This window comes from Vicugna pacos, chromosome 36 (genome assembly GCF_048564905.1).
Source record: "Vicugna pacos chromosome 36, VicPac4, whole genome shotgun sequence".
NCBI lineage: Eukaryota > Metazoa > Chordata > Mammalia > Artiodactyla > Camelidae > Vicugna > Vicugna pacos.
In genome coordinates, this window is record NC_133022.1 from 4,033,566 (window position 1) to 4,173,666 (window position 140,101).

A 140,101-nucleotide genomic window follows, 5' to 3' on the forward strand; every position below is an offset into this window, starting at 1 on the left:
GTGATATCATATGGTATTTTTCTTTTGCTTTCTGACTACTTCACTTAGAATGATAATCTCCAGGTCCGTCCATTCCCTGTTGCTGCAAATGGCATCATTTTATCATTTTTTATGACTGAGTAGTATTCCATTGTATAAATATACCACCTCTTCTTTATCCAGTGATCTGTTGATAGACATTTAAGCTGTTTCCATGTCTTGGCTGTTGTAAATAGTGCTGCTATGAACATTGGGGTGCAGGTGTCTTTTTGAAGTAGGGTTCCTTCTGGATATATGCCCAGGAGCAGGATTCCTGGGTCATACAGTAAGTCTATTCCTAGTCTTTTGAGGAATCTCCATACTGTTTTCCACAGTGGCTGCACCAACCTGCATTCCCACCAGCAGTGTAGGAGGGTTCCCTTTTCTCCACAGCCTCTCCAACATTTGTCATTTGTGGACTTTTGAATGATGGCCATTCTGGCTGGTGTGAGGTGATACCTTGTTGTAGTTTTGGTTTGCATTTCTCTGATAATTAGTGATAATGAGCATTTTTTTTTCATGTGCCTGTTGGCCATTTGTATGTCTTCACTGGAGAGCTGCTTGTTTAGGTCTTCTGCCCATTTTTGGATTGAGTTGTTTGTTTTTCTTATTTAGTTGTGTGAGCTGTTTATATATTCTGGCAATTAAGCCTTTGTCAGTTTCATCTTTTGCAAAAATTTTCTCCCATTCTGTAGGTTGTCTTTTTGTTTTGCTTATGGTTTCCATTGCTGTGCAAAAACTTCCAAGTTTAATTAGGCCCCATTTGTTTATTTTTGCTTTTATTTTTATTGTACTTCTAGCAAATTCTTAGTTATCCCTTTCCTTCTCATCTTGGAGGCTGCCCCCAGGGACTCTGTGTCCAGCTAGGTTGATGGGAGCCCTGAGAGCCGAGCTGATGTGAAAACCAGTGGCTGCAACCTGCTGTGATGTTTATAATGAGGAAATGCTTAGGAGGGACATGACCAGGAGGTGGACAAGTTGTTTTATTTTTAGTGACGTATCCCTGTGAAGAATGTTGATTTCCCCAAAGCAGAAAGAGTCCTTCCTTAGAATTGTCCAAATATAAAGAAAATTCATTTACATGCTGTGAAATTTTTACTGTGTCAGGAAAAAGCACCTCCACATCCCAAAAAAGAAAGACTGAGAACACCTCATGGATTTAAGTGGGTTTGTTCAGATAGGCTTGCAGCAGATTCTTATGGACCTGGAAAAATCACGTGTCAGGAACAATCTTTGCACTGAGGCAGAATCACACCATGTGAACAGTCCACCCAAAGAAAAGCGTGTTCTGTGTCTTCTGAGCCTGCTAAAGAGGGCGTTTCTAGGTCATCTTTAGTGGGATTTTTTCCCTTAGAGGGAATGAGGCTGAGTTCTCATAGGTTAGTTAGCCCTCTTTCCCTACCACATCTTTGAGCATTTGGATAAACTAACTTGTCCTTCTCCACTGTTGCTCACAGAACCTGAGTCCATCGGCCCTGGTGGGTAGACTCTAGGTAGGAGGCACCTACTGATATCAGCGCTCAGACAGTGCCCTGTGTAACAAGCATGCCCACGACGGAGGGGGTTCTACCAGTTAGCGACTAGATGGTGTTTGTGTTTTTGTGCCTTTGATCTTCATGTCTCTCCTTTGTGCTGAGACCCACTGCTCTCTCAGGCAGCGTCTACTCAAAGACAGTGCATGTTTCCCACCAGCACACATTTTACTGACCTCAACTGTGAGAGCTGTCAAAAACGATATTATCGATTTCAGAGGCTGCTTTCTAGAGAGGTTTTGTTTGCACAAGACTGAAGCTTAGTGTCTAGATTAGTACAAATTACATCGCACATTTATTCCCTCCTATAGTACTTACAAATCTAGTTTTTACAAAACTATGTGTTTGCCTTTTGTTTTCGTGACTGTACATTCCAGAAATACAAATTAATTTTTGTGGTGGCTGTTAATGGATGTAGGTGCAGTTCTGTGAAATATGCATGTAAATTATTTGTACTTATTATTTTGAGTTCTCTTTTTATGTAACTTCATTCTTTGAGTGATCTTGTATAATATAATTAAAACTCTATTATACAAATTCTTATCTATTTCAGAAGTCTGACGTGCTCTGGTTCAGAACCAAAGGGAATATTGAAGAAAACCTCCATGGTTTTTAGATAGTTGGGCTAAAATAAATCATTAATTTTTGCTGGAATAGTAATTATGACATTTTTATAAGTGCTCGTCTGCTTTCTCACTCATGTCCAGTCTGTAAATGTAGAAATACATCTCTGTACAGCTCTCTGTATTTTAACACATACCTTCATTGCTCTTTCCCCATAATGTTGGGTGTATTTTTGGAGACGTTTCATAGGGGTTTGTCCAGGTACTTCGTGAACATACAATAGAAAATGAAGGCGTCCCATGCCCTGTAGGTTTGTTTTTGCTTATTTTCAATTTCAAGTTGGCTTCTACATACATAAGTTCTGTTAACTATTTTAAAAATATTTACTGTGTGTCTGTCAGCAAAGTCAAAGCTCTAACATTTTGTGTATCAGATATTTGACATATGTGAGCAGCAGTGAAACTATCACCAAACAAAGACAGTAGACATACCCACACTCCCAAGAGCATCCTCCTGCTCCTTTTGAACTCGTGTCCCTTCTCGCCTCTCTGTGGAGCTATTTGAGGGGTGTGGTTGAGGGTTTCTAAAGATGATTCTCTGTGACAGATACACTGTGAATGTCTTTGAGGTTCCTCATTATCTCCAATATCTTTTCAGATCCTCCACTCTCTCGTTCTCCTTTCCCATACTGGGTCTGATGTTTATGAACTTCTGTGGAAGCTTATTCTTCTTGCTGCCTTCTGGGGAGTATGTAGTTTTCTCTTGTTCGTCTGGAGGACCGTCCTTGCGGTGAGTATTACTAAAGTACCTTATAGTGTCCTTTTAATCACACCTAACAGGAATTTTTATAGTCACTGGACATTTTATTTGCCTGCCTGGGCCAGAATCCAGAAGTCTTTTTTTGTTTCCTTTTAGATTACTAACTTGAACAGAAATTAGTTTTGAAATGGGAAATTTGTTGCAAAATCTTTATAGTAAGAACTCATTGAGCAAGATAACAGTATATTCTCAATGAGCAAATGACAATTTATAAACTCTTCTATTCAATAATAAAATAGGAGGGTTAAGTGTTTGGTGAGCCCATCTCTCTCCCCACCTGCCCCACCTGTGTGTTGGGTGACAGGGGACAGGGACTCTCAGTGTTCCCTGAGCAAGTGTGAAGTGAAGGGAACATCTGTGGCTTTCTGTTTGCCCTCCATGGGTGCATTCTTCTACAGCCACGGTATTGCCCCTGGAGCTTCGATACTGTGATGATGCTCCAGTGTCTTGGCAAAGTTAGGGCTGGCCTCAGTCTCTGATCTTCACTTACAGTTTTGAATGAAGAAATATGTGTTAAGGGTCAAGAAAATGTGTCTTTATGTGGTATTACAGTGGAGTCCTGCCTGGGTTTTATTGAGCTATGTTTCCTCAAATGATGACTCATGTCTGAGTCAAGAAGCACGTTCACTTCTTGAAAATGGTCACTGTCTGTCCTGCTGCTGCGTGTGCTTTTGTTACAGCCATTGCTCACTTTCATTCTCACCTGATGTCTCATTTGATGTCTGTTTGTTTTTAGTGGTCTTGACATATCTTACGACCTAATATGTTACAATTGCTTGTCAATTCAACAGTAAACTCTATAAGATATCAGAAAACCTTTCATTGAGTGAAAGGGGTGCATCTTAGTATAAAGATTTTGCCTTTATTTTTCTTTTAGTTTTTCTCCTCTGTCTCTCTCTCTTTTGAAGGTTACACAACAATCCAGGTTCTGCACTTAAGTGTGGATGTTTGGTTTGCCAAAAAGAATCAGATAAATGGTGCATTAGAAGAACGTATTATGATAATAATATAATTCAGTGTTATGAAACATGAATATGCATTATGAAAATTGAATAGAGTGGTGTTTACTTAATAAAATGTAAACAGATCTTTTGTGTAAAATAAGTTATTTACTAGTGTGCTATCAGAAATGGTGAGTGAAAGATCATGCCTGAAGTAGGAAATTCGATTTTTCCTGAGTTTTAACCATATAAATCATTACGCTGAACCAAAGTGGTAATCGTAATTTCAATGGATTACTGTTTTGATAGTTTATTAGAAACTGTATGTTTACTAATTATATGTTTTGACTTCAAATTTAATGTTTCTTCCTCTCTAGGTAAAGCCTCCGATGTTTCAAGGTAAAATATTAGGGTTTAGTTTCCTTTGTAATGTTTTCTCAATACCAGGATTCAGTGTGGGTTTTAGTTCAACTAAAAGCAAACACAATGACTTCTGATGTCAGACTCCTTAACTCTTGAAAATTCTACTCCTGTGATGGTGTCTGAATGACATTGTAGAGGAAGTTGGCATCTATTGAGATAAGAGACCAGAAGGGTCACAGGAGTAGGGAAACTAGGATGAGTTTAATTTTGCATAGCAACCTTGAGGAAGCAGGTGATGAGAAGAGTCTAATGTTCGGAGTGAGTCCCTGACATGACCTGGCTCCTGGTGAAAAGGAAAGACACTGAAACATGACTTGAGCCTGTCAGGACTCTCCAGGCTCAGGGAGGGATGCAGAAGTGGCCAGGCGTGTGTGTCACAGCAGAGGGGAAGCATGGGTGAAGGGAGCCACTCCTGGCAATGAGGACTTAATGGAATGTGTGATCCAGCCTGAGGATGATGCTTTCTGTGCAGGCTTCACAGGCTCTGCTGACTGAGTGGGGCTGTGCATGGTGGACAGGGTGGCTGCCTGATGCTCAGTAGGCCCTCGAGGGCTGGTGTTGGTGACAGTGGATGCACAAGTGCTGGTGCTGAGAAGAGGAATCTTAGCATCAGAGCGTCCCCGCTGAGCAGATAGAAGACGCGTGTGCACTGTGCAGTCAGATGAGGGAATTAGATGCCCAAGAGAGGAGGCTGGTTCTGACGGCCGCGTTCTAGAGCGTCACATGTGGAGTCACCTGTGACTGGCTGCTTTATGTGTGCTTTTTTCCTGAAGCAGTGATGGGAGCATTCTCATCCTGGTGATGGAAAACTTGTCATTTAGGGACTGTGTGTTACCCAGGTCCTCCAGTGACTAGGTGGGGAAGCCCACATGGTATCAAAGTGTTTAATTCCAGTGACCTTGTCCTCCAGGGCCCCCAGCGTGGTTTTCATGAAATACGATCTGACAGGCAGCAGGACAACACTGGGGGCCTGTGCGGGCCCAGTCAGGCGACATGTTGAACTTGCCTTCTGTGGTGCTGCAGATAGGGCCTGGCTGTGCAGTGAACCTGCGTGGGATGAGGATTCTTTTTTTTTTTTTCTTTTAAGCAGGGTCATGTTTACTTAGGAGGAGAGAATGTTAAGAGGACAGGATGCTTGGTTTTTCTTTTTCATCTCTGGTGATGTCAGAAGTATTTGAATGATTGAATTTTCTAAGAATGGTGCTTAACTTATAGCCAGGAGAGAATTTAGGAGAAGACTTTTTATTGTGTTTGTGCATCTTTGAAAAAAATTGAACTAGGAATCTCAGCAATCTCACATTTAGAATGCCACTAAGATTTGCTTCCTTTAGGCACAGTAGTAAAGTTACAAAGTTAATTACACTCATAGTGCCAGCCAGAGAGATGTCTCTGCTGCTAATAAATTGGGATAATCCTTTTTTACTGGGTTTTCCTGCCAAAATGCTTTACCTCCTTTTAGTTACTTTAAAGCAGATGACTGAGCAGATCAAGAATTTTCAGAAAGAAAACAAAGAACTTGAAGAAAATGTATCCTCTTGGGAGCAGAAGGTATCATTGTCCTTTTGATTTTGTGTGTGTGTGTGTGTGTGACTTCACCTTCAGTTCCTTCCCCCTTCTGGCAGTTCAGTTCTTGGCTCTCTTTTCTTTCATCCTTAACTGTCCTGTTCCGTATGTTCTATAAGAGGTCTAGATTCAAAGCAAATCAAGTGTCCTAGATAAAAACAAAACAAAACAAAACAAATTTCTTCTGTAGAGCACAGGGAACTCTACTTGTTATCTTGAAATATATAATGAAAAAGAATGTGAAGACAAGCATAGGTATATATATATATATATATGTGACTGAAAGACATTATGCTGTACACCAGAAAATTGACACATTGTAACTGACTATATTTCAGAAAAAAAAATAAACTAAGCAAATGTCGTAGATGTAAAGCACCACTTGCTGTATTAGTGGAAGGGGTCACACACAAGATAGGTTCGGCTAGCAGAGTAATTAGTATTTGTAATTCTGTTTCCTTCATTACACATTTGCATAGACCAACAATGCAAAGAAATGCTTAGAGGCCATTAGGCAAAAGAAGATGCTTTCTGAGGAAGCACTAAAGTTTAAGGTACAAGCCTCTTCTTCTTCTAGATTACATTCTGAAAACAGAATTGAAAGTAATAAGTAATTGTTACTAATTCAATGTTTCATTGAAGGAGAACTTGAAAATCATTAAGAGGAAGAGTGAGTATTTGAACGACATCATTCAGATTGCTCGAGCTAAGCTGCAGGCAGCGAGGGACCAGAACGCCAAGAGCCCACACTTGGTAAGAGCTTGGCTGCCACATCCTCCTGACCACAGCTGGGCGAGATGCGTGCTCCCACTCCTCCTGTTTTTTGGCCACAGCAGAGTGTGAGAGCCCAGGAGCAGAACATCCCTGTGAACAATGACCCAGAATTTCATGGACTAAAGCCTCTGTGACTTTTCCTATTTCAGAGACTTGGAAATATGTCTTATTTTCACAACCTAGAGAGTTTTCTCACCACTCACACTGCCCTCCAAGATACATGGAAAATGCCAGGAAATACCTGAGAGGTGAAGGAAGTTACTAGCTGAGTTGTACAGCCCCTTGCCCTGTTGATGTTAAACAGAGAATTTTCCACATGAATTTGGGTAAACTTTGTTTATATTTCACTAGGGATGCTCATTTGTGAGCTCTTTGACATGAGCAGTTTCCCACCCTTGCTTCCCCTTGTCGTCCAGTCATGCCCTCCATTGTCCAGTGAGGAGGAAGTCTGTGGAGACGAGGAAATATCTGTGCCTGGAGGTCTCTTCTTTCCACATTTCTTCATGGGCTTGACATCTGTCCTGGGCCCAGCCTGGATCAGCTGCCATCACAGGAAACTTAGGGGCGGCTGTGGGTACTGGCTGAGAAGGGACAGGATTCCAAAAGGGTTGAAGAGAAGCAAGTGCCCATCAGAACAAACCAAGACTTGCTGGAAGAGCTTGGCAGGCTGGCAGTGGAAGAGGACCCGCTGAGGAAGGAAATGCAAGACGCAGGGTGTCAGAACGAGCTGCTAGGACGCCCGGTACTAGAACTCGAAGGAGAGGCCCTGTCTGCTGTAAACTCTCAAACGGAGCACTGTCTTCAGCCCCAAACTGAAACTCAGGGAAAGTCCCAGATGCTCTCAAGCATGTGTAAGGGAACGTATGACACTTGCTTTCTTTATAAAACTTGAATGTTCAGAATCATTTCGCTGCCTTAATATCTTCTGGAGAGAATGCTCACCAAAGTCTTTGGACGTGCACCAGGGCTAATATATTTATTTTCTATGGTTTGTTTTGCAGTTAAAAAAATACTTTGTTTTTGGGAAAAAAAGTTACACTTTTTAAGCATGTCACCCTGAGTTTTCATTGAAATCATAGTACATGCTTTAATTCTGTCCTGTGTGAAGATACTGGAAAAAAGAACGTCTCCAGAGACCTTGAAAGGTGCTGTTTCAATGAACACTTCAGGAATCTGAGGTAAATGCCTCCAGATGCAGCAGGATTTCCACTGTACACATGAGCTTTCACAAGGAACAACAATCTCATGCCTTAGAAGATTAAATGTTGATGTCTATTCAAGTTACTTTTCTTGGGATTTAGTCATCAATGTGAGAGTTTTAGGTTGAAATTGCTCTTAATAAATCTCATGTCTGTGAAGCCACAGTGAAATCAGAAGAAATGCATGTGCAGGAGGATGTTCAGCTCAGCAGCAAGAAGAGAGTAAGAGATGTTACTCAACCCCAGAGGTACTTAACTCAAGAGAACTGAGCATCACTGTGTCAGTGTCTAATTATGCTGTGACACACATAAAGCAGATGGCCCATCTTAGCTGATTCCAAGTGCACGATCCTCTCACGTTAAGTACGTTCACGTTGCTGTGGAGCAGTACTTCTTGAACGTCTTTTCTCACATGTCTTGCAGCCACGTGTTTTGAAGACCAGATCTGAGGATACGATGCAGAGAGCCGAGACAACTGAGGACTGCAGCCTGGAAGGTATGTTGCTTGTTGGGAAGAAAACCTCATATGCAGGCTTCCTGGGAGATGTTATGGCTTCAGTTCTAGACCCCTAGAATCAAGTTAATATCATAGTAAAGAGAATCAAATGTACACTATACTGTAGTCTATTAAGTGAGCAACACCACTGTGTCTAAACCCCCCAATGTTCGTAACTTAATGAAAATATACTTTATTACTAAAAGCTACTAGCCATCATCTGAGCCTCCAGTGAGGTGTTATCTTTTTGTTGGTGGATGGTCTTTTTTTTAAACTTTTTTTTTTACTGAGTTACAGTCATTTTGGTGGATGGTCTGGAATTGATAATGACTGCTGACTGATCATTGTGGTGGTTGCTGAAGATTGGTGTGGCTTTTTGCAATTTCTTAAAGTAAGACCACAATGAAGTTTGTCACAGGATTAACTCTCCCTTTCAGGAGCAAGTCCTCTGTAGCAGGAAGTGCTATTTGATACATTTTACACACAGGAGGACTTCTTTACAAATTGGAGTCAATCCTCTCAAACCCTGTGGTAGTTTCTCAGCTAAGTTTGTGCACTCTTATAAGTCCTTTGTTATTTCAACCTTCTTCACGGCATCTTCACCAGTAGAGTCCATCTCAAAACAACTTCTTTGCTCGTGCATAAGAAACAGCTCCTCATTCATGCACATTTATCATGAGACTGCAGCCATTCAGTCACGTCTTCAGGCTCCACTTCTAACTCTAGTTCTCCTGCTGTTTTCAGCACATCTGCAGTTCCTTCCTGCACTGAAGTCTTGAGCCCCTCAAAGTCACACATCAAGATTGGAATCAATTCCGTCCAAACCCTGGTTGTTGATATTTTGACTTCTTCTCATGAATCATGAATGTTCTTAATGGCACCTAAAATGCTGAATCCTTTCCAGAAAGTTTTCCATTTATTTACCCAGACCCATCAGTCGTATCACTGTCTGTGGCAGCTAAAGCCTTCCAAAATGTATTTTAAGTAAGACTTGAAAGTCATAATTACTCCTGATCCATGGGCTCCAGAATGGATGTCATATTAAGCATGGAAACAGCACTCATCTCATATGTCTCCATCAGAGCTCGTGGGTGACCCGGTGCATTGTCCATGAGCAGTAATATTTTGAAAGAATTTTTTTTTCTGAGTATTAGTTCTCAACAGTGGGCTAAAATATTCATGTTGTAAACAGATGTGCTGTCATCCAGGCTTTATTCCATTTATAGAGCACAGATAGATTTCCCATGATTCTCATGGGACAGAGGATTTTCAGAATGTTAAATGAGCATTGGCTTCAACTTTACAACCATCAGCTGCATTAGCCCCTAACAAGAAAATCAGCCTGTCCATTGAAGCTTTGATGCCAGGCACTGACTTCTCCTCTCCAGCTATGAAAGTGCTGGATGGCTTCTCCTTGCAGTTCTCTGCATTGAAAATCTGTTGTTTAGTGTATCCACCTTCATTATTAGCTGTCTTAGCTTCATCTCCTAGAGAACGTGCAGCAGCGTCTGGTTTAGCTCTTCCTGCTTTACCTTGCACAGGTATGCAGTGGAGATGGAATCTTGCCTTAAACTTCATGGACCAATCCCTGCTGGCTTCAGAGTTTCCTTTTGTAGCCTCTTCATCTCTCAGGCTTGCAGAATTGCTGAGAATTAGGGACTTCCACTGGCTTAGGCTTTGCCTTAAAAGAATGTCATGCCTATTTTAATGAAAATGATAAAGAATGAAGTATTTCAAGAATTACCAAAGTGTGACACAGAGATAAGAAATGAGCAAATGCTGTCAGAAAAAATAGTCACCAATAAACTTGCTGGACTCAGGGTTGCTACAGGTCTTCAATTTGTTTTAAAAAATGCATTATTGGGAAGGACAATAAAATGAGACACACCTATAGTAGACATAAGTTTACACTGGGAAGGTAAAAAATGAGTTCCTGCATTCAGGATTCTCTCCTTTCTCCACTGCCCAGCACAGCCAAGCTGTTGAGTGCACATACATAGACAAACTGTCTCATGTTCACAGAACTTGAAAAGAAAATGCAAGACCACCATGCCACATCAGGATCTGTGACAGGAGAGGAAGCCAATTTCCAGAGGCTGGAGCGGAGAATACGTTTCCCTAAAGATATTTCTGGACAGGCAGACGGGCACATTGAAGAGTAAGATGTTCCCACGTTAATTATGACAAATGTGTGAATGAATGTGTGAAATCACGTAGATATTATATTTCAGAATACTTAACCACCATATTTCCTTTACCACATTCAGCCAGCACAGATTTGTGTTTACTTTTCTGCCTTGATTTCTGTAACCTGCTGCTTCTGTTCATTCTGACTGGTTACCAGAGTTCTTGTTGTATTTAGTTTGAGATCTTAGTGAGTTCTTGGGCCAGATTTAGTCACTTCATTATCTAGATCCCCTAGATCCATTTTTATTGTCCTTAGGTTTCAACTGCATCATACTGTCATGACCTGCCATGTGTCTATCATTTTTACTGAACTCTAGATATGGGGTAGAAAATAGAGAAAATTTGAGGCCTGGTGTGAGGTTAATTTGCTGCAGAGAAGGTGGGCGTGACAGCTGGCAGGTGATCAGGGTACCAGCAGTGCTACATCCTGTTAACCCAGTTAGCAGCTGAGATCAGTCAGTGCAGCCAGCCCTCCTGAGGCCAGTGTGTCTGCTGTCCAGCTTTATTCCTGGCATGTAGCTCTCATGGATCCCAGCTAAGGCCTGCATGTGTCACTAGGGATTGCCTGCGCTGACAGGCTGCGAGCTCCAGCCATCTGACTGTGATGCCCATGTTGGGGGGGGCACCAGCTGCCGGGCTGCTCTGCATCTCAGTGGCTTCCCCTGCAGTTAACAGGTGACCCTCGGGGAAGGTGGACCCAGTCCTGAGCTTCCTTTTCCCATCTTGGCCTCATGTTCCTTCCTGGCTTGTTAGCAATTTGGTACATTTGAGCATGGATTTCATAATTTGTACAGAGTTCCTGTCATTCTCAGGGAGAAGTCATGGACATCACACCCACTAGCCCACATTCAAAACCAAACATTTTCTCATATTCCCTGAAAAACCAGGTTTGCCCCAAGCTTTGACTGAAATCAGGGCTCTCTGTGGGAGAAATCAAACAAGTCATGAACGCTTGCTTCACCCTAATGTGTTTGGTAGTGAAGACTTGGTCAGACCCTGAGTCCCACATTGAAACGTGAACTCACGCTGTCCCCCTCACAGGAGCCTGAGCCAAGGAGGGGCACAGAGTGCACCTCATGTGGGCTTTTCCTGTGTGTTTACTTTATGCACAGATTAGAATAGGTGTGGGGACGCTGAAGGTAAGGCCAGATACCAAACACTTGCCAGAGGCCTGAGTGAAGCTTTTTCATGTGTATTAGTGGGGGCCTTTAATTCTTTCCTCTGTATCTGTCAGTCTGAGCACTTATGGGGAAGGGCAAAAGGAACATTGAATTGTTCCCCTCCAATTTCTGGGAGGGAAACTGACAGAATTTTGCAGAGTTTCTTTCCCCTCTCAGGAAGGTGGACATGAAAGGATGTGAGCTGGTGGAGAAGCAGCAGCTATTGGCAGCAGAGGAGAAGGCAAAACTGGCTGAAGACGAGACACGACAGTACAAGTGAGTTCAGCTCCTGTGCACCTGCGGTGCTGACACCACTGTTGGGTTTTTAAAAACTTTTCTAAAATGTTCAGGCACAATATCACACACAGACCAAAACACATGTTTAGAAGAGATTTGTATAGATACTTCACACAGAAGAAAAAATGTTAAGTTTTACACATGTTACATTAAAGGTTTAACTTTAAAAAGTATTAAGTTACTAAGAATTTCCTGGTCTCAATGCTGGCCAGACTGAGTGAGTGGAAAGACAGTTCACAGAGATGTTTCTGAAGGTGCTATAAATTGTTCTCAACCTGAGGTAAGCAGTTTGGTGTAGCATCAGTTGGACCAATAAATATGACCATGTCACTGGAGAGACCCACTTGTAAGCCTGAGAAATAGGATAAGGATGTAAGGAAAAGAAGATTCAAGGTTTATGATGAAAGATGCTCAACACAGGATAAGTGAGGGAAGTGTTGAGAACGGGAAAGGAAATTGTGTCAGCGCAGAACCTGGCAGACGTAAAATAATAGTGACAGAAGGAGTGACTGCAGTGATAGCTTTGAACCTGATGTGCTTCTACAGCCGTGTGCAGTGTGTCTTGTGTGGTGATACTGTGTGTGAGTGTGCAGTGCAGATAACGTGAGATACTGTGTGTGAGTGTGCAGTGTGTCTTGTGTGGTGAGATGATGTGTGGAGTGTGCATTGCAGATAATGTGATGAGATACTGTGTGTGAGTGTGTGAGTGTGCAGTGTGTCTTGTACGGTTAGATAATGTATGTGAGTGTGCAGTGCAGATAACATGGACTGGAGCAAGTTATTTAACAGCATGCCCAGCATTGTGTTTTCTCTGATGAAACAATTTGTAACTCGTAGGAGAAGGCTTGAAGAATGTCACAGGCAGATGCAGGGAGCAGACATCGCCTTGAGACTCCAGGTAACCTGCCTTCCTCCTGACACATGGAGTCCTCAGCACCTGAAGCAGATGGTTACTGTGGGCCTGAGAACCCCTTGCCATGGGGTGTTTCTTGATGTGTTGACTTTTTCAGATCACTCGTGACAAGAAGAAGTCCCAAGACAACTGGGTAAGAATTTGTTTCCTTCCTTCCCTTTGTGCACAGTCTGCCACGGCTGAACATCGATGTGTTTTCCCCCACAGATCAGGGCTCGGGAGCTGGAGAGGGAAAACACTGAGCTTAGAAGGGAGGCCGCCCACCTGAAACAGAGGTACAGAATTTTCACACATTTTTAAGGGTGTTCTGAGATTTTTAAGGATTGGCTGTTTTGTGTCTAGAAGAGGAATTGATGATGTAATTCTCATTGAAGCCATTCTTTCTGTGTCTTTAAGATTGGATGCAATCTGCATACAGAGGCAGGCAGAGAAGTACATGAGGCAGGAGCCCACCCCAGGAGGACCGTACAGGCTGCATCCTTCCCTGAGACGTAAGGAGCACACTGTGAACTGCAGCAGCTTCATTTCTGCTGCAAAAGCCTCCAAGTGGGCTTCTTGTCCCCGCGGGTGATTGCTGGGTTTCCTGGACACCACACCACACACTCACCACAGGGGGCAGGTTCTCAGCTGGGTGACAAGATGTTTTCTTCACGTGCTGCCAGCCAGCAGGGCTCTGTCTCCTGTGAACAGTGGAGCTCATGCCCCTCCAGGGACTGTGGGCCACCCTCCAGGCCCTTGGTTGGCTGGCATGGCTGCTTTCTGTGCGCTAGAAGACATGAGTGTCAGCACTCTCTTCCAGCCTGGACACAATGTTGAAGGCTGCTTTCTCCTTGTAGTTGAGAAAAATAACATGCACAGAGTTTTGGAATGAAGGCAGTATGTCCTGATGAGAAAAAATTTTTCTTCATTTGCCTTGGTGGATAAATATTCTATTCAAGATCTGCTTTAAGACAGCAGGCATTTCTTTACTAATTATGCAGGTCCCTTCGTTCTTATAAGAAATGTTGCACGGTGACCTAGAGTAGCCCGCTAGGATGTGACATGACTACATAGTCTCCCTCTTCTAGAGTCACACGTGCAACTCTAAAGTCTTCCAACAGGTTCTCCGTGTAATTCACCGTTCTTCTGCTGATTATTACAATATTAGTCTTTCTAAGGCTACTTGTTTCATAAATGTTTACATAACACGCAGTCACTTGTACAAGACATGTCCTATCGGACGAGGATTGTAACAGCTTACCAGCGGGCTGAGGAGGGAGAGGTGCAGCTCATGGTCAGGGGTTGTTATGCTGTTCCTATGAAAGACACTTCTCACTTTAATAGGTAATATGCAGAGACTGGTTTCCCCTGAACTGCATTGTGAGCCACCTGTGTTAGTGTTGATTTCCAGGGATCTGAGCCCTGAGCTCCCATCCAGGGTGATTAGCTATGAAAAAACCTGAACCAGGGCTCTGTGGTGTCCTCATCACGGGTCAGGGGTCCAGCCTCTCCTCGTCCTCGGGGTCACCTGAGACATGAGGGGGACCTGCGGCCTCTGTGCGGAGCCCAGGGCGCGGGCAGTAGTGACAGCTCCTGGGGGAGGGCATGGACGGCTCGTGCTTCCCCCCACGGTCTCTGTCAGAGAGGACCCGCCCTCAGCGCTTCTCTCCCTTTACAGCCTCAGGGCCTGGTGGTGCCCCTGTGAGGAACGGCAGCGACTTCCCTGCTCAGGAGGCCGAGGAGACACAAGTAAGTGATTTGTTTCCAGTTGTGTTGCAGTGATCACTTTGTGTTGGGATTTGATCTCTGGAGATATCTGCTGTCTTTCCAATCGCCCTCTCCTGCCTTGCATCTGGATTGTGTGTTCCGTGATGGGTCTGCTGTGTCATTTGCTTTTCAAAAGCAAACTCTTTGCTGGATCTTCCCCAAGGCCTCAACACACAGCTGGTCATCTTTGGTGGAAACTTTCATGTTTTTATAAAAGTAGGAAAAACACTCTAAATAGTTACATGAATTCTCTACTGGAGAGCCAAAGCAGTCTCCCTGAGAAAGAAAAACACAGTGGGGGCACGACTACTCTGGATTTCAAGCTGTATCATAAAACTATAGTTATCAGAACTGGCATGAAAACAGACTCAACACCAATGTAACACGCTCAAGAGCCCAGAAATACACCCACGCAAATACAGTCAATTGACATTTGACAAGGGAGCCAACAGTACTAAATGGAGAAAAGGCAGTGTCTGAAATAAATGGTGCTGGGAAAATAGGATGCTCCCATGTAAAAGGCTTAAATCCCTGTCAAATGCTCCTCAAGGGGGTTGACTTGAAATGAATTAAAGACTTAAAGGTAACACCTAAAACCACCATCCTCTCTCATTCTCTCTGCTCATAATATGCAAACAAGGGGCTTTTGTGCTGGTGAAGGGCTGAGTGGAGAGTGGCACTGGGGGTAGAAGCATGCTTGTCTCTGTGATGCCCCAGGACAAGCCCCTTTCCTCCCTACATTTCCAGACGCTGGCAGTGGCTTACTGCTGGGCCTAAAACTTTCATAAGCTCGCACGGCGACACAGGAGAGTAGAGATTTCTGGCACTGATGCTGTTCTTTAGAACCCTGGTGCATTTGAAGGTGTTGGGGACTATCCCTGTTCCAGTTGGTGTTTCTCTCTTTTCCAATAATACTGATATATTTAAAAACTGCATCTCTTGTTCTGCAGGACTATGGGCCTAGAAGAGGCCCCAGAACTATCCCAGCACCATGGGAAGATTTCTACCCCTGGAGATGTCCACCAGAACCATTCATTAGATACAGGCCACTGGCACCTAGACGACCCACGTGCCTTCTAGGAACTTACCCAAAACCTAAATCTCCAGTCATTGGTAAGATGAAAGCGTATGTCTGTTTTCTTGTTGAGTCTCTGCAGAAGAATGGAAGATGCCAAGCCAAGAATGTCCAATGCCTGGGAAAATCAGATTGAGTAAATTGTAATATTCTTTTAGGTAATTAGGATACACATTTATTTCATAGCCCATGTCATTTCCCAATCATGACCTAGAAAGGAGGAGTATCGTGCAGAGAAAAGAAGGTCTGACAGAAGGCAAAAACATCACTAATACATATCTTCAACATACACCATGATATGGGCTCTCTGAGGGATGAAGCACCGCTAATGAATTCTGCAACTAATTTAAGCCGAGAACTTGCACAGCTGATGATAAGTCTCAAAACACAAAAGTAGAGAAATATGGTCACTTCCTGAAGAGTCAGGAGACCTGCATTCCTATATTTGTGATGTGGGGATGAGTGGGATACCAGGAAAGAAGGCTCAAAAGTTTAGGGTCGCATCAGAAAAGTCTTCGCAGGCAAGCCTAATCTCCCATCCCTTCTGTGGTTTTCAGCCCACGTAGGACCTGGCCCGGCCCCGGCATTGGCCGGCAGCTCCCGCCCGCCTGCGGCGGCCCCAGAGGCCCAGGTAAGTGGGGTGGCCGTGCTCCGTTGGACGTCGTCCTGGGAAAGGTGAGCTTCCTGTTTTCCCGGAAGCCATTCCCGCCCTCATCTCCAGACTGTGTGTCCTGTGACGGGTCTGGCATGTCGTTCGCTTTCCAATTCAGTCTCCCCAGGGGCCAGTGGGCTGCTTGTCCCTGGAGCCCGTCACCTTGGCTGGTGCCTGCAGAAGCCATGAGGGAGTGCTCAGAAGCCGAGGACCGCAGACTTTGGCTGTGGGTTTGTCGAGATAGCGTGCGGAGGGTGAGCCCTCGCTCCACACTGGCTTCTCCTGGCTCTGCTGACTCCTTCCTGCCGACCTGCACCTGGGGTTGCTCCTGGGTCACTGAGGCAGAGTCCTGTGTCGTCACTCGTTTGACTTGTTTCCTTGCTGAGGCCAGGTGATTCTCCTGTTTAGCATGGCCATTGAAATGCTCCTAAGTGAGAAAGGGGCAAAGCCCTCCCTCCAGCTTTGTCCTGTGTGCTTTGTGCAGCTTTGAGTCTACCTGTTTGGTGTGGGGTAAATGTCAGAACCCGTGACCCTCTGTTCTCGGGACGGAGATGTGCCTGGCCCGCTGCGTCCAGTTGTACTCTGGGTAGATGTTGCTTTTGTCGTAAGAAATAGAGGCTTGAAGGGAAAGAGCCCGCAGTGAAGAGGCCTACTTCCCTGCAGGGGAATTGCGACGCGCAGCAGCGTCCTCCCGTCGTGCTCCCCACCCCTGCGCCGGGTCGGGCCTGCCCCGGAAGCTGCCAGAGCTGCTCCTGGGCGTCAGCATGACACGTCGCGGGATTTTGCGCACGGGCCTGTAGGGTCCTTTGGGTGTCAGTTGTGGGATCCAGACATCCCACTTGAGTTTGCCGAAGGACACAAGTAGTGCGCGCTTCGTAGCGCACTGAAAACCCAGACGTCCCTGAGGATAGCGGTGATTGTAGCGGAGCCTGACTACCTCCTGTGGGCAGCGTTGTCCCCTCAGGAGCACTTGGGCAGCTCCCCCGCAGGACTCCGGGGTGCCCAGCTCCCCAGTGCACGTTGCGCCCAGGGGAAGCCCCTGCAGGTCGGAGGAGATTACTTGGTTTGGGGGGAAGGAGAGGGCCAGGCAGGGTCCTGGAGGCAGAGCGGTGACCCAGGTGCGGCTCTGATTGCACGTGTGGAGGACGAGCTTTTCACGTCCGTCCCTTCTGCGTGTTCCTGGTCCGCGCCGGGCCAGCTCCCGTGGAGCTGGGGTGGTGGCGAGGAGGGCTGTCCTGCCCAAAGGGGCTGCCTGTTGTGAAGGCGCTGCTTTTGTCAGAGTGCTGGCAGCTCTGTGTGCAACCTCGCAGGCAGGACCCTTGGCTTCGTCCACTTGGAGACACCGGCGGCGTCGTGTGGCGCCATTGTTGCCCCCCGTGTCCTGCTGCACGGCCCGGGCTGCCGGCTGCAGGCCCCAGAGGGCTGGGTGGAGCGTGGGGCACTGTGCTGCTGGGTGGGCACCCGGCGGGGTGTGGGGAGGGTGCCCGGTGCCGACAGCTGATGCGTTGGGTTTCGGCTTTTGTCGGTGGTCGCTCCGTTTCTGCCGCCTGACACGGCTCTCCCTTCTGCCCTGCAGGTTACCTTGCAGCGTCCCGGCGTTTGCAGGGACCGGCCCGCGTTGCCACCAGCACCTGGGCCCCCCTTGGGCCCTGTGCAGCCTCGCTCACCAGTACCGGATGCTCCACTTGGTAAGATGAAAGCGTCCATTCCTCTGTTTGTTCCTTGCGTCACTGCAGGAGAAGGGCAGATCGCTCTCCAGGTCCCTCCCAGGGCATGGGCCACCCTGACTGGGCTGTCGGCCGTGCTCCCCTGGTCCCTTAGCGGACGTAATTGATGGACCGCGTCTTCCCCTCCCCCATCCTGCCCTGGGGAGGAGGTGTCTCTTGTAGAGTGCTACGGAGTAAGAGGCCTGTGACAGAAGGCAGGCGCGTCAGTTCTGCACACGGGGCTTCAACAGGGAGCACGTTCCGGGCTCCCCGAAGGAGAAGCCCACCCCTGCCATTGTCTGCAGCGTGTGGAGCCCTGACCTTCCACGGCCGTTGATCGGCTATGGAAGAGACACCTGAACCCGTGGCCTGTGGTGTCTCCCTCAGGGTCACGAGACCTGTCTCCCACTCGGTCTGATGCGGGGACGAGTGGGATACGGGGAAGGAAGGCTCACCAGGTTTTGTGTGGCTTCAGCAAAGTCTTCGCAGGCGAGCCTAATCCTCCATCCCTTCTGTGGTTTTCAGCCCACGTAGGACCTGGCCCGGCCCCGGCATTGGCCGGCAGCTCCCGCCCGCCTGCGGCGGCCCCGGAGGCCCAGGTAAGTGGGGTGGCCGTGCTCCGTTGGACGTCGTCCTGGGAAAGGTGAGCTTCCTGTTTTCCCGGAAGCCATTCCCGCCCTCATCTCCAGACTGTGTGTCCTGTGACGGGTCTGGCATGTCGTTCGCTTTCCAATTCAGTCTCCCCAGGGGCCAGTGGGCTGCTTGTCCCTGGAGCCCGTCACCTTGGCTGGTGCCTGCAGAAGCCATGAGGGAGAGCTCAGAAGCCGAGGACCGCAGACTTTGGCTGTGGGTTTGTCGAGATAGCGTGCGGAGGGTGAGCCCTCGCTCCACACTGGCTTCTCCTGGCTCTGCTGACTCCTTCCTGCCGACCTGCACCTGGGGTTGCTCCTGGGTCACTGAGGCAGAGTCCTGTGTCGTCACTCGTTTGACTTGTTTCCTTGCTGAGGCCAGGTGATTCTCCTGTTTAGCATGCCCATTGAAATGCTCGTAACTGAGAAAGGGGCAAAGCCCTCCCTCCAGCTTTGTCCTGTGTGCTTTGTGCAGCTTTGAGTCTACCTGTTTGGTGTGGGGTAAATGTCAGAACCCGTGACCCTCTGTTCTCGGGACGGAGATGTGCCTGGCCCGCTGCGTCCAGTTGTACTCTGGGTAGATGTTGCATTTGTAGTAAGAAATAGAGGCTTGAAGGGAAAGAGCCCTCAGTGAAGAGGCCTACTTCCCTGCAGGGGAATTGCGACGCGCAGCAGCGTCCTCCCGTCGTGCTCCCCACCCCTGCGCCGGGTCGGGCCTGCCCCGGAAGCTGCCAGAGCTGCTCCTGGGCGTCAGCATGACACGTCGCGGGATTTTGCGCACGGGCCTGTAGGGTCCTTTGGGTGTCAGTTGTGGGATCCAGACATCCCACTTGAGTTTGCCGAAGGACACAAGTAGTGCGCGCTTCGTAGCGCACTGAAAACCCAGACGTCCCTGAGGATAGCGGTGATTGTAGCGGAGCCTGACTACCTCCTGTGGGCAGCGTTGTCCCCTCAGGAGCACTTGGGCAGCTCCCCCGCAGGACTCCGGGGTGCCCAGCTCCCCAGTGCACGTTGCGCCCAGGGGAAGCCCCTGCAGGTCGGAGGAGATTACTTGGTTTGGGGGGAAGGAGAGGGCCAGGCAGGGTCCTGGAGGCAGAGCGGTGACCCAGGTGCGGCTCTGATTGCACGTGTGGAGGACGAGCTTTTCACGTCCGTCCCTTCTGCGTGTTCCTGGTCCGCGCCGGGCCAGCTCCCGTGGAGCTGGGGTGGTGGCGAGGAGGGCTGTCCTGCCCAAAGTGGCTGCCTGTTGGGAAGGCGCTGCTTTTGTCAGAGTGCTGGCAGCTCTGTGTGCATCCTCGCAGGCAGGACCCTTGGCTTCGTCCACTTGGAGACACCGGCGGCGTCGTGTGGCGCCATTGTTGTACCCCCGTGTCCTGCTGCGTGGACCGGGCGGCCGGCTGCAGGCCCCAGAGGGCTGGGTGGAGCGTGGGTCACTGTGCTGCTGGGTGGGCACCCGGCGGGCTGTGGGGAGGGTGCCCGATGCCGACAGCTGATGCGTTGGGTTTCGGCTTTTGTCTGTGGTCGCTCCGTTTCTGCCGCCTGAAACGGCTCTCCCTTCTGCCCTGCAGGTTACCTTGCAGCGTCCCGGCGTTTGCAGGGACCGGCCCGTGTTGCCACCAGCACCTGGGCCCCCCTTGGGCCCTGTGCAGCCTCGCTCACCAGTACCGGATGCTCCACTTGGTAAGATGAAAGCGTCCATTCCTCTGTTTTATTCCTTGCGTCACTGCAGGAGAAGGGCAGATCGCTCTCAAGGTCCCTCCCAGGGCATGGGCCACCCTGACTTGGCTGTCGGCCGTGCTTCCCTGGTCCCTTAGCGGACGCAACTGATGGACCGAGTCTTCCCCTTCCCCATCCTGCCCTGGGGAGGAGGTGTCTCTTGTAGAGTGCTACGGAGTAAGAGGCCTGTGACAGAAGGCAGGCGCGTCAGTTCTGCAAACGGGCCTTCAACAGGGAGCACGTTCCGGGCTCCCCGAAGGAGAAGCCCACCCCTGCCATTGTCTGCAGCGTGTGGAGCCCTGACTTTCCTCGGCCGTTGATCGGCTATGGAAGAGACACCTGAACCCGTGGCCTCTGGTGTCTCCCTCAGGGTCACGAGACCTGTCTCCCACTCGGTCTGATGCGGGGACGAGTGGGATACGGGGAAGGAAGGCTCACCAGATTTTGTGTGGCTTCAGCAAAGTCTTCGCAGGCGAGCCTAATCCTCCATCCCTTCTGTGGTTTTCAGCCCACGTAGGACCTGGCCCGGCCCCGGCATTGGCCGGCAGCTCCCGCCCGCCTGCGGCGGCCCCGGAGGCCCAGGTAAGTGGGGTGGCCGTACTCCGTTGGACGTCGTCCTGGGAAAGGTGAGCTTCCTATTTTCCCGGAAGCCATTCCCGCCCTCATCTCCAGACTGTGTGTCCTGTGACGGGTCTGGCATGTCGTTCGCTTTCAAATTCAGTCTCCCCAGGGGCCAGTGGGCTGCTTGTCTCTGGAGCCCGTCACCTTGGCTGGTGCCTGCAGAAGCCATGAGGGAGTGCTCAGAAGCCGAGGACCGCAGACTTTGGCTGTGGGTTTGTCGAGATAGCGTGCGGAGGGTGAGCCCTCGCTCCACACTGGCTTCTCCTGGCTCTGCTGACTCCTTCCTGCCGACCTGCACCTGGGGTTGCTCCTGGGTCACTGAGGCAGAGTCGTGTGTCGTCACTCGTTTGACTTGTTTCCTTGCTGAGGCCAGGTGATTCTCCTGTTTAGCATGCCCATTGAAATGCTCGTAACTGAGAAAGGGGCAAAGCCCTCCCTCCAGCTTTGTCCTGTGTGCTTTGTGCAGCTTTGAGTCTACCTGTTTGGTGTGGGGTAAATGTCAGAACCCGTGACCGTCTGTTCTCGGGACGGAGATGTGCCTGGCCCGCTGCGTCCAGTTGTACTCTGGGTAGATGTTGCTTTTGTAGTAAGAAATAGAGGCTTGAAGGGAAAGAGCCCGCTTTGAAGAGGCCTACTTCCCTGCAGGGGAATTGCGACGCGCAGCAGCGTCCTCCCGTCGTGCTCCCCACCCCTGCGCCGGGTCGGGCCTGCCCCGGAAGCTGCCAGAGCTGCTCCTGGGCGTCAGCATGACACGTCGTGGGATTTTGCGCACGGGCCTGTAGGGTCCTTTGGGTGTCAGTTGTGGGATCCAGACATCCCACTTGAGTTTGCCGAAGGACACAAGTAGTGCGCGCTTCGTAGCGCACTGAAAACCCAGACGTCCCTGAGGATAGCGGTGATTGTAGCGGAGCCTGACTACCTCCTGTGGGCAGCGTTGTCCCCTCAGGAGTACTTGGGCAGCTCCCCCGCAGGACTCCGGGGTGCCCAGCTCCCCAGTGCACGTTGTGCCCAGGGGAAGCCCCTGCAGGTCGGAGGAGATTACTTGGTTTGGGGGGAAGGAGAGGGCCAGGCAGGGTCCTGGAGGCAGAGCGGTGACCCAGGTGCGGCTCTGATTGCACGTGTGGAGGACGAGCTTTTCACGTCCGTCCCTTCTGCGTGTTCCTGGTCCGCGCCGGGCCAGCTCCCGTGGAGCTGGGGTGGTGGCGAGGAGGGCTGTCCTGCCCAAAGGGGCTGCCTGTTGGGAAGGCGCTGCTTTTGTCAGAGTGCTGGCAGCTCTGTGTGCATCCTCGCAGGCCGGACCCTTGGCTTCGTCCACTTGGAGACACCGGCGGCGTCGTGTGGCGCCATTGTTGTACCCCCGTGTCCTGCTGCGTGGCCCGGGCTGCCGGCTGCAGGCCCCAGAGTGCTGGGTGGAGCGTGGGTCACTGTGCTGCTGGGTGGGCACCCGGCGGGGTGTGGGGAGGGGGCCCGATGCCGACAGCTGATGCGTTGGGTTTCGGCTTTTGTCGGTGGTCGCTCCGTTTCTGCCGCCTGACACGGCTCTCCCTTCTGCCCTGCAGGTTACCTTGCAGCGTCCCGGCGTTTGCAGGGACCGGCCCGTGTTGCCACCAGCACCTGGGCCCCCCTTGGGCCCTGTGCAGCCTCGCTCACCAGTACCGGATGCTCCACTTGGTAAGATGAAAGCGTCCATTCCTCTGTTTGTTCCTTGCGTCACTGCAGGAGAAGGGCAGATCGCTCTCCAGGTCCCTCCCAGGGCATGGGCCACCCTGACTGGGCTGTCGGCCGTGCTCCCCTGGTCCCTTAGCGGACGCAATTGATGGACCGCGTCTTCCCCTCCCCCATCCTGCCCTGGGGAGGAGGTGTCTCTTGTAGAGTGCTACGGAGTAAGAGGCCTGTGACAGAAGGCAGGCGCGTCAGTTCTGCACACGGGGCTTCAACAGGGAACACGTTCCGGGCTCCCCGAAGGAGAAGCCCACCCCTGCCATTGTCTGCAGCGTGTGGAGCCCTGACCTTCCACGGCCGTTGATCGGCTATGGAAGAGACACCTGAACCCGTGGCCTGTGGTGTCTCCCTCAGGGTCACGAGACCTGTCTCCCACTCGGTCTGATGCGGGGACGAGTGGGATACGGGGAAGGAAGGCTCACCAGGTTTTGTGTGGCTTCAGCAAAGTCTTCGCAGGCGAGCCTGATCCTCCATCCCTTCTGTGGTTTTCAGCCCACGTAGGACCTGGCCCGGCCCCGGCATTGGCCGGCAGCTCCCGCCCGCCTGCGGCGGCCCCGGAGGCCCAGGTAAGTGGGGTGGCCGTGCTCCGTTGGACGTCGTCCTGGGAAAGGTGAGCTTCCTGTTTTCCCGGAAGCCATTCCCCCCCTCATCTCCAGACTGTGTGTCCTGTGACGGGTCTGGCATGTCGTTCGCTTTCAAATTCAGTCTCCCCAGGGGCCAGTGGGCTGCTTGTCCCTGGAGCCCGTCACCTTGGCTGGTGCCTGCAGAAGCCATGAGGGAGTGCTCAGAAGCCGAGGACCGCAGACTTTGGCTGTGGGTTTGTCGAGATAGCGTGCGGAGGGTGAGCCCTCGCTCCACACTGGCTTCTCCTGGCTCTGCTGACTCCTTCCTGCCGACCTGCACCTGGGGTTGCTCCTGGGTCACTGAGGCAGAGTCCTGTGTCGTCTCTCATTTGACTTGTTTCCTTGCTGAGGCCAGATGATTCTCCTGTTTAGCATGCCCATTGAAATGCTCGTAACTGAGAAAGGGGCAAAGCCCTCCCTCCAGCTTTGTCCTGTGTGCTTTGTGCAGCTTTGAGTCTACCTGTTTGGTGTGGGGTAAATGTCAGAACCCGTGACCCTCTGTTCTCGGGACGGAGATGTGCCTGGCCCGCTGCGTCCAGTTGTACTCTGGGTAGATGTTGCTTTTGTAGTAAGAAATAGAGGCTTGAAGGGAAAGAGCCCGCAGTGAAGAGGCCTACTTCCCTGCAGGGGAATTGCGACGCGCAGCAGCGTCCTCCCGTCGTGCTCCCCACCCCTGCGCCGGGTCGGGCCTGCCCCGGAAGCTGCCAGAGCTGCTCCTGGGCGTCAGCATGACACGTCGCGGGATTTTGCGCACGGGCCTGTAGGGTCCTTTGGGTGTCAGTTGTGGGATCCAGACATCCCACTTGAGTTTGCCGAAGGACACAAGTAGTGCGCGCTTCGTAGCGCACTGAAAACCCAGACGTCCCTGAGGATAGCGGTGATTGTAGCGGAGCCTGACTACCTCCTGTGGGCAGCGTTGTCCCCTCAGGAGCACTTGGGCAGCTCCCCCGCAGGACTCCGGGGTGCCCAGCTCCCCAGTGCACGTTGCGCCCAGGGGAAGCCCCTGCAGGTCGGAGGAGATTACTTGGTTTGGGGGGAAGGAGAGGGCCAGGCAGGGTCCTGGAGGCAGAGCGGTGACCCAGGTGCGGCTCTGATTGCACGTGTGGAGGACGAGCTTTTCACGTCCGTCCCTTCTGCGTGTTCCTGGTCCGCGCCGGGCCAGCTCCCGTGGAGCTGGGGTGGTGGCGAGGAGGGCTGTCCTGCCCAAAGGGGCTGCCTGTTGGGAAGGCGCTGCTTTTGTCAGAGTGCTGGCAGCTCTGTGTGCATCCTCGCAGGCAGGACCCTTGGCTTCGTCCACTTGGAGACACCGGCGGCGTCGTGTGGCGCCATTGTTGCCCCTCGTGTCCTGCTGCGCGGCACGGACTGCCGGCTGCAGGCCCCAGAGGGCTGGGTGGAGCGTGGGGCACTGTGCTGCTGGGTGGGCACCCGGCGGGGTGTGGGTAGGGGGCCCGATGCCGACAGCTGATGCGTTGGGTTTCGGCTTTTGTCGGTGGTCGCTCCGTTTCTGCCGCCTGACACGGCTCTCCCTTCTGCCCTGCAGGTTACCTTGCAGCGTCCCGGCGTTTGCAGGGACCGGCCCGTGTTGCCACCAGCACCTGGGCCCCCCTTGGGCCCTGTGCAGCCTCGCTCACCAGTACCGGATGCTCCACTTGGTAAGATGAAAGCGTCCATTCCTCTGTTTGTTCCTTGCGTCACTGCAGGAGAAGGGCAGATCGCTCTCCAGGTCCCTCCCAGGGCATGGGCCACCCTGACTGGGCTGTCGGCCGTGCTCCCCTGGTCCCTTAGCGGACGCAATTGATGGACCGCGTCTTCCCCTCCCGCATCCTGCCCTGGGGAGGAGGTGTCCCTTGTAGAGTGCTACGGAGTAAGAGGCCTGTGACAGAAGGCAGGCGCGTCAGTTCTGCACACGGGGCTTCAACAGGGAGCAAGTTCCGGTCTCCCCGAAGGAGAAGCCCACCCCTGCCATTGTCTGCAGCGTGTGGAGCCCTGACCTTCCACGGCCGTTGATCGGCTATGGAAGAGACACCTGAACCCGTGGCCTGTGGTGTCTCCCTCAGGGTCACGAGACCTGTCTCCCACTCGGTCTGATGCGGGGACGAGTGGGATACGGGGAAGGAAGGCTCACCAGGTTTTGTGTGGCTTCAGCAAAGTCTTCGCAGGCGAGCCTGATCCTCCATCCCTTCTGTGGTTTTCAGCCCACGTAGGACCTGGCCCGGCCCCGGCATTGGCCGGCAGCTCCCGCCCGCCTGCGGCGGCCCCGGAGGCCCAGGTAAGTGGGGTGGCCGTGCTCCGTTGGACGTCGTCCTGGGAAAGGTGAGCTTCCTGTTTTCCCGGAAGCCATTCCCGCCCTCATCTCCAGACTGTGTGTCCTGTGACGGGTCTGGCATGTCGTTCGCTTTCCAATTCAGTCTCCCCAGGGGCCAGTGGGCTGCTTGTCCCTGGAGCCCGTCACCTTGGCTGGTGCCTGCAGAAGCCATGAGGGAGTGCTCAGAAGCCGAGGACCGCAGACTTTGGCTGTGGGTTTGTCGAGATAGCGTGCGGAGGGTGAGCCCTCGCTCCACACTGGCTTCTCCTGGCTCTGCTGACTCCTTCCTGCCGACCTGCACCTGGGGTTGCTCCTGGGTCACTGAGGCAGAGTCCTGTGTCGTCTCTCATTTGACTTGTTTCCTTGCTGAGGCCAGATGATTCTCCTGTTTAGCATGCCCATTGAAATGCTCGTAACTGAGAAAGGGGCAAAGCCCTCCCTCCAGCTTTGTCCTGTGTGCTTTGTGCAGCTTTGAGTCTACCTGTTTGGTGTGGGGTAAATGTCAGAACCCGTGACCGTCTGTTCTCGGGACGGAGATGTGCCTGGCCCACTGCGTCCAGTTGTACTCTGGGTAGATGTTGCTTTTGTCGTAAGAAATAGAGGCTTGAAGGGAAAGAGCCCGCAGTGAAGAGGCCTACTTCCCTGCAGGGGAATTGCGACGCGCAGCAGCGTCCTCCCGTCGTGCTCCCCACCCCTGCGCCGGGTCGGGCCTGCCCCGGAAGCTGCCAGAGCTGCTCCTGGGCGTCAGCATGACACGTCGCGGGATTTTGCGCACGGGCCTGTAGGGTCCTTTGGGTGTCAGTTGTGGGATCCAGACATCCCACTTGAGTTTGCCGAAGGACACAAGTAGTGCGCGCTTCGTAGCGCACTGAAAACCCAGACGTCCCTGAGGATAGCGGTGATTGTAGCGGAGCCTGACTACCTCCTGTGGGCAGCGTTGTCCCCTCAGGAGCACTTGGGCAGCTCCCCCGCAGGACTCCGGGGTGCCCAGCTCCCCAGTGCACGTTGCGCCCAGGGGAAGCCCCTGCAGGTCGGAGGAGATTACTTGGTTTGGGGGGAAGGAGAGGGCCAGGCAGGGTCCTGGAGGCAGAGCGGTGACCCAGGTGCGGCTCTGATTGCACGTGTGGAGGACGAGCTTTTCACGTCCGTCCCTTCTGCGTGTTCCTGGTCCGTGCCGGGCCAGCTCCCGTGGAGCTGGGGTGGTGGCGAGGAGGGCTGTCCTGCCCAAAGGGGCTGCCTGTTGGGAAGGCGCTGCTTTTGTCAGAGTGCTGGCAGCTCTGTGTGCATCCTCGCAGGCAGGACCCTTGGCTTCGTCCACTTGGAGACACCGGCGGCGTCGTGTGGCGCCATTGTTGCCCCTCGTGTCCTGCTGCGCGGCCCGGGCTGCCGGCTGCAGGCCCCAGAGGGCTGGGTGGAGCGTGGGGCACTGTGCTGCTGGGTGGGCACCCGGCGGGGTGTGGGTAGGGGGCCCGATGCCGACAGCTGATGCGTTGGGTTTCGGCTTTTGTCGGTGGTCGCTCCGTTTCTGCCGCCTGACACGGCTCTCCCTTCTGCCCTGCAGGTTACCTTGCAGCGTCCCGGCGTTTGCAGGGACCGGCCCGTGTTGCCACCAGCACCTGGGCCCCCCTTGGGCCCTGTGCAGCCTCGCTCACCAGTACCGGATGCTCCACTTGGTAAGATGAAAGCGTCCATTCCTCTGTTTGTTCCTTGCGTCACTGCAGGAGAAGGGCAGATCGCTCTCCAGGTCCCTCCCAGGGCATGGGCCACCCTGACTGGGCTGTCGGCCGTGCTCCCCTGGTCCCTTAGCGGACGCAATTGATGGACCGCGTCTTCCCCTCCCGCATCCTGCCCTGGGGAGGAGGTGTCCCTTGTAGAGTGCTACGGAGTAAGAGGCCTGTGACAGAAGGCAGGCGCGTCAGTTCTGCACACGGGGCTTCAACAGGGAGCAAGTTCCGGTCTCCCCGAAGGAGAAGCCCACCCCTGCCATTGTCTGCAGCGTGTGGAGCCCTGACCTTCCACGGCCGTTGATCGGCTATGGAAGAGACACCTGAACCCGTGGCCTGTGGTGTCTCCCTCAGGGTCACGAGACCTGTCTCCCACTCGGTCTGATGCGGGGACGAGTGGGATACGGGGAAGGAAGGCTCACCAGGTTTTGTGTGGCTTCAGCAAAGTCTTCGCAGGCGAGCCTGATCCTCCATCCCTTCTGTGGTTTTCAGCCCACGTAGGACCTGGCCCGGCCCCGGCATTGGCCGGCAGCTCCCGCCCGCCTGCGGCGGCCCCGGAGGCCCAGGTAAGTGGGGTGGCCGTGCTCCGTTGGACGTCGTCCTGGGAAAGGTGAGCTTCCTGTTTTCCCGGAAGCCATTCCCGCCCTCATCTCCAGACTGTGTGTCCTGTGACGGGTCTGGCATGTCGTTCGCTTTCCAATTCAGTCTCCCCAGGGGCCAGTGGGCTGCTTGTCCCTGGAGCCCGTCACCTTGGCTGGTGCCTGCAGAAGCCATGAGGGAGTGCTCAGAAGCCGAGGACCGCAGACTTTGGCTGTGGGTTTGTCGAGATAGCGTGCGGAGGGTGAGCCCTCGCTCCACACTGGCTTCTCCTGGCTCTGCTGACTCCTTCCTGCCGACCTGCACCTGGGGTTGCTCCTGGGTCACTGAGGCAGAGTCCTGTGTCGTCACTCGTTTGACTTGTTTCCTTGCTGAGGCCAGATGATTCTCCTGTTTAGCATGCCCATTGCAATGCTCGTAACTGAGAAAGGGGCAAAGCCCTCCCTCCAGCTTTGTCCTGTGTGCTTTGTGCAGCTTTGAGTCTACCTGTTTGGTGTGGGGTAAATGTCAGAACCCGTGACCGTCTGTTCTCGGGACGGAGATGTGCCTGGCCCGCTGCGTCCAGTTGTACTCTGGGTAGATGTTGCTTTTGTAGTAAGAAATAGAGGCTTGAAGGGAAAGAGCCCACAGTGAAGAGGCCTACTTCCCTGCAGGGGAATTGCGACGCGCAGCAGCGTCCTCCCGTCGTGCTCCCCACCCCTGCGCCGGGTCGGGCCTGCCCCGGAAGCTGCCAGAGCTGCTCCTGGGCGTCAGCATGACACGTCGCGGGATTTTGCGCACGGGCCTGTAGGGTCCTTTGGGTGTCAGTTGTGGGATCCAGACATCCCACTTGAGTTTGCCGAAGGACACCAGTAGTGCGCGCTTCGTAGCGCACTGAAAACCCAGACGTCCCTGAGGATAGCGGTGATTGTAGCGGAGCCTGACTACCTCCTGTGGGCAGCGTTGTCCCCTCAGGAGCACTTGGGCAGCTCCCCCGCAGGACTCCGGGGTGCCCAGCTCCCCAGTGCACGTTGTGCCCAGGGGAAGCCCCTGCAGGTCGGAGGAGATTACTTGGTTTGGGGGGAAGGAGAGGGCCAGGCAGGGTCCTGGAGGCAGAGCGGTGAACCACGTGCGGCTGTGATTGCACGTGTGGAGGACGAGCTTTTCACGTCCGTCTCTTCTGCGTGTTCCTGGTCCGGGCCGGGCCAGCTCCCGTGGAGCTGGGGTGGTGGCGAGGAGGGCTGTCCTGCCCAAAGGGGCTGCCTGTTGGGAAGGCGCTGCTTTTGTCAGAGTGCTGGCAGCTCTGTGTGCATCCTCGCAGGCCGGACCCTTGGCTTCGTCCACTTGGAGACACCGGCGGCATCGTGTGGCGCCATTGTTGTACCCCCGTGTCCTGCTGCGTGGCCCGGGCGGCCGGCTGCAGGCCCCAGAGGGCTGGGTGTAGCGTGGGTCACTGTGCTGCTGGGTGGGCACCCGGCGGGCTGTGGGGAGGGTGCCCGATGCCGACAGCTGATGCGTTGGGTTTCGGCTTTTGTCGGTGGTCGCTCCGTTTCTGCCGCCTGACACGGCTCTCCCTTCTGCCCTGCAGGTTACCTTGCAGCGTCCCGGCGTTTGCAGGGACCGGCCCGTGTTGCCACCAGCACCTGGGCCCCCCTTGGGCCCTGTGCAGCCTCGCTCACCAGTACCGGATGCTCCACTTGGTAAGATGAAAGCGTCCATTCCTCTGTTTTATTCCTTGCGTCACTGCAGGAGAAGGGCAGATCGCTCTCCAGGTCCCTCCCAGGGCATGGGCCACCCTGACTGGGCTGTCGGCCGTGCTTCCCTGGTCCCTTAGCGGACGCAATTGATGGACCGCGTCTTCCCCTTCCCCATCCTGCCCTGGGGAGGAGGTGTCTCTTGTAGAGTGCTACGGAGTAAGAGGCCTGTGACAGAAGGCAGGCGCGTCAGTTCTGCACACGGGGCTTCAACAGGGAGCACGTTCCGGGCTCCCCGAAGGAGAAGCCCACCCCTGCCATTGTCTGCAGCGTGTGGAGCCCTGACTTTCCTCGGCCGTTGATCGGCTATGGAAGAGACACCTGAACCCGTGGCCTGTGGTGTCTCCCTCAGGGTCACGAGACCTGTCTCCCACTCGGTCTGATGCGGGGACGAGTGGGATACGGGGAAGGAAGGCTCACCAGGTTTTGTGTGGCTTCAGCAAAGTCTTCGCAGGCGAGCCTAATCCTCCATCCCTTCTGTGGTTTTCAGCCCACGTAGGACCTGGCCCGGCCCCGGCATTGGCCGGCAGCTCCCGCCCGCCTGCGGCGGCCCCGGAGGCCCAGGTAAGTGGGGTGGCCGTGCTCCGTTGGACGTCGTCCTGGGAAAGGTGAGCTTCCTGTTTTCCCGGAAGCCATTCCCGCCCTCATCTCCAGACTGTGTGTCCTGTGACGGGTCTAGCATGTCGTTCGCTTTCAAATTCAGTCTCCCCAGGGGCCAGTGGGCTGCTTGTCCCTGGAGACAGTCACCTTGGCTGGTGCCTGCAGAAGCCATGAGGGAGTGCTCAGAAGCCGAGGACCGCAGACTTTGGCTGTGGGTTTGTCGAGATAGCGTGCGGAGGGTGAGCCCTCGCTCCACACTGGCTTCTCCTGGCTCTGCTGACTCCTTCCTGCCGACCTGCACCTGGGGTTGCTCCTGGGTCACTGAGGCAGAGTCGTGTGTCGTCACTCGTTTGACTTGTTTCCTTGCTGAGGCCAGGTGATTCTCCTGTTTAGCATGCCCATTGAAATGCTCGTAACTGAGAAAGGGGCAAAGCCCTCCCTCCAGCTTTGTCCTGTGTGCTTTGTGCAGCTTTGAGTCTACCTGTTTGGTGTGGGGTAAATGTCAGAACCCGTGACCCTCTGTTCTCGGGACGGAGATGTGCCTGGCCCGCTGCGTCCAGTTGTACTCTGGGTAGATGTTGCTTTTGTAGTAAGAAATAGAGGCTTGAAGGGAAAGAGCCCGCAGTGAAGAGGCCTACTTCCCTGCAGGGGAATTGCGACGCGCAGCAGCGTCCTCCCGTCGTGCTCCCCACCCCTGCGCCGGGTCGGGCCTGCCCCGGAAGCTGCCAGAGCTGCTCCTGGGCGTCAGCATGACACGTCGCGGGATTTTGCGCACGGGCCTGTAGGGTCCTTTGGGTGTCAGTTGTGGGATCCAGACATCCCACTTGAGTTTGCCGAAGGACACAAGTAGTGCGCGCTTCGTAGCGCACTGAAAACCCAGACGTCCCTGAGGATAGCGGTGATTGTAGCGGAGCCTGACTACCTCCTGTGGGCAGCGTTGTCCCCTCAGGAGCACTTGGGCAGCTCCCCCGCAGGACTCCGGGGTGCCCAGCTCCCCAGTGCACGTTGTGCCCAGGGGAAGCCCCTGCAGTTCGGAGGAGATTACTTGGTTTGGGGGGAAGGAGAGGGCCAGGCAGGGTCCTGGAGGCAGAGCGGTGAACCAGGTGCGGCTCTGATTGCACGTGTGGAGGACGAGCTTTTCACGTCCGTCCCTTCTGCGTGTTCCTGGTCCGCGCCGGGCCAGCACCTGTGGAGCTGGGGTGGTGGCGAGGAGGGCTATCCTGCCCAAAGGGGCTGCCTGTTGGGAAGGCGCTGCTTTTGTCAGAGTGCTGGCAGCTCTGTGTGCATCCTCGCAGGCAGGACCCTTGGCTTCGTCCACTTGGAGACACCGGCGGCGTCGTGTGGCGCCATTGTTGCCCCTCGTGTCCTGCTGCGCGGCCCGGGCTGCCGGCTGCAGGCCCCAGAGGGCTGGGTGGAGCGTGGGGCACTGTGCTGCTGGGTGGGCACCCGGCGGGGTGTGGGGAGGGTGCCCGATGCCGACAGCTGATGCGTTGGGTTTCGGCTTTTGTCGGTGGTCGCTCTGTTTCTGCCGCCTGACACGGCTCTCCCGTCTGCCCTGCAGGTTACCTTGCAGCGTCCCGGCGTTTGCAGGGACCGGCCCGTGTTGCCACCAGCACCTGGGCCCCCCTTGGGCCCTGTGCAGCCTCGCTCACCAGTACCGGATGCTCCACTTGGTAAGATGAAAGCGTCCATTCCTCTGTTTGTTCCTTGCGTCACTGCAGGAGAAGGGCAGATCGCTCTCCAGGTCCCTCCCAGGGCATGGGCCACCCTGACTGGGCTGTCGGCCGTGCTCCCCTGGTCCCTTAGCGGACGCAATTGATGGACCGCGTCTTCCCCTCCCCCATCCTGCCCTGGGGAGGAGGTGTCCCTTGTAGAGTGCTACGGAGTAAGAGGCCTGTGACAGAAGGCAGGCGCGTCAGTTCTGCACACGGGGCTTCAACAGGGAGCACGTTCCGGGCTCCCCGAAGGAGAAGCCCACCCCTGCCATTGTCTGCAGCGTGTGGAGCCCTGACCTTCCACGGCCGTTGATCGGCTATGGAAGAGACACCTGAACCCGTGGCCTGTGGTGTCTCCCTCAGGGTCACGAGACCTGTCTCCCACTCGGTCTGATGCGGGGACGAGTGGGATACGGGGAAGGAAGGCTCACCAGGTTTTGTGTGGCTTCAGCAAAGTCTTCGCAGGCGAGCCTGATCCTCCATCCCTTCTGTGGTTTTCAGCCCACGTAGGACCTGGCCCGGCCCCGGCATTGGCCGGCAGCTCCCGCCCGCCTGCGGCGGCCCCGGAGGCCCAGGTAAGTGGGGTGGCCGTGCTCCGTTGGACGTCGTCCTGGGAAAGGTGAGCTTCCTGTTTTCCCGGAAGCCATTCCCGCCCTCATCTCCAGACTGTGTGTCCTGTGACGGGTCTGGCATGTCGTTCGCTTTCCAATTCAGTCTCCCCAGGGGCCAGTGGGCTGCTTGTCCCTGGAGCCCGTCACCTTGGCTGGTGCCTGCAGAAGCCATGAGGGAGTGCTCAGAAGCCGAGGACCGCAGACTTTGGCTGTGGGTTTGTCGAGATAGCGTGCGGAGGGTGAGCCCTCGCTCCACACTGGCTTCTCCTGGCTCTGCTGACTCCTTCCTGCCGACCTGCACCTGGGGTTGCTCCTGGGTCACTGAGGCAGAGTCCTGTGTCGTCACTCGTTTGACTTGTTTCCTTGCTGAGGCCAGGTGATTCTCCTGTTTAGCATGCCCATTGAAATGCTCGTAACTGAGAAAGGGGCAAAGCCCTCCCTCCAGCTTTGTCCTGTGTGCTTTGTGCAGCTTTGAGTCTACCTGTTTGGTGTGGGGTAAATGTCAGAACCCGTGACCGTCTGTTCTCGGGACGGAGATGTGCCTGGCCCGCTGCGTCCAGTTGTACTCTGGGTAGATGTTGCTTTTGTAGTAAGAAATAGAGGCTTGAAGGGAAAGAGCCCGCAGTGAAGAGGCCTACTTCCCTGCAGGGGAATTGCGACGCGCAGCAGCGTCCTCCCGTCGTGCTCCCCACCCCTGCGCCGGGTTGGGCCTGCCCCAGAAGCTTTCAGAGCTGCTCCTGGGCGTCAGCATGACACGTCGCGGGATTTTGCGCACGGGCCTGTAGGGTCCTTTGGGTGTCAGTTGTGGGATCCAGACATCCCACTTGAGTTTGCCGAAGGACACAAGTTGTGCGCGCTTCGTAGCGCACTGAAAACCCAGACGTCCCTGAGGATAGCGGTGATTGTAGCGGAGCCTGACTACCTCCTGTGGGCAGCGTTGTCCCCTCAGGAGCACTTGGGCAGCTCCCCCGCAGGACTCCGGGGTGCCCAGCTCCCCAGTGCACGTTGCGCCCAGGGGAAGCCCCTGCAGGTCGGAGGAGATTACTTGGTTTGGGGGGAAGGAGAGGGCCAGGCAGGGTCCTGGAGGCAGAGCGGTGACCCAGGTGCGGCTCTGATTGCACGTGTGGAGGACGAGCTTTTCACGTCCGTCCCTTCTGCGTGTTCCTGGTCCGCGCCGGGCCAGCTCCCGTGGAGCTGGGGTGGTGGCGAGGAGGGCTGTCCTGCCCAAAGGGGCTGCCTGTTGGGAAGGCGCTGCTTTTGTCAGAGTGCTGGCAGCTCTGTGTGCATCCTCGCAGGCAGGACCCTTGGCTTCGTCCACTTGGAGACACCGGCGGCGTCGTGTGGCGCCATTGTTGCCCCTCGTGTCCTGCTGCGCGGCCCGGGCTGCCGGCTGCAGGCCCCAGAGGGCTGGGTGGAGCGTGGGGCACTGTGCTGCTGGGTGGGCACCCGGCGGGGTGTGGGGAGGGGGCCCGATGCCGACAGCTGATGCGTTGGGTTTCGGCTTTTGTCGGTGGTCGCTCCGTTTCTGCCGCCTGACACGGCTCTCCCTTCTGCCCTGCAGGTTACCTTGCAGCGTCCCGGCGTTTGCAGGGACCGGCCCGTGTTGCCACCAGCACCTGGGCCCCCCTTGGGCCCTGTGCAGCCTCGCTCACCAGTACCGGATGCTCCACTTGGTAAGATGAAAGCGTCCATTCCTCTGTTTTATTCCTTGCGTCACTGCAGGAGAAGGGCAGATCGCTCTCCAGGTCCCTCCCAGGGCATGGGCCACCCTGACTGGGCTGTCGGCCGTGCTTCCCTGGTCCCTTAGCGGACGCAATTGATGGACCGCGTCTTCCCCTTCCCCATCCTGCCCTGGGGAGGAGGTGTCTCTTGTAGAGTGCTACGGAGTAAGAGGCCTGTGACAGAAGGCAGGCGCGTCAGTTCTGCACACGGGGCTTCAACAGGGAGCACGTTCCGGGCTCCCCGAAGGAGAAGCCCACCCCTGCCATTGTCTGCAGCGTGTGGAGCCCTGACTTTCCTCGGCCGTTGATCGGCTATGGAAGAGACACCTGAACCCGTGGCCTGTGGTGTCTCCCTCAGGGTCACGAGACCTGTCTCCCACTCGGTCTGATGCGGGGACGAGTGGGATACGGGGAAGGAAGGCTCACCAGGTTTTGTGTGGCTTCAGCAAAGTCTTCGCAGGCGAGCCTAATCCTCCATCCCTTCTGTGGTTTTCAGCCCACGTAGGACCTGGCCCGGCCCCGGCATTGGCCGGCAGCTCCCGCCCGCCTGCGGCGGCCCCGGAGGCCCAGGTAAGTGGGGTGGCCGTGCTCCGTTGGACGTCGTCCTGGGAAAGGTGAGCTTCCTGTTTTCCCGGAAGCCATTCCCGCCCTCATCTCCAGACTGTGTGTCCTGTGACGGGTCTAGCATGTCGTTCGCTTTCAAATTCAGTCTCCCCAGGGGCCAGTGGGCTGCTTGTCCCTGGAGACAGTCACCTTGGCTGGTGCCTGCAGAAGCCATGAGGGAGTGCTCAGAAGCCGAGGACCGCAGACTTTGGCTGTGGGTTTGTCGAGATAGCGTGCGGAGGGTGAGCCCTCGCTCCACACTGGCTTCTCCTGGCTCTGCTGACTCCTTCCTGCCGACCTGCACCTGGGGTTGCTCCTGGGTCACTGAGGCAGAGTCGTGTGTCGTCACTCGTTTGACTTGTTTCCTTGCTGAGGCCAGGTGATTCTCCTGTTTAGCATGCCCATTGAAATGCTCGTAACTGAGAAAGGGGCAAAGCCCTCCCTCCAGCTTTGTCCTGTGTGCTTTGTGCAGCTTTGAGTCTACCTGTTTGGTGTGGGGTAAATGTCAGAACCCGTGACCCTCTGTTCTCGGGACGGAGATGTGCCTGGCCCGCTGCGTCCAGTTGTACTCTGGGTAGATGTTGCTTTTGTAGTAAGAAATAGAGGCTTGAAGGGAAAGAGCCCGCAGTGAAGAGGCCTACTTCCCTGCAGGGGAATTGCGACGCGCAGCAGCGTCCTCCCGTCGTGCTCCCCACCCCTGCGCCGGGTCGGGCCTGCCCCGGAAGCTGCCAGAGCTGCTCCTGGGCGTCAGCATGACACGTCGCGGGATTTTGCGCACGGGCCTGTAGGGTCCTTTGGGTGTCAGTTGTGGGATCCAGACATCCCACTTGAGTTTGCCGAAGGACACAAGTAGTGCGCGCTTCGTAGCGCACTGAAAACCCAGACGTCCCTGAGGATAGCGGTGATTGTAGCGGAGCCTGACTACCTCCTGTGGGCAGCGTTGTCCCCTCAGGAGCACTTGGGCAGCTCCCCCGCAGGACTCCGGGGTGCCCAGCTCCCCAGTGCACGTTGTGCCCAGGGGAAGCCCCTGCAGTTCGGAGGAGATTACTTGGTTTGGGGGGAAGGAGAGGGCCAGGCAGGGTCCTGGAGGCAGAGCGGTGAACCAGGTGCGGCTCTGATTGCACGTGTGGAGGACGAGCTTTTCACGTCCGTCCCTTCTGCGTGTTCCTGGTCCGCGCCGGGCCAGCACCTGTGGAGCTGGGGTGGTGGCGAGGAGGGCTGTCCTGCCCAAAGGGGCTGCCTGTTGGGAAGGCGCTGCTTTTGTCAGAGTGCTGGCAGCTCTGTGTGCATCCTCGCAGGCAGGACCCTTGGCTTCGTCCACTTGGAGACACCGGCGGCGTCGTGTGGCGCCATTGTTGCCCCTCGTGTCCTGCTGCGCGGCCCGGGCTGCCGGCTGCAGGCCCCAGAGGGCTGGGTGGAGCGTGGGGCACTGTGCTGCTGGGTGGGCACCCGGCGGGGTGTGGGGAGGGTGCCCGATGCCGACAGCTGATGCGTTGGGTTTCGGCTTTTGTCGGTGGTCGCTCTGTTTCTGCCGCCTGACACGGCTCTCCCGTCTGCCCTGCAGGTTACCTTGCAGCGTCCCGGCGTTTGCAGGGACCGGCCCGTGTTGCCACCAGCACCTGGGCCCCCCTTGGGCCCTGTGCAGCCTCGCTCACCAGTACCGGATGCTCCACTTGGTAAGATGAAAGCGTCCATTCCTCTGTTTGTTCCTTGCGTCACTGCAGGAGAAGGGCAGATCGCTCTCCAGGTCCCTCCCAGGGCATGGGCCACCCTGACTGGGCTGTCGGCCGTGCTCCCCTGGTCCCTTAGCGGACGCAATTGATGGACCGCGTCTTCCCCTCCCCCATCCTGCCCTGGGGAGGAGGTGTCCCTTGTAGAGTGCTACGGAGTAAGAGGCCTGTGACAGAAGGCAGGCGCGTCAGTTCTGCACACGGGGCTTCAACAGGGAGCACGTTCCGGGCTCCCCGAAGGAGAAGCCCACCCCTGCCATTGTCTGCAGCGTGTGGAGCCCTGACCTTCCACGGCCGTTGATCGGCTATGGAAGAGACACCTGAACCCGTGGCCTGTGGTGTCTCCCTCAGGGTCACGAGACCTGTCTCCCACTCGGTCTGATGCGGGGACGAGTGGGATACGGGGAAGGAAGGCTCACCAGGTTTTGTGTGGCTTCAGCAAAGTCTTCGCAGGCGAGCCTGATCCTCCATCCCTTCTGTGGTTTTCAGCCCACGTAGGACCTGGCCCGGCCCCGGCATTGGCCGGCAGCTCCCGCCCGCCTGCGGCGGCCCCGGAGGCCCAGGTAAGTGGGGTGGCCGTGCTCCGTTGGACGTCGTCCTGGGAAAGGTGAGCTTCCTGTTTTCCCGGAAGCCATTCCCGCCCTCATCTCCAGACTGTGTGTCCTGTGACGGGTCTGGCATGTCGTTCGCTTTCCAATTCAGTCTCCCCAGGGGCCAGTGGGCTGCTTGTCCCTGGAGCCCGTCACCTTGGCTGGTGCCTGCAGAAGCCATGAGGGAGTGCTCAGAAGCCGAGGACCGCAGACTTTGGCTGTGGGTTTGTCGAGATAGCGTGCGGAGGGTGAGCCCTCGCTCCACACTGGCTTCTCCTGGCTCTGCTGACTCCTTCCTGCCGACCTGCACCTGGGGTTGCTCCTGGGTCACTGAGGCAGAGTCCTGTGTCGTCACTCGTTTGACTTGTTTCCTTGCTGAGGCCAGGTGATTCTCCTGTTTAGCATGCCCATTGAAATGCTCGTAACTGAGAAAGGGGCAAAGCCCTCCCTCCAGCTTTGTCCTGTGTGCTTTGTGCAGCTTTGAGTCTACCTGTTTGGTGTGGGGTAAATGTCAGAACCCGTGACCGTCTGTTCTCGGGACGGAGATGTGCCTGGCCCGCTGCGTCCAGTTGTACTCTGGGTAGATGTTGCTTTTGTAGTAAGAAATAGAGGCTTGAAGGGAAAGAGCCCGCAGTGAAGAGGCCTACTTCCCTGCAGGGGAATTGCGACGCGCAGCAGCGTCCTCCCGTCGTGCTCCCCACCCCTGCGCCGGGTTGGGCCTGCCCCAGAAGCTTTCAGAGCTGCTCCTGGGCGTCAGCATGACACGTCGCGGGATTTTGCGCACGGGCCTGTAGGGTCCTTTGGGTGTCAGTTGTGGGATCCAGACATCCCACTTGAGTTTGCCGAAGGACACAAGTTGTGCGCGCTTCGTAGCGCACTGAAAACCCAGACGTCCCTGAGGATAGCGGTGATTGTAGCGGAGCCTGACTACCTCCTGTGGGCAGCGTTGTCCCCTCAGGAGCACTTGGGCAGCTCCCCCGCAGGACTCCGGGGTGCCCAGCTCCCCAGTGCACGTTGCGCCCAGGGGAAGCCCCTGCAGGTCGGAGGAGATTACTTGGTTTGGGGGGAAGGAGAGGGCCAGGCAGGGTCCTGGAGGCAGAGCGGTGACCCAGGTGCGGCTCTGATTGCACGTGTGGAGGACGAGCTTTTCACGTCCGTCCCTTCTGCGTGTTCCTGGTCCGCGCCGGGCCAGCTCCCGTGGAGCTGGGGTGGTGGCGAGGAGGGCTGTCCTGCCCAAAGGGGCTGCCTGTTGGGAAGGCGCTGCTTTTGTCAGAGTGCTGGCAGCTCTGTGTGCATCCTCGCAGGCAGGACCCTTGGCTTCGTCCACTTGGAGACACCGGCGGCGTCGTGTGGCGCCATTGTTGCCCTCGTGTCCTGCTGCGCGGCCCGGGCTGCCGGCTGCAGGCCCCAGAGGGCTGGGTGGAGCGTGGGGCACTGTGCTGCTGGGTGGGCACCCGGCGGGGTGTGGGGAGGGTGCCCGATGCCGACAGCTGATGCGTTGGGTTTCGGCTTTTGTCTGTGGTCGCTCCGTTTCTGCCGCCTGACACAGCTCTCCCTTCTGCCCTGCAGGTTACCTTGCAGCGTCCCGGCGTTTGCAGGGACCGGCCCGTGTTGCCACCAGCACCTGGGACCCCTTGGGCCCTGTGCAGCCTCGCTCACCAGTACCGGATGCTCCACTTGGTAAGATGAAAGCGTCCATTCCTCTGTTTGTTCCTTGCGTCACTGCAGGAGAAGGGCAGATCGCTCTCCAGGTCCCTCCCAGGGCATGGGGCACCCTGACTGGGCTGTCGGCCGTGCTCCCCTGGTCCCTTAGCGGACGCAATTGATGGACCGCGTCTTCCCCTCCCCCATCCTGCCCTGGGGAGGAGGTGTCCCTTGTAGAGTGCTACGGAGTAAGAGGCCTGTGACAGAAGGCAGGCGCGTCAGTTCTGCACACGGGGCTTCAACAGGGAGCACGTTCCGGGCTCCCCGAAGGAGAAGCCCACCCCTGCCATTGTCTGCAGCATGTGGAGCCCTGACCTTCCACGGCCGTTGATCGGCTATGGAAGAGACACCTGAACCCGTGGCCTGTGGTGTCTCCCTCAGGGTCACGAGACCTGTCTCCCACTCGGTCTGATGCGGGGACGAGTGGGATACGGGGAAGGAAGGCTCACCAGGTTTTGTGTGGCTTCAGCAAAGTCTTCGCAGGCGAGCCTAATCCTCCATCCCTTCTGTGGTTTTCAGCCCACGTAGGACCTGGCCCGGCCCCGGCATTGGCCGGCAGCTCCCGCCTGCCTGCGGCGGCCCCGGAGGCCCAGGTAAGTGGGGTGGCCGTGCTCCGTTGAACGTCGTCCTGGGAAAGGTGAGCTTCCTGTTTTCCCGGAAGCCATTCCCGCCCTCATCTCCAGACTGTGTGTCCTGTGACGGGTCTGGCATGTCGTTCGCTTTCCAATTCAGTCTCCCCAGGGGCCAGTGGGCTGCTTGTCCCTGGAGCCCGTCACCTTGGCTGGTGCCTGCAGAAGCCATGAGGGAGTGCTCAGAAGCCGAGGACCGCAGACTTTGGCTGTGGGTTTGTCGAGATAGCGTGCGGAGGGTGAGCCCTCGCTCCACACTGGCTTCTCCTGGCTCTGCTGACTCCTTCCTGCCGACCTGCACCTGGGGTTGCTCCTGGGTCACTGAGGCAGAGTCCTGTGTCGTCACTCGTTTGACTTGTTTCCTTGCTGAGGCCAGGTGATTCTCCTGTTTAGCATGCCCATTGAAATGCTCGTAACTGAGAAAGGGGCAAAGCCCTCCCTCCAGCTTTGTCCTGTGTGCTTTGTGCAGCTTTGAGTCTACCTGTTTGGTGTGGGGTAAATGTCAGAACCCGTGACCGACTGTTCTCGGGACGGAGATGTGCCTGGCCCGCTGCGTCCAGTTGTACTCTGGGTAAATGTTGCTTTTGTAGTAAGAAATAGAGGCTTGAAGGGAAAGAGCCCGCAGTGAAGAGGCCTACTTCCCTGCAGGGAAATTGCGACGCGCAGCAGCGTCCTCCCGTCGTGCTCCCCACCCCTGCGCCGGGTCGGGCCTGCCCCGGAAGCTGCCAGAGCTGCTCCTGGGCGTCAGCATGACACGTCGCGGGATTTTGCGCACGGGCCTGTAGGGTCCTTTGGGTGTCAGTTGTGGGATCCAGACATCCCACTTGAGTTTGCCGAAGGACACAAGTAGTGCGCGCTTCGTAGCGCACTGAAAACCCAGACGTCCCTGAGGATAGCGGTGATTGTAGCGGAGCCTGACTACCTCCTGTGGGCAGCGTTGTCCCCTCAGGAGCACTTGGGCAGCTCCCCCGCAGGACTCCGGGGTGCCCAGCTCCCCAGTGCACGTTGCGCCCAGGGGAAGCCCCTGCAGGTCGGAGGAGATTACTTGGTTTGGGGGGAAGGAGAGGGCCAGGCAGGGTCCTGGAGGCAGAGCGGTGACCCAGGTGCGGCTCTGATTGCACGTGTGGAGGACGAGCTTTTCACGTCCGTCCCTTCTGCGTGTTCCTGGTCCGCGCCGGGCCAGCTCCCGTGGAGCTGGGGTGGTGGCGAGGAGGGCTGTCCTGCCCAAAGGGGCTGCCTGTTGGGAAGGCGCTGCTTTTGTCAGAGTGCTGGCAGCTCTGTGTGCATCCTCGCAGGCAGGACCCTTGGCTTCGTCCACTTGGAGACACCGGCGGCGTCGTGTGGCGCCATTGTTGCCCCTCGTGTCCTGCTGCGCGGCCCGGGCTGCCGGCTGCAGGCCCCAGAGGGCTGGGTGGAGCGTGGGGCACTGTGCTGCTGGGTGGGCACCCGGCGGGGTGTGGGTAGGGGGCCCGATGCCGACAGCTGATGCGTTGGGTTTCGGCTTTTGTCGGTGGTTGCTCCGTTTCTGCCGCCTGACACGGCTCTCCCTTCTGCCCTGCAGGTTACCTTGCAGCGTCCCGGCGTTTGCAGGGACCGGCCCGTGTTGCCACCAGCACCTGGGCCCCCCTTGGGCCCTGTGCAGCCTCGCTCACCAGTACCGGATGCTCCACTTGGTAAGATGAAAGCGTCCATTCCTCTGTTTGTTCCTTGCGTCACTGCAGGAGAAGGGCAGATCGCTCTCCAGGTCCCTCCCAGGGCATGGGCCACCCTGACTGGGCTGTCGGCCGTGCTCCCCTGGTCCCTTAGCGGACGCAATTGATGGACCGCGTCTTCCCCTCCCGCATCCTGCCCTGGGGAGGAGGTGTCCCTTGTAGAGTGCTACGGAGTAAGAGGCCTGTGACAGAAGGTAGGCGCGTCAGTTCTGCACACGGGGCTTCAACAGGGAGCAAGTTCCGGTCTCCCCGAAGGAGAAGCCCACCCCTGCCATTGTCTGCAGCGTGTGGAGCCCTGACCTTCCACGGCCGTTGATCGGCTATGGAAGAGACACCTGAACCCGTGGCCTGTGGTGTCTCCCTCAGGGTCACGAGACCTGTCTCCCACTCGGTCTGATGCGGGGACGAGTGGGATACGGGGAAGGAAGGCTCACCAGGTTTTGTGTGGCTTCAGCAAAGTCTTCGCAGGCGAGCCTGATCCTCCATCCCTTCTGTGGTTTTCAGCCCACGTAGGACCTGGCCCGGCCCCGGCATTGGCCGGCAGCTCCCGCCCGCCTGCGGCGGCCCCGGAGGCCCAGGTAAGTGGGGTGGCCGTGCTCCGTTGGACGTCGTCCTGGGAAAGGTGAGCTTCCTGTTTTCCCGGAAGCCATTCCCGCCCTCATCTCCAGACTGTGTGTCCTGTGACGGGTCTGGCATGTCGTTCGCTTTCCAATTCAGTCTCCCCAGGGGCCAGTGGGCTGCTTGTCCCTGGAGCCCGTCACCTTGGCTGGTGCCTGCAGAAGCCATGAGGGAGTGCTCAGAAGCCGAGGACCGCAGACTTTGGCTGTGGGTTTGTCGAGATAGCGTGCGGAGGGTGAGCCCTCGCTCCACACTGGCTTCTCCTGGCTCTGCTGACTCCTTCCTGCCGACCTGCACCTGGGGTTGCTCCTGGGTCACTGAGGCAGAGTCCTGTGTCGTCTCTCATTTGACTTGTTTCCTTGCTGAGGCCAGATGATTCTCCTGTTTAGCATGCCCATTGAAATGCTCGTAACTGAGAAAGGGGCAAAGCCCTCCCTCCAGCTTTGTCCTGTGTGCTTTGTGCAGCTTTGAGTCTACCTGTTTGGTGTGGGGTAAATGTCAGAACCCGTGACCCTCTGTTCTCGGGACGGAGATGTGCCTGGCCCGCTGTGTCCAGTTGTACTCTGGGTAGATGTTGCTTTTGTAGTAAGAAATAGAGGCTTGAAGGGAAAGAGCCCGCAGTGAAGAGGCCTACTTCCCTGCAGGGGAATTGCGACGCGCAGCAGCGTCCTCCCGTCGTGCTCCCCACCCCTGCGCCGGGTCGGGCCTGCCCCGGAAGCTGCCAGAGCTGCTCCTGGGCGTCAGCATGACACGTCGCGGGATTTTGCGCACGGGCCTGTAGGGTCCTTTGGGTGTCAGTTGTGGGATCCAGACATCCCACTTGAGTTTGCCGAAGGACACAAGTAGTGCGCGCTTCGTAGCGCACTGAAAACCCAGACGTCCCTGAGGATAGCGGTGATTGTAGCGGAGCCTGACTACCTCCTGTGGGCAGCGTTGTCCCCTCAGGAGCACTTGGGCAGCTCCCCCGCAGGACTCCGGGGTGCCCAGCTCCCCAGTGCACGTTGCGCCCAGGGGAAGCCCCTGCAGGTCGGAGGAGATTACTTGGTTTGGGGGGAAGGAGAGGGCCAGGCAGGGTCCTGGAGGCAGAGCGGTGACCCAGGTGCGGCTCTGATTGCACGTGTGGAGGACGAGCTTTTCACGTCCGTCCCTTCTGCGTGTTCCTGGTCCGCGCCGGGCCAGCTCCCGTGGAGCTGGGGTGGTGGCGAGGAGGGCTGTCCTGCCCAAAGGGGCTGCCTGTTGGGAAGGCGCTGCTTTTGTCAGAGTGCTGGCAGCTCTGTGTGCATCCTCGCAGGCAGGACCCTTGGCTTCGTCCACTTGGAGACACCGGCGGCGTCGTGTGGCGCCATTGTTGCCCCTCGTGTCCTGCTGCGCGGCCCGGGCTGCCGGCTGCAGGCCCCAGAGGGCTGGGTGGAGCGTGGGGCACTGTGCTGCTGGGTGGGCACCCGGCGGGGTGTGGGTAGGGGGCCCGATGCCGACAGCTGATGCGTTGGGTTTCGGCTTTTGTCGGTGGTTGCTCCGTTTCTGCCGCCTGACACGGCTCTCCCTTCTGCCCTGCAGGTTACCTTGCAGCGTCCCGGCGTTTGCAGGGACCGGCCCGTGTTGCCACCAGCACCTGGGCCCCCCTTGGGCCCTGTGCAGCCTCGCTCACCAGTACCGGATGCTCCACTTGGTAAGATGAAAGCGTCCATTCCTCTGTTTGTTCCTTGCGTCACTGCAGGAGAAGGGCAGATCGCTCTCCAGGTCCCTCCCAGGGCATGGGCCACCCTGACTGGGCTGTCGGCCGTGCTCCCCTGGTCCCTTAGCGGACGCAATTGATGGACCGCGTCTTCCCCTCCCGCATCCTGCCCTGGGGAGGAGGTGTCCCTTGTAGAGTGCTACGGAGTAAGAGGCCTGTGACAGAAGGTAGGCGCGTCAGTTCTGCACACGGGGCTTCAACAGGGAGCAAGTTCCGGTCTCCCCGAAGGAGAAGCCCACCCCTGCCATTGTCTGCAGCGTGTGGAGCCCTGACCTTCCACGGCCGTTGATCGGCTATGGAAGAGACACCTGAACCCGTGGCCTGTGGTGTCTCCCTCAGGGTCACGAGACCTGTCTCCCACTCGGTCTGATGCGGGGACGAGTGGGATACGGGGAAGGAAGGCTCACCAGGTTTTGTGTGGCTTCAGCAAAGTCTTCGCAGGCGAGCCTGATCCTCCATCCCTTCTGTGGTTTTCAGCCCACGTAGGACCTGGCCCGGCCCCGGCATTGGCCGGCAGCTCCCGCCCGCCTGCGGCGGCCCCGGAGGCCCAGGTAAGTGGGGTGGCCGTGCTCCGTTGGACGTCGTCCTGGGAAAGGTGAGCTTCCTGTTTTCCCGGAAGCCATTCCCGCCCTCATCTCCAGACTGTGTGTCCTGTGACGGGTCTGGCATGTCGTTCGCTTTCCAATTCAGTCTCCCCAGGGGCCAGTGGGCTGCTTGTCCCTGGAGCCCGTCACCTTGGCTGGTGCCTGCAGAAGCCATGAGGGAGTGCTCAGAAGCCGAGGACCGCAGACTTTGGCTGTGGGTTTGTCGAGATAGCGTGCGGAGGGTGAGCCCTCGCTCCACACTGGCTTCTCCTGGCTCTGCTGACTCCTTCCTGCCGACCTGCACCTGGGGTTGCTCCTGGGTCACTGAGGCAGAGTCCTGTGTCGTCTCTCATTTGACTTGTTTCCTTGCTGAGGCCAGATGATTCTCCTGTTTAGCATGCCCATTGAAATGCTCGTAACTGAGAAAGGGGCAAAGCCCTCCCTCCAGCTTTGTCCTGTGTGCTTTGTGCAGCTTTGAGTCTACCTGTTTGGTGTGGGGTAAATGTCAGAACCCGTGACCCTCTGTTCTCGGGACGGAGATGTGCCTGGCCCGCTGTGTCCAGTTGTACTCTGGGTAGATGTTGCTTTTGTAGTAAGAAATAGAGGCTTGAAGGGAAAGAGCCCGCAGTGAAGAGGCCTACTTCCCTGCAGGGGAATTGCGACGCGCAGCAGCGTCCTCCCGTCGTGCTCCCCACCCCTGCGCCGGGTCGGGCCTGCCCCGGAAGCTGCCAGAGCTGCTCCTGGGCGTCAGCATGACACGTCGCGGGATTTTGCGCACGGGCCTGTAGGGTCCTTTGGGTGTCAGTTGTGGGATCCAGACATCCCACTTGAGTTTGCCGAAGGACACAAGTAGTGCGCGCTTCGTAGCGCACTGAAAACCCAGACGTCCCTGAGGATAGCGGTGATTGTAGCGGAGCCTGACTACCTCCTGTGGGCAGCGTTGTCCCCTCAGGAGCACTTGGGCAGCTCCCCCGCAGGACTCCGGGGTGCCCAGCTCCCCAGTGCACGTTGCGCCCAGGGGAAGCCCCTGCAGGTCGGAGGAGATTACTTGGTTTGGGGGGAAGGAGAGGGCCAGGCAGGGTCCTGGAGGCAGAGCGGTGACCCAGGTGCGGCTCTGATTGCACGTGTGGAGGACGAGCTTTTCACGTCCGTCCCTTCTGCGTGTTCCTGGTCCGCGCCGGGCCAGCTCCCGTGGAGCTGGGGTGGTGGCGAGGAGGGCTGTCCTGCCCAAAGGGGCTGCCTGTTGGGAAGGCGCTGCTTTTGTCAGAGTGCTGGCAGCTCTGTGTGCATCCTCGCAGGCAGGACCCTTGGCTTCGTCCACTTGGAGACACCGGCGGCGTCGTGTGGCGCCATTGTTGCCCCTCGTGTCCTGCTGCGCGGCACGGACTGCCGGCTGCAGGCCCCAGAGGGCTGGGTGGAGCGTGGGGCACTGTGCTGCTGGGTGGGCACCCGGCGGGGTGTGGGTAGGGGGCCCGATGCCGACAGCTGATGCGTTGGGTTTCGGCTTTTGTCGGTGGTCGCTCCGTTTCTGCCGCCTGACACGGCTCTCCCTTCTGCCCTGCAGGTTACCTTGCAGCGTCCCGGCGTTTGCAGGGACCGGCCCGTGTTGCCACCAGCACCTGGGCCCCCCTTGGGCCCTGTGCAGCCTCGCTCACCAGTACCGGATGCTCCACTTGGTAAGATGAAAGCGTCCATTCCTCTGTTTGTTCCTTGCGTCACTGCAGGAGAAGGGCAGATCGCTCTCCAGGTCCCTCCCAGGGCATGGGCCACCCTGACTGGGCTGTCGGCCGTGCTCCCCTGGTCCCTTAGCGGACGCAATTGATGGACCGCGTCTTCCCCTCCCGCATCCTGCCCTGGGGAGGAGGTGTCCCTTGTAGAGTGCTACGGAGTAAGAGGCCTGTGACAGAAGGCAGGCGCGTCAGTTCTGCACACGGGGCTTCAACAGGGAGCAAGTTCCGGTCTCCCCGAAGGAGAAGCCCACCCCTGCCATTGTCTGCAGCGTGTGGAGCCCTGACCTTCCACGGCCGTTGATCGGCTATGGAAGAGACACCTGAACCCGTGGCCTGTGGTGTCTCCCTCAGGGTCACGAGACCTGTCTCCCACTCGGTCTGATGCGGGGACGAGTGGGATACGGGGAAGGAAGGCTCACCAGGTTTTGTGTGGCTTCAGCAAAGTCTTCGCAGGCGAGCCTGATCCTCCATCCCTTCTGTGGTTTTCAGCCCACGTAGGACCTGGCCCGGCCCCGGCATTGGCCGGCAGCTCCCGCCCGCCTGCGGCGGCCCCGGAGGCCCAGGTAAGTGGGGTGGCCGTGCTCCGTTGGACGTCGTCCTGGGAAAGGTGAGCTTCCTGTTTTCCCGGAAGCCATTCCCGCCCTCATCTCCAGACTGTGTGTCCTGTGACGGGTCTGGCATGTCGTTCGCTTTCCAATTCAGTCTCCCCAGGGGCCAGTGGGCTGCTTGTCCCTGGAGCCCGTCACCTTGGCTGGTGCCTGCAGAAGCCATGAGGGAGTGCTCAGAAGCCGAGGACCGCAGACTTTGGCTGTGGGTTTGTCGAGATAGCGTGCGGAGGGTGAGCCCTCGCTCCACACTGGCTTCTCCTGGCTCTGCTGACTCCTTCCTGCCGACCTGCACCTGGGGTTGCTCCTGGGTCACTGAGGCAGAGTCCTGTGTCGTCACTCGTTTGACTTGTTTCCTTGCTGAGGCCAGATGATTCTCCTGTTTAGCATGCCCATTGAAATGCTCGTAACTGAGAAAGGGGCAAAGCCCTCCCTCCAGCATTGTCCTGTGTGCTTTGTGCAGCTTTGAGTCTACCTGTTTGGTGTGGGGTAAATGTCAGAACCCGTGACCGTCTATTCTCGGGACGGAGATGTGCCTGGCCCGCTGCGTCCACTTGTACTCTGGGTAGATGTTGCTTTTGTAGTAAGAAATAGAGGCTTGAAGGGAAAGAGCCCGCAGTGAAGAGGCCTACTTCCCTGCAGGGGAATTGCGACGCGCAGCAGCGTCCTCCCGTCGTGCTCCCCACCCCTGCGCCGGGTCGGGCCTGCCCCGGAAGCTTTCAGAGCTGCTCCTGGGCGTCAGCATGACACGTCGCGGGATTTTGCGCACGGGCCTGTAGGGTCCTTTGGGTGTCAGTTGTGGGATCCAGACATCCCACTTGAGTTTGCCGAAGGACACAAGTAGTGCGCGCTTCGTAGCGCACTGAAAACCCAGACGTCCCTGAGGATAGCGGTGATTGTAGCGGAGCCTGACTACCTCCTGTGGGCAGCGTTGTCCCCTCAGGAGCACTTGGGCAGCTCCCCCGCAGGACTCCGGGGTGCCCAGCTCCCCAGTGCACGTTGCGCCCAGGGGAAGCCCCTGCAGGTCGGAGGAGATTACTTGGTTTGGGGGGAAGGAGAGGGCCAGGCAGGGTCCTGGAGGCAGAGCGGTGACCCAGGTGCGGCTCTGATTGCACGTGTGGAGGACGAGCTTTTCACGTCCGTCCCTTCTGCGTGTTCCTGGTCCACGCCGGGCCAGCTCCCGTGGAGCTGGGGTGGTGGCGAGGAGGGCTGTCCTGCCCAAAGGGGCTGCCTGTTGGGAAGGCGCTGCTTTTGTCAGAGTGCTGGCAGCTCTGTGTGCATCCTCGCAGGCAGGACCCTTGGCTTCGTCCACTTGGAGTCACCGGCGGCGTCGTATGGCGCCATTGTTGCCCCTCGTGTCCTGCTGCGCGGCCCGGGCTGCCGGCTGCAGGCCCCAGAGGGCTGGGTGGAGCGTGGGGCACTGTGCTGCTGGGTGGGCACCCGGCGGGGTGTGGGGAGGGGGCCCGATGCCGACAGCTGATGCGTTGGGTTTCGGCTTTTGTCGGTGGTCGCTCCGTTTCTGCCGCCTGACACGGCTCTCCCTTCTGCCCTGCAGGTTACCTTGCAGCGTCCCGGCGTTTGCAGGGACCGGCCCGTGTTGCCACCAGCACCTGGGCCCCCCTTGGGCCCTGTGCAGCCTCGCTCACCAGTACCGGATGCTCCACTTGGTAAGATGAAAGCGTCCATTCCTCTGTTTGTTCCTTGCGTCACTGCAGGAGAAGGGCAGATCGCTCTCCAGGTCCCTCCCAGGGCATGGGCCACCCTGACTGGGCTGTCGGCCGTGCTCCCCTGGTCCCTTAGCGGACGCAATTGATGGACCGCGTCTTCCCCTCCCCCATCCTGCCCTGGGGAGGAGGTGTCCCTTGTGGAGTGCTACGGAGTAAGAGGCCTGTGACAGAAGGCAGGCGCGTCAGTTCTGCACACGGGGCTTCAACAGGGAGCACGTTCCGGGCTCCCCGAAGGAGAAGCCCACCCCTGCCATTGTCTGCAGCGTGTGGAGCCCTGACATTCCACGGCCGTTGATCGGCTATGGAAGAGACACCTGAACCCGTGGCCTGTGGTGTCTCCCTCAGGGTCACGAGACCTGTCTCCCACTCGGTCTGATGCGGGGACGAGTGGGATACGGGGAAGGAAGGCTCACCAGGTTTTGTGTGGCTTCAGCAAAGTCTTCGCAGGCGAGCCTGATCCTCCATCCCTTCTGTGGTTTTCAGCCCACGTAGGACCTGGCCCGGCCCCGGCATTGGCCGGCAGCTCCCGCCCGCCTGCGGCGGCCCCGGAGGCCCAGGTAAGTGGGGTGGCCGTGCTCCGTTGGACGTCGTCCTGGGAAAGGTGAGCTTCCTGTTTTCCCGGAAGCCATTCCCGCCCTCATCTCCAGACTGTGTGTCCTGTGACGGGTCTGGCATGTCGTTCGCTTTCCAATTCAGTCTCCCCAGGGGCCAGTGGGCTGCTTGTCCCTGGAGCCCGTCACCTTGGCTGGTGCCTGCAGAAGCCATGAGGGAGTGCTCAGAAGCCGAGGACCGCAGACTTTGGCTGTGGGTTTGTCGAGATAGCGTGCGGAGGGTGAGCCCTCGCTCCACACTGGCTTCTCCTGGCTCTGCTGACTCCTTCCTGCCGACCTGCACCTGGGGTTGCTCCTGGGTCACTGAGGCAGAGTCCTGTGTCGTCACTCGTTTGACTTGTTTCCTTGCTGAGGCCAGATGATTCTCCTGTTTAGCATGCCCATTGAAATGCTCGTAACTGAGAAAGGGGCAAAGCCCTCCCTCCAGCTTTGTCCTGTGTGCTTTGTGCAGCTTTGAGTCTACCTGTTTGGTGTGGGGTAAATGTCAGAACCCGTGACCGTCTGTTCTCGGGACGGAGATGTGCCTGGCCCACTGCGTCCAGTTGTACTCTGGGTAGATGTTGCTTTTGTCGTAAGAAATAGAGGCTTGAAGGGAAAGAGCCCGCAGTGAAGAGGCCTACTTCCCTGCAGGGGAATTGCGACGCGCAGCAGCGTCCTCCCGTCGTGCTCCCCACCCCTGCGCCGGGTCGGGCCTGCCCCGGAAGCTGCCAGAGCTGCTCCTGGGCGTCAGCATGACACGTCGCGGGATTTTGCGCACGGGCCTGTAGGGTCCTTTGGGTGTCAGTTGTGGGATCCAGACATCCCACTTGAGTTTGCCGAAGGACACAAGTAGTGCGCGCTTCGTAGCGCACTGAAAACCCAGACGTCCCTGAGGATAGCGGTGATTGTAGCGGAGCCTGACTACCTCCTGTGGGCAGCGTTGTCCCCTCAGGAGCACTTGGGCAGCTCCCCCGCAGGACTCCGGGGTGCCCAGCTCCCCAGTGCACGTTGCGCCCAGGGGAAGCCCCTGCAGGTCGGAGGAGATTACTTGGTTTGGGGGGAAGGAGAGGGCCAGGCAGGGTCCTGGAGGCAGAGCGGTGACCCAGGTGCGGCTCTGATTACACGTGTGGAGGACGAGCTTTTCACGTCCGTCCCTTCTGCGTGTTCCTGGTCCGCGCCGGGCCAGCTCCCGTGGAGCTGGGGTGGTGGCGAGGAGGGCTGTCCTGCCCAAAGGGGCTGCCTGTTGGGAAGGCGCTGCTTTTGTCAGAGTGCTGGCAGCTCTGTGTGCATCCTCGCAGGCAGGACCCTTGGCTTCGTCCACTTGGAGACACCGGCGGCGTCGTGTGGCGCCATTGTTGCCCCTCGTGTCCTGCTGCGCGGCCCGGGCTGCCGGCTGCAGGCCCCAGAGGGCTGGGTGGAGCGTGGGGCACTGTGCTGCTGGGTGGGCACCCGGCGGGGTGTGGGGAGGGTGCCCGATGCCGACAGCTGATGCGTTGGGTTTCGGCTTTTGTCGGTGGTCGCTCCGTTTCTGCCGCCTGACACGGCTCTCCCTTCTGCCCTGCAGGTTACCTTGCAGCGTCCCGGCGTTTGCAGGGACCGGCCCGTGTTGCCACCAGCACCTGGGCCCCCCTTGGGCCCTGTGCAGCCTCGCTCACCAGTACCGGATGCTCCACTTGGTAAGATGAAAGCGTCCATTCCTCTGTTTGTTCCTTGCGTCACTGCAGGAGAAGGGCAGATCGCTCTCCAGGTCCCTCCCAGGGCATGGGCCACCCTGACTGGGCTGTCGGCCATGCTCCCCTGGTCCCTTAGCGGACGCAATTGATGGACCGCGTCTTCCCCTCCCCCATCCTGCCCTGGGGAGGAGGTGTCTCTTGTAGAGTGCTACGGAGTAAGAGGCCTGTGACAGAAGGCAGGCGCGTCAGTTCTGCACACGGGGCTTCAACAGGGAGCACGTTCCGGGCTCCCGGAAGGAGAAGCCCACCCCTGCCATTGTCTGCAGCGTGTGGAGCCCTGACCTTCCACGGCCGTTGATCGGCTATGGAAGAGACACCTGAACCCTTGGCCTGTGGTGTCTCCCTCAGGGTCACGAGACCTGTCTCCCACTCGGTCTGATGCGGGGACGAGTGGGATACGGGGAAGGAAGGCTCACCAGGTTTTGTGTGGCTTCAGCAAAGTCTTCGCAGGCGAGCCTAATCCTCCATCCCTTCTGTGGTTTTCAGCCCACGTAGGACCTGGCCCGGCCCCGGCATTGGCCGGCAGCTCCCGCCCGCCTGCGGCGGCCCCGGAGGCCCAGGTAAGTGGGGTGGCCGTGCTCCGTTGGACGTCGTCCTGGGAAAGGTGAGCTTCCTGTTTTCCCGGAAGCCATTCCCGCCCTCATCTCCAGACTGTGTGTCCTGTGACGGGTCTGGCATGTCGTTCGCTTTCAAATTCAGTCTCCCCAGGGGCCAGTGGGCTGCTTGTCTCTGGAGCCCGTCACCTTGGCTGGTGCATGCAGAAGCCATGAGGGAGTGCTCAGAAGCCGAGGACCGCAGACTTTGGCTGTGGGTTTGTCGAGATAGCGTGCGGAGGGTGAGCTCTCGCTCCACACTGGCTTCTCCTGGCTCTGCTGACTCCTTCCTGCCGACCTGCACCTGGGGTTGCTCCTGGGTCACTGAGGCAGAGTCGTGTGTCGTCACTCGTTTGACTTGTTTCCTTGCTGAGGCCAGGTGATTCTCCTGTTTAGCATGCCCATTGCAATGCTCGTAACTGAGAAAGGGGCAAAGCCCTCCCTCCAGCTTTGTCCTGTGTGCTTTGTGCAGCTTTGAGTCTACCTGTTTGGTGTGGGGTAAATGTCAGAACCCGTGACCGTCTGTTCTCGGGACGGAGATGTGCCTGGCCCGCTGCGTCCAGTTGTACTCTGGGTAGATGTTGCTTTTGCAGTAAGAAATAGAGGCTTGAAGGGAAAGAGCCCACAGTGAAGAGGCCTACTTCCCTGCAGGGGAATTGCGACGCGCAGCAGCGTCCTCCCGTCGTGCTCCCCACCCCTGCGCCGGGTCGGGCCTGCCCCGGAAGCTGCCAGAGCTGCTCCTGGGCGTCAGCATGACACGTCGCGGGATTTTGCGCACGGGCCTGTAGGGTCCTTTGGGTGTCAGTTGTGGGATCCAGACATCCCACTTGAGTTTGCCGAAGGACACCAGTAGTGCGCGCTTCGTAGCGCACTGAAAACCCAGACGTCCCTGAGGATAGCGGTGATTGTAGCGGAGCCTGACTACCTCCTGTGGGCAGCGTTGTCCCCTCAGGAGCACTTGGGCAGCTCCCCCGCAGGACTCCGGGGTGCCCAGCTCCCCAGTGCACGTTGTGCCCAGGGGAAGCCCCTGCAGGTCGGAGGAGATTACTTGGTTTGGGGGGAAGGAGAGGGCCAGGCAGGGTCCTGGAGGCAGAGCGGTGAACCACGTGCGGCTGTGATTGCACGTGTGGAGGACGAGCTTTTCACGTCCGTCTCTTCTGCGTGTTCCTGGTCCGGGCCGGGCCAGCTCCCGTGGAGCTGGGGTGGTGGCGAGGAGGGCTGTCCTGCCCAAAGGGGCTGCCTGTTGGGAAGGCGCTGCTTTTGTCAGAGTGCTGGCAGCTCTGTGTGCATCCTCGCAGGCCGGACCCTTGGCTTCGTCCACTTGGAGACACCGGCGGCATCGTGTGGCGCCATTGTTGTACCCCCGTGTCCTGCTGCGTGGCCCGGGCGGCCGGCTGCAGGCCCCAGAGGGCTGGGTGTAGCGTGGGTCACTGTGCTGCTGGGTGGGCACCCGGCGGGCTGTGGGGAGGGTGCCCGATGCCGACAGCTGATGCGTTGGGTTTCGGCTTTTGTCGGTGGTCGCTCCGTTTCTGCCGCCTGACACGGCTCTCCCTTCTGCCCTGCAGGTTACCTTGCAGCGTCCCGGCGTTTGCAGGGACCGGCCCGTGTTGCCACCAGCACCTGGGCCCCCCTTGGGCCCTGTGCAGCCTCGCTCACCAGTACCGGATGCTCCACTTGGTAAGATGAAAGCGTCCATTCCTCTGTTTTATTCCTTGCGTCACTGCAGGAGAAGGGCAGATCGCTCTCCAGGTCCCTCCCAGGGCATGGGCCACCCTGACTGGGCTGTCGGCCGTGCTTCCCTGGTCCCTTAGCGGACGCAATTGATGGACCGCGTCTTCCCCTTCCCCATCCTGCCCTGGGGAGGAGGTGTCTCTTGTAGAGTGCTACGGAGTAAGAGGCCTGTGACAGAAGGCAGGCGCGTCAGTTCTGCACACGGGGCTTCAACAGGGAGCACGTTCCGGGCTCCCCGAAGGAGAAGCCCACCCCTGCCATTGTCTGCAGCGTGTGGAGCCCTGACTTTCCTCGGCCGTTGATCGGCTATGGAAGAGACACCTGAACCCGTGGCCTGTGGTGTCTCCCTCAGGGTCACGAGACCTGTCTCCCACTCGGTCTGATGCGGGGACGAGTGGGATACGGGGAAGGAAGGCTCACCAGGTTTTGTGTGGCTTCAGCAAAGTCTTCGCAGGCGAGCCTAATCCTCCATCCCTTCTGTGGTTTTCAGCCCACGTAGGACCTGGCCCGGCCCCGGCATTGGCCGGCAGCTCCCGCCCGCCTGCGGCGGCCCCGGAGGCCCAGGTAAGTGGGGTGGCCGTGCTCCGTTGGACGTCGTCCTGGGAAAGGTGAGCTTCCTGTTTTCCCGGAAGCCATTCCCGCCCTCATCTCCAGACTGTGTGTCCTGTGACGGGTCTAGCATGTCGTTCGCTTTCAAATTCAGTCTCCCCAGGTGCCAGTGGGCTGCTTGTCCCTGGAGACAGTCACCTTGGCTGGTGCCTGCAGAAGCCATGAGGGAGTGCTCAGAAGCCGAGGACCGCAGACTTTGGCTGTGGGTTTGTCGAGATAGCGTGCGGAGGGTGAGCCCTCGCTCCACACTGGCTTCTCCTGGCTCTGCTGACTCCTTCCTGCCGACCTGCACCTGGGGTTGCTCCTGGGTCACTGAGGCAGAGTCGTGTGTCGTCACTCGTTTGACTTGTTTCCTTGCTGAGGCCAGGTGATTCTCCTGTTTAGCATGCCCATTGAAATGCTCGTAACTGAGAAAGGGGCAAAGCCCTCCCTCCAGCTTTGTCCTGTGTGCTTTGTGCAGCTTTGAGTCTACCTGTTTGGTGTGGGGTAAATGTCAGAACCCGTGACCCTCTGTTCTCGGGACGGAGATGTGCCTGGCCCGCTGCGTCCAGTTGTACTCTGGGTAGATGTTGCTTTTGTAGTAAGAAATAGAGGCTTGAAGGGAAAGAGCCCGCAGTGAAGAGGCCTACTTCCCTGCAGGGGAATTGCGACGCGCAGCAGCGTCCTCCCGTCGTGCTCCCCACCCCTGCGCCGGGTCGGGCCTGCCCCGGAAGCTGCCAGAGCTGCTCCTGGGCGTCAGCATGACACGTCGCGGGATTTTGCGCACGGGCCTGTAGGGTCCTTTGGGTGTCAGTTGTGGGATCCAGACATCCCACTTGAGTTTGCCGAAGGACACAAGTAGTGCGCGCTTCGTAGCGCACTGAAAACCCAGACGTCCCTGAGGATAGCGGTGATTGTAGCGGAGCCTGACTACCTCCTGTGGGCAGCGTTGTCCCCTCAGGAGCACTTGGGCAGCTCCCCCGCAGGACTCCGGGGTGCCCAGCTCCCCAGTGCACGTTGTGCCCAGGGGAAGCCCCTGCAGTTCGGAGGAGATTACTTGGTTTGGGGGGAAGGAGAGGGCCAGGCAGGGTCCTGGAGGCAGAGCGGTGAACCAGGTGCGGCTCTGATTGCACGTGTGGAGGACGAGCTTTTCACGTCCGTCCCTTCTGCGTGTTCCTGGTCCGCGCCGGGCCAGCACCTGTGGAGCTGGGGTGGTGGCGAGGAGGGCTGTCCTGCCCAAAGGGGCTGCCTGTTGGGAAGGCGCTGCTTTTGTCAGAGTGCTGGCAGCTCTGTGTGCATCCTCGCAGGCAGGACCCTTGGCTTCGTCCACTTGGAGACACCGGCGGCGTCGTGTGGCGCCATTGTTGCCCCTCGTGTCCTGCTGCGCGGCCCGGGCTGCCGGCTGCAGGCCCCAGAGGGCTGGGTGGAGCGTGGGGCACTGTGCTGCTGGGTGGGCACCCGGCGGGGTGTGGGGAGGGTGCCCGATGCCGACAGCTGATGCGTTGGGTTTCGGCTTTTGTCGGTGGTCGCTCTGTTTCTGCCGCCTGACACGGCTCTCCCGTCTGCCCTGCAGGTTACCTTGCAGCGTCCCGGCGTTTGCAGGGACCGGCCCGTGTTGCCACCAGCACCTGGGCCCCCCTTGGGCCCTGTGCAGCCTCGCTCACCAGTACCGGATGCTCCACTTGGTAAGATGAAAGCGTCCATTCCTCTGTTTGTTCCTTGCGTCACTGCAGGAGAAGGGCAGATCGCTCTCCAGGTCCCTCCCAGGGCATGGGCCACCCTGACTGGGCTGTCGGCCGTGCTCCCCTGGTCCCTTAGCGGACGCAATTGATGGACCGCGTCTTCCCCTCCCCCATCCTGCCCTGGGGAGGAGGTGTCCCTTGTAGAGTGCTACGGAGTAAGAGGCCTGTGACAGAAGGCAGGCGCGTCAGTTCTGCACACGGGGCTTCAACAGGGAGCACGTTCCGGGCTCCCCGAAGGAGAAGCCCACCCCTGCCATTGTCTGCAGCGTGTGGAGCCCTGACCTTCCACGGCCGTTGATCGGCTATGGAAGAGACACCTGAACCCGTGGCCTGTGGTGTCTCCCTCAGGGTCACGAGACCTGTCTCCCACTCGGTCTGATGCGGGGACGAGTGGGATACGGGGAAGGAAGGCTCACCAGGTTTTGTGTGGCTTCAGCAAAGTCTTCGCAGGCGAGCCTGATCCTCCATCCCTTCTGTGGTTTTCAGCCCACGTAGGACCTGGCCCGGCCCCGGCATTGGCCGGCAGCTCCCGCCCGCCTGCGGCGGCCCCGGAGGCCCAGGTAAGTGGGGTGGCCGTGCTCCGTTGGACGTCGTCCTGGGAAAGGTGAGCTTCCTGTTTTCCCGGAAGCCATTCCCGCCCTCATCTCCAGACTGTGTGTCCTGTGACGGGTCTGGCATGTCGTTCGCTTTCCAATTCAGTCTCCCCAGGGGCCAGTGGGCTGCTTGTCCCTGGAGCCCGTCACCTTGGCTGGTGCCTGCAGAAGCCATGAGGGAGTGCTCAGAAGCCGAGGACCGCAGACTTTGGCTGTGGGTTTGTCGAGATAGCGTGCGGAGGGTGAGCCCTCGCTCCACACTGGCTTCTCCTGGCTCTGCTGACTCCTTCCTGCCGACCTGCACCTGGGGTTGCTCCTGGGTCACTGAGGCAGAGTCCTGTGTCGTCACTCGTTTGACTTGTTTCCTTGCTGAGGCCAGGTGATTCTCCTGTTTAGCATGCCCATTGAAATGCTCGTAACTGAGAAAGGGGCAAAGCCCTCCCTCCAGCTTTGTCCTGTGTGCTTTGTGCAGCTTTGAGTCTACCTGTTTGGTGTGGGGTAAATGTCAGAACCCGTGACCGTCTGTTCTCGGGACGGAGATGTGCCTGGCCCGCTGCGTCCAGTTGTACTCTGGGTAGATGTTGCTTTTGTAGTAAGAAATAGAGGCTTGAAGGGAAAGAGCCCGCAGTGAAGAGGCCTACTTCCCTGCAGGGGAATTGCGACGCGCAGCAGCGTCCTCCCGTCGTGCTCCCCACCCCTGCGCCGGGTTGGGCCTGCCCCAGAAGCTTTCAGAGCTGCTCCTGGGCGTCAGCATGACACGTCGCGGGATTTTGCGCACGGGCCTGTAGGGTCCTTTGGGTGTCAGTTGTGGGATCCAGACATCCCACTTGAGTTTGCCGAAGGACACAAGTTGTGCGCGCTTCGTAGCGCACTGAAAACCCAGACGTCCCTGAGGATAGCGGTGATTGTAGCGGAGCCTGACTACCTCCTGTGGGCAGCGTTGTCCCCTCAGGAGCACTTGGGCAGCTCCCCCGCAGGACTCCGGGGTGCCCAGCTCCCCAGTGCACGTTGCGCCCAGGGGAAGCCCCTGCAGGTCGGAGGAGATTACTTGGTTTGGGGGGAAGGAGAGGGCCAGGCAGGGTCCTGGAGGCAGAGCGGTGACCCAGGTGCGGCTCTGATTGCACGTGTGGAGGACGAGCTTTTCACGTCCGTCCCTTCTGCGTGTTCCTGGTCCGCGCCGGGCCAGCTCCCGTGGAGCTGGGGTGGTGGCGAGGAGGGCTGTCCTGCCCAAAGGGGCTGCCTGTTGGGAAGGCGCTGCTTTTGTCAGAGTGCTGGCAGCTCTGTGTGCATCCTCGCAGGCAGGACCCTTGGCTTCCCCCACTTGGAGTCACCGGCGGCGTCGTATGGCGCCATTGTTGCCCCTCGTGTCCTGCTGCACGGCACGGACTGCCGGCTGCAGGCCCCAGAGGGCTGGGTGGAGCGTGGGGCACTGTGCTGCTGGGTGGGCACCCGGCGGGGTGTGGGGAGGGGGCCCGATGCCGACAGCTGATGCGTTGGGTTTCGGCTTTTGTCGGTGGTCGCTCCGTTTCTGCCGCCTGACACGGCTCTCCCTTCTGCCCTGCAGGTTACCTTGCAGCGTCCCGGCGTTTGCAGGGACCGGCCCGTGTTGCCACCAGCACCTGGGCCCCCCTTGGGCCCTGTGCAGCCTCGCTCACCAGTACCGGATGCTCCACTTGGTAAGATGAAAGCGTCCATTCCTCTGTTTGTTCCTTGCGTCACTGCAGGAGAAGGGCAGATCGCTCTCCAGGTCCCTCCCAGGGCATGGGCCACCCTGACTGGGCTGTCGGCCGTGCTCCCCTGGTCCCTTAGCGGACGCAATTGATGGACCGCGTCTTCCCCTCCCCCATCCTGCCCTGGGGAGGAGGTGTCCCTTGTGGAGTGCTACGGAGTAAGAGGCCTGTGACAGAAGGCAGGCGTGTCAGTTCTGCACACGGGGCTTCAACAGGGAGCACGTTCCGGGCTCCCCGAAGGAGAAGCCCACCCCTGCCATTGTCTGCAGCGTGTGGAGCCCTGACCTTCCACGGCCGTTGATCGGCTATGGAAGAGACACCTGAACCCGTGGCCTGTGGTGTCTCCCTCAGGGTCACGAGACCTGTCTCCCACTCGGTCTGATGCGGGGACGAGTGGGATACGGGGAAGGAAGGCTCACCAGGTTTTGTGTGGCTTCAGCAAAGTCTTCGCAGGCGAGCCTAATCCTCCATCCCTTCTGTGGTTTTCAGCCCACGTAGGACCTGGCCCGGCCCCGGCATTGGCCGGCAGCTCCCGCCCGCCTGCGGCGGCCCCGGAGGCCCAGGTAAGTGGGGTGGCCGTGCTCCGTTGGACGTCGTCCTGGGAAAGGTGAGCTTCCTGTTTTCCCGGAAGCCATTCCCGCCCTCATCTCCAGACTGTGTGTCCTGTGACGGGTCTGGCATGTCGTTCGCTTTCCAATTCAGTCTCCCCAGGGGCCAGTGGGCTGCTTGTCCCTGGAGCCCGTCACCTTGGCTGGTGCCTGCAGAAGCCATGAGGGAGTGCTCAGAAGCCGAGGACCGCAGACTTTGGCTGTGGGTTTGTCGAGATAGCGTGCGGAGGGTGAGCCCTCGCTCCACACTGGCTTCTCCTGGCTCTGCTGACTCCTTCCTGCCGACCTGCACCTGGGGTTGCTCCTGGGTCACTGAGGCAGAGTCCTGTGTCGTCACTCGTTTGACTTGTTTCCTTGCTGAGGCCAGGTGATTCTCCTGTTTAGCATGCCCATTGAAATGCTCGTAACTGAGAAAGGGGCAAAGCCCTCCCTCCAGCTTTGTCCTGTGTGCTTTGTGCAGCTTTGAGTCTACCTGTTTGTTGTGGGGTAAATGTCAGAACCCGTGACCGACTGTTCTCGGGACGGAGATGTGCCTGGCCCGCTGCGTCCAGTTGTACTCTGGGTAGATGTTGCTTTTGTAGTAAGAAATAGAGGCTTGAAGGGAAAGAGCCCGCAGTGAAGAGGCCTACTTCCCTGCAGGGAAATTGCGACGCGCAGCAGCGTCCTCCCGTCGTGCTCCCCACCCCTGCGCCGGGTCGGGCCTGCCCCGGAAGCTGCCAGAGCTGCTCCTGGGCGTCAGCATGACACGTCGCGGGATTTTGCGCACGGGCCTGTAGGGTCCTTTGGGTGTCAGTTGTGGGATCCAGACATCCCACTTGAGTTTGCCGAAGGACACAAGTAGTGCGCGCTTCGTAGCGCACTGAAAACCCAGACGTCCCTGAGGATAGCGGTGATTGTAGCGGAGCCTGACTACCTCCTGTGGGCAGCGTTGTCCCCTCAGGAGCACTTGGGCAGCTCCCCCGCAGGACTCCGGGGTGCCCAGCTCCCCAGTGCACGTTGCGCCCAGGGGAAGCCCCTGCAGGTCGGAGGAGATTACTTGGTTTGGGGGGAAGGAGAGGGCCAGGCAGGGTCCTGGAGGCAGAGCGGTGACCCAGGTGCGGCTCTGATTGCACGTGTGGAGGACGAGCTTTTCACGTCCGTCCCTTCTGCGTGTTCCTGGTCCGCGCCGGGCCAGCTCCCGTGGAGCTGGGGTGGTGGCGAGGAGGGCTGTCCTGCCCAAAGGGGCTGCCTGTTGGGAAGGCGCTGCTTTTGTCAGAGTGCTGGCAGCTCTGTGTGCATCCTCGCAGGCAGGACCCTTGGCTTCGTCCACTTGGAGACACCGGCGGCGTCGTGTGGCGCCATTGTTGCCCCTCGTGTCCTGCTGCGCGGCCCGGGCTGCCGGCTGCAGGCCCCAGAGGGCTGGGTGGAGCGTGGGGCACTGTGCTGCTGGGTGGGCACCCGGCGGGGTGTGGGGAGGGTGCCCGATGCCGACAGCTGATGCGTTGGGTTTCGGCTTTTGTCTGTGGTCGCTCCGTTTCTGCCGCCTGACACAGCTCTCCCTTCTGCCCTGCAGGTTACCTTGCAGCGTCCCGGCGTTTGCAGGGACCGGCCCGTGTTGCCACCAGCACCTGGGACCCCTTGGGCCCTGTGCAGCCTCGCTCACCAGTACCGGATGCTCCACTTGGTAAGATGAAAGCGTCCATTCCTCTGTTTGTTCCTTGCGTCACTGCAGGAGAAGGGCAGATCGCTCTCCAGGTCCCTCCCAGGGCATGGGGCACCCTGACTGGGCTGTCGGCCGTGCTCCCCTGGTCCCTTAGCGGACGCAATTGATGGACCGCGTCTTCCCCTCCCCCATCCTGCCCTGGGGAGGAGGTGTCCCTTGTAGAGTGCTACGGAGTAAGAGGCCTGTGACAGAAGGCAGGCGCGTCAGTTCTGCACACGGGGCTTCAACAGGGAGCACGTTCCGGGCTCCCCGAAGGAGAAGCCCACCCCTGCCATTGTCTGCAGCATGTGGAGCCCTGACCTTCCACGGCCGTTGATCGGCTATGGAAGAGACACCTGAACCCGTGGCCTGTGGTGTCTCCCTCAGGGTCACGAGACCTGTCTCCCACTCGGTCTGATGCGGGGACGAGTGGGATACGGGGAAGGAAGGCTCACCAGGTTTTGTGTGGCTTCAGCAAAGTCTTCGCAGGCGAGCCTAATCCTCCATCCCTTCTGTGGTTTTCAGCCCACGTAGGACCTGGCCCGGCCCCGGCATTGGCCGTCAGCTCCCGCCTGCCTGCGGCGGCCCCGGAGGCCCAGGTAAGTGGGGTGGCCGTGCTCCGTTGAACGTCGTCCTGGGAAAGGTGAGCTTCCTGTTTTCCTGGAAGCCATTCCCGCCCTCATCTCCAGACTGTGTGTCCTGTGACGGGTCTGGCATGTCGTTCGCTTTCCAATTCAGTCTCCCCAGGGGCCAGTGGGCTGCTTGTCCCTGGAGCCCGTCACCTTGGCTGGTGCCTGCAGAAGCCATGAGGGAGTGCTCAGAAGCCGAGGACCGCAGACTTTGGCTGTGGGTTTGTCGAGATAGCGTGCGGAGGGTGAGCCCTCGCTCCACACTGGCTTCTCCTGGCTCTGCTGACTCCTTCCTGCCGACCTGCACCTGGGGTTGCTCCTGGGTCACTGAGGCAGAGTCCTGTGTCGTCACTCGTTTGACTTGTTTCCTTGCTGAGGCCAGGTGATTCTCCTGTTTAGCATGCCCATTGAAATGCTCGTAACTGAGAAAGGGGCAAAGCCCTCCCTCCAGCTTTGTCCTGTGTGCTTTGTGCAGCTTTGAGTCTACCTGTTTGGTGTGGGGTAAATGTCAGAACCCGTGACCGACTGTTCTCGGGACGGAGATGTGCCTGGCCCGCTGCGTCCAGTTGTACTCTGGGTAAATGTTGCTTTTGTAGTAAGAAATAGAGGCTTGAAGGGAAAGAGCCCGCAGTGAAGAGGCCTACTTCCCTGCAGGGAAATTGCGACGCGCAGCAGCGTCCTCCCGTCGTGCTCCCCACCCCTGCGCCGGGTCGGGCCTGCCCCGGAAGCTGCCAGAGCTGCTCCTGGGCGTCAGCATGACACGTCGCGGGATTTTGCGCACGGGCCTGTAGGGTCCTTTGGGTGTCAGTTGTGGGATCCAGACATCCCACTTGAGTTTGCCGAAGGACACAAGTAGTGCGCGCTTCGTAGCGCACTGAAAACCCAGACGTCCCTGAGGATAGCGGTGATTGTAGCGGAGCCTGACTACCTCCTGTGGGCAGCGTTGTCCCCTCAGGAGCACTTGGGCAGCTCCCCCGCAGGACTCCGGGGTGCCCAGCTCCCCAGTGCACGTTGCGCCCAGGGGAAGCCCCTGCAGGTCGGAGGAGATTACTTGGTTTGGGGGGAAGGAGAGGGCCAGGCAGGGTCCTGGAGGCAGAGCGGTGACCCAGGTGCGGCTCTGATTGCACGTGTGGAGGACGAGCTTTTCACGTCCGTCCCTTCTGCGTGTTCCTGGTCCGCGCCGGGCCAGCTCCCGTGGAGCTGGGGTGGTGGCGAGGAGGGCTGTCCTGCCCAAAGGGGCTGCCTGTTGGGAAGGCGCTGCTTTTGTCAGAGTGCTGGCAGCTCTGTGTGCATCCTCGCAGGCAGGACCCTTGGCTTCGTCCACTTGGAGACACCGGCGGCGTCGTGTGGCGCCATTGTTGCCCCTCGTGTCCTGCTGCGCGGCCCGGGCTGCCGGCTGCAGGCCCCAGAGGGCTGGGTGGAGCGTGGGGCACTGTGCTGCTGGGTGGGCACCCGGCGGGGTGTGGGGAGGGTGCCCGATGCCGACAGCTGATGCGTTGGGTTTCGGCTTTTGTCTGTGGTCGCTCCGTTTCTGCCGCCTGACACAGCTCTCCCTTCTGCCCTGCAGGTTACCTTGCAGCGTCCCGGCGTTTGCAGGGACCGGCCCGTGTTGCCACCAGCACCTGGGACCCCTTGGGCCCTGTGCAGCCTCGCTCACCAGTACCGGATGCTCCACTTGGTAAGATGAAAGCGTCCATTCCTCTGTTTGTTCCTTGCGTCACTGCAGGAGAAGGGCAGATCGCTCTCCAGGTCCCTCCCAGGGCATGGGGCACCCTGACTGGGCTGTCGGCCGTGCTCCCCTGGTCCCTTAGCGGACGCAATTGATGGACCGCGTCTTCCCCTCCCCCATCCTGCCCTGGGGAGGAGGTGTCCCTTGTAGAGTGCTACGGAGTAAGAGGCCTGTGACAGAAGGCAGGCGCGTCAGTTCTGCACACGGGGCTTCAACAGGGAGCACGTTCCGGGCTCCCCGAAGGAGAAGCCCACCCCTGCCATTGTCTGCAGCATGTGGAGCCCTGACCTTCCACGGCCGTTGATCGGCTATGGAAGAGACACCTGAACCCGTGGCCTGTGGTGTCTCCCTCAGGGTCACGAGACCTGTCTCCCACTCGGTCTGATGCGGGGACGAGTGGGATACGGGGAAGGAAGGCTCACCAGGTTTTGTGTGGCTTCAGCAAAGTCTTCGCAGGCGAGCCTAATCCTCCATCCCTTCTGTGGTTTTCAGCCCACGTAGGACCTGGCCCGGCCCCGGCATTGGCCGGCAGCTCCCGCCTGCCTGCGGCGGCCCCGGAGGCCCAGGTAAGTGGGGTGGCCGTGCTCCGTTGAACGTCGTCCTGGGAAAGGTGAGCTTCCTGTTTTCCCGGAAGCCATTCCCGCCCTCATCTCCAGACTGTGTGTCCTGTGACGGGTCTGGCATGTCGTTCGCTTTCCAATTCAGTCTCCCCAGGGGCCAGTGGGCTGCTTGTCCCTGGAGCCCGTCACCTTGGCTGGTGCCTGCAGAAGCCATGAGGGAGTGCTCAGAAGCCGAGGACCGCAGACTTTGGCTGTGGGTTTGTCGAGATAGCGTGTGGAGGGTGAGCCCTCGTTCCACACTGGCTTCTCCTGGCTCTGCTGACTCCTTCCTGCCGACCTGCACCTGGGGTTGCTCCTGGGTCACTGAGGCAGAGTCCTGTGTCGTCACTCGTTTGACTTGTTTCCTTGCTGAGGCCAGGTGATTCTCCTGTTTAGCATGCCCATTGAAATGCTCGTAACTGAGAAAGGGGCAAAGCCATCCCTTCAGCTTTGTCCTGAGTGCTTTGTGCAGCTTTGAGTCTACCTGTTTGGTGTGGGGTAAATGTCAGAACCCGTGACCGTCTGTTCTCGGGACGGAGATGTGTCTGGCCCGCTGCGTCCAGTTGTACTCTGGGTAGATGTTGCTTTTGTCGTAAGAAATAGAGGCTTGAAGGGAAAGAGCCCGCAGTGAAGAGGCCTACTTCCCTGCAGGGGAATTGCGACGCGCAGCAGCGTCCTCCCGTCGTGCTCCCCACCCCTGCGCCGTGTCGGGCCTGCCCCGGAAGCTGCCAGAGCTGCTCCTGGGCGTCAGCATGACACGTCGCTGGATTTTGCGCACGGGCCTGTAGGGTCCTTTGGGTGTCAGTTGTGGGATCCAGACATCCGACTTGAGTTTGCCGAAGGACACAAGTAGTGCGCGCTTCGTAGCGCACTGAAAACCCAGACGTCCCTGAGGATAGCGGTGATTGTAGCGGAGCCTGACTACCTCCTGTGGGCAGCGTTGTCCCCTCAGGAGCACTTGGGCAGCTCCCCCGCAGGACTCCGGGGTGCCCAGCTCCCCAGTGCACGTTGCGCCCAGGGGAAGCCCCTGCAGGTCGGAGGAGATTACTTGGTTTGGGGGGAAGGAGAGGGCCAGGCAGGGTCCTGGAGGCAGAGCGGTGACCCAGGTGCGGCTCTGATTGCACGTGTGGAGGACGAGCTTTTCACGTCCGTCCCTTCTGCGTGTTCCTGGTCCGCGCCGGGCCAGCTCCCGTGGAGCTGGGGTGGTGGCGAGGAGGGCTGTCCTGCCCAAAGGGGCTGCCTGTTGTGAAGGCGCTGCTTTTGTCAGAGTGCTGGCAGCTCTGTGTGCATCCTCGCAGGCAGGACCCTTGGCTTCGTCCACTTGGAGACACCGGCGGCGTCGTGTGGCGCCATTGTTGCCCCTCGTGTCCTGCTGCGCGGCCCGGGCTGCCGGCTGCAGGCCCCAGAGGGCTGGGTGGAGCGTGGGGCACTGTGCTGCTTGGTGGGCACCCGGCGGGGTGTGGGGAGGGTGCCCGATGCCGACAGCTGATGCGTTGGGTTTCGGCTTTTGTCGGTGGTCGCTCCGTTTCTGCCGCCTGACACGGCTCTCCCTTCTGCCCTGCAGGTTACCTTGCAGCGTCCCGGCGTTTGCAGGGACCGGCCCGTGTTGCCACCAGCACCTGGGCCCCCCTTGGGCCCTGTGCACCCTCGCTCACCAGTACCGGATGCTCCACTTGGTAAGATGAAAGCGTCCATTCCTCTGTTTGTTCCTTGCGTCACTGCAGGAGAAGGGCAGATCGCTCTCCAGGTCCCTCCCAGGGCATGGGCCACCCTGACTGGGCTGTCGGCCGTGCTCCCCTGGTCCCTTAGCGGACGCAATTGATGGACCGCGTCTTCCCCTCCCCCATCCTGCCCTGGGGAGGAGGTGTCTCTTGTAGAGTGCTACGGAGTAAGAGGCCTGTGACAGAAGGCAGGCGCGTCAGTTCTGCACACGGGGCTTCAACAGGGAGCACGTTCCGGGCTCCCCGAAGGAGAAGCCCACCCCTGCCATTGTCTGCAGCGTGTGGAGCCCTGACCTTCCACGGCCGTTGATCGGCTATGGAAGAGACACCTGAACCCGTGGCCTGTGGTGTCTCCCTCAGGGTCACGAGACCTGTCTCCCACTCGGTCTGATGCGGGGACGAGTGGGATACGGGGAAGGAAGGCTCACCAGGTTTTGTGTTGCTTCAGCAAAGTCTTCGCAGGCGAGCCTAATCCTCCATCCCTTCTGTGGTTTTCAGCCCACGTAGGACCTGGCCCGGCCCCGGCATTGGCCGGCAGCTCCCGCCCGCCTGCGGCGGCCCCGGGGCCCAGGTAAGTGGGGTGGCCGTGCTCCGTTGGACGTCGTCCTGGGAAAGGTGAGCTTCCTGTTTTCCCGGAAGCCATTCCCGCCCTCATCTCCAGACTGTGTGTCCTGTGACGGGTCTGGCATGTCGTTCGCTTTCCAATTCAGTCTCCCCAGGGGCCAGTGGGCTGCTTGTCCCTGGAGCCCGTCACCTTGGCTGGTGCCTGCAGAAGCCATGAGGGAGTGCTCAGAAGCCGAGGACCGCAGACTTTGGCTGTGGGTTTGTCGAGATAGCGTGCGGAGGGTGAGCCCTCGCTCCACACTGGCTTCTCCTGGCTCTGCTGACTCCTTCCTGCCGACCTGCACCTGGGGTTGCTCCTGGGTCACTGAGGCAGAGTCCTGTGTCGTCACTCGTTTGACTTGTTTCCTTGCTGAGGCCAGATGATTCTCCTGTTTAGCATGCCCATTGAAATGCTCGTAACTGAGAAAGGGGCAAAGCCCTCCCTCCAGCTTTGTCCTGTGTGCTTTGTGCAGCTTTGAGCCTACCTGTTTGGTGTGGGGTAAATGTCAGAACCCGTGACCGTCTGTTCTCGGGACGGAGATGTGCCTGGCCCGCTGCGTCCACTTGTACTCTGGGTAGATGTTGCTTTTGTAGTAAGAAATAGAGGCTTGAAGGGAAAGAGCCCGCAGTGAAGAGGCCTACTTCCCTGCAGGGGAATTGCGACGCGCAGCAGCGTCCTCCCGTCGTGCTCCCCACCCCTGCGCCGGGTCGGGCCTGCCCCGGAAGCTGCCAGAGCTGCTCCTGGGCGTCAGCATGACACGTCGCGGGATTTTGCGCACGGGCCTGTAGGGTCCTTTGGGTGTCAGTTGTGGGATCCAGACATCCCACTTGAGTTTGCCGAAGGACACAAGTAGTGCGCGCTTCGTAGCGCACTGAAAACCCAGACGTCCCTGAGGATAGCGGTGATTGTAGCGGAGCCTGACTACCTCCTGTGGGCAGCGTTGTCCCCTCAGGAGCACTTGGGCAGCTCCCCCGCAGGACTCCGGGGTGCCCAGCTCCCCAGTGCACGTTGCGCCCAGGGGAAGCCCCTGCAGGTCGGAGGAGATTACTTGGTTTGGGGGGAAGGAGAGGGCCAGGCAGGGTCCTGGAGGCAGAGCGGTGACCCAGGTGCGGCTCTGATTGCACGTGTGGAGGACGAGCTTTTCACGTCCGTCCCTTCTGCGTGTTCCTGGTCCGCGCCGGGCCAGCTCCCGTGGAGCTGGGGTGGTGGCGAGGAGGGCTGTCCTGCCCAAAGGGGCTGCCTGTTGGGAAGGCGCTGCTTTTGTCAGAGTGCTGGCAGCTCTGTGTGCATCCTCGCAGGCAGGACCCTTGGCTTCGTCCACTTGGAGACACCGGCGGCGTCGTGTGGCGCCATTGTTGCCCCTCGTGTCCTGCTGCGCGGCCCGGGCTGCCGGCTGCAGGCCCCAGAGGGCTGGGTGGAGCGTGGGGCACTGTGCTGCTGGGTGGGCACCCGGCGGGGTGTGGGGAGGGTGCCCGATGCCGACAGCTGATGCGTTGGGTTTCGGCTTTTGTCTGTGGTCGCTCCGTTTCTGCCGCCTGACACAGCTCTCCCTTCTGCCCTGCAGGTTACCTTGCAGCGTCCCGGCGTTTGCAGGGACCGGCCCGTGTTGCCACCAGCACCTGGGACCCCTTGGGCCCTGTGCAGCCTCGCTCACCAGTACCGGATGCTCCACTTGGTAAGATGAAAGCGTCCATTCCTCTGTTTTTTCCTTGCGTCACTGCAGGAGAAGGGCAGATCGCTCTCCAGGTCCCTCCCAGGGCATGGGCCACCCTGACTGGGCTGTCGGCCGTGCTCCCCTGGTCCCTTAGCGGACGCAATTGATGGACCGCGTCTTCCCCTCCCCCATCCTGCCCTGGGGAGGAGGTGTCTCTTGTAGAGTGCTACGGAGTAAGAGGCCTGTGACAGAAGGCAGGCGCGTCAGTTGTGCACACGGGGCTTCAACAGGGAGCACGTTCCGGGCTCCCCGAAGGAGAAGCCCACCCCTGCCATTGTCTGCAGCGTGTGGAGCCCTGACCTTCCACGGCCGTTGATTGGCTATGGAAGAGACACCTGAACCCGTGGCCTGTGGTGTCTCCCTCAGGGTCACGAGACCTGTCTCCCACTCGGTCTGATGCGGGGACGAGTGGGATACGGGGAAGGAAGGCTCACCAGGTTTTGTGTGGCTTCAGCAAAGTCTTCGCAGGCGAGCCTAATCCTCCATCCCTTCTGTGGTTTTCAGCCCACGTAGGACCTGGCCCGGCCCCGGCATTGGCCGGCAGCTCCCGCCCGCCTGCGGCGGCCCCGGAGGCCCAGGTAAGTGGGGTGGCCGTGCTCCGTTGGACGTCGTCCTGGGAAAGGTGAGCTTCCTGTTTTCCCGGAAGCCATTCCCGCCCTCATCTCCAGACTGTGTGTCCTGTGACGGGTCTGGCATGTCGTTCGCTTTCCAATTCAGTCTCCCCAGGGGCCAGTGGGCTGCTTGTCCCTGGAGCCCGTCACCTTGGCTGGTGCCTGCAGAAGCCATGAGGGAGTGCTCAGAAGCCGAGGACCGCAGACTTTGGCTGTGGGTTTGTCGAGATAGCATGTGGAGGGTGAGCCCTCGCTCCACACTGGCTTCTCCTGGCTCTGCTGACTCCTTCCTGCCGACCTGCACCTGGGGTTGCTCCTGGGTCACTGAGGCAGAGTCCTGTGTCGTCACTCGTTTGACTTGTTTCCTTGCTGAGGCCAGGTGATTCTCCTGTTTAGCATGCCCATTGAAATGCTCGTAACTGAGAAAGGGGCAAAGCCCTCCCTCCAGCTTTGTCCTGTGTGCTTTGTGCAGCTTTGAGTCTACCTGTTTGGTGTGGGGTAAATGTCAGAACCCGTGACCCTCTGTTCTCGGGACGGAGATGTGCCTGGCCCGCTGCGTCCAGTTGTACTCTGGGTAGATGTTGCTTTTGTCGTAAGAAATAGAGGCTTGAAGGGAAAGAGCCCGCAGTGAAGAGGCCTACTTCCCTGCAGGGGAATTGCGACGCGCAGCAGCGTCCTCCCGTCGTGCTCCCCACCCCTGCGCCGGGTCGGGCCTGCCCCGGAAGCTGCCAGAGCTGCTCCTGGGCGTCAGCATGACACGTCGCGGGATTTTGCGCACGGGCCTGTAGGGTCCTTTGGGTGTCAGTTGTGGGATCCAGACATCCCACTTGAGTTTGCCGAAGGACACAAGTAGTGCGCGCTTCGTAGCGCACTGAAAACCCAGACGTCCCTGAGGATAGCGGTGATTGTAGCGGAGCCTGACTACTTCCTGTGGGCAGCGTTGTCCCCTCAGGAGCACTTGGGCAGCTCCCCCGCAGGACTCCGGGGTGCCCAGCTCCCCAGTGCACGTTGTGCCCAGGGGAAGCCCCAGCAGGTCGGAGGAGATTACTTGGTTTGGGGGGAAGGATAGGACCAAGCAGGGTCCTGGAGGCAGAGCGGTGACCCAGGTGCGGCTCTGATTGCACGTGTGGAGGACGAGCTTTTCACGTCCGTCCCTTCTGCGTGTTCCTGGTCCGCGCCGGGCCAGCTCCCGTGGAGCTGGGGTGGTGGCGAGGAGGGCTGTCCTGCCCAAAGGGGCTGCCTGTTGGGAAGGTGCTGCTTTTGTCAGAGTGCTGGCAGCTCTGTGTGCATCCTCGCAGGCAGGACCCTTGGCTTCGTCCACTTGGAGACACCGGCGGCGTCGTGTGGCGCCATTGTTGCCCCTCGTGTCCTGCTGCGCGGCCCGGGCTGCCGGCTGCAGGCCCCAGAGGGCTGGGTGGAGCGTGGGGCACTGTGCTGCTGGGTGGGCACCCGGCGGGGTGTGGGGAGGGTGCCCGATGCCGACAGCTGATGCGTTGGGTTTCGGCTTTTGTCGGTGGTCGCTCCGTTTCTGCCGCCTGACACGGCTCTCCCTTCTGCCCTGCAGGTTACCTTGCAGCGTCCCGGCGTTTGCAGGGACCGGCCCGTGTTGCCACCAGCACCTGGGCCCCCCTTGGGCCCTGTGCAGCCTCGCTCACCAGTACCGGATGCTCCACTTGGTAAGATGAAAGCGTCCATTCCTCTGTTTGTTCCTTGCGTCACTGCAGGAGAAGGGCAGATCGCTCTCCAGGTCCCTCCCAGGGCATGGGCCACCCTGACTGGGCTGTCGGCCGTGCTCCCCTGGTCCCTTAGCGGACGCAATTGATGGACCGCGTCTTCCCCTCCCCCATCCTGCCCTGGGGAGGAGGTGTCTCTTGTAGAGTGCTACGGAGTAAGAGGCCTGTGACAGAAGGCAGGCGCGTCAGTTCTGCACACGGGGCTTCAACAGGGAGCACGTTCCGGGCTCCCCGAAGGAGAAGCCCACCCCTGCCATTGTCTGCAGCGTGTGGAGCCCTGACCTTCCACGGCCGTTGATCGGCTATGGAAGAGACACCTGAACCCGTGGCCTGTGGTGTCTCCCTCAGGGTCACGAGACCTGTCTCCCACTCGGTCTGATGCGGGGACGAGTGGGATACGGGGAAGGAAGGCTCACCAGGTTTTGTGTGGCTTCAGCAAAGTCTTCGCAGGCGAGCCTAATCCTCCATCCCTTCTGTGGTTTTCAGCCCACGTAGGACCTGGCCCGGCCCCGGCATTGGCCGGCAGCTCCCGCCCGCCTGCGGCGGCCCTGGAGGCCCAGGTAAGTGGGGTGGCCGTGCTCCGTTGGACGTCGTCCTGGGAAAGGTGAGCTTCCTGTTTTCCCGGAAGCCATTCCCGCCCTCATCTCCAGACTGTGTGTCCTGTGACGGGTCTGGCATGTCGTTCGCTTTCCAATTCAGTCTCCCCAGGGGCCAGTGGGCTGCTTGTCCCTGGAGCCCGTCACCTTGGCTGGTGCCTGCAGAAGCCATGAGGGAGTGCTCAGAAGCCGAGGACCGCAGACTTTGGCTGTGGGTTTGTCGAGATAGCATGTGGAGGGTGAGCCCTCGCTCCACACTGGCTTCTCCTGGCTCTGCTGACTCCTTCCTGCCGACCTGCACCTGGGGTTGCTCCTGGGTCACTGAGGCAGAGTCCTGTGTCGTCACTCGTTTGACTTGTTTCCTTGCTGAGGCCAGGTGATTCTCCTGTTTAGCATGCCCATTGAAATGCTCGTAACTGAGAAAGGGGCAAAGCCCTCCCTCCAGCTTTGTCCTGTGTGCTTTGTGCAGCTTTGAGTCTACCTGTTTGGTGTGGGGTAAATGTCAGAACCCGTGACCCTCTGTTCTCGGGACGGAGATGTGCCTGGCCCGCTGCGTCCAGTTGTACTCTGGGTAGATGTTGCTTTTGTCGTAAGAAATAGAGGCTTGAAGGGAAAGAGCCCGCAGTGAAGAGGCCTACTTCCCTGCAGGGGAATTGCGACGCGCAGCAGCGTCCTCCCGTCGTGCTCCCCACCCCTGCGCCGGATCGGGCCTGCCCCGGAAGCTGCCAGAGCTGCTCCTGGGCGTCAGCATGACACGTCGCGGGATTTTGCGCACGGGCCTGTAGGGTCCTTTGGGTGTCAGTTGTGGGATCCAGACATCCCACTTGAGTTTGCCGAAGGACACAAGTAGTGCGCGCTTCGTAGCGCACTGAAAACCCAGACGTCCCTGAGGATAGCGGTGATTGTAGCGGAGCCTGACTACCTCCTGTGGGCAGCGTTGTCCCCTCAGGAGCACTTGGGCAGCTCCCCCGCAGGACTCCGGGGTGCCCAGCTCCCCAGTGCACGTTGCGCCCAGGGGAAGCCCCTGCAGGTCGGAGGAGATTACTTGGTTTGGGGGGAAGGAGAGGGCCAGGCAGGGTCCTGGAGGCAGAGCGGTGACCCAGGTGCGGCTCTGATTGCACGTGTGGAGGACGAGCTTTTCACGTCCGTCCCTTCTGCGTGTTCCTGGTCCGCGCCGGGCCAGCTCCCGTGGAGCTGGGGTGGTGGCGAGGAGGGCTGTCCTGCCCAAAGGGGCTGCCTGTTGGGAAGGCGCTGCTTTTGTCAGAGTGCTGGCAGCTCTGTGTGCATCCTCGCAGGCAGGACCCTTGGCTTCGTCCACTTGGAGACACCGGCGGCGTCGTGTGGCGCCATTGTTGCCCCTCGTGTCCTGCTGCGCGGCCCGGGCTGCCGGCTGCAGGCCCCAGAGGGCTGGGTGGAGCGTGGGGCACTGTGCTGCTGGGTGGGCACCCGGCGGGGTGTGGGGAGGGTGCCCGATGCCGACAGCTGATGCGTTGGGTTTCGGCTTTTGTCGGTGGTCGCTCCGTTTCTGCCGCCTGACACGGCTCTCCCTTCTGCCCTGCAGGTTACCTTGCAGCGTCCCGGCGTTTGCAGGGACCGGCCCGTGTTGCCACCAGCACCTGGGCCCCCCTTGGGCCCTGTGCAGCCTCGCTCACCAGTACCGGATGCTCCACTTGGTAAGATGAAAGCGTCCATTCCTCTGTTTGTTCCTTGCGTCACTGCAGGAGAAGGGCAGATCGCTCTCCAGGTCCCTCCCAGGGCATGGGCCACCCTGACTGGGCTGTCGGCCGTGCTCCCCTGGTCCCTTAGCGGACGCAATTGATGGACCGCGTCTTCCCCTCCCCCATCCTGCCCTGGGGAGGAGGTGTCTCTTGTAGAGTGCTACGGAGTAAGAGGCCTGTGACTGAAGGCAGGCGCGTCAGTTCTGCACACGGGGCTTCAACAGGGAGCACGTTCCGGGCTCCCCGAAGGAGAAGCCCACCTCTGCCATTGTCTGCAGCGTGTGGAGCCCTGACCTTCCACGGCCGTTGATCGGCTATGGAAGAGACACCTGAACCCGTGGCCTGTGGTGTCTCCCTCAGGGTCACGAGACCTGTCTCCCACTCGGTCTGATGCGGGGACGAGTGGGATACGGGGAAGGAAGGCTCACCAGGTTTTGTGTGGCTTCAGCAAAGTCTTCGCAGGCGAGCCTAATCCTCCATCCCTTCTGTGGTTTTCAGCCCACGTAGGACCTGGCCCGGCCCCGGCATTGGCCGGCAGCTCCCGCCCGCCTGCGGCGGCCCCGGAGGCCCAGGTAAGTGGGGTGGCCGTGCTCCGTTGGACGTCGTCCTGGGAAAGGTGAGCTTCCTGTTTTCCCGGAAGCCATTCCCGCCCTCATCTCCAGACTGTGTGTCCTGTGACGGGTCTGGCATGTCGTTCGCTTTCCAATTCAGTCTCCCCAGGGGCCAGTGGGCTGCTTGTCCCTGGAGCCCGTCACCTTGGCTGGTGCCTGCAGAAGCCATGAGGGAGTGCTCAGAAGCCGAGGACCGCAGACTTTGGCTGTGGGTTTGTCGAGATAGCATGTGGAGGGTGAGCCCTCGCTCCACACTGGCTTCTCCTGGCTCTGTTGACTCCTTCCTGCCGACCTGCACATGGGGTTGCTCCTGGGTCACTGAGGCAGAGTCCTGTGTCGTCACTCGTTTGACTTGTTTCCTTGCTGAGGCCAGGTGATTCTCCTGTTTAGCATGGCCATTGAAATGCTCGTAACTGAGAAAGGGGCAAAGCCCTCCCTCCAGCTTTGTCCTGTGTGCTTTGTGCAGCTTTGAGTCTACCTGTTTGGTGTGGGGTAAATGTCAGAACCCGTGACCCTCTGTTCTCGGGACGGAGATGTGCCTGGCCCGCTGCGTCCAGTTGTACTCTGGGTAGATGTTGCTTTTGTCGTAAGAAATAGAGGCTTGAAGGGAAAGAGCCCGCAGTGAAGAGGCCTACTTCCCTGCAGGGGAATTGCGACGCGCAGCAGCGTCCTCCCGTCGTGCTCCCCACCCCTGCGCCGGGTCGGGCCTGCCCCGGAAGCTGCCAGAGCTGCTCCTGGGCGTCAGCATGACACGTCGCGGGATTTTGCGCACGGGCCTGTAGGGTCCTTTGGGTGTCAGTTGTGGGATCCAGACATCCCACTTGAGTTTGCCGAAGGACACAAGTAGTGCGCGCTTCGTAGCGCACTGAAAACCCAGACGTCCCTGAGGATAGCGGTGATTGTAGCGGAGCCTGACTACCTCCTGTGGGCAGCGTTGTCCCCTCAGGAGCACTTGGGCAGCTCCCCCGCAGGACTCCGGGGTGCCCAGCTCCCCAGTGCACGTTGCGCCCAGGGGAAGCCCCTGCAGGTCGGAGGAGATTACTTGGTTTGGGGGGAAGGAGAGGGCCAGGCAGGGTCCTGGAGGCAGAGCGGTGACCCAGGTGCGGCTCTGATTGCACGTGTGGAGGATGAGCTTTTCACGTCCGTCCCTTCTGCGTGTTCCTGGTCCGCGCCGGGCCAGCTCCCGTGGAGCTGGGGTGGTGGCGAGGAGGGCTGTCCTGCCCAAAGGGGCTGCCTGTTGGGTAGGCGCTGCTTTTGTCAGAGTGCTGGCAGATCTGTGTGCATCCTCGCAGGCAGGACCCTTGGCTTCGTCCACTTGGAGACACCGGCGGCGTCGTGTGGCGCCATTGTTGCCCCTCGTGTCCTGCTGCGCGGCCCGGGCTGCCGGCTTCAGGCCCCAGAGGGCTGGGTGGAGCGTGGGGCACTGTGCTGCTGGGTGGGCACCCGGCGGGGTGTGGGGAGGGTGCCCGATGCCGACAGCTGATGCGTTGGGTTTCGGCTTTTGTCGGTGGTCGCTCCGTTTCTGCCGCCTGACACGGCTCTCCCTTCTGCCCTGCAGGTTACCTTGCAGCGTCCCGGCGTTTGCAGGGACTGGCCCGTGTTGCCACCAGCACCTGGGCCCCCCTTGGGCCCTGTGCAGCCTCGCTCACCAGTACCGGATGCTCCACTTGGTAAGATGAAAGCGTCCATTCCTCTGTTTGTTCCTTGCGTCACTGCAGGAGAAGGGCAGATCGCTCTCCAGGTCCTTCCCAGGGCATGGGCCACCCTGACTGGGCTGTCGACGGTGCTCCCCTGGTCCCTTAGCGGACGCAATTGATGGACCGCGTCTTCCCCTCCCCCATCCTGCCCTGGGGAGGAGGTGTCTCTTGTAGAGTGCTACGGAGTAAGAGGCCTGTGACAGAAGGCAGGCGCGTCAGTTGTGCACACGGGGCTTCAACAGGGAGCACGTTCCGGGCTCCCCGAAGGAGAAGCCCACCCCTGCCATTGTCTGCAGCGTGTGGAGCCCTGACCTTCCACGGCCGTTGATCGGCTATGGAAGAGACACCTGAACCCGTGGCCTGTGGTGTCTCCCTCAGGGTCACGAGACCTGTCTCCCACTCGGTCTGATGCGGGGACGAGTGGGATACGGGGAAGGAAGGCTCACCAGGTTTTGTGTGGCTTCAGCAAAGTCTTCGCAGGCGAGCCTAATCCTCCATCCCTTCTGTGGTTTTCAGCCCACGTAGGACCTGGCCCGGCCCCGGCATTGGCCGGCAGCTCCCGCCCGCCTGCGGCGGCCCCGGAGGCCCAGGTAAGTGGGGTGGCCGTGCTCCGTTGGACGTCGTCCTGGGAAAGGTGAGCTTCCTGTTTTCCCGGAAGCCATTCCCGCCCTCATCTCCAGACTGTGTGTCCTGTGACGGGTCTGGCATGTCGTTCGCTTTCCAATTCAGTCTCCCCAGGGGCCAGTGGGCTGCTTGTCCCTGGAGCCCGTCACCTTGGCTGGTGCCTGCAGAAGCCATGAGGGAGTGCTCAGAAGCCGAGGACCGCAGACTTTGGCTGTGGCTTTGTCGAGATAGCATGTGGAGGGTGAGCCCTCGCTCCACACTGGCTTCTCCTGGCTCTGCTGACTCCTTCCTGCCGACCTGCACCTGGGGTTGCTCCTGGGTCACTGAGGCAGAGTCCTGTGTCGTCACTCGTTTGACTTGTTTCCTTGCTGAGGCCAGGTGATTCTCCTGTTTAGCATGCCCATTGAAATGCTCGTAACTGAGAAAGGGGCAAAGCCCTCCCTCCAGCTTTGTCCTGTGTGCTTTGTGCAGCTTTGAGTCTACCTGTTTGGTGTGGGGTAAATGTCAGAACCCGTGACCCTCTGTTCTCGGGACGGAGATGTGCCTGGCCCGCTGCGTCCAGTTGTACTCTGGGTAGATGTTGCTTTTGTCGTAAGAAATAGAGGCTTGAAGGGAAAGAGCCCGCAGTGAAGAGGCCTACTTCCCTGCAGGGGAATTGCGACGCGCAGCAGCGTCCTCCCGTCGTGCTCCCCACCCCTGCGCCGGATCGGGCCTGCCCCGGAAGCTGCCAGAGCTGCTCCTGGGCGTCAGCATGACACGTCGCGGGATTTTGCGCACGGGCCTGTAGGGTCCTTTGGGTGTCAGTTGTGGGATCCAGACATCCCACTTGAGTTTGCCGAAGGACACAAGTAGTGCGCGCTTCGTAGCGCACTGAAAACCCAGACGTCCCTGAGGATAGCGGTGATTGTAGCGGAGCCTGACTACCTCCTGTGGGCAGCGTTGTCCCCTCAGGAGCACTTGGGCAGCTCCCCCGCAGGACTCCGGGGTGCCCAGCTCCCCAGTGCACGTTGCGCCCAGGGGAAGCCCCTGCAGGTCGGAGGAGATTACTTGGTTTGGGGGGAAGGAGAGGGCCAGGCAGGGTCCTGGAGGCAGAGCGGTGACCCAGGGGCGGCTCTGATTGCACGTGTGGAGGACGAGCTTTTCACGTCCGTCCCTTCTGCGTGTTCCTGGTCCGTGCCGGGCCAGCTCCCGTGGAGCTGGGGTGGTGGCGAGGAGGGCTGTCCTGCCCAAAGGGGCTGCCTGTTGGGAAGGCGCTGCTTTTGTCAGAGTGCTGGCAGCTCTGTGTGCATCCTCGCAGGCAGGACCCTTGGCTTCGTCCACTTGGAGACACCGGCGGCGTCGTGTGGCGCCATTGTTGCCCCTCGTGTCCTGCTGCGCGGCCCGGGCTGCCGGCTGCAGGCCCCAGAGTGCTGGGTGGAGCGTGGGGCACTGTGCTGCTGGGTGGGCACCCGGCGGGGTGTGGGGAGGGTGCCCGATGCCGACAGCTGATGCGTTGGGTTTCGGCTTTTGTCGGTGGTCGCTCCGTTTCTGCCGCCTGACACGGCTCTCCCTTCTGCCCTGCAGGTTACCTTGCAGCGTCCCGGCGTTTGCAGGGACCGGCCCGTGTTGCCACCAGCACCTGGGCCCCCCTTGGGCCCTGTGCAGCCTCGCTCACCAGTACCGGATGCTCCACTTGGTAAGATGAAAGCGTCCATTCCTCTGTTTGTTCCTTGCGTCACTGCAGGAGAAGGGCAGATCGCTCTCCAGGTCCCTCCCAGGGCATGGGCCACCCTGACTGGGCTGTCGGCCGTGCTCCCCTGGTCCCTTAGCGGACGCAATTGATGGACCGCGTCTTCCCCTCCCCCATCCTGCCCTGGGGAGGAGGTGTCTCTTGTAGAGTGCTACGGAGTAAGAGGCCTGTGACAGAAGGCAGGCGTGTCAGTTCTGCACACGGGGCTTCAACAGGGAGCACGTTCCGGGCTCCCCGAAGGAGAAGCCCACCCCTGCCATTGTCTGCAGCGTGTGGAGCCCTGACCTTCCACGGCCGTTGATCGGCTATGGAAGAGACACCTGAACCCGTGGCCTGTGGTGTCTCCCTCAGGGTCACGAGACCTGTCTCCCACTCGGTCTGATGCGGGGACGAGTGGGATACGGGGAAGGAAGGCTCACCAGGTTTTGTGTGGCTTCAGAAAAGTCTTCGCAGGCGAGCCTAATCCTCCATCCCTTCTGTGGTTTTCAGCCCACGTAGGACCTGGCCCGGCCCCGGCATTGGCCGGCAGCTCCCGCCCGCCTGCGGCGGCCCCGGAGGCCCAGGTAAGTGGGGTGGCCGTGCTCCGTTGAACGTTGTCCTGGGAAAGGTGAGCTTCCTGTTTTCCCGGAAGCCATTCCCGCCCTCATCTCCAGACTGTGTGTCCTGTGACGGGTCTGGCATGTCATTCGCTTTCAAATTCAGTCTCCCCAGGGGCCAGTGGGCTGCTTGTCCCTGGAGCCCGTCACCTTGGCTGGTGCCTGCAGAAGCCATGAGGGAGTGCTCAGAAGCCGAGGACCGCAGACTTTGGCTGTGGCTTTGTCGAGATAGTGTGCGGAGGGTGAGCCCTCGCTCCACACTGGATTCTCCTGGCTCTGCTGACTCCTTCCTGCCGACCTGCACCTGGGGTTGCTCCTGGGTCACTGAGGCAGAGTCCTGTGTCGTCACTCGTTTGACTTGTTTCCTTGCTGAGGCCAGGTGATTCTCCTGTTTAGCATGCCCATTGAAATGCTCGTAACTGAGAAAGGGGCAAAGCCCTCCCTCCAGCTTTGTCCTGTGTGCTTTGTGCAGCTTTGAGTCTACCTGTTTGGTGTGGGGTAAATGTCAGAACCCGTGACCGTCTGTTCTCGGGACGGAGATGTGCCTGGCCCGCTGCGTCCAGTTGTACTCTGGGTAGATGTTGCTTTTGTAGTAAGAAATAGAGGCTTGAAGGGAAAGAGCCCGCAGTGAAGAGGCCTACTTCCCTGCAGGGGAATTGCGACGCGCAGCAGCGTCCTCCCGTCGTGCTCCCCATCCCTGCGCCGGGTCGGGCCTGCCCCGGAAGCTGCCAGAGCTGCTCCTGGGCGTCAGCATGACACGTCGCGGGATTTTGCGCACGGGCCTGTAGGGTCCTTTGGGTGTCAGTTGTGGGATCCAGACATCCCACTTGAGTTTGCCGAAGGACACAAGTAGTGCGCGCTTCGTAGCGCACTGAAAACCCAGACGTCCCTGAGGATAGCGGTGATTGTAGCGGAGCCTGACTACCTCCTGTGGGCAGCGTTGTCCCCTCAGGAGCACTTGGGCAGCTCCCCCGCAGGACTCCGGGGTGCCCAGCTCCCCAGTGCACGTTGCGCCCAGGGGAAGCCCCTGCAGGTCGGAGGAGATTACTTGGTTTGGGGGGAAGGAGAGGGCCAGGCAGGGTCCTGGAGGCAGAGCGGTGACCCAGGTGCGGCTCTGATTGCACGTGTGGAGGACGAGCTTTTCACGTCCGTCCCTTCTGCGTGTTCCTGGTCCGCGCCGGGCCAGCTCCCGTGGAGCTGGGGTGGTGGCGAGGAGGGCTGTCCTGCCCAAAGGGGCTGCCTGTTGGGAAGGCGCTGCTTTTGTCAGAGTGCTGGCAGCTCTGTGTGCATCCTCGCAGGCAGGACCCTTGGCTTCATCCACTTGGAGACACCGGCGGCGTCGTGTGGCGCCATTGTTGCCCCTCGTGTCCTGCTGCGCGGCCCGGGCTGCCGGCTGCAGGCCCCAGAGGGCTGGGTGGAGCGTGGGGCACTGTGCTGCTGGGTGGGCACCCGGCGGGGTGTGGGGAGGGGGCCCGATGCCGGCAGCTGATGCGTTGGGTTTCGGCTTTTGTCGGTGGTCGCTCCGTTTCTGCCGCCTGACACGGCTCTCCCTTCTGCCCTGCAGGTTACCTTGCAGCGTCCCGGCGTTTGCAGGGACCGGCCCGTGTTGCCACCAGCACCTGGGCCCCCCTTGGGCCCTGTGCAGCCTCGCTCACCAGTACCGGATGCTCCACTTGGTAAGATGAAAGCGTCCATTCCTCTGTTTGTTCCTTGCGTCACTGCAGGAGAAGGGCAGATCGCTCTCCAGGTCCCTCCCAGGGCATGGGCCACCCTGACTGGGCTGTCGGCCGTGCTCCCCTGGTCCCTTAGCGGACGCAATTGATGGACCGCGTCTTCCCCTCCCCCATCCTGCCCTGGGGAGGAGGTGTCTCTTGTAGAGTGCTACGGAGTAAGAGGCCTGTGACAGAAGGCAGGCGTGTCAGTTCTGCACACGGGGCTTCAACAGGGAGCACGTTCCGGGCTCCCCGAAGGAGAAGCCCACCCCTGCCATTGTCTGCAGCGTGTGGAGCCCTGACCTTCCACGGCCGTTGATCGGCTATGGAAGAGACACCTGAACCCGTGGCCTGTGGTGTCTCCCTCAGGGTCACGAGACCTGTCTCCCACTCGGTCTGATGCGGGGACGAGTGGGATACGGGGAAGGAAGGCTCACCAGGTTTTGTGTGGCTTCAGCAAAGTCTTCGCAGGCGAGCCTAATCCTCCATCCCTTCTGTGGTTTTCAGCCCACGTAGGACCTGGCCCGGCCCCGGCATTGGCCGGCAGCTCCCGCCCGCCTGCGGCGGCCCCGGAGGCCCAGGTAAGTGGGGTGGCCGTGCTCCGTTGGACGTCGTCCTGGGAAAGGTGAGCTTCCTGTTTTCCCGGAAGCCATTCCCGCCCTCATCTCCAGACTGTGTGTCCTGTGACGGGTCTGGCATGTCGTTCGCTTTCCAATTCAGTCTCCCCAGGGGCCAGTGGGCTGCTTGTCCCTGGAGCCCGTCACCTTGGCTGGTGCCTGCAGAAGCCATGAGGGAGTGCTCAGAAGCCGAGGACCGCAGACTTTGGCTGTGGCTTTGTCGAGATAGCATGTGGAGGGTGAGCCCTCGCTCCACACTGGCTTCTCCTGGCTCTGCTGACTCCTTCCTGCCGACCTGCACCTGGGGTTGCTCCTGGGTCACTGAGGCAGAGTCCTGTGTCGTCACTCGTTTGACTTGTTTCCTTGCTGAGGCCAGGTGATTCTCCTGTTTAGCATGCCCATTGAAATGCTCGTAACTGAGAAAGGGGCAAAGCCCTCCCTCCAGCTTTGTCCTGTGTGCTTTGTGCAGCTTTGAGTCTACCTGTTTGGTGTGGGGTAAATGTCAGAACCCGTGACCCTCTGTTCTCGGGACGGAGATGTGCCTGGCCCGCTGCGTCCAGTTGTACTCTGGGTAGATGTTGCTTTTGTCGTAAGAAATAGAGGCTTGAAGGGAAAGAGCCCGCAGTGAAGAGGCCTACTTCCCTGCAGGGGAATTGCGACGCGCAGCAGCGTCCTCCCGTCGTGCTCCCCACCCCTGCGCCGGGTCGGGCCTGCCCCGGAAGCTGCCAGAGCTGCTCCTGGGCGTCAGCATGACACGTCGCGGGATTTTGCGCACGGGCCTGTAGGGTCCTTTGGGTGTCAGTTGTGGGATCCAGACATCCCACTTGAGTTTGCCGAAGGACACAAGTAGTGCGCGCTTCGTAGCGCACTGAAAACCCAGACGTCCCTGAGGATAGCGGTGATTGTAGCGGAGCCTGACTACCTCCTGTGGGCAGCGTTGTCCCCTCAGGAGCACTTGGGCAGCTCCCCCGCAGGACTCCGGGGTGCCCAGCTCCCCAGTGCACGTTGCGCCCAGGGGAAGCCCCTGCAGGTCGGAGGAGATTACTTGGTTTGGGGGGAAGGAGAGGGCCAGGCAGGGTCCTGGAGGCAGAGCGGTGACCCAGGTGCGGCTCTGATTGCACGTGTGGAGGACGAGCTTTTCACGTCCGTCCCTTCTGCGTGTTCCTGGTCCGCGCCGGGCCAGCTCCCGTGGAGCTGGGGTGGTGGCGAGGAGGGCTGTCCTGCCCAAAGGGGCTGCCTGTTGGGAAGGCGCTGCTTTTGTCAGAGTGCTGGCAGCTCTGTGTGCATCCTCGCAGGCAGGACCCTTGGCTTCATCCACTTGGAGACACCGGCGGCGTCGTGTGGCGCCATTGTTGCCCCTCGTGTCCTGCTGCGCGGCCCGGGCTGCCGGCTGCAGGCCCCAGAGGGCTGGGTGGAGCGTGGGGCACTGTGCTGCTGGGTGGGCACCCGGCGGGGTGTGGGGAGGGGGCCCGATGCCGGCAGCTGATGCGTTGGGTTTCGGCTTTTGTCGGTGGTCGCTCCGTTTCTGCCGCCTGACACGGCTCTCCCTTCTGCCCTGCAGGTTACCTTGCAGCGTCCCGGCGTTTGCAGGGACCGGCCCGTGTTGCCACCAGCACCTGGGCCCCCCTTGGGCCCTGTGCAGCCTCGCTCACCAGTACCGGATGCTCCACTTGGTAAGATGAAAGCGTCCATTCCTCTGTTTGTTCCTTGCGTCACTGCAGGAGAAGGGCAGATCGCTCTCCAGGTCCCTCCCAGGGCATGGGCCACCCTGACTGGGCTGTCGGCCGTGCTCCCCTGGTCCCTTAGCGGACGCAATTGATGGACCGCGTCTTCCCCTCCCCCATCCTGCCCTGGGGAGGAGGTGTCTCTTGTAGAGTGCTACGGAGTAAGAGGCCTGTGACAGAAGGCAGGCGTGTCAGTTCTGCACACGGGGCTTCAACAGGGAGCACGTTCCGGGCTCCCCGAAGGAGAAGCCCACCCCTGCCATTGTCTGCAGCGTGTGGAGCCCTGACCTTCCACGGCCGTTGATCGGCTATGGAAGAGACACCTGAACCCGTGGCCTGTGGTGTCTCCCTCAGGGTCACGAGACCTGTCTCCCACTCGGTCTGATGCGGGGACGAGTGGGATACGGGGAAGGAAGGCTCACCAGGTTTTGTGTGGCTTCAGCAAAGTCTTCGCAGGCGAGCCTAATCCTCCATCCCTTCTGTGGTTTTCAGCCCACGTAGGACCTGGCCCGGCCCCGGCATTGGCCGGCAGCTCCCGCCCGCCTGCGGCGGCCCCGGAGGCCCAGGTAAGTGGGGTGGCCGTGCTCCGTTGGACGTCGTCCTGGGAAAGGTGAGCTTCCTGTTTTCCCGGAAGCCATTCCCGCCCTCATCTCCAGACTGTGTGTCCTGTGACGGGTCTGGCATGTCGTTCGCTTTCAAATTCAGTCTCCCCAGGGGCCAGTGGGCTGCTTGTCCCTGGAGCCCGTCACCTTGGCTGGTGCCTGCAGAAGCCATGAGGGAGTGCTCAGAAGCCGAGGACCGCAGACTTTGTCTGTGGGTTTGTCGAGATAGCGTGCGGAGGTTGAGCCCTCGCTCCACACTGGCTTCTCCTGGCTCTGCTGACTCCTTCCTGCCGACCTGCACCTGGGGTTGCTCCTGGGTCACTGAGGCAGAGTCCTGTGTCGTCACTCGTTTGACTTGTTTCCTTGCTGAGGCCAGGTGATTCTCCTGTTTAGCATGCCCATTGAAATGCTCGTAACTGAGAAAGGGGCAAAGCCCTCCCTCCAGCTTTGTCCTGTGTGCTTTGTGCAGCTTTGAGTCTACCTGTTTGTTGTGGGGTAAATGTCAGAACCCGTGACCCTCTGTTCTCGGGACGGAGATGTGCCTGGCCCGCTGCGTCCAGTTGTACTCTGGGTAGATGTTGCTTTTGTAGTAAGAAATAGAGGCTTGAAGGGAAAGAGCCCGCAGTGAAGAGGCCTACTTCCCTGCAGGGGAATTGCGACGCGCAGCAGCGTCCTCCCGTCGTGCTCCCCACCCCTGCGCCGGGTCGGGCCTGCCCCGGAAGCTGCCAGAGCTGCTCCTGGGCGTCAGCATGACACGTCGCGGGATTTTGCGCACGGGCCTGTAGGGTCCTTTGGGTGTCAGTTGTGGGATCCAGACATCCCAATTGAGTTTGCCGAAGGACACAAGTAGTGCGCGCTTCGTAGCGCACTGAAAACCCAGACGTCCCTGAGGATAGCGGTGATTGTAGCGGAGCCTGACTACCTCCTGTGGGCAGCGTTGTCCCCTCAGGAGCACTTGGGCAGCTCCCCCGCAGGACTCCGGGGTGCCCAGCTCCCCAGTGCACGTTGCGCCCAGGGGAAGCCCCTGCAGGTCGGAGGAGATTACTTGGTTTGGGGGGAAGGAGAGGGCCAGGCAGGGTCCTGGAGGCAGAGCGGTGACCCAGGTGCGGCTCTGATTGCACGTGTGGAGGACGAGCTTTTCACGTCCGTCCCTTCTGCGTGTTCCTGGTCCGCGCCGGGCCAGCTCCCGTGGAGCTGGGGTGGTGGCGAGGAGGGCTGTCCTGCCCAAAGGGGCTGCCTGTTGTGAAGGCGCTGCTTTTGTCAGAGTGCTGGCAGCTCTGTGTGCATCCTCGCAGGCAGGACCCTTGGCTTCGTCCACTTGGAGACACCGGCGGCGTCGTGTGGCGCCATTGTTGCCCCTCGTGTCCTGCTGCGTGGCCCGGGCTGCCGGCTGCAGGCTCCAGAGGGCTGGGTGGAGCGTGGGGCACTGTGCTGCTGGGTGGGCACCCGGCGGGGTGTGGGGAGGGGGCCCGATGCCGACAGCTGATGCGTTGGGTTTCGGCTTTTGTCGGTGGTCGCTCCGTTTCTGCCGCCTGACACGGCTCTCCCTTCTGCCCTGCAGGTTACCTTGCAGCGTCCCGGCGTTTGCAGGGACCGGCCCGTGTTGCCACCAGCACCTGGGCCCCACTTGGGCCCTGTGCAGCCTCGCTCACCAGTACCGGATGCTCCACTTGGTAAGATGAAAGCGTCCATTCCTCTGTTTGTACCTTGCCTCACTGCAGGAGAAGGGCAGATCGCTCTCCAGGTCCCTCCCAGGGCATGGGCCACCCTGACTGGGCTGTCGGCCGTGCTCCCCTGGTCCCTTAGCGGACGCAATTGATGGACCGCGTCTTCCCCTCCCCCATCCTGCCCTGGGGAGGAGGTGTCTCTTGTAGAGTGCTACGGAGTAAGAGGCCTGTGACAGAAGGCAGGCGCGTCAGTTCTGCACACGGGGCTTCAACAGGGAGCACGTTCCAGGCTCCCCGAAGGAGAAGCCCACCCCTGCCATTGTCTGCAGCGTGTGGAGCCCTGACCTTCCACGGCCGTTGATCGGCTATGGAAGAGACACCTGAACCCGTGGCCTGTGGTGTCTCCCTCAGGGTCACGAGACCTGTCTCCCACTCGGTCTGATGCGGGGACGAGTGGGATACGGGGAAGGAAGGCTCACCAGGTTTTGTGTGGCTTCAGCAAAGTCTTCGCAGGCGAGCCTAATCCTCCATCCCTTCTGTGGTTTTCAGCCCACGTAGGACCTGGCCCGGCCCCGGCATTGGCCGGCAGCTCCCGCCCGCCTGCGGCGGCCCCGGAGGCCCAGGTAAGTGGGGTGGCCGTGCTCCGTTGGACGTCGTCCTGGGAAAGGTGAGCTTCCTGTTTTCCCGTAAGACATTCCCGCCCTCATCTCCAGACTGTGTGTCCTGTGACGGGTCTGGCATGTCGTTCGCTTTCAAATTCAGTCTCCCCAGGGGCCAGTGGGCTGCTTGTCCCTGGAGCCCGTCACCTTGGCTGGTGCCTGCAGAAGCCATGAGGGAGTGCTCAGAAGCCGAGGACCGCAGACTTTGGCTGTGGGTTTGTCGAGATAGCATGTGGAGGGTGAGCCCTCGCTCCACACTGGCTTCTCCTGGCTCTGCTGACTCCTTCCGGCCGACCTGCACCTGGGGTTGCTCCTGGGTCACTGAGGCAGAGTCCTGTGTCGTCACTCGTTTGACTTGTTTCCTTGCTGAGGCCAGGTGATTCTCCTGTTTAGCATGGCCATTGAAATGCTCGTAAGTGAGAAAGGGGCAAAGCCCTCCCTCCAGCTTTGTCCTGTGTGCTTTGTGCAGCTTTGAGTCTACCTGTTTGGTGTGGGGTAAATGTCAGAACCCGTGAACGTCTGTTCTCAGGACGGAGATGTGCCTGGCCCGCTGCGTCCAGTTGTACTCTGGGTAGATGTTGCTTTTGTCGTAAGAAATAGAGGCTTGAAGGGAAAGAGCCCGCAGTGAAGAGGCCTACTTCCCTGCAGGGGAATTGCGACGCGCAGCAGCGTCCTCCCGTCGTGCTCCCCACCCCTGCGCCGGGTCGGGCCTGCCCCGGAAGCTGCCAGAGCTGCTCCTGGGCGTCAGCATGACACGTCGCAGGATTTTGCGCACGGGCCTGTAGGGTCCTTTGGGTGTCAGTTGTGGGATCCAGACATCCCACTTGAGTTTGCCGAAGGACACCAGTAGTGCGCGCTTCGTAGCGCACTGAAAACCCAGACGTCCCTGAGGATAGCGGTGATTGTAGCGGAGCCTGACTACCTCCTGTGGGCAGCGTTGTCCCCTCAGGAGCACTTGGGCAGCTCCCCCGCAGGACTCCGGGGTGCCCAGCTCCCCAGTGCACGTTGCGCCCAGGGGAAGCCCCTGCAGGTCGGAGGAGATTACTTGGTTTGGGGGGAAGGAGAGGGCCAGGCAGGGTCCTGGAGGCAGAGCGGTTACCCAGGTGCGGCTCTGATTGCACGTGTGGAGGACGAGCTTTTCACGTCCGTCCCTTCTGCGTGTTCCTGGTCCGCGCCGGGCCAGCTCCCGTGGAGCTGGGGTGGTGGCGAGGAGGGCTGTCCTGCCCAAAGGGGCTGCCTGTTGTGAAGGCGCTGCTTTTGTCAGAGTGCTGGCAGATCTGTGTGCATCCTCGCAGGCAGGACCCTTGGCTTCGTCCACTTGGAGACACCGGCGGCGTCGTGTGGCGCCATTGTTGTCCCAAGTGTCCTTCTGCGCGGCCCGGGCTGCCGGCTGCAGGCCCCAGAGGGCTGGGTGGAGCGTGGGGCACTGTGCTGCCGGGTGGGCACCCGGCGGCGTGTGGGGAGGGTGCCCGGTGCCGACAGCTGATGCGTTGGGTTTCGGCTTTTGTCGGTGGTCGCTCCGTTTCTGCCGCCTGACACGGCTCTCCCTTCTGCCCTGCAGGTTACCTTGCAGCATCCCGGCGTTTGCAGGGACCGGCCCGTGTTGCCACCAGCACCTGGGCCCCCCTTGGGCCCTGTGCAGCCTCGCTCACCAGTACCGGATGCTCCACTTGGTAAGATGAAAGCGTCCATTCCTCTGTTTGTTCCTTGCGTCACTGCAGGAGAAGGGCAGATCGCTCTCCAGGTCCCTCCCAGGGCATGGGCCACCCTGACTGGGCTGTCGGCCGTGCTCCCCTGGTCCCTTAGCGGACGCAATTGATGGACCGCGTCTTCCCCTCCCCCATCGTGCCCTGGGGAGGAGGTGTCTCTTGTAGAGTGCTACGGAGTAAGAGGCCTGTGACAGAAGGCAGGCGTGTCAGTTCTGCACACGGGGCTTCAACAGGGAGCACGTTCCGGGCTCCCCGAAGGAGAAGCCCACCCCTGCCATTGTCTGCAGCGTGTGGAGCCCTGACCTTCCACGGCCGTTGATCGGCTATGGAAGAGACACCTGAACCCGTGGCCTGTGGTGTCTCCCTCAGGGTCACGAGACCTGTCTCCCACTCGGTCTGATGCGGGGACGAGTGGGATACGGGGAAGGAAGGCTCACCAGGTTTTGTGTGGCTTCAGCAAAGTCTTCGCAGGCGAGCCTAATCCTCCATCCCTTCTGTGTTTTTCAGCCCATGCAGGACCTGACGCGTCTCAACTTCGGCCTGGCCCCTTCCTGACACCTGATTCCGATGTGGAGGCTCAGGTATAGTGAGTGTTCATACCGTTCGATGTCTCTCTAGTCAATGTTTTTTTTTTATTTCCCTTGCCGTTGTATTTGCCTCTTCTGTAGACATGTGTTTTTATACAAGTGTTTTTTGTCATTAGAATTTCAAACTGTTGCCCACGGGTGCAGTGGTCTTCTCCCCTCAGCCCTATCACCTTCGATGGTGCCTTCTGGAAGCATCAGAGTTCTTACATGCTGAGTATCGTAGACTTTGTCTCTTTGTCGAATGTGGGTCTTCAATGTGAGCCCTTGCTCCACACTTATGTCTCCTCGCTTTTCTTTTGCTTCCCTAACACTTTCTTTTCTGATTGTTGCTGTTTAAGTTATCGAGATTCCTGTTGTCCTTCTTTGGATTCCCGGCTCAGGCCTGGTGATTCTCCTGTTTTGCATGGCCGTTCAAGTCCTCTTGACTGGGAAAGTGCAGAGGTCTCCCTCCAGCTTTGTCCCGTGGGCTTTGTGCAACTTTGAGTCTTCCTGGGTGGGGTAAATTTCACAACCCACCTCTGTCTTTTCTCGGGAGGGAGATGTGCCTGGCCCGCTGCCTCCAGTTGTACTCTGGGTAAAAAAGCCTGACTCTCAGAGTTGTTGCTTTTGTAGTAGGATGTAGAGGCTTGAAGGGAAATAGCACACTGTGAAGAGGCGTACTTCCCTGTAGGGGAATTGCGATGCTCAGCAGCATCCTCCCGTTGTGCTCCCCACCCTGCGCCGAGTTGGTCCTGCCCTGGGAGCTGTCAGAGCTGATCTTCTGATTCAGCATGAGATGCCGCGGGATTTTTCGCACGGGCTACTAGGGTCCCTTTGGTGTCAGTTGTGGAATCAAGACTTTCCTCTTCAATTTCCCAAAGGACACATGTAGTATGTGCTTCGTAGCACAGTTAAAACCCAGACATCCCTGGGGATAGCGGTGATTGTAGCGGAGCCTGACTACCTCCTAAGGACAGCCTTATCTCCTCAGGATCACTTGAGCAGCTCCCCCATAGGACTCCAGGCTGCCAAGCTCCCCAGGGCTCTTTGCACCCAGGAGCAGCCCCTGCAGGGTGGCGGTGGGCCCTACATGAGGAGGGGGCAGAAAGGGCCTGGCAGGGTGCTGCAGGCAGAGCAGTAACCCAGGTGTGACTCTGCACGTGTGGAGAATGTGTTTTAACATTCTTTGTTTCTCTGTGTTCTTGTTCTGCAGAACATTACGTGTCGTTGGAGCTTTGGAAGATTCCTTAAAATTTTGTTCTCCATGGAGAAGTTTCGTTTTCATAAGGTGAATATTAGTCAATTTGCTGGAACCTCTATGAGTTTTTTATAGGTTAGGACCCTTGGCTGCATGAACTTACAGAATTTGTTGGTGACGTGCAGCCTCCGTGTCATATCCCTGTGTCCTTCTGTCGACCCAGGCTGGGTGGAGCATGTGGTAGTGCTCTGCTGTCTGGCCATTTGGTGGAGGTGAGGGTGACAGGTGCTGACAGGTGGTGCATTATGTTTCTGGTTTTGTCTGTGTTTATCCTTTTCTCTGTCATTCAGCAGATCTCTCTTCTGTTCCACAGGGCACTGTGGATGGCAAAGCACCCCGTTCTTACTCAGGGCCAGCTCATGTTTCCCCCTGTATGAGTGGCCCAACGTCACCCTTCATGGGCTATTCGCCACCTCCACCTGGACCACCCTCGTGGCCTCTGGGTCCTCTGGCATTGGCAGAGCCACCAGTTTCTCCACTTGGTAAGATGAGAGCATGTTGTCCTTTTCCATTGTTGAGTCTTTTCTGAAGGGGAGATGGCACTCCAGGGCCTTGCGTTGCCTGAGGAAACCTATCTTGGGACATTATAATGTTCATGTAGTTTCCTAGCACACACATTTGATGGGCTTTGTCATTTCCCCATCCTATCCTGGGAAGCAGGTGTCTCTTGTATACTACAAGAGACTTTTGACAGAATATCAAATGAATTTTAAGTCCCTGTTTGGCAGATGTGCCTCCGGCTTGGACCATGTGATGTACTTTTTTTTTGATGAAGCACACCACTAACTTTTGGGGTCTCAGGGTGTTCCTTCGAGGGTTGAGGGAGAGAGACATTCAGCTTGTCATCACCATAACAGACGTGCCAATACAAAGCCCCAAAGTGCAATAGAGTGACACGTGAGCCACACAGGAGTGAATAGGACGGTGTGAAGGGGAAGAAAGAAATTGAGGTGCCCAGCGAGGGTTTGTTGGAGCTGGAAGGTCACTCCCAGCTGGGAGGGCAGTCCAGGCAGGCTTTCTGAATGCAACGTGAGGTCCACTCAGAGCCACGTGTGTGTGCAGGGGACTCAGTGCAGCCATGCACATATCCCCGTCAGAACCCACTGCCTCCAGAAAGCCCTCAGTTCACAACGTCATATACAAATGATTGTTCTCTTGGGTTTCTGAAAGTCCTAGATCTGGATGAAAGAAATCTCTGGATATCAGAGAAAGTGAAATTTAGCTTGTATTTTTCAGAATATTTTGTGTGGCTAAAGTTTTCTTCTGCCCCGGTGATTTGAAAAGTACAGGCAGGATTCAGATCAGCTGAGCAGGTGCCTTGCCCTTCAGCATGAGGCAGGTTCTTTAGGGGAAGTCAGGAGTGGTCAGGAGACCCCCTCCAAGGCCCCGTCCCCACACCCCTGCTCCCTCCTGTCACCATGCCCACTGCCAGCTTAGCATCTCTATGTTTATGTGTGAAGATCCAATTTCTGATTCTTTGTTTGAATTCCTGCAGTTCAGCCCCCAACACCAAGACCCATTGGGGCCCCCACAGGGTCTCAGCTTTGTTGTCTGTGAGCCGGGGGTAACACTGGCTCCTGATGTCATTGTCAGGAGGATCAGGTGAAGCACACACATTGTTTTGCAATATGACTGGGACATATTTCTCACTCAGCATTCTCATAGTTTAAAAGAAAGTGTCTGCACACAGAATCATCAAAAGAGACCTCGGGAAGTACATTAAATTAAACTGAAGACCTAAGAGCTCAGGCCCAGAGCTTACTATTCTCTGCTTTAGAGATAAGGTGAAGGGTCACTTTCTTCTATTAAACCTCTGGTCCTACAAGTTAAAGAAGGAAATGTAATAATGAGAATGTGCACATTTTCAGATCTGTGTCCGAGATGTGAAAACAATTATTTCCATTATATATAGACATGCAGCTGCACCCACAGACTGCAGTGTCTGTCAGAGGCCATGCATACGTTAGAGAAGACAAAATCGGGAAAAAATAAGATCCTATTAAAATAAATATTTCTTTTTGCCTTACAGCCCAGGAAGTTTGAAAGCTGAAGGGGACCCCAAGCTGTGGCAACGATGTGTTTAGAGACGATGTCGGAGGTGCATTACGGCCTAAATGTCTCCCTGCCACCTCTGCTATTGTCTCCTATTGTCACCCCTAATGAATCTGTCACAGTTCTCTGTGTCAGTGTCTGTTTCCTGGAGGACCAGTGGTCACACACTCTCGAGGGCACACAGTGATTCACAGGCACACAATTCACAAACCAGCAGGAACTAGGATGACAGGGCGGATGCAAGGTCACCCCTGTGGGGCAGCAGTGACCATAGGGGCCCCGGGGCTGCTTCTGGGCGGCGGGCACAGCCTGTGTCTGATCCAGTGACGGCTGTGCAGCTTCAGTCTGCAAACACTCACTGGGCAGGTGGGCCTGTCAGTCACAGGGGCATCTGGTCGTGAGCCAGATGATCAGAATGAAGTGGCCGTGTCTCATGATGAGGAACAGATGAGGTGCAGAAGGGGCCACGGGCATCCAGCGAGAGGCCCCGCACTGACCAGGCCCGTGTCCACACGCTGCGTGTCATCTGCCTGGCCGCCCCAGCTCCAGGCAGGCCCTGAGGGGGGCTGAGGGCGGCAGTGCTCTCAGTGAGCCCGTGAGCGCCCTTCATCCTCCCACAGCCTCCTGACTCTGAGGTGGGCGTGGCAGGGTCAGTGGGTGGGGCGCCACCACTGCCAGGGAGGTGGTGTTGGGTATAAAAAGAGTCCACTCCACTCTGCACCAGCTGTCCCTGGAGCCCACGGGGCCCTCCCTCCTTCCAGGTGGGGGAGGCGGCCAGCCCTGCAGCAGCTCTAGGGTCCAGGCTGGGCCACCAACAGGTTAAGGTGAGACTGCACTGCCTGGGAAGGGGGGGAACAGTGGTGCAGCAGTAAATGCCAGCGAGAGCAGCTCTGTAACCGGCTCCACCTCTGTGAGCAGGGCCAGGGCTCGAACTTGGCCGTGAGGGTGGGAGGGCTGGGAGAGCTGGGGCCCTGTGACCCTGGACAGGGCTGGACCTGATCTCAGGGCTGGAGGGCCTTGGGGAGAGACAGAAAGACACAGGCAGTGAGAGAGATGGTGTGAGTGATAGGGAGGTGGGGGTTAAGTCCTAGAGAGGGACAGGAGGTGATGGGACACCAGGTAGGGGGAAGCGGACATGAGGAGGCAGGAAGGAAAGGGGGAGCCAGCCCAGTGTGCATGGTGGGGGACAAAGGGCCAAAGTAACTCTGGGCAGGGGAGTTGGCCCATCCTTCACCAAGCTGTGCAGCTGCCACTGTCAGGGCCGCAGGGACCAGCAGCCTGCCCAGCTCGACAGGCACCATCAGCTCTCAGGACAGGGCTGAGAGCTGCGCCCAGGGCCCTCTGGCCACTTCCCAAGTGAGGGAGACCAGGAGGGCTCCCCCCAGCACCACAGCAGCACCATCTCTAGAGTCACAGAGACCCTGTGAGCAGGCACCACCCTGTCCCATTTCCACAGAAGGGAAACTGAGGCTCAGCCAACCAGCCGACTTGGCCCTGTCTGCAGGGTTATTCACTTTCCTGATGCTTCTTTCCCAGTCAGACCTGTGCCCTTGTCCTTAGAACGGGGCCTGTGACAAGCCCGAAGGCCTGGATCCCACCCGACTGCCCTCCTGTGCTGGGTGAACTGGGGAGGTCTCTTCCCTTCCTTGGGCCTCGACTGTATGACCAGTGGCCCTTCTCCCCATCTTCCTGGGATGTGGGACCCCAGCAGGGCCATTGCTCCAGGTCTCCCAGGCCCCTGGGTGGGTGTAGGGTGAGCTCTGGCTCTCGGGGGAATTCCTTTCTGGGCAAGGCAATGGCCCATGTGCACTTAACCACTTTTTGTGGGTCACATCCTATTTCCATCTGGAATAGGACTTACCTACCATGAAACCTGAAACTTGGTTTCCCAGATTTTTCTAAATTGGCCCTTGTGCCGAAGAGCGGCTCCCCTGGCCAGGGTGACAGACCCAGTCTTGGTGAGGAGGACCTTCCTAGTCCCCTCACCTCACTGATGCTGGTCACCCCCAAACTCCAGAGCCATGCCCACCCCATGGAATTCCCTGCTCCCCCTCCCCATGCCAAGCCCAGCCTCTCCCCGCCGCAGAGACCCCTCCTCCTGAGGGAAGTTGTGGGGCTCTTAGGGTCAGGATTCCAAGCCCTGTGTCATGGCAGGGGATGCCCCAGCAGAGAGGTGACAGGCCTGGATCAAGAGTGGGGCCCTGAGCCCCAAGACGGGCTGTGTGGCCTTTGTCAGGTCACAGTCTGTCAGCCCAGCATCACAGCCTCACACTCCCCTGGACCCACGTGCCCGGGATGTCACTCACACACTTAGGCTCCAGCCCTGCTCCCCACCCCCATGCAGGCACATGGAGGGGACACATGCACATAAAGGGACATGTACACACCTACAGGAACATACACACATGCACAGGGACACACATACAGGGATACACACACACACACACACACAGAGGCTCATCCACCAGCCACCAGGATGCCACTTTCATTATCATACATGTTGCTGGCTGCAATAAAAGTCTTTAATTAAGACATGAGTATTCAAATGGTAAATGCTGGAAAGGGTGTGGAAAACAGGGAACACTTGTACTCTGCTGGTGGGAACGTACAGCAATTATGGAAAACGGTATGGAGATTCCTCAAAAGACTAAAAATAGACTTACCCTATGATACAAGAATCCCACTCCTGGGCATGTATCCAAAGGGAACCTTAATTCAGAAAGACACCTGCACCCCAGTGTTCATAGCAGCACTATTTACAATAGCCAGGACATGGAAACAGCCTAAATGTCCATCAACAGAGGACTGGATAAAGAAGCTGTGGTATATATAGATATACAATGAAATACTACTCAGCCATAAAAAATAAAAAATGCCATTTGCAGCAACATGGATGGCCCTGGGAAATGTCATTCTAAGTGAAGTAATCCAGAAAGAGAAAGAAAAACACCATATGACAACACATGTGGAATCTAAAAGAAATAAAAAACAGACATAGAAAACAAACTTATGGTTACCAGAGGGGAACGGAGTGGGAGGGGATACACTGGGAGTTCATTTGCAGATACTGACTGGTAAATATAAAATAGAGCAACAAGTTTACACTGTACAGCACAGGGAACCATAGTCAGTATCTTGTAGTACCTCATGGTGAAAAAGGACATGAAAATGAATATGCATAGTTTCATGTATGACTGAAGTGTTGTGCTGTACACCAGAAATTGAGACAACATTGTAAACTGACTATACTTCAATAAAATAAAAATTTTAAAACTTGAACATTTAAAACGACCCTTGAGAGAAATGGCCTCATCTCACTAAAGGCAGGAAAACACAGAGAGACTATGGGGAGAGGGAGGGGAGATGGTGCTGAGAGGCCAGGGGAGCAGGAGGGCAGCTGTAGAGGGGCTGCCAGGTAGGAGGTGAACGTGGAGAAGAGGGGACAGTTGCTCTGGCCCGAGGAACACTTGCCAGCCAAATGCGTGACGTGGCCCTGTGGCATTTGGATAGGCTGGGGTGGGTCAGGGCTGAAAATGGGCCACAGGCTGACCTGGGCCCCTTGCTGGCTCTCAGCTGGTCTGGGGATGGAGGGACACTCGTGACCCAACCTCCCCAAGCCAGTGTGAGCGGTGGAGCTCCCTGGGCCCAGGCTCAGCCGGGAAGGTCTGAAGCTTGCCCCCTGCCTGGGTCAGCTGTGTGCCTTCTGAATGACTGCTGGACCTCTCTGGTCTATGTGCCACCCCACAATGACACACGTGTGTACACACACATATCCTCCCAGTAGAGTGCCTTGTAGGAGGTGCTCCATGTGGGGCCACCAGGTGACATAAGCTGGCAGTTGGGAAAAGGCACACGCACTGTGGGTTCCATGTGTGCTTTCATTCCTTTGGCTAGGTGGGTGTGCTATCATTTGCTATGCTCCTCTTCATTTTTATGTACTGAAATTTATTTATTTTTCTGAATAGAAAACATGACAATTAGGCAAGTTAAATGGCTAAGAGGTGACACACACACACTGGGACGTGTCATGAACCTCCTGGATCTTGGCTAATAACGGGAATGGACAAATGAAGGGGTCCCTGGTGTGACAAGTGACTGTGAGCATCTCGAAGCCCAGTCAATGTGATGTTTCTACCTAAATGTTCTTTGAAATAAATGATTGCCTCCCCATGTTCCTGCTTTACTGAATTACCCATCGTGTTGGTGAGTCAGCCTCAGAAAACTAAAAACTGCAAAGTAATATACAACATCATATGCTTTTCACTCATGAAAAATAAATGCATTAGCTTCCTTTTTTTTTGAAGTAAATCATTTTTAATTTGCATCTTCTATTTGGTTATCAAGAGGCATGCAGAACCCTCCGATTTTAATGAGAACAGTGCTTTTGTGTCTTTATATTGCATATCCACTTAATGTTAGGTGTGGTGTTGCTAAGTAAGGTCCACATCAAGTCTTTTCCTGTTTTTTTAGGGTTTTTTTTTTTGCAGCAGCAGCATAATAGGAAAATCCTGCTTCACACAGGTGCATGTAGCAAACGAAGCAGTACACAACCTGCATGCCTCGCAACGCTTGGCTGCTCCTGACTCAGGGTGCTCCAAAAATCATTTCCTGAAAGTTCAGTGAAATTTTGCTTCACCTGGGAATCAGATGTTAAATCAATCAGGCTCTCAAAGTTCCATGCCACTAATGAGGCTGGTTTAAGTTACTGTAGATGGATTTCTAACCCAAGCACTCTTATCCTTTGTTACAGGAAAATATTAACAAAACAGAACACAAACCCCTGGGGTGCTGCACAGCAGCCCTGCGAGTGTCTCCATCAACCATAGGACTAGTCACTGAGTGTAGGAAAACAGCTTTCTTTTGATGATAATTTATCAAATACTGTAAAATCTGTCACATTTCCCCCTTGCATTGACAGAGTAACCTCATATAATTTAGTAAAAATATCTGCAAGATATACAAGTCTTAGCAACCACTATGAATTTGTTAATCAGATCTTCAAAAAGCAGAATCCACAAAAACCAACAGTTCATGACGAAGCTCACAAAATCTTACAAGAACTTTACATCGGGAAAGACACCACACCTCTGTATTTAGAGGTGCTGTATGCTGGCCACCCAATTCTTCACATAAAATTGTTAGTAGTCTGGACTGATGTGGCTGAGCTTTAATATCATTGATGATTTGGACTGCCTGATCAAGCACGTTTTCCAGAGATGCAGGTATTATTTTAACTGCAAGTGCATGTCTGTATAACAGGTGCTTTCGGGAGCCACATATTTCATCCAGGTGACAGCCCCAGCAATTTTCCCTTCCATCACCCTAGAAGCATCACTACAAACACCAGCACATTTTCCCCATTCAATTTCACATTTTTCCATAAAGCTGTGGACACAGATGTGAATGTCCTCACCAACGGCATTCCCTGCAAAGATCCACGTAAGAGCAGGTCGTCCTCAGTGCACTCGATAAACCTGCAACGAACAAGCATGAGCAGCACAGCACGTCCTGAGACTTTGGCTGGTTCATGGAGCTGCAGTGAGAATGCGCTGCAGGTTTTCCGTCGACAAACAGGCCCTTCCTTCTTCAGTGGCAGCAGCTAGATCCTTAATTCAACAGCAGTGCTGTCTGACAGCTGCACCGCGTCTATTTGTTTTTACTGTACTGTCCGTCACACACCCGCATCACGATGTCTTTTGCACAAGGCTTGGTGAGAAATTCTCTGATGCGTGAGCCTCTCTGCTCGGGGCTGCATGGTAGTTGACACTGCATGATGCTTCTCTAGTGCTTCCATGATCTGTATTGACAATTTTAGGTGCTGGGGGTTTATAGTTTTCAGATGAATCAAGATGTTGCTTGAAAAAGATTATGTTTTTGTCTTTATATGCAGCATGTTTGGTTTCCAAATGTCTTCGAAGCTTAGTAGGGGCCAAAGAGCTTTTCGATAAAATTTCCTTACATAACACACACTGAGCATGAGGTGTAACTCTATTTCCAATGTATGTAAATCCAAAAGACAAATAACTTTCATCATATTTTCTTCTTAGTAGTTTCTTACTAAATGTTATTTTGTTGGAATTGGACATAAAACTGGTCCTGGAAATCTCACTTCCTGAAATTTTTGAAATGGAAGGCTGCAGTGCTCATCTTTACTTTGTAATATTCCGACCTTTTGATCACTTGATTCAGACACAATTTGATAACAAAAAATATTCTACTTCTTGTTTAAGACTTCCTTGTTTCAGCAACACATCCATAGGCAATGTGTTTGTGGTACAAAACAAGGTTAATTTAGAATAAACATTGAGTATCACAAATGTGTTGAAATTATAAGACAGGACACAGAGAATGAGCCATCATCAAAGAGATGCTACCAAGCATCTCGTCAGTGTCTGTGTGAGTGCTGCCTGGGCACCAAGGCACAGGTGGAGCACCGCATGCTCATATATCGGGCGATCTCTCACTCGATGTCCTGGTGCTCTCAGGCTTGGGACATCTTTTCATAAAGGTAGGTTATCACATAAAAATAAAAGCCATAGCAATGAGTTTGGTAGTCTTAAATTTTATTTTAAAATAAAGTACAAAGGGAAAACTACTGTTAGCATGGATCTTTTCCCCACAACACTTATTAAGTTAGACAATATTGTGCAGAAGACAGTTTGGGAACCATTGGGCTAAGAAATAATGAAGAGGTCATAAGTGTATTTTTAAGGAAGGGACTTCGAAGTTCCATGGCAGGGGCTGGCAAACGTTTCCTGTAAAGGAACATACGGTAAATATTTTTTACTTTATTGGGCCCCACGGTCTGTGTTGCAACAACCCAGCTTTGTAGCTGTGGCAGCAGCCACGGGCAATACGGTAAAGAATGAGCACAGGGGTGTCCCAATACATCTCTGTTTACAAAACCAGGATGGGGCCAAAATTTACCAATCCCTTTCATGGATACAGTGTCCTGGAATCTCTTTGAGCTTTCTGCTGCCTGCTGCCATTAGACACACTCGTTGTTGACACCATTATACATCTGAAGGCTCCTTTCAAGGGTAGCAACTGTTCTGATGAGCTACGTCAAAAACACACAAACATAGTTCAAAGTTTTGCAAGACACAAAATTCTGCTGTATCCTAATTATTGTGTGTTCACATTGAAAAATAAACTATAAACTGAAAGTTAGTTACTATTTCTCTGGACTTAAAATTACATAAATATTTACAGTATACAGAATAAAACTCATTGAAAGTAATGTATATATTTTACTGATTACTCTGCATCCCATTAATTTTTACTGAGGGCTAAATGAAGACCTAATGAAAACAAAATCTCTCATTTTAATAGGTTTATTCCTCATAGAACAGCTTTTAAAAAGCATAATTAAATGGAAAGGTAATGCAAGTTTTAGGACCTCTAAAGAATGCTGGCTTTATAAGTTAAGGCATTCACATTTTGTGTCTACCTAAATAAAGCTACTTTTGATTTAAACTTTATGATTTGACTACTGAGTAAGCAAGGGTTTCTCATGTCAGAGCCTGACTCCGAATGGCTTTCCTAGTGACAGCTACAGAGTAAGTTACCTGGAATGAGGAGCCCTCCCTTCTGTAATCACATTCTCTCATTGGCAGCTTGAAATGCAGACTCTTTCAAAAAAATAAAATTAAGGGATAGGGTGGAAGGGGAGTAACCAAAAGCCTAGAATGAGAATAAATTAAAATTAGACACTGCAAAGCAGAACTAACTACAAACCTCTCAGATGACCATTCCTTACAATTTGTTTTAGAACCAGGCAGCGCAAATGATTCTTCACCACAATGCAGACCTTAAGAGTGAAGTAGAAGGGACCTAGCATAGGAGAAACACTAATGTTTTTGTTCTGTTTACTACCCGGGTAATCTCATTGTTTGGAAATGCTCCCCCATCCACTGACTTCATAGAAAGACATTAAAAACTCTCAGAGACGAAACCTAACTCTTTAAAGTACAGCCACACCTTAATGTCTCTAAAACTAAGCATTGAAAGTAATCTGAAATGGAATTATACATGGAAGTGTTACACACCGTGACTTTTTGCTATAACTCTTGTCTCAGTCAAGCTCCTAAGGTTACTAATGTTTGAGGGACCATTATTTACTACGTGCCAGGAACTGATAAATCTCTCATAGATTGGCTCATTTAATCCTCAAAACAAACCTGAGAGTCAGGGACTATCATTAATCTGCCCCCACCAAGCAGGGATAAAGAAATAGACACAGAGGTTAAGCCACCTCCTAAGTTAATACATCTGTGAAGAACTAAGAACAGAACCCAAAAAGCTCACCTACAGAGCCCACGTGCCTTGTCACTGCTGTGTGTCCCTGAATACTCTTAACTTCCCAAGCACTCGAAACACCTGGTACCAGGGGTTGGCTGGTGCAGAGAGAAATGACCAACGATGGAGCACAGCTGCCAGGAAGCCGAGGGCCTCCAACTGGTGGCAGCAGTGGCAGCAAGGCCTGCTTCTCCATTGCTGGGAGCAAATGAGACTGTCCTTCCACAGTCCCGAATGGGATTTGGCGACAGAGAACTTTATGGAGCCGTTCGCTGGGTGACCTAAAAGCTTAGGATCCATCTCCTTTGCTGCCCGAGAAGGACGCAGCAGAGTAGAAAGCTTTGTTATCAGGAAGGAGAGCCTCACCCCCACCTTTTTAGAGGTGCTTCCCCAAATCTCTGGAGGACAGAGATTGTCCTCTCTAGGGAGTAAAGTTTCTATTTGACTCCCTGAAAAGGGCAGGGGTGGGGGACCCTCAACTTTTGTCTCTTCCAGTTAAGCTGACAGCACAATCCACTCACCCCCACCTCAGGTGGCTCCGGCTTTGAGCAACACCCTTGGGGGCAGGAAGGCTGGGGAAGAGCGCAGTCCATTCACAAAGGCAGGGGTGGGCACGGACACCCCATCCAGCATCTAAATGCTTTTTTCAACAGTCACCTCAACCTGCAGCCTGGGCCAGCTGTCCCTCGGCTTCTCCTTGTCACAGGTGCGCGCTGCCCGCAGCCCCTGACAGCTGGGGGCTGGCTTCATGTTGGAGTCCACCCTCGCCTGCAGAGCCCCTCTCGCATCCCTGGATGGTGGCCTCAGCTAACAATCACAGGCAAAGGACACTGTCTTTCTCCTTCATCTCCATCAGTGATGGGGAGAACCGTGCGGCTGGGCTGCGGAGCCTGTGGCCGCCCTTTCACAGAGCACAAGGCAGCTGTCTCGCCAGAGGGCACTGCTGGGCCGCTGTGGGGCTCTGGTCCCCACCCCCCCCACACCCGCACCCAGGCCTGAGCAGGGTCAACAGCCAGTCCTTGTGGATGGGCTGCGGGAGGGGAGGAAGGAAGCAGGGAGGGGGAGGCAAGGGGAAGGGGGAAATGAAAAAGAAAACGGAGGAAAGGAGGATTCGGGACGGGACCAGGTGATGCTCTCAGCTCAGAGGTAGCGCCTGTGCCTTCTCTGCAGACATCCATTCATCTGAAGACACATTTGGCGCTCTGGGGCACCCAGCTTCCTGTCTTGCACTAGCTTCTTGAACTCACCAAGTTTTGTGATCCTGGCAGCACTAAGTTCTCACACCTCAAGGGCGAAGTCCTTGTCTTCAAGGCTCCTGACGAGGCTGCGACACCAATAATCCCATCCACACACACCCCCTCCCAGAGAAGGGAGAAGAGATGGTTTAAGGACATTCTCCCGAGAGTGCAAACGGCGTTTCCATTTCTATCTCTGAGGGAATTTTTGTCACTTGACCACATACAGAGACCTTCAAAGGAGTCTGGAAATTATGATTCCTTTTTTAAAAATTGAAGTAGAGTTGATTTGCAATATTTGTTAGTGTCAGGCGTACAGTATACGGATCCTGTTTGCTGGCTTTTTCCTTACAGATTATATTTCATTATGGATTATTACAAGATATTGGGTATAATTCCCCATGCTGCACAGTAAATTCTTATTGCTTGTCCATTTTATGTTCGGTAGTTTGTGTCTGTTAATCCCACGTGCCCAATTTGCATCCCCCTTTCTGGTAGCCATAAATTTGTTTTCTATGTGAGTCTTTTTCTGTTTTGTATATAGTTTCATTTCTATTATTTTTTAGATTCCACATATAAGTGATATCATATAGTATTTGCCATAGAGTGTTTGTCTTTCTCTGTCTTAATCTGGGTGTATTGAGACTTGTATTTGAGATTCAGTTTCTAAAGGTGAGGTGAGACTAGTTCAGAAAGCGCAGTCTTAAACATGCCCATCAAAGAGCATTCCTCACACCCGTGTGTTCTGGGTACCTGTGGCTGCATGCTAAAGCATCCCAAAGCAATGATCTTCTCTATGTTCAGGATCCATGGGTCAGGACTTTAGGTAGGACTCAGCTGAGTGATGCTTCTGCTCCCGGGGTTGGCTGGGGTCACACGGTGGCATTCAGCTGGCAGCAGCCAGTCCCTAGCCCGAAAAGGCTTTTTCCATGTGCCCGAGACTCTGGTGGGCGCAATATGAAGGTCAGCTGGGTGGGCGCACTGTCCCTCTCCTCGTATTCTCAGGGCTTCTCCACACAGTCTCCCCCGCGGGTAGCTGCTCTCCTACCTGGTGGCTTAGATGCCGAGTGGGCGATCCATGTCAAAGGGAAGCTGTCGAGCTCTTAGCAATCAGACTTCAAAACTGACATGACAAGCCTTCAATGCAAGAGAAGAGACGCGGGATACAGACGCCCCGTCCTGCGGGAGGGACGGCCAGACAGCGAGTGGCCATCCTAAGCCCGTCCTCCGGGGGGCGCTCGGCAGGGTCCTTGTGCTCACTCCTACGAAATCCGAATCACAGCGCTCCAACTGTAAAGTAAATAGATAAATTTTTAAACATCAGGTTTAAGAAATACCCTGGAGAGTTTCCCTAGATACAGATGACTTATAAAAAGCTAAGCTACTGGTTGTATCTACATTGTAGAATTTTTCACAATTTAAATTTTAGGTTCTGGAAGTAATTACCAATGTTCAAAAATATTTATTGTCCTTTTGAGTACAAATAGCCTGTTATCTTTCTCTTAAGTTAGTCTGAGAGAAAAAACTTCTAGGGTCACACCTTTCTAAATATAGTTTGGATACCAAGCAACTGGATGTTCAGGGTATATGTTGTGTGTGTGTATTTCTAGTTTAGGAAGAGATTAAAAGGACAGGTGAGTGGTCTCACATCAGTGTGCCATTCCTTCTGGGATGAAAATGAAATTTTAAACTTCTAATTTGGTGTTAGATGCAGAAAACAAAACAACCTCAAAATAAAAAAAGAAGGCTGACCAAGTGTCATCCAAGACCATTACAGCTCCAGAGACACCCCATAAGCCATGTAATCTTCTTTAGTTAAATACACACCCAGAGAGTTCATTCTTTGCTGACTGGACAAGTCTGTTATAACTTTGTAACTAATAAAAGAAGAAAGAGGCCACTTCCAAAAGTTTTATTTGGAGATCCTGAATTTATCTTTAAACCTCCATTCTTAATTAGAGGTCACCTGTACTCTCCATTATTTCACACTTTAATTTTACTTTGAAATAATTTTAGACTTTCAAAAAGGGAAAAATATTACAAATATTGTCCATTAAGCCTTTACCCAGCTTCTCCAAAGACGAATGACTTATAAAGTCATAGCACAGTCATCAAGACCCAGGAAGTTAACAGTAACGAGACGTCACTGACTAACCTACAGGCTTTATTTGAGCTTCACCCTTCAGTCACCAATGTCCCTTCACTGGTCCGGGACACACACTGGGTTTAGTCATCAGCTGTCCTCAGTGTCCTCCAATCTGGGGCAGTTCCCAGCCCTCCTGTCCTTCATGAACTTGACACTTTGGAAGAAGAGAGGCCATTTTGTGTATTTTCCCTCATTTGGGTTTGTCTGACATTCCTCAGTTTTATGTTTAAATTGCCTTTTTTTTTTTCAAAAACACCAGAGACGTGGCTCTGTGCCCTCCTCAGTGCCTCATACTGAGGTGTGTGTGACAGTGATATGTCTCATTATCTGTGCTGTTAAATGAAAGCTTGACTAAAATGATATCCAGCAGGTTTCTTCACTACAAAATTAGTTTTTCTATTTATGAAGTATTTTGGGGGGAGACACAAACATGTGAAAATATCCTTTTCCCCATTATACAGAAATTTTGGCCACAAACTTTGGCATCCATTGATGGTTTTTTTTCCTGCAAAAGTTATTACAATGGTATATGCCAAAAAAAGATTTTCTATTTCCATTATTTTGATACATGTATTAATTGGAAATACTACTAATTGCTTAAAGGAATTCTGGATTTTATTTCCCACTCTACTGTGGCTTGATGATAACAATGACTAAATTTGAAAATAATACTGAGTTTTAGGTTTTGTTTCCTCTCTGTTTTGGGGTAGCTATTATTAGCATTACTTTGTTTTATTTGTGATTAAGGCCATTTTGTAGGGAAGTATTAAGGCTATTCCATCTTCTTTCTATCTGTCTTTTCCTCTTTGTCTCTAAAACTTTTTATTAAAACCATACTACCTTTCTATTTTCCACTTTTTTTCCCTCTATCATCTTTCATGTGAAAGATACTAACCATAATGTAGAAGCTTCGGTTGTGCTACTATTTGAAGAGAAGTAAATTAATTAACAGAAGAGAAGAAAACAGTGTTTTATTTTGATTTTATTTTTTGAGGCAGAAAATTGACACTTTAGTGAGATGAGAGAAAGCAGCTTGACATGACCAGAATGATCAATAACTTCCACAGCCCCTGGGAAACAGGTTGGAGGCAAAATTCAAACAAACCAAGGGGCCAGTAGGAAAGGAATTAAGTACACAAGTTCAAAACAGAATAACTGGCCCCTGGAGGATTTTTAAAACAGAAGAATTTTAACTGAATCTTGAAATGTTTCTGACATTCTTTGTACAAGAGGAGAAGTAACCCTCAGGCCACAGATGGAGTGTTTTGGGGAGACTGGGAGGTGTCCCTTGGGAATCCCGCTGCCAAGAGCAGAGTGAGGGCAGGTGCTTGTGAAGACGTGGAGCTGGCCTGACTGGGACTCAAAGGATGGTGGTGGAAGAGTGGTTTCAATTGAAAGAGGGAAAAGACCTGTAAAGTATGTTTGTTTTCATCTGAAGAAGAGTTAAGGAAATGTATCTAACTAACTAACTCACTAAATAAATAAATAGAACAACAACAACAAAAGCAATGAATATACGTACGTTCATGTCTAACTGAACAATTTTGCTCCACACTGGAAATTGACACAACATTGTAAACTGACTATAACTCAAGAAAGGAGGAAAGAAAGAAAAGAAAAGAAAAAAGAAAAGAAAAGACAGGACATGTGTCACATGGTGGTATCACCAGTCAAGCTCATCTCAAGGGAGAAAACACACCATTTTGAGGCAGCAGCCCTTCTGTGTCATTTTTTTCATGGGTAGATGGTAGGCATGATTTATTTTATAATCTTTCTGAGGAAGGCAAACAGCCCATAAGCTAAGTCATAGCTGAACATCGGTCCCAGTCTTCACCTCGACATACTTCTGGTCACCATCTGCACAATCTAAAATGCAAATGATTGGCACATGAACTGGCACCCCTCGGCAAAGAATTCCAGACTCCCAGGATAAACTCCAGCCCACACAAGAGTGGTGGGTGCAGGAAGTCTCAGCTCCTGACACCTGCTGCTTCAGTGCCTTCAAACTGTGTAGCTCTCAGTGGACCAGCTCTGCCCCAGCCTTGGGTGGGAGAGACCAGCAAGCTCTGGGAGGAAGAAAGGGGGCTTTGGATCATGCTCTCAACCATGTGCATTTTATTTTATTTTATTTTATTTTATTTTATTTTATTTTATTTTATTCTTCATGTACATTTTAAACGCAGCTTTCCAGAACACAGTATCCCACTTCCTAAATATTTCGTCCTGCACTAGTTTAACAAAAACTCCCACATTGTTGTTTCTTGAACATGTTGAGATGTTTTACCCAGAGGGAAGAGTTCTGGGATGAACAGGGTACTAGCGAGCCCAGAGCAAGCCAGTTTACATCCCTGAATAGACCCACATTTGTGACTTTGGGCATCACACCTGACAACACTTAATGTGTAAGTTCTCCCTGTTTGCAGTTACTTTTCTGAGCACTATTTTTCCTGTGCAAATGATCACACAAATCCTTTTTTAAAAACTTTATAATGTAGGTATTATTGTGACTCCATTTTCATGAGAAATAAAAGGGAGGGAGGAGAGAGGCATAACTGGGAGTTTGGGATTAACCAATACAAACTACTATGTACAGAATAGATTAACAACAAGGTCCTGCTGCATAGCACAGGGAAGTATATTCAGTGTCTTGTAGTAACCTGTAATGAAAAAGAGTATATATATATGTATATGTGTGACTGAATCACCATGCTGTATGCCTGAAACTAACACAGCACTGTAAATCAACTCTAAGTTAATAAAACAGAGGGGGAATGAGGCACAGAAGTTAAGCAACTTACCCTCTGTCATAGGGTTAGCAAGTATGGAGGCCAGGATATGGCCCCAGAGGTGTAACATAATCTAAGTACCCCAACTTTTATTTATTTATATTTATTTTTATGGAAGTGTAGTGGATTTACAATGTTAGTTTCAGGTGTACAGTGGAGTGATTCAGTTACACGTATACATACATATATACATTTTCTTTTCAGGCCCTTTTCCATTATATGTTATTGGAAGAAACTGAATAGAGTTCCATGAGCTCTACAGTAGGTCCTTGTTTATCTGTTTTATGTGAAGTAACGTGTGTCTGTTAATCCCCAACTGAACTTCCTTTGATACACCTAGTCTTCATTTATAAGTTACATATATTTCTCTACCACCAATGAGCACCATTTATGAAAAAGAAACACATGTACTCACATATCCACTTTCCCTCAATATTTTGCGACTTGATGAAATGTATAATTCATGGAACGTACCTTTGTATGTTACCTAATGTTGTTTTTGAGTGGAAAAGGGAAAATCATATTTGATAAGCAGCGGAGGCCGAGGAAACCTGGGAGGGACTGAGTCTGAGTGGGGAGGGAGAGGTGGGAGACAGGGGTGAGTGACACACACTGCCAGGAGGGAGCCCAGTGGTGGTGACAGGACACAGAGGAGGGGACAACTACAGCGGCAGTAAGCTGACTATGAACTACTATGTTCTGCACATTTTTTTTCACTCTTGGCTCATGGCTTATTCCATAGTGGTGTATTATTTTAAAATGTGATTTTTCTAATTATGTCACTGCTACACGCTCATGAAAAAGACACGAGGCTTTTGAAACCTCTCATAGATGCACCCACAAAGAATGCCAGCTGCCACCTCATCACACGACATTCACCTCTGTTAACAATTTTGCCAACAGGCAGTGAGAAGAGTTAATATTCTGACTGCAGTCTGGGACCCAGGGAATTCTCTGGGACACCAAATGACATTTGCAAATCCTGTGCTGAAAGCTAATGGCAAAATACAGAAAGCCAATAGAGCAAGACCAATAATGACAGGAATTCAAGGACTGAAAGTTTGGATCACTTAACAGTCCTGCATCAGCGATACATTTCCTAATTTGACAATTGTACCAATGTTAGGTAAGAAGGTGGTCTTGTTCTTACACAATATCTGTCAAATCATTTAGTGATAAAAGAGCATAAAGTTCCCAGTTAACTCCTGAATGGGTCAGAAAGTGCAATAGGAATACACATAAATGTAGAGAGAGAGATGATGAAAAAATAAATGGAACAAAAGTGTCAGGAACTGGTAAATCTGAGTGAAAAGACATATGGGACTTTGTACTGTTCTTGCAACTTTTCTATAGATTTGAATTCTATCAAAATAAAAAGTTTTGGCCAATGACCGTTTGGGTCACCTGACCAGGTAAAGGAGTTTAGATCGCTTCACTAGGTAAGACCTGGCTGAGTCCACAGGGTGCTGAAACCACTCCCAGAAGAGAGAGGCTGTAAACTGTGAGTTCTGGCCGGCTGGCAGAAGCCCCACCAAGATGGAGTGAATTACTCGAGACTCTGTGGAAAGTCAAGAGAGAGAGGGAGTCCAGAGGCCACTCCCTGAGACTCTCAAATTCTCCCATGCTTAGTGTTACAATCAAAGGGAAAATCACTAACAGGTGTGAGGGAATGCGGGCATTCAGGGAAAGACAGGGTGGGCTGGAGACTGTAGAAGCCACAATGAGTACAAAGGCTTTGTTTATCTGTAGGGGAGTCATGGGGAGATGGGCACAAGGTACATCTTTAGATATGTTAGTTACAGAGCAGAGCCCAGCCCCACCAGGTCCCTGTTTTGGGGATAACAGACTGTCTAACAGCAGGCACGCCCAGCGTTTATAGATAGCTGAGGGCCTGGGTCATTGCTGTGCCATGAGCAGTGTGCTATCTAACACCTTAACTGTGCAAGCAAGGCATTGTCTCTGCTTTTTAGGGCCAGGAGACAGGGTTGCGGACGCACAGGTGCCTGCTTGCAAAGCAGTTACTAAGCACAGTTGTTCGTGGTGGCTGGGGTCTGTTACAATTTGTTAACCCTGTTATGGGCTCCCACAGTAAATACCAGTGACCACCAGGCAACCAGCTCAGAAGCGAGGACTGAGGGAAATGCATGCCCGCCCTTGTTACTCTTTAATACAAGGCTCCATACTTCAAAGGAGGATATCAAAGGGGGATTGTGACTGAAAAATAAATAAAACATCATCGCTCAGAGTTAGAAAAGCAGTGTATGGAACTATCTATAAGTTGAAAAACGTAGAGTCACATCTTGTACAGATTTGTGAGTGAGGTGTTGACACACAGAACTGACTTGACTCACAGACAACAATTCAACCAAGGTTTTGAGAAGGTATCACTTTCAAAAGAATCGCTTGAACTACAAGAGGCTGACTGTTCAAGACTTAAAACGGCCTTTTTGATGGCCATTCCCTAACTTCTGTAAACAGGAAGCAGGTTAGAAGTCTGCATTTGCCCAAAATAATATATTCTGCAGTGTGTTCTCATCTGTGGTTGAGGAGAAGAGTATTTTTCAGAAGATGGAGTCACGAGTCCTAGAGAACCAGGGGTTTAGAAGCCCCACCCTCAGGGCAGGGCCTGCACGTCTTCCCAGCGGGATCACAGACTTGCTGTGTCCCAGGATGGTGCTGCTCCCCCATTGTTTCCTTCTGAAAGGGAGTGTTGATTATGGTTTTCTGGATTTGTGCAGCTCTTGCTTTTGTGTCTGTGTGAGCAAGGCAGAAAAATTGTCTTTATAGTTAATAGGTTTACAGAAAAAGAAGATCCGCGTAGAGACAGTGTTAAGATGCTCACCAATCCTAGCGCTGGGGCTTTGGGATTAGCTCCTTGGAGAAGAGGGTGAGAGTAGCTCTTGTGTATGGCAAGAAAACCAAGAGGGCAACTGGGTTAGATTGTATTACTGTCAAAGTATCCCCTCTCCTGATGAGTCCATCGTCACAAGACCTCACCCTGGGCCAAGCAGCAGTTTGGGGCCAAGAAGTATTTGTAGAGATGATGTGTGCTCCTTCTGAGAAAACGCCTTATGAGCTATCAGGTGGTTGTGACGCCACCTGCTTTGTTGTGCCAAGACTGCCGTAGATATTGGCTACTGATCTACCCCACGTCCATAAGTGAAGTGGAGGGACAGGCAGACTTTGGCCAATGTTAAGCCTATGTCTCTGTTTGCCACTGAGATTTTGAGACTGTTTATCACTGCAGCACAAGGTAGGAGAATCTAACCAATGCACCAAAAAATTAGTAAGGAAGAATCCATGTCTATACCACAGGCAATAAGGCTGGTGTTAGTGGTGATAATCACTGAACATGGAAAGCAGGTATGTGATCTGTCCACTGATTCAACCAACACTTACTGAAGAAAACAACTGTATTCAGGAACTGCACTATTATTGTTATGATTTCTGATGTCCAGAAATGCACATGAGCAGGTTTTCTTATTGTGAAGCACTGGAAATTAATGATCTAAGACTAAAAGAAAAATAGCTTTGCAAGGGATATATCAAAATTACTGCATCATCGTGGGCAGCATGTGCCGCTGGGAACCAAGCATAAAAGTACGCAGGGTAGTTCAGGTGAGAGTCGAGAATCTGTCATTCAGTCTGGTAGTTATTTGGAAGGATGCCCCACATAGGCAGCTTGCAGATCAATCTGCAGAAGGCCTAGCCAGTATGTCTTTTCCTCATGGATTTGAGGTTCTGTGGGTCACATGAATACACACGGGTTTAGCAGGTCCCAAGGAAAGAGCCATGAATTCCCATAAGCTAAAAAGCAGTTGGTTGGCTTAGAAGAAGTCCAATGGCATCCCTCATTCTTATACTAACATCCTTTTGAAAGAGACAACAAACAGAGAGGGCCCCAAACTGATGTAAGACACACAGCATGTGTGGAGGTGATGAAGCTCAGTGCCCTAGTGAGTGTGAGATAAATGGACATCGTGGCACAGAGACCAGCAAGTTGTGACATTTGGTGAAATCCTAAAGAGGGAAATGCTCATGTGGCCAAACATCAATATACTTCTATTAGCTCATTTATATAAGACAGTGGATTGAATGACTGAATTAAAAACACACAAAGAGCAGACCCCATTTTGATTTTGCAAAAAGAATTATTAGAAAATATAATTTTGTAATGTGGGTGGTACTAAGGGGACTGCAGACAAAGCTACTAGGCAAGTTCCAGGGACTTAAATACAAACTGCAGAGAGAGGTTTTCTTTAAGGATTGAGGTGAGAATCTGGGGACTCAGGAAGAGACATTGGTGTTATTTAGGAGAAACAGACACTCTGAGAGGAATTTCATAAGTTCCATTACTGTAAACAAAGTAGCATGAAGAGAAAGAAGACAGACTGGAGGAGATCAAGATGGTGAAGTGGGAGGTCAAGGAGCTCACCGCCCCCCACCCCCCAGACACAACTAAAATATACGTCTGCGTGTGGAGCAGCTCTCACTGAAAACAAACTGGAGACAGGCAGAAAGACTCTTCTAGAACCAAGGCTGTAGAAAAGGATCCACACAGAGGTAGGTGGGGAGGGAGGGGAAGCAATCAGTTTGGGACCCAACTCCTAGCAAGTGACACAGAAGAGGAGGGATGTCATGGCCGTGGACTCCTCCCTGGAGAATGAGGGGTCCAAGCACATATTGGGCACCCAAGCTGTGGGGTCCGACACCAGAAGGCAAGTCCCCTTAGCTGGTTTGAAAACTGGTGGGACTTACAGGAGGGCTGTAAGAAGCCTAGACTCTGCTCTTGGAGAATGGGTACACACAATTGCTTACTCTCCAGAGCAATCTGCAGAGGAAGTGGACTGAAACTGCCCGGGGCTCTGGCTGGTGTCCTGGGATGGCCCCAGCACCTCTCCTGGCCACACTGGGCATGCACTCCAGCCCCTCTTGCTCCAGGGCAGCTTCTCACTAGGGTGATGGCTGCTGTCACTGAGGGGAGTGAGCATTTGGAGGGGATGGGGCTGACTGAGACCCTGCACTGCATCTAAACTGGGCAAGGACAGCTGTTGCTGGAGCTTAGAGAGTGGCAGATCAGGACCAGCCTGGAGCTCTGCCTGATATGCTGGGACCCAGTGTCTGCTCCAGCCCCTCTTGTTCCAATCCTGCACCCCACGGGGGCAAAGGTGCCATTGCTGGGAGTGGGGAGAGTGCATGTAGATGGATTAGGACCAGTTTGGACCCTACCCTTATGACTTCTGCTCCAGCAACTTGGGACCAGGAAGCTGTGACTCCCACTGAGTAGCAGAGAAGCCCTGGCTCACACCTGCCTCTGGCTCTAGCCCCTCCATCTCCAGCCCCACCTCCCACCAAGGTGATAGCTGCTATCACCCCTGAGGGGAATATGTGACCCATACGCACTCCAGATCCTGCTCCCCGCCAAAGCCACCGGGTCCAAAGGCTGCAGAGGGAAGCTAGCACACAAGGACACTACTTCAGTACCAGGAGAGGTCACTGCTCCTTCTAATTTCATAAAGACAGAGTAAGCTCAACAAAATGAGAAGACAGAGAAATTTCTTTCAAACAAAAGAACAAGAATAAATCCCTGAAAGAAACGACAAATGAAACAGATAAGTAATCTACCAGGTAAAGAGTTCAAAGCATTAGTAATAAGAATGCTAAGTGAACTTGGGAAAAGAATGGATGAAAACAGTGAAAATTTTAACCAGGAAAATATAAAAAAAGAAAATATAAAGAAGAATCAGTCAGAGCCGAAGAATAAAGTAATTGAAAACAAACAAACAAACAAACAAACAAACACTGGAAGGAATTAACATCAAAGTCATACAGAAAAATAGAGAAATATTTTGATCTGAAATTTAGAATAATGGAAATCATTCAGTCAGAATAGCAAGAAGAAAAACAAATTAAAAAAAATTGAAGACCGTTTACGGGACCACTGAGACAACATCATGTGAACTAACAAGTGTGGTACAGGGGTCCCAGGAGGAGAAGAGAGGGCAAAAAGTGTAGAAAATGAATTTGATGAAATTATGGCTGAAAATTCCCAAAGCTGAAGAAAGAAACAAATTTCCAGGTTCAGGAATCTCAGAGAGTCCAAAACAAGATGAACCAAAAGAGACTCACGCCAAGACATGTCACATTTAAATTGGTAAATAATTAACTTAAGTAGAGAATTTTAAAGGCAGCAGGAGAAAAACAGAGTCACATAGAGGGAACTCCCAAGGCCATCAGCAGATTTTTCTGCAGAAGCTTTTCAGGCCTGAGGGGAGTGGCATGTTACATGTAAAGTGCTGACAAACCCACAGCCAACATCATACCCAACAGTCGAAAGCCAAAAGCTTTTCACTTCTTACAAGGAGCAAGGATGCCCAATTTTGCCACTTACATTTAACATAGTGCTGGACCACAGTGCTAGCCAGAGCAGAAAAGAAAAAGATACAAAATGTATCCAAATTGGAATGCAGGAAGTAAAATTGTCATTATTCACAGATGACATGATACTATATGTATAAAACCCTAAAATCTCCACCCAAAAAGTTATTAAAATGAATAAATGAATTCAGTAAAGTTGTAGGATACAAGATTAATATACAGAAATCTGTTGCTTTTCTATACACAAATAATCAACTATCAGAAAGAGAAATCAAGAAATCAACCCCATTTAAAATCAGAAGAAGAAGAACAACAACAAAAAAACACCTAGGAATAAACTTAACCAAGGAGGAAAAAGACCTATACTCTGAAAGCTATGAAACACTGAAGAAGGAAACTGAAGTTGATATAAATAAATGAAAAGATAGCCAGTGTTCATGGATTGAAATGGTTAATACTGTTAAAATATTTAAACTACCCAAAGCAATCTACAGAATTAATGCAATCCCTATCAAAATATTCATGACAGTTTTTACAGGAATAGAACAAATAACCCTAAAATTTAAACAAAACACACACACACACACACACACACAAACTCAAGAGCCAAGGCAATCTTGAGAAAAAGAACAAAGCTGGAAGCATCACACTCCCTGTCTTCAAACTATACTACAAAGATACAGTCATCAAAAAAAGTTTGGTGCTGGCACAAAAACAGAGAAGTAGATCAGTGCAACAGAACGGAGAGCCCAGAAACAAACTCACACACTTGGTCAATTAATCCATGAAAAATGAAGCATGGGTATTCATTGGGGAAAAGACAGTCTCTTCGTTAAGTGGTGCTGGGACACCTGGACAGCTACAGGTAAATGAAACTAGAACATTTCACAGCATATACAATAATAAACTCAAAATGGCTTAAAGACCTAAACATAAGACTAGAAGCCATAAAATTCCTACAAACATTAGGCAGATAATCTTTGGCATATATCACAGCAATATGTTTTTGGTATCTGTCTCCTCAGCAAAGGAAATGAAAGCAAAATAAATGATGGGATCTAAATAAACTTAAAAGATTTTGCATAGCAAAGGCAAACATTAACAAAATGAAAAGACAACCTACTGAGTGGGAGAAAGTATTTCCAAATAATATGATAGATAAAGGGTCAATATCTGAAATATATAAACAGCTCATACAACTCAAAAGTCAACTAAACCCAAACAACCCAATCAATAAAATGGGCAGAAGATCTGATGGACATTTTTCCAAAGGGGACAAGCAGATGCCAACAGGCACTGAAAAGGTGCTCAGCAACACTCCTCATCAGGGAAATGCAAATCAAAACCACAGTGGGATATCACCTCGCACCTGTCAGAATGGCTAGAGTCAGTAAGACCACAAATCAAAAATGCTGCTCAGGATTTAGAGAAAAAGGAAAAGATATGCACACATCTCAGTATTCATAGCAGCCTGATTTACAGTTATCAAGATATGGAAGCAACCTAAGTGTCTGTCAACAAATGAATGGATAAAGAAGATGTGGTATAAGTATACACACACACACACACACACACACACACACACACACTGGACTATTTTTCATTTATGAAAAGATTGAAACTTTGCCATTTGCAACAGGCAGTATAGATGGATCTGGAGGGTATTATGCCTACTGAACTAAGACAGAGAAAGTCAAGTATTGTATGTAGAATCACACATACGTGGAATCTAAAAAATAAAGCAAGCAAACTGGTGAATATAACAACACAGAAACAGACTCACAGATATAGAGAACAAAATCATGGTTACCAATGGGGGAGGGGAGGGGAGGGCATGATAGGGCAGGAGATAAGAGACACAGCTACTAGGGATGAAATAAATAAGATAGCAGGGTACACTGTACGACACAGGCAATGTAGCCAATATTTTATACTAACTTTAAGTGGACTGTAACCTATAAAAGAATTGAATCACTATGTTGTACACCTAAAGCTAGTAAAATCTCCACAGATATTTTTAAATGTCAGAGAAGAATACATAAGTTGGTTACTTACAAATGCAACAAATTGCTGAACTATCAGACTTTCACAATGCAATACAGGTGGAGAGCGGATCTTTCAGTGTATACTGTTGTTCCACAGCATTTCATGTCAGACAGCCTTTTGGCAGTAAATAATAGTACTCATATCTATTCTCAGTTAGCTTTTTATGTATTTACAGGTGATAAGAACTAAGGAAAAGCTTCTTGCAGTGTGAAAAGACTCAAAGCTAATAACAGCCTTTTGCCCCAAGTCAAGGCTCTGCTCTGTGCACAACAGTAGAAAGACACGTGGTCTAGTAGGTATCACTTCTGACCTCTTCCTTAGACTGTACTTCATCATGAGTTTCTACTCCAAAAATAGTGGGATATAACGAATGTTCAGCAACAAATAAAAAGGTTATGAAGACCAGAGAGCTGTCCTTACCCTCCCCTTTACAACGAACGAATCCATTACACTTCTGCTTTGAAGAGTAAAGCAATGTATGTCAAAATCATTTTGGAGGCAACAACATAAAAACAGGGTCACAAATTTCTTTCTAAGTGTCCTTGATTTCTTGCTTCACTCTAAAAAAACAAACACAAAACCCAAAAACTGAAAATCAGAGTGATGTAGGGTGGGTGCAGTTTATGCAATAAAGACGAAGCAAAGAGCTAAGTCGAAGCCTTTCGTCTCTAAATCAGAAAAGATGCAAGTTAACATATTTCAGGGTTATATAAAATTTATATAATAGGTATGTGTATGTGTTTTGTTTTCCACTTTACCTGACTTTTCTAATTAAGCTATGACTTTTCTAGCCTGGTATTGTCAAATAATGCGATCTATAAAACACATCGCTGGCTGCCGCGGAGAGAGCGCGCCCAGCCCGCCGTGATACCCGCGAGCTCAGGGCGCCTCCTCTCGCCGCGGCCCCGGGCCCGGTCCGGCCGCCCCGCATCTGCTACTGGGGCTGCTGAGCTGGAGCGGGCGCTGGGGCGCGCGGGCACAGGAGCTGGGGGTGGGGGGGGTGCAGCGTCGGACAGGTCCCCCCCAGCCGATGGCGGGGACGGGCAGGACCCGCACGCCAAGCACCTGTACACGGGCACGGGCACGCGCGGCATCCAGAGCGCCGCGCACTGCGTCATGTTCTCCGCGCCCTGGTAACTGGCTGCACCGCCGGCCTGGGGCTCCACGGGCGTGGATGGGGCCGGGGCCCCGCACTGTGCACTGGGGGGCGCGGGGAGGCGCGGGGTGGGCGGGCGCGGTCCGGGACGGAAGGGGAGAGGGCTGTCCCTGAGGGCCCAACCGTTAAAGGCCGTCCCTCAGGCTCCTGTAACCCCCACCCTTCCCCGCTATACTCGCACCCAGGGAAGGGGAGGGGGTCGTCGCCCCTCGTGGTAGCCGGGAGCCCAGAACCCACCTGTGCCCCGCGCCCAGCCTCCAACTTCTGCGCAGGGGGGAGGCAGCGGCCTGATGTGAGGCTGGGACCCGGGGACCATGTGCGGCCGCCCAGCAACCGGGGGTCCGGCATGGACATTTGGACTTTGGATCCCCTTAGCTCGCCGCCAGGCAGATCCCCAGATTGAGGGTTTAATTGCAAACCAGGAACTCGCGAAGGCATGATTTCCCACTCTGTGCGTTCCTGAGGTGGGAAGAGGGTGCCTGCATTCCCCCGAGTTCTGGAGGCCCCGCCACAGCTCCACGTGGGAGGGAAGCTGTGCTTTTGGTGACAGGACCCACTGGCCCTGGACCCAAGGCTGTCCTCTGGCACCTGCTCCCCTCTGCTCTCTTGGAGCCTGGTCATCTGCAAAGTGTAAGATGGGAAAGGTCACCACCTTGAATTTACGGCCCCTCCTAGCATGGCTCTCAGGTGGGGCTTCAGTGTGTGCTCCCTGCCAACCCCAGAGGCCCTGTCCTGGGACTTGTCCTAGGAGAAGGACTTCCTGCCATTCACACCTGCACGGGGAGTGAACGCCTTGCTCTCAGGGCCTAGATGCCCGGGATGAAGGAGGGTCCCCGTGGGCCAAGCCGACAGCCAGTCTCGCGGCCCAAGGCTGTTTGCAGACTTACGCAGAACTTGGCAGCCCTCCCCAGAGCGGGAGGGGCCCCTTGAGATGTGCCGAAGGGAAGCAGGAAGGGATGGAGAGCAGACGCCCAAGGGAAGCAGCCTGTTCAGAAAACGCGCTGGTGGAGGGTGGAGGAAGCGTTTCCTCTTTCTCCCCATATTTTGGCTCTTATTTCAGTTCATTTGGAGTTAAATCAACACGTTTTGGTCAGGGCCAGAGCTGTCATTTATTAACAATGTACTATGGTATCCATTGTATTTCAAGTTCGCAAGAACAAACCGACTTGAATTTTTAGACCTGCCAGTGGTATAGAGAATAACTTTTTGGCATAAAATAACTGATACGGATAATTTCTTTGTGAAGGATTATTCTCAGAATAGCTATTCCAACTAAATATACTAGTTAACGGGAGCCAATTTCAGTGGAATAAATCTGTCCAGGTTTTTTTTTTTTTTTAAAAGAGTAGCTGTCATGTAGACATAGTAAGTCCATAAAAAAAAAAAAAGAAAACAAAAAACAATCAAAAAAACTCATTGCTGGCAGACCTGAAGTGAGGCTGGAGCTTCACACAGTGGTGGCAGATTATAAATTGGTCAAAGGTTTTTAGAAAACAAAATGCCCTTGGAAATATTAGTACATTTTGAGCATTTCTAGGCATATCTCCTAAGGAAATAATTCCTTAAAATTTAGAGAAAAGATTTCATGTAAAAATGTTTACAGCCAACCATGTGTATACATCATGACAAATCAGTGGAATAAATGATGGTGGCAGAGGTAACACACACACACACAGATCTAGACATATGATCAAATTTTATGCAGTTATTGAAGTAAATGGAATATTAAACAGCATAGAAAAAGTCCTAAAATAATGTTTAGATGATAGAATAGGTTACAAACCTGTATATTGAAAATTATTCCAGTAAATGTAATAATAATTTGGAGAAACATCACCAAAACATATTGTTGGATGCTAAATGATTTTCTCTTACTTTTCTTCATAAGCTTTTACTCTTTCTCACAATTTTTAGGTGTATAATGTTTTTGAATCAGAAAAAAACCTAAGGTTTGAAATTATTTTATATTACAATTGTGTGAAAAAACATCTTGATAGCTTTATTCAAATGAATAATTAGACATTTTTCTAAATTTAACATTTTCCCCCAGTCTGAGAACATTTTGCACTGAGAAGTTTGGGAAGGAGGTGCAGATTTTCTGAAAAATAATTTTTATTCTCTGTAGGACCTTGTCTCTGTAAGCCTAGGTAAGATATTCTAGAACAGAAAGAATATGTGTCAAAACTTTGTACCAGGAGCAACTAGTATAGATTAAGAACAAAGAAAGTAGAATTAAGAGCTCTTCCAAGACTTCTAATAATGAATAGCTCCGTTTCCTCTTTTGTAAAATGAGGGATTTTGACTGTTTAATCTACATATATATTCTTTCATTTCTGACAGAGCATGCTTCTACCGTATTATCTCCAAAAACTGTAATTAGTTTCCAAATTTGCCTCTGCATAAATAGTCCCTCTGGAGTTACTGCTGTGGGGGGAGGATGAAAATCCTGGTGCCTTATGAATGCTCTTCATTGCACAGCCTTTTCCCCTGTGGCCCACAGTCTCCTTCCAAATTTCTCAATCTCACCTTTCAGAAGTTTTTACTTTTACAAGAAGTGGAATTATTTTAAACGAACCATTTGTTTAAGCTTCAAGAAATTATCATTTTGATTTCCAACCACATAATTTTATTCTTGCTGTTTCACTTTGCTTTGTCTTCCTTCAGATACGGGAGCAGAGCGCATTTCCCTCCTTGTGTCAATTATTTTTCATTCCAGTCACTAATTGGTGACTGTTGGGGGCTCCACATGTGTTTCCCATAAAGTTGCCTGGTGTGAAGTTCCTCTGGTGTGAAATGACAGACTCCTTGAAAGTTAAAGACAAGGTGCTTGCACTTTGTCTAAAAACAGACATAACTGGAATGAACAGAAATTTACAGCAGCCGAGGGTACATCCTAACAGCAAACCGTGCAGTCGTGGATGAAGGAACAGTGGTCAAGAGCAACTCTCTCCACAGAGAGATTCCAAAAAACAGCACATAACTTCTCTAAAAAGCCTCGCTCTCCCCCCAACCACACTCATGCTTTTTAAACTCAGCCCCAGGACCCCTCACCACTCTAATCTCCTTCCCATCTCTTCCTTTTTCGAGGGAGAACCCATCTTACGGTGCCCCAGCCCCACACCCGCAGCCCCTGAGCCATCACCCGTAGTAATGCCCAAAAAACCCCAGGAGTGACAGCTGCCAGACAACAAAGCCGTCCTCCTGGGAAGAAGTGGGCAGAGAAGAGGGCACACACCGGTTAGTGGTGGCTTAGTTATTTCCTTTTCTCTCGTCCCCTCAGGGACATGAATGCTGGTTTTGCTGCTGCTGCCCTGGCTACGGTTCCTTCCAACTTCTGTCTCCTCATCACACGGTCACGATGCTGAAAACAGCAGCGTGGTGACCAGATGATATAATGGCCCCAGTGGGGCTGTGGGCACCATCCAGCCTGGTGCAGGCAGCGCAGAGACTGGACAGCTGTTGAGAATTTTACAGTTTTACGAAAGACACTAAATTTATTTTGCTTTCTGCTGTCACTGCATAGTGTCAATGACAACTTACCCTCATGCGGGGCCACCATGTACACCAACCCCACTGGGGGTCACTAGTGCCTGGAGTCTACACTCGCCCCTGTTAACTAGGGTCTGTGATTCTCCAACTATGTGGGGAAAACAGAGATGTCAGGGGAGGAAGTAACCACGTGCTTCACTTCATGCAAGGCCGCCTTCTGTCTGGTGTTGAGTTGTGTCTACTCAGTGCTTCCTGCCCGCAAAGAACTCAGCTTATTTATTGAGTTAATCGGTTTCATTTTGGGGAGGAAGAGGTAATTATGTTTGTTTGTTTATTTAATGGAGGCACTGGGGATTGAACTGAGACCTCGTGCATGCTAAGCATGTGCTCTACCACTGAGCTACAGCCTCCCCCAAAACTCAGTTTTTTAATCTTCTGTTTATATTGAAATATCCCAACACACGTACAACCAAATGGCTTGCTACTTGCTTTGCACCTTAACACGGTATGGACATTTTCACAGACTTTTTTTTTTTTATTTGAATAGGGATAGCGTGACAAAAAACAGTAGTTTTTGTTTTATTTTTTGCCTCGGTGACACAGGTCTATCTAGAGACTTGCTTGCTATGGAAGATTTGTTACAAACAGTAGTGTGGAAGTGTGGGGGTGTGTGTGTAAATTTGTTGGGCCTTTTTCTTTTTTTCTTCCTTAAACCCTATTTTCCACCTTTGATGAGCCAGGAAAGAGTAAATTCCTCATAGACCAATAGCTCTTCTACATGTAGGCGATTTATAAAGTGTGAATTGGAGGTGTTGTGCCCATATAGAAATGGACTTCTTTAAGCTGAAATGTTTTTAATTTTAAAAATCTTCTTCAGAAAATGTTTGCCATGTTTGTGTTTACATTTCAATAAATGAGGAGAAATACAATTTTCATTTCTGTCTTATTTTTGTGAAAAAGTGCCCTTTGAGATGTAGTCTTTTTTTCTGCCCATCTGAGAATTTTAACTTGTGTCACAAGTATTGGAATTTAGCATGTAGAATCCAGAAGTTGCCTTAGAGATGCAAGGCTTGTCACATGTCTCCCAACAGGGTCAGAATTTTATTTTATTCTGCAGTCAGCAACGTGAGAACAGTTAACCTGCAAGTTACCAAGCAGTAAGACTTCTCTTACGATATGCTGTTTGATTTGGATATGGAATACTAGGAAGTAAATTGTAGCTCAGGGGTAGAGCCCGTGCTTAGCATGCACGAGGTCCTGGGTTCAATCCCCAGTACCTCTGTTAAATATAATAATAAATAAATAAGCCTAATTACCTCCCCCCAGAAAACAAAGCACTGACCTCCTAGGTCCACTCGAGCTGCAGTGTGAGCGCGGGCAAGCCCTCCGAGCCGAGCCTCCATGCTGACATCTATGCTGCCCAGCAGGCCCTGCGCACCAGGTGAGATCTGCACTGCAGTGGGATAGGGGAGGGCAGGCAAGCATTGCCTTACAGGTGATCAGACCAGGTGAAACCAGGTGGTTGCAAGGTGCGCCCCTCAGGCACTCAGGCTGGCTTCCTTGGGGAGGGAGGAAGCCCAAGGGGGTGGGCCTGTAGGAAAGGGAGCCTGTTTGTGGCCACCCTGGGCCACAGGGCAAGGCCTGGCCTTGTGTGTTCTCTGTGTGGTGACAGCCAAGTGCAGGGAGGTGGGTGGTCGGTCTTCAAGCCTCCCTGGGGCTGGCCCCTCCTGGGAGCCCCTTGCCTGAGCGGAGGCGGTAACAGGGCCTGGCACTGGTCCCCATAGGAGTGGAGGCTCCACCTGGATGGAGAGGGGTGGGTGTGGGCCCCTCCCAGTTCAGGAGGTGGTGTGTGAGGCCTGTGTGAAAGGGCTCAGCCCCACCCCCCAACCAGGCTGTGGTAGCTCTTGAGGGCTGGGTAGGTGGAGCAGGGCCTCTGTGTCAGGTGCTGGTAATGGATCATGGTCACATCCTGAGGGCAGGGCTCCTCTGGGCCTGGAAGGCTCCCTTGGGCAGCTTAGTACCCAGCACAGACTTGGTGGCTGGTGGGAGGTCGGCGAGCAGAAGCTGGGTCCTCCGCGGGCACGGTGTCCAGCACACACCCACGGGCCTGACTCAAGACAGGGCCATTGTGGTCTGGTCTACACCTCATTCCCTGGACCCCACCGCCCTGGTCATGCAGACCCTGGTGGACCCTTCCACCCCTGTGCTCACTCACCGAAGCACAGTGGCTCCGTCTCAACCAGCGTGTGCAGAGTGCAGAGTGTGGCCCTGCGCCCCAGGCTGCTCTAGAGGGAGACGCACCCAGCCCCCACCCTCCTGGAGACTGCGCCCTCTGCCTCCACAGGGCTGGCTGCCCCAGCTCTGCCCTGCCTGGCCCACTGGCGCGACCAGCCCGTGCCAGGACCAAAGCCCATCTGCCCTGGGGAGGCAGGGGCCCTGGTGCCATAGTGATGCCCTAGCTGTCCCTGATGCAGGCCCTAAGAGTGGGGTCCCCTGGCAGTGGGGACCTGTGCTGGGTGGCATGGTGCACTTATGTGTCCAACCTCGGCCGCTTCAGCCTGTCGCCGCTGGCTCGGCGGGGGGGTCACTGCAGAATCACACCCCACATAGGGATGAGAGTTCTGAGTTCCATCTGTTGGTCCTTCTACCAGCCTTGACCTCCAGAGACCAAATCCCTCAGCCCCAACAGCTGAGAATAAGCAGGAGGGAGGGAGGCTTGGGCCCAGGCCATGATCCGGGGCTGGGGAGGCCTGGAAGAGCCAAACTATCCGGCACCTGCCACGTTTGTCCAGGTGGAGATGGCCAGGTTGCAGCTGGGGGTCCCTGCCTGGAGCTGGGTGATTGGAATGGGCCAGGGCTTGGCACAGCGGTGCTCACAGCGAACCAGAGAGCCGGCCTGGGAGGAACAGCCAGGGTAGTGGGCACAAGGCCAAATGGCATCCCCGAGGCCTGGAGGTTTGTCTGGGGGTTTGGGCCAGAGGACAGGGACAGTGCAGATGGTCCCTGGGTGGACAGGGAGATGGACAGTCTGGTTGCCCAGGTGAGATACAGCCCTTCCCTGGCCACTGAGAGGAGAGGCTCCTTTGGGATCAGGGTCATGGGTGTGTGGGAGGAAGGCCACAGAGACCTCCAGCACTGGAAGGTGGTGAATGGTCCTCGTGTGGTCAGGAAGGAGCACCTGGTGGTATGGTGCTGGATCAGCCGTGCTGGTGTGGGGCTAGGGGAGCTTGGGGTGGCGGGTGGGCCCCAGGACCTGGCCACTGGTAGGGGAGGGGCCCAGAGAAGGAGGTGGCGGCCACCCATTTTCTCTCAGGAGCCGTTGTTCCTGCTCACCTGAGTTGTACTAACCTAACTGGGTATGGGGACACTGAGGGGTTGCAAACTCGCTGAGGCATCAGAGGATACAGCTGCCTCCAATCGCCACCCCACAGCTTGCGAAGAGGGTGGATGAGGGTGGGGGTGAGGGCTGCTGAAAGACACGCCCCCTTCCAGTGCGACCAGGAAGGGCTGTCCAGTTCAGAACAGCAGAGACAGGAAAGTCCCAAGCAGGTTCTGCATGTGGCCCTGGTCAGGCATGTGTAGGGGTGGGGATAGCTGGATGACCAGGAGGAGCGGGTGGGGCCCTTACAGGTGCACTGCCCAGGTGTGATCAAGTAGATACTCTCTAAGAAACTGCAGAGTGGGGTGGCTGTCGGCCAGCTCCCCTCACACCTATCTGGGTTCTACCTCCTGTATTGGTCCGACCGCCTCCTTGGTGTTGGGGTTGGGGATCAGGGGAGGGTCCTGGGCCGAGCCTAAGCGTGGAGAATAGGGGACTGCCCCAGGAGGGCGGGCAGTGGGAGGGGTGTGCACGTGTTGTGTCCCAGCTGATCCTGCCCCCACCGCTGCCAGGTACGGCATCAGCCGGGACAGCAACATCCTGTAGGGGCAGAGCATCCGCACGGTGCCCGCCGTGGACCTGGCTTCGCGCTATGAGTGCGCCACGGTGGTGCTGCACCTCGGGCATGCGTATGGCCTTCCCTGACACCAAGAAGACCTACTACTTAGACGCGTTCCCCAAGTGAGCGCGGGGCGGGGACCCAGGGGGCGGGGCCTCAGCGGGGGTGGGGCGCGGAGGCCTAACGTGACTCCCAGACCGCACAGCATGGAGAAGGGGCCCAAGCTGACGTCGCTGGTGCTCATCATCCACGGGTTGGAAGACGAGGTGGCCGACTTCTTGCACGGGCTGGCGCTCTACGAGTGCTGCCCCAAGGCCGTGGAGCCTCTGTGGGTGGGGGCCTCTGGGCACAACGACATCCAGCTCCACAGCCAGAACCTGGAGTGCCTGCGCCGCTGCATCTCCCAGGAGCTGCCCAGCCGGCGCGCCTAGCCTAGCGGCCACCCAGCCACACCCAGACCTCAGCAGTAAGGAGGGGGCGCCAGGACCCCGCGCCGTTCCCGGGGGGCTGCATGTGAGCCCCCGGGTGCTCCACACCCTCGAAGCAACCGGCAGGCAGGAGTCGGGACCTACCCCAGCCCAGGGACCGTGGACAATGTACAGGCGACGGAGCTATGCTCTCATTTACTTTTGGAAACAGAACGATAGAAGAACGTGAAAGTGGAAATTAAGGATTTAAGAATTTTAGAATAATAATAAAATAAAATAACATAAAAGGAAAAAAACCTAGTTGAGTAAACCTGAATGCAAATAAAAGGATAATAAGATGTAAGAGACACACACGCAAAGCTCTGCGTAAGGTATCACCCACAAAGGAGCACTGGGAAGACTGCAGAACGGTGGTAAGAGTGTAACGGTGAGAAAATCTAAGAGCATGAGAGGAGGATCGTACCACATATGTGGATAAATGAGGAGACATTTGTCAGATACTCAAAGGACAAGATAATAGTGTGTAAGAAGGAGGCTGAGACATGGAGATGGTAATTTAATAAAACGGAGGAAGAGCCAAACTTAATCAGACAGCTCCTATCGTGTAGTATTTAGCATTCATCTGTAACGTTATCTATAGCCTGTCCTGGGTGAAACTGATTTTTGTGAATTTTGCTTTTTACACCACTCCCCACAGGTAACAGTGCATTTGTCATTGGCTTCCCTTATGGAGTCTCTCATGGGTGATTTTGACAAGGTGACTGCTCAATTTAATTACTGTGTAATGAGACATAATTTTTTAATGTATTTCTATGGTGTTCTGATACAGATTTTTCAATGTGTTAATTTACTAAAACCTAAAGCTTATGCACTTAGGGAACTACAGAAGCTGGAGCAATGTCCCTCCTTCCACCCAGAATGCTTAACTTTTCCATATTATCTTCCTAGTCCTCATGGATGTTAGCCAAACATAAGCTAGTGTTTGATACAAAATATAAAGCTGTGAGACAGAAAATGTGTGTTTTGTCCCCAGTTCCCTGTATGTGAGTTCAGATAATTCCCTTAATGTCTTCATACTTTCATTCTCACTAATGTAACAATAGAGATCATGCTCTGTACATATCTCTCAAGGCAGGAAGAGTAAACAAAACACAAGAGAGTACTGTCAGCCCTTCTGAACACATATCAGTCTGAGGTACAGCTGAGCCTGACTGTGTAACCCACCTTTCGGAATGCTACTACCATAAGTCAATGACTTGTGATGCCAGGAACCTCACATCCCCTTCTCTCCTGGAGTGAAGATGAGAGAGGAAGCTCTTCTTGTCTGTGCAGAGGGGAGGCTATCTTTTTCCTTAGACAGCACTGTGCTGGCCATAAGATTTCTGCCCATCCCTAACCCCTACCTCCACCCACCCTCCCTAGTACGGTATTTGGTGTGCAATTGCAGGCTGGTTTTGAATGACCAGGAGGCCAGTGACTGGAAGGCAGCATGGTTAGAACTGGAAGCTCTCTGACCTGGCTCTCCACCTGAGCACTACACAGCTCAGACTCTTAAGCAACATCATCCTAAGAGTTGAAAAATGCCCTAAGAGTCTCTGAAAAATGCCCAGAAAAGTGTCCAGCCATCCACATTCACTGGCCAGCAAAACGCCAGGCATGTGGCCAGTTTGAATGATAGAGGGAAGGCACATGGAGAGGGATGGCTCTTTCCTCCAACAGGCTTTAGAGCTTCAAAGGGAGAGTTTGTTTGATTATCATTATATCAACCAATCCCCCAACATCTTGGACCCCCAACAGTTCATCAGGCACTATGCCTGGCACTAGGACAAATAAAAAGAGAGAAGACCTATCTCTAGCACCAAAGGATTGAGACTAGATGGCAAAATGCCTAACAAAATAATTACCCACAATAGTCATAAATAATAGCAATGATGGTTGTTTTTGGAAATCCAAGAAAGGAGAGTATGTGTCAAAATACTCAGGGATGGCTTCACAGAAAGGGTTGAAACTGAACCACCTTGAGGGCTGGATCTGTTTTGGACAATTAGAGAGGAGTTAGGGAGCAACTGTATGAACAAAGCTTTTTCTGGGAATGTTCCTAGAAAGGCAGACAATAATTAGGCAGTAAGAATGGCAACAGGGTTGGCAAGATGAGTTAGAAAATTGTTGTTTAGTGGTGTATTTAACAACATCCACTCAACATTTGCTGTAAGTGAGGCATCGTACTGGAAGCTGGTTATAAAGTGATGAGCAAAACCGACCAAGTTCCTGTCCACTTAGTGCTTACCTTCTAGTCAGGGAGGTAGCCAACAGGTAGGTATGCCAGCACGTAAGCAGTCATTCTAAATTGCTATTATCACAGTGCTATGGAGAAAATGCTCTGTTGCAGGAAGTTCCGAAACCTAGCTGGCTGCCCTGGGGGTGGCTGCCCAAGATGAGATACTTACTAAACTGAAAGCTGATGGATGACAAGGATCCAGTCACTGAAAGGGTTGAGCATAAGCTTATTCCAGGCAAAGAAAACAGAATACAAGAAGGTCCAAAGAAGGGAAGAGTTTGGCATATTTCATATATTAAAAGGAAGCCAGGGAGGTTAATTGCATAGTCCTGATGATAACATTCTTGACTTATTTCTTATCGTGTAGAATTCTTGGCATCTCAGTGTTGGAGGACTCAGGTAATTGGTACTGAGCTTGTTAATGAGGACTTCTACACGTTATTGTGTAAATTACCTAGGTAAGTGGAAGTCGAGGCAGTGAATACTACCTTGACCATCCAGAATGTGAAAAGGAGAGTGAATCAGTATACATTTACTTTAAAAAAATTAGATGCTTTGAGCATACACAAGTTGGTGAAGTTGAGGGTATGAACATTTATGTAAGGCATTCCTTTTGGGTAATATAAATAAGATAATGATAAAGCAAGAAATAAATTTTAGTTCAAATTATAATATACATCTTCTGTGTAGTAAGAGATACTAGTGCTGGTGATATATTAATTCTTAAGATGTTGAAAATGATCATAATGTTGTTCAAGTCCCTTATCACACTGTTCTGTGATGTGTGAAATAGCAGTGATACTACAGAATAGGGTGAAGTCCAGATGAGACGACACCTAAGACAGTTGCCTTTGGTAATTCAAAAGCAATATTTAAAAAATTATGTGAGTATACATTTGTGTGGTGTGTATGTATAAACAGTTTCTTTACTTAACTGAGCCTCAAACCTACAAGTGAAAATAGTTCCATTAGTAATATTTTACAAGAGTTAATTGAGAGCATTCTAATATATTGATTGACATCTTCCAAATCATTGTGTGTATGTACTGAAACTATAAAGAGGACTTTTTAAAACTTCCATTGGATTCTTATCTTTTCATCCTTCTGTTTGTGATGATAACAATTGCAGGCTGAAAAATTAGGTCATGGGCGGCGGCGGCCTGAGACCACAAGGGGCCCGGCGCGCCCCCCGCCCGCGCCGTGAGGCAGAGGCCGCGGCGGCCGTCAGCGCTGTCGCTCCGGGTCGCGGCGGGCGGGGCTCCGGCGGGGCCCAGGCTCGTCCCCACCCCAGCCCGGCTCCCCGCCGCCCGCCCTCCATCTCTCTGCTCGATGCCCAGGGCTGAGCTCAGGGATGGCGAGGCAGAGGCGGCGGCCGCTTAGTACCGGTTACGGGAAGGCGCCCCCGAGCCAGGCCCGCCGCCGCCACCCTCCCTCGCGCGGCCCGGCCCGCGGGGCTCCCGGCCGCCGCAGCTGACGATGCTCCGCGGTGTGGCTCAGCCGCCGGAGGGGGAGGGGGAGGGGGACGTAGAGGTGGCCCCGGAGCCCGGCCCCTCGGAACCGCTGTGTCGCTGGCACCGCTGCGCCCTGGACCCCAAGGCCCCGCCGCCAGGGGGGCGCTCGAGCGGACGTTGGGCCCAGCGCCTCTGGGGCTCAGGCAGCCGGCGGGGCCGGGGATCAAGACGCTGGGCGGGGCTGCTGCCCGTGCCCCCGCCCCCCGCAGCTCCCCCTCCGCAGCCCCCAGGCCCTGAAATACCCCGGTGCCCTTCCCGATGCGGGACGTGGTCCCTCCAGGGCGCTGGAGTAGAGGGAGCAGCAGCAGCAACCTCCCCCGCCCCCTCCTGGGCCCTTAGGCCGCTCACGGGCCCTTCTCGGAAGGGCTCGCTCAAAATCCGCCTCAGTCACCTCTTATGCACAAACAGCCGCTGCGGTGGCCCCGGCGGTGGTGCTGGGGCCACAGGAGGCCTTCCGGAGAGCGGGCTGCTTCAGCTGCGAGCCTGACAGACATGGGAGGCTCTGCAGGCCGGGAGCTGGACTCGGAGGGGAAACCCAGGTTGACAAGAACTCAAAGTGCATTTTCTCCAATCTCCTTCAGCCCCCTGTTCACAGGTGAAACAGTGTCACCTGTAGACGTGGACATCTCTCAGCGGGGCATGACCTCTCCACACCAGCCAACCCCCGTCTCCCACAAAGAAGCCTCAGTCTCCTAGATGCATTTCCCCAGATTGCTCCTATCCGAGCAGCCGAATGCCTGTAGAGCTAGTCCCTGCAACACCTTCAGTGTCCCCTCTACCCACTCGACTCAGCAGCTTGGCAGCCAGCCTTCAAGAGTTGGAGAAGTGTTGGTATTGGGGGCCAATGAATTGGGAAGATGCAGAGATGAAGCTGAAAGGCAAGCCCGATGGGTCTGTCCTGGTAGGAGACAGCTCTAATCCTCGTATCCTGAGCCTCAGTTTCCAACCACACGGTACCGCCCCCCACACTAGAATGGAGCACTGCAGAGGAAACTTCAGCCTGTGGTATCATCCCAAATTTTAGGATCGCTGTCAGTCAGTAGTGGAGTTCATTAAGAGAGCCATCATGCACCCCAAGAATGGAAGTTTCTTTCTTTCTTGAGATCCAGGGTTCCAGGACTGCCACCAACTCCAGTGCAGCTACTCTGCCCAGTGTCCCGATTCAGCAACGTCAAATTCCTCCTGCACCTTTGCCTATTCCGAATCCGACAGCTCGTATGGATAGATCACATCCTGGATCTCCCACTGCCTAAGCCTCTGATTTCTTATATCCGGAAGTTCTACTAGTGTGATCCTCAGGAAGAGGTACACCTGTCTCTAAAGAAAGCTCAACTCATTTCCAAACAGAAGCAAGAGGTGTTGGAACCCTCCACGTAGCGAGGGGCCCCCTGCTGGTCACTGCCTAGGGTACACGCTCTCCGCCTCACCGTCCAGCCGAGTCTCCTGGGCAGTTATCATCATGCACTGGGCCTCGTCCCCCGCCCTCCCTCCCCATGTGTATGCCCCTGATACAGGCATCTGTCCAGAGAGTTGCCAGACCTGATGGTGGAGTTCCAAGTGGATACATATCCCAACATGGAGAAGGGCGGATAGACACGAGAGGCTTGAAGAGTACTTGCCAGGCAACGTGCGAGCTCATCACTGAGTGTATATAAAGACGAAGACACACACGAGCAGCTAACTGTGCCTCCTTCTCTCCTCCTCTGGCTGATCGCCCCGATATTGGACAAATGACAGATAAAGCAGGAAACCAGGGAGAAAGAAAACTTCATCAAAGGGAACACGAAATGCCTTTAATTGCAATAGGCCTGCATGTCAGTGAGAACCGCACTGTGTCCCATGGCTTGGACCGTGAGGATGAGGAAAAACAGCTTGCTCTTCTGTCTAGAATTCCATCTGGACTACTGGAAAGTAAATTGTTGAAAAGAAGAAATGAATTAACTAAAGAATTCATTTATCTAAGAGGCTATTCTCCCAATGCTTCACTGAGTTCTACTCATTTATTTTCCCATAAAATATCTTGGAATTAAAAAAAAAGAAAGAAAAATTAGATGATAACAGTTGAACTTTATATTCTACCTTTTATGTAAAACCTTGAAAACTTTTATAAATTAAACTTCTTACTGCCCCCTAGGAAATCATAAAATGCAGTATAATTCCTACAGCATCTCCTACCATGATCCATGCTGGCCATTTAGTTCTATTTTAACTTCTATTTAAAATCCCTTTATGTATAAAAAAATTTAGATTCTCTGGGCATGTCTAACATGCAGGCACTCTGACACAAGATTGTAGAGTATTACTACTCTGCCAACTTGGACCTTATTCAAATTATATTGAGGCAGTTTGTGATTCTTTGATTCATTATCTGTAATTAGATTATCCCTATCTTTTTAGAAAAGGAAGCCATATTTATTAGTATGTGCATAACACACAGGAAAAGGAAGCACAGACCTATTGTTACAAGGTGCTCTAAGCCTTGTAGTATCTGAAACTTTTAATGTCATATATGTCATTTTTATTTGACTATGATGTACCTTAACCACGAGCACAGTAAATGGATTACATTGTGTCAGGTGGTACGTGCAGTGTGAATGAGGGTGGAACAAAATAAGGACACCCCTCAGGAGGTGGCAGCTGTTGTGGGGTTCTCTTTTATTTTGTTGACAGTAATACATGGTTCTGTAATTACCAGAAGCTTTTCTGGTGATGTCATATGGGGAAAGTTAGCATTTATTCTTTTTTTAATGTTTTACTGGATCTTTATAGAGTTTTATAAAACAAGTGTTTACTACTTAGTAGCTAAGCATTTCCCCCTCTTTGTTTCTTTGATTACTGTATTGATCTAAACCAAATTTATAGAAACAAGCTTATTGAGACAGACGGCCTGTGCTCCTTCAAGAGATCACTGCTACACTTCTCCTTCTTCAGCACATAAAATATGGACAAAACTGCAACGTGCAGAGGCAGAAGAATCCGCTGAAGACTTTTGGCAGTAGTGCCTTAAAGATATTTCAAAAATAATTGTGCTTTGTCACTTCATCTGTGCTATTACATATAATGAGGATTTTAAAAAGACCAAATACAGCTCTCTGATTTCCATTTAATGGAAGAGGTAACAAAGTTTAATTGTATACTTGAGCATGGGGCATCATTTCCAGCACATCTGATCAATAACTCATAGACTGGTTTGGGCTCAAAGTAATATTTGGAAGAAAATGCAGCTGCTGGGAGTTTATCTAGCCCAAGCTTCAGCATCTCTATTAAAAATATTTTCCCCAAATTTGCATCATTAGGTCCCCAAAGTGACAGCAGATGGCGAGCAAACTGGACAGGATGCTGAGAGGACCAACACGAGAGCAAACTCCTTAGGAGAGTTCACTAAGTACCTCGCCCAGGATGCGGAAGGTATTAGAGAAGTCACAATGTAATCATCACTTCTCCCAACTGAAAAATAAAGGGCTTACTCAGGCCTGGAATTTATCTTGTAAGAGATGACGTTTCTAAATTTGGGAATTGGATTTTTAAAAAGTGTTTTGAGCTAGATATTGAAGGGCATTATTAGCTGAGAATCTACAGCCCACAGTGTTAAACTAGTGACAACAGTCAGTGAATTAGGAATCATGAGAACAGAACAGCAGTAGGTTAAATGCATCCCTTTAGGGTTCTTGAGAACAGGGTAGTATGATCACATGGGATTAAATTAGTTAACAGACAACATATGTTCTGCTATTGTGCTGTTTTTGTATTTAAACCTAAAAAAAAATTTTTTTAACAAAGTTAATCTTATTTTCCTTGGCACATTAAAGCAGCACTTAAATTTCTCAAAATGGCTTTTAAATATTTGGCACTGGTTTGTAATGAACATCTGCTGCTTGGGATCTGGGTGTGCTGCCTTACCAGAGCTGACTGCATTTAGTCCACAGTTCTCTAGGAGCTAATTCCTGGCATCTACCAATCTGATGTGAAAATCAAAGTGGAAGCCATTTTGGGGCAAAAGCCCAGATGAAGAAACTCAAAGAAAACAGATGAAGCTTAAGCAAGCAAATAAGCCCCCCCAAAACAAATCAACAAAACATTAGTTCTTAAATATCTATTAATATTTATATAATATAACAAACATGCACACGTGTTGAGAAAGTAGGAAAAATGGTTTTTGCTTTAGAAAAATAAAACATTTTAAATTGCTCTACAATGTTCTATATACATTTCAGATATTTTGCTTGGCTATATAGCCAAATAAATCAGGACACGAGATAAACTTTAAGGCAGATCCTGACAGGTAATCCTCAGGAATCACTGGCTAAGAAGAGACAGAAGCTTCCAAAGATTCCCCACCGGAAGCAGCAAACAGTTTTAACCTGCGACATAACCTCAGGCAAAACATGTCAGAATCTGAAACAGTTGTTGCTCCTACCAAAGAATTCTCAGTTGACTCACTGTGGTTTGTCCTTTGCTAGAGGAAGCTGTGCTTTCCCTGATTTTATTTTCCATTAATGTTACTTGAAAGTGTCTACCCCTCCCCCCACCCTCCCACAACAGTCAATCAATCAATCAAAACACCGTGATGGTTAGAATTAGGGATACGCAAGAGCGAGTGTTCAGAGCAGATCCATAATGAGGAGGAGCTAGAGATTAATGTTGTTATGAGCGATGTGACCATAATCATCCTGCTGTTGTACTGATTACCTAGTGTGAATTAAATTTATGCTGATTGGTTTCTTTTTCCACAATTTTCCCAACAAGAGGTAATAAGGCAACTACTCTTATTATTTCCATTCTATAGCCAAGGAAGTTGGGAAAGCAAATTGCCCAGGGTCATGTTGCTAGAATGTATTACTCAGCAAACCTGTGTCTGAATTCAGGTTTGAATTGTCTTAAGCACCACAGAACAGAGCCTTACCCACTCTCTGTAATTATATACATTTATTTTTAAGTTAATGTATACAATTCTCATGCCAGCATTAGGCTCAGACTTTTCCAAATATCTTTTCAAAGATTCAGATTTAAAAATCATCCATCCAGGTATAGATATTAGTATGACATCCATATGGAATACTCTGTGTTCTGATCAAAACGTTGATACCTGGAATTAGCACAAATTGTCCTTGTTACAGGAATATCTGTTAAGGAAAGTATTCCTTATGCACATGCTGCTCTCGTAGTATTTATTATGATCACTTAAAGTCCCTCTTCATCACCAAAGAAACCCTACCAATATAAGCATATGAACTCAACCACCAAAGACATCTGTTCTACTGAAGCAAAGCAAAATGACTTTTGAGGTGAGAATACCTTGAACATCTTCAGTTCTTTCTTTTTGCTGGTTCTTTCAAGCTGATACGAATTGTCCTTTGTAATCTATGGCCTCTGAAAATAATTGGTTTTCCTAAAATCGTTGTGATGGCATGGTTAGCGCGACATCAGCTATGAGAGCCAGCTAGCCTGCTGCTCTTGTACATAGAATGCTACCCCTAGGATTTTAGTCATCATTTTCTCCTAAAGATTTTTCTCTCCTATTAAGAGTGGATTCTTACTATTTACTTTGTCCTTAAGAAAGAAATGCCCCAAATGATTGTCTATAAATATGATTTTATTTGATTGCTTATCTCTGAGCCTTTATGTGGAATCTGTGAATGGCTGTCTGATAAACTAGGTCTTCTCTTCCTTTGTGACTTTCCTACACTGCAGCCCAAGATCATTAAAAAGATTTTTCTTTTAGGCAGAAGATTTGTTTGCGATTTTTTTTTTTGGATCTTGTATTTACCTAAAAATTCAGATGCAAAATTATTCATTTTTTTCTTTTACTATGAAAACAATGTAATTTTTTTCTGCTTAACTTTTTTCAAAACTCAGCTGAATTTCATCTTGTGACTTGAAGAAATAGATGTCCCTCTTTTTCCATTATTACACAGAATATTTTTCATTATTTTGGAGAACAAGCAAATACAAAAGGGATGTGAATATCAGTGGGAGAGAAAAAATTCAAAGCAATTATTTTCAATGGTTGAAATTAACCCTACCAAAGCTACTCTCTTTCTGGAGCCCTGGTTCTCAAGTATCTGCTTCTTTCTTCATTTTTGCTCCACTCTCCTCTGAGGAAAGAGTTTCACTACTTAGTCATCTCTATATCCTAAACTGTGGGCCTCAAGAATCCACAGGGCCTTTCAGTTCACTTTCTACCTACTATGCATAGTTAGTCTTGATAGAAATTCTTGAGAAACATAATATCGGTTGCTGACTAGTCAATTCATTTCCTTCTATTAGATGAATTGTTCACTACTGGTCGTTAGTCATGGCCAGGATTATGAGGTCATAAGTTCTTCTGAATAGTCCATTTGGGACTTGGTGGCACCCAGGCTTATTTATATTATATGATCATTAAGAACTGTGACTGGCTAAAGAGATAGAGTACTTGTCTTTGAGAAGATTACCTTTTTGACAGTCTTTAAATACATCTTTCATTTCAAATAGTTAGCTATCTGTATAAAGGAAACACATTTCAAATATCTTCATGGTCTTATCTGACCTCACCATACCTTTAAGGTGTCTTGACTCATTCATATTCAGGACCTTTCTGCTTCATTAAAAACAGTTGCCGAGGACACTTCTTACCTTTCTCCTAACTCTACTCCTGTCCCGTGTTTCCCATCTGCCTGGCACTTGGCCGTAACACTCATCTCTCATAGACACCACTTGTGCAAGTAGTTGCTGTTCGTTTCCTTAGTTGGACCAGAAGCTCTGTTCCTCTGGCTCTTCCTTCTTCTTGCTGCCTTGGATAGAGTGCTTTGTTTTAACTTAGATTCTAAGACCCAAAACTTCACTGTTTAGTCATTTTGTGACTATCTTGACTTCTTTCAAGTTTCTAAACCTTGTTTAGATAATTCACGTGAGTGTTATTTTCAAATTATTTCTGTGATTCCCCAGTTTCTTTCTAAGGAGAGCTAATGAGCACTCTTAATGGTAGAGGCAGTAGATTGCTATAACTTCACTGGCTATGTCTAAGAAGTAGAAGAGAGATTATTTTCATATTTGTTTTCTGGCATATATGAATGAAAATCAAATCAGCATTTATTTAGGTAGAAAACACATGAGACTATTTGGATGAAAAATCTAGAACAGGAAAATCTTCTGGTTGGAGAGACATTTTAAGTAGAAGAGTATCTTTGGGGGCTAAAGAGATGAGTTAATTCTTAGCAATTTTACACATTCTAACTTTTGACATTTGACCTGGGCAACCTATGAGGCTGATAATGAATCTCTAGAAAAATCAGTCATTTCAAAGTTTTCTTGCTGGCTTCTTAATAGATTCCCCATTGCTCTTTTCATCCAAGGAAGACTTAATAATATATCTGAGACTCTTAACAGAAGTATCAAAGCACTGAATGTTCTTCAGTTCCAGTCCTAGATTAGAACCGAACACAAGATACTATTTTCCCAGTTCATTGGAATATTAAGGTTTTTGAGGTTTGATTGCCTAGGAGCTGGTTTATTTGGACTAGTAAGATATGAGAAAGACTTTTTAACACAAAGAGGTAAACCAGTGGTAAGCTCTCTTCCCTTTACATATCACCTGTTTACCACACTGTGAATTATGGCCTTGTACAACTTCTAGAATTATGATTTTAAAGTTTATAAAATCGCTGAAAGCTAATTTCTTTTGGTCATGTTTGTCCTGAGACTGAAGTTGTAGAGAAGTACATGCCTGTAGGGAATGAAATTCTCTAAACTTCTGCTCACTGATAATTGATCTTAACTGTATAGATCAAGAACACCAGAGTGGGACGGCAGCACAGGACACTGCACGGCTTCAGACATAACCCATCCTGGATGTTCAGATAGCTGCTATTTCAGTTAGAAATTTGTTCAATGTACACAATTAAATGTGATTTACATTATTATGTTTACCTACATAATGTTTTTCATATGAGTAAACTCAGAAGTCAGAACAAAAATTCTTTACCTATCCATGTATCCTGGCATTTATTTTAAAAATGTTATCATTGCAGCTAATGTGCATTCATGAATATATGTTGGAGAGTAATGCAGTTTGTAAGCCCCTGCAAAGCTCTCATCCTAGCAGTCTTGGGAAGAGATGACCAAGATCATATGAAACTTGGAGTAAGCCTTACTTGCTGAACCTGATGGAATATTTTATTTTTATTCATTTTCTTCTTCCTCTATTGTTATGCACTGGCACCCTAGTGCTATCTAGAAGTGAATTAAATGGCTCAGAAGCTGTGATTCTGCAGCTACCAAGATGTTAGAATGGACATTACTATCTAGAGGTGTTTGCATATATAATGTACTCATGTCCATTTTAACCTAAGAAGTTTGCAGGAAGCTTTTTTTAACACCATCAAGCATTTACTATTTCTGCCTGTATGCCTTCTGAATCACTGAATAATTGGTTTTTTAAAGTAGAATTATAAATAAAGGCAATATGACAGAGGAGAAATAACATGTTTCAAGTAAAAGGCATGAAAATTCATATTTAAGCAGCTGGAACAGGTAAGGCAGCTCCTCATTCCTTGTATACCAGTTTCCTTTGTGTGCTTAATGGCCCAGGCCAATGTGAGGAATCTACATCAAAGGACTTTTAAATATTACTCCATCTTATAAACACTTTTCAGAATTGGTTGGAAGGTAAAAGTGAATTGTATTTGCATGGGGCAGAATTTTAAACATTTTCTATTATTTTCATAAAAATCTCTGTTTGTTCTCAACCACAGTATCTCTAATAGTATAAAAAAAGTAGGAAATCACCAGAGTACTTTTATCATTGAGTCTATTCTAAATCAGGCTATAATTCTCTGTATCGACCCCACAGTGCTCTGAAGTTGAGTAGTTTCCCTCCCTGAAGCCAGCACAGAATTAACCTTTCTTCCTTCCTCCCTTGATCTTCTTTGTCTCTCCCTTCCTTCCTTTCCTCCTCTCCTTACCCCTCTTTTCCTCTCTCCCTACTCCTACACTTTTTCTTTTTATTCACCTCTCACTTCACCCTTTTTGATTTCAAACATTTATTAAGCTCTTGTGTGGCAAGCAATAAACACATTACCAGAGACAGAAAACCTAAGAAGTAATTACTGACTTTGAATTATATATAATCTAGAAAAATGATTTCACACTTTTTTTTGACTGGGCCCACAGCAAGAAATACATTTCCTTGCAATCCAGTACACACAGACACACATGTATTAGTTGCTAGGCCTGCTGTTAACAGAGTATCAAGAACTGAGTGGCTTAAAACAACAGATATCTATTGTCTCCCAATTCTGGAGGCTGCAAGTCTGAAGTCAAGGTGTGGGCAGCAGTCCACGCTCCCTCTGACACCTGTAGAAGACAATCCTTCCTTGCCTCTTTCTGGCTTCTGGTGGTTTGCTAGCAATCCTTGGCACTCCTTGACTTGCAGCTCCAGCATTTCAATCTCTGGTAGAGATCTCCCATGGCATTCTCCCCTGATGTGCCTTCTTTCTTTGAGCCTCTTCTCTTCTTATAAAGGACACTAGACATATTGGATTGGGTCTTACCCTACTCTGGCATAGTCACATTTTAACTTAACTAATTACACCTGCAGTAACCATATTTCCAAATAAGGTCACATCCTGAGGTACTTGGAGAGTATTTTCGGGGGACACAATTCAACCCATAATAACACATACACAATGAAACAGTAGTTTTATGAATCAATATTCAGTTTTTTACTGTGTAATTTTTTGGTTCTATCTTATTATGAAAAAGTTTGATTTTTGACCCACTAAATTTATTAGCAACACACTAATAGATACAAGCCCTTGCTGGAAAAAGATTTTTCTAGAAAGTGAGATAAACATACTTAAAAATGTTGTATTATAGGTGCTAATAGAAGAATGTATAGCATGAATATTCTAGTATGGGGATAAATTTGTTTATGAAAGTAATGGAAGCTACATAAAGAAGTAACCCCTACTGAGTCTTAAGGGATAAACAGGAGTCACCAGTGGTGGGCACTTTGAGGAAGAGAAGAAAGAAGAAAAAAGTAGCTGTATAGGATGACTGACCCTTGGAGGATAAATAGGAGTTCATGAAACAGTGAGACCAGTTTCTAAAAGTTCTTATATACAATGCTAAGGCATTTAGCATTTATTTCATAATAATGGAGGATTTGAGACAGAAATAAAAGTGGTGAAAATTATGGGTGAGAATTATTTGAATTTAAATCCCAAAGTGACCTTGAGTCACTTTGTTTTTGCTTTGGTTCGCTGATATATAATTGGGAATAACAATGCCACCTGCTTCATTGAGTTGTTGTAGGAATAAATGAGTTACTATATAAAAAGAATTGCATCTGGCTCATAGTAAGCCACAATAAGGGTTAGTTACTATTATTATGATACAATTGAAAGCTTTTAAGCAAGGGAATGAAACAAGGTGAGCAAATGCTACTGTACAGTTTGAAAATCATTGCAGATAAATTCATGGAAGATGGAAGCCACTGGGTGAAAAAACACAATAGGTGCTACACAACAGTTCCAAATATTTGGCTTCACTCTCCCCACTTCCAGGTTAACTGGAATAATTGATTTTTAGGTGTTCTTAAGGTATAGGTCAATAAAATATATTTCACTTTAGACAGTTCTATTGACAGGAGTAATTTCTTTGTCATTTTCATAGTTTAAGTGCCAAAGTGAGGGCACTGTCTTTGTATCTTACATTTTTTTCAAAGAAAGGTGTTGGGGACCCATACATACACTTGGAGTCACAAACAAACAAAAATTTTATTTAAAAAAATAAGGCAAATTTCAAGTGAACAAAATTAATTACTACAATTTTTATGTCACTTTGTTTTGTGTATTAAACTGAGTGTAATATAATAAAACACTGCAGAATATTTAGCTAGGTCTTTGATCAAAGTCAAATAAAAATAAAACGTTTTACCACCAATTGGGATTAATGTTGGAATTAGATTTGGAGGTTTATTGTAATTTGACTTTTTCTTTTGTTTAAACCACCTTCATTTTATCTCCAGTCCCCCATGGCTGTCAAGTTATAAGAACGGAAAAATCTAGGCTCGCATTAGTAGTTGTTACAGCAGCTGCACTGTGTGTGGCAAATATATCTGGGCAGAAACCTGTGTCTTAGTTCCATCCCAGAGCAGCTGCCTTCAAACTGAGCCAAAATCCGAGCCAGCCAAAGAACCACAGCGATGAGTGGATATCAGAAAGAAGGAAAGAAGAAACCAGCCTGGGAACTTGGGGTCAGCAAACAAGGAGTGATGAAGTCCTTCCAAGCCGGCGAGGAGAGCCGCCCCCACGGTCACTGGGTCACTGCATCCGCACAAGTGCGCTGCGGCCACTGCGCGCGGCCGCCACTGCTGAACCCAGATCCTAACGCGAAGCGATACCCACCGCACACTGATGCGCCCCTGTGAACATGCCCACAGTCCTGCTCCATGGCGTTGGAGGGAGTTCCCTTTCTCCTTTGTCCTCTGGAGGCTGCAGGGCCTGGTGATGCTCTGGCTCCACAGCAGAGATTCCGCAAATGATTGTGTCTTGCTTTTGCTTAATGGTGTCCCTGTGGATCCTAGTAGTGAAGGTCACTTGAAAATTTTTCCCTGGCTCAAGCTCTGAAAGAATTTCCCTTTCAGGGCTTGAAAACTAAAGTCAGAGAACTCACCCAGCAAGACGACGATTTTGTAGACTTCTCCCTTGGCAGAGACAAAAGGACTAGTGATTGTAAACAGACCTTGGTAAGGGCCTTCTTTACTCCAGCAAGGTGGGGAACCAGACTTTGATTTTATAAAATACCACTGCTTAATAAGACAATTTCTGTACACAATGACAACTCTTAGCTGGCTAACTCTCATGGTGGACAGACCAGCTTAGGAGGAATGTTGCAATCTCCTTTACAATTTTCAAAGTCAATCATAATTTTCAAAAGTTTTGTAAATTCAGCTTTCATCCTTCTAACTATCTATGTACTCTTAAAAGACAGCACACTATTGCCCACAGCAATTCTGTGCAATATTACCTGCACGCCATTAGTCATAGATACTGGTGGATACATTTTCTGATTTATATACAATAAACAGGGGAAGACAAAAAGATTTCAGGCTCTTGTATTTTAAAAAGAACTCTTTTGTTTCATTCTATCATAAAACAATATGTATCAATTACTGAAAATTTAGAAAATATTAAAAAGCAAAAAAAAAACATAAATAATAGCCACCATAACCCTACTGCCCTGAGATAACCAAAATGTAATTTGTATATTCCTTGGGGGCAGGAACTGCACATTAATTGTAAGTCCACCACAGGGCTCAGCTCAGAGTCTTGCACAGATGAGGGCCTTGGTTTCAACCCTGACTGAGCATCTGTGGAACTAAAAATAAGTACATAAACAGAATGAGTAGCCTGGGCTCTACCTCAGGCCTATACATATTTTTTCAGTGGTGGCCTAGGTAGCACCATTGCAAGGAAATTTCATGGAGAATTCTGCCAAGGTTGAAAAGTAGTGGATTCAGTACTCAAAAAAAAAAAAGCTTTTAAATTGAATTAGAGATTTTTGTTGCAATCAAATAAAAGGGGGTACTCAAACAATTCATAATGATCTTTTCCCCCATCTGCTGAATTTGCTTACATTCCTTGAAGCCTCACTCCAGCAGAAATTATCATGCATGTTTGAAAAGTAGTTTCCTGTCCTGAGAGCTTTTCCTCAGTCTTCTCGAACAAGGCATGGCCTATGATTGTACCTAATGACTCCATTTCTAGCTTTTTAAGGTTGGTTATTCTATGCACTACTTACTCCAGCACCTAAGAGCAAGCTTCAAAAATTACAAGCTTTGAGTAATTGGCTGAACCACATTCCGAGCACTTGGAACCTGTCTTTCAGCTTCTCAGGCTTTAGTTTCTATTAAATTCTCGCTGCCTTGGCCAGTGGAACCACGTGCTAGGATGACAGTCTGGCTTTTGCCTGCAGGGGACCTTAAAACTTGGAGACTAGGTCATAAATACAATTTAAATAAAGTACCCTGAGATGTTCTCTTCACTTCAGAGACCCTCTTTTTTTTGTTGTCTTTTCCAAGATTCTGTATTTGGGTCTATAGTGCCAATACTGATTGAGCACTCCTAATGTCCTGGATGTGTTTGAGGTTCTAGGGATTTAAGAATAAATTGAACCTGAAAACCCTGCTCCTGTGGCTCTTACAACCTAGTGAGAGATAATTGAAAAGAAATATGTCAGGTGGTGATTAGTGCCATCACTAATAAGGGAAAATTGAATAACTTAAGGAGATACAGTTGTAAAACTGACCGTGTTATACAGAGTGGTCAGAGAAATGTCTCCTGAGGAATAGTGAGCAAGTGGCTATTTTATGTAGAATGGTCAGAGAAAATTGCTTTCTGACCACAGAATCTAAGGCTGAAGGGAGCAAGTCATGTCTGTGTATCTGGGGCAAAGAGTGTTTCAGGTTGAAGAAATAGCATGATAAAAGCTTTTTGGAGAGCATGTGTAGATAAGGAAAAAAGTGGGACTGCGTTGTCTGGGCATAGCAATGAAAATACAGTGGTAAGAGATGAGGTCAGAGAGATATTGCAGGAGCATGGGTGAGGACATGTAGAGATGTACAAGAAAAGGAAAGGACTTTGCATTAATTCTGAGCTGATATGCGAAGCCATAGGAGGGTTTTGGGAACATTAATGACATTTCTGACATATTTTAAAAGGAACACACTGACCACTGGGAGAGAAAAAGAGTAGAGACTATTGCAAATATCTAGATGAGGGTCATGTAGCTTGAATTAGATTAGTGGTATTGGAGGTGGTGAAAAACTGTCAGCTTTTGATGGTGGAGCCAATAGTATTTGCAGATGGACTGGATTTGATGTGACTGAAAAAGAAAAGTGAACATGACTCCAGCATTGTTGTCTGGAATAACTGGTAGAATGAAGTTTCCACTTATTAAGAAGAGGAAGAAACTGGAGGAAGCAGGTTGGAGGTGGTTGAAATCAGGGGCTTGACTTTAGGCACATTAAATTTGAGATTCCTGTTAAATATCCATGTGGAAGTGTAAATAATCAGATATGAATTTGAGCTCAGGGGAGAGGTGGGGGCAGGAGTTAGACATTTTGAGGTTATCATCTTAATGATGGTTTACTGTTAGGATTACATTTGGCTGCAAATACCAGAAAAGCAAAATCACACAGGTGTAAATAAAATAAGAGTTTTTGTGTTTCCATTATTCAGAAAGTCTGGAGATGAGCAATCTAGGATCATGGCTCCACAATCATGAAGGAACTCCTCTTTGTTGCTCTGTTATCCTCAATATGTGACTTTGATCTCATGGTCTAATGAGGCTACCTGAGCTCCAGCCATTATGTCCCCATTCATGTCATCAAGAGGAGGAAAGAATGAAAAAGGATATGGTCCCTCCCTTTAAGAACACTATCTAAAAGCTGCGTGTCCAATTACATCTTACTAGTCAGAACTTGGTCATTTGGACACACCTAAATGCAAGGAATCTGAGAAGTACAGTATTTATTCAGGAAGATCTTATACTAGATACAAACTGGGGTTTCTCTTACTATTGGAGAACAACTAACATGCTATATTACAGATGATATTTAAGTCAAGGCACTGCGTGACTTCTACAGTGAATGTACACCTGGGATTGAGTAAATGTTCCAGGGTTACCCATCTAGTAAATGTTAGAACTTGCAGGTTTAGCTCAGTCATTCTCTCACATGTGACCTGCTCCTCAGGCTGACTCATTTTACATTTCTTGCCTCTGTAGTTTTAGAAATGATGTTTCTTTTTCCAGAAATGCTTACTTCTCCTTTGGCTGCCTGGGTATCCATTTTCTAAATGTAGTTTAGAAGATCATTTCTTGAAAATCTGTCCTGATAGCCTTTTCCTCACCTTCCAGTGACTTTAGCCTTCCCTCACCTTCTTAGGTGCCTTATACATGCTCCTAGGTGTAACTGTAACTTTAGTAAGTTTAAACTCTAATTATCGTGTTTGT

General features: G+C 53.5%; 1 protein-coding gene, 2 long non-coding RNA genes and 2 pseudogenes across 3 annotated transcripts; all 5 read left to right on the forward strand.

Moving 5' to 3' along the window:
* The first annotated feature begins 10,426 nt into the window (after window positions 1-10,426).
* Window positions 10,427-12,876, forward strand: LOC140691704 (uncharacterized). The gene is made up of 3 exons (XR_012067402.1): window positions 10,427-10,487; window positions 11,854-11,952; window positions 12,811-12,876. It is a non-coding gene; the product is annotated as an uncharacterized lncRNA (long non-coding RNA).
* Window positions 12,877-14,470: 1,594 nt separating this feature from the next.
* On the forward strand, window positions 14,471-77,095 carry LOC140691639 (uncharacterized). The gene is made up of 33 exons (XM_072955513.1): window positions 14,471-14,618; window positions 18,591-18,664; window positions 20,263-20,374; window positions 20,919-20,992; window positions 22,591-22,702; window positions 23,246-23,319; window positions 24,917-25,028; window positions 25,572-25,645; window positions 27,243-27,354; window positions 27,898-27,971; window positions 29,570-29,681; window positions 30,226-30,299; window positions 31,897-32,008; window positions 32,552-32,625; window positions 34,223-34,334; window positions 34,879-34,952; window positions 36,550-36,699; window positions 41,200-41,311; window positions 41,855-41,928; window positions 43,526-43,637; window positions 44,181-44,254; window positions 45,852-45,963; window positions 46,507-46,580; window positions 48,178-48,289; window positions 48,833-48,906; window positions 50,504-50,615; window positions 51,159-51,232; window positions 52,831-52,942; window positions 53,487-53,560; window positions 55,158-55,269; window positions 55,813-55,886; window positions 57,484-57,595; window positions 77,082-77,095. The coding sequence occupies exons 1-33, from the start codon at window positions 14,471-14,473 to the stop codon at window positions 77,093-77,095; spliced, it is 3,102 nt and encodes a 1,033-aa protein (XP_072811614.1).
* An 8,950-nt stretch (window positions 77,096-86,045) lies between these two features.
* LOC140691632 (uncharacterized) lies at window positions 86,046-87,800 on the forward strand. Its single transcript, XR_012067378.1, has 3 exons — window positions 86,046-86,120; window positions 87,319-87,393; window positions 87,677-87,800. It is a non-coding gene; the product is annotated as an uncharacterized lncRNA (long non-coding RNA).
* A 20,718-nt stretch (window positions 87,801-108,518) lies between these two features.
* Window positions 108,519-121,318, forward strand: LOC140691640 (alpha/beta hydrolase domain-containing protein 17A-like; annotated as a pseudogene).
* Window positions 121,319-124,922: 3,604 nt separating this feature from the next.
* On the forward strand, window positions 124,923-126,492 carry LOC140691709 (suppressor of cytokine signaling 7 pseudogene; annotated as a pseudogene).
* The last annotated feature ends 13,609 nt before the right edge of the window (window positions 126,493-140,101 follow it).

Excerpts from the sequence above, each read along its gene's own strand:
- LOC140691639 (XM_072955513.1), top strand. The coding sequence starts at position 14,471 with ATGGACGGCTCGTGCTTCCCCCCACGGTCTCTGTCAGAGAGGACCCGC. Across the intron at positions 30,300-31,896 it reads CGGCGGCCCCGGAGGCCCAG|GTTACCTTGCAGCGTCCCGG; the intron begins GTAAGTGGGGTG and ends TCTGCCCTGCAG. Across the intron at positions 48,907-50,503 it reads CGGCGGCCCCGGAGGCCCAG|GTTACCTTGCAGCGTCCCGG; the intron begins GTAAGTGGGGTG and ends TCTGCCCTGCAG.